This window comes from Borostomias antarcticus, assembly GCF_949987555.1.
Source record: "Borostomias antarcticus genome assembly, chromosome: 13".
Taxonomy (NCBI): Eukaryota; Metazoa; Chordata; class Actinopteri; order Stomiiformes; family Stomiidae; genus Borostomias; species Borostomias antarcticus.
In genome coordinates this window covers 19,757,233-19,901,411 of record NC_140246.1, presented here as the reverse complement: position 1 = coordinate 19,901,411, position 144,179 = coordinate 19,757,233, and the positions used below count along the sequence as shown (strand labels likewise).

Sequence of the window (144,179 nt, the reverse complement as noted above, 5' to 3'; positions counted from 1 at the left end):
CCAACCTCCACAGGGATGCCTGAGAAGCTCCGCCGGAGGTGGCAGTTGAAATCTCTGTGGACAGGCTCTTCCTCCAGACTTTCCAGTTCACCCTCACTGCACACTTGGGTTTTCCAGGTCTGTCCAGAGTCTTCCCTCGCCATCGAAACAAGCTCACCACCAGATGATGATCAGTGGACAGCTCTGCCCCTCTCTTCACCTGAGTGTCAAAAACACATGGCCTCAGATCAGATGATATGTGACAGCCGCTGGTAATTTGGTCCTCAACTAGGCAAAGGTCATTTTTCAGTTTTTTACAGATTATGAAAGTGCAGATTGTAAGCTTTCAAATGAGGTCTCATACATTGAAATCTGAACATACATGAAGAAGATATGCTTATTTGAATGCTAGTACTGCCAAATCAACTTAGCTGAGAAATCCTCCTCCAAAGTTCTCCAACATTTTCACACCTCTGACTGCCAGGTAATGGGCGTGAACAATAGCCTGGTAACATCACCCCCAGCCACTCCCCCACTGGACGATCTGTCGTTTTCTGTCAGAGTGGCTGTCAAGTTGGGGTATTAACTGAGAGTGACTGCCAAGTGGGGTGCTCTCTCACTGATGACCCCACACACTTTGAGTCAGTATTAATCTGGTTCTTAACTGCATTCACAACACAATATAAGATGAAGTTTAAATGTAACATTCTTTATTGTCACATACATGATATAAAGTACAAGCATAACTAGTAAAGTGTACAAAAAAAGGCAACAGTCTAAGTGTTAAAGAACAGTGTTGTATAGACAAGGTGCATAGTGTTCATTGTGATCAAGTGTACAACAAAGTAATAACAGTCCCCAGCTCAATACTCAAGGTAATAACAACAGTACTTGGCTCAGTATTCAATAGTCTGACAATGCAGTCTGTGCAAGTGTGGGCAAGTCTGTGCAAGAGAACAAGAAATGCTTCAGTATACAAATAGGAAAAGGCTGTGGCCTTTCTCCTGCAGTGCTGTCCGTCTTGATGATCTGCAGTGAATCTACAAGCGGACAGTCTTGTCCTGAGCTGCTGTGGAGTTTGGCGGGGGACATGTGACGTCTCTTCCCTCATCAGAACTCTCTGATCTTGTCAAAGACATACGTCTGCCTGGCCATGTCCAGTCCGGGTGGGGCTTGCACAAGAAGACCTTCTCTGGGGGGCAGGACATCAGGCTTGCGCAGCAGCTGAAACTCGACTGCTGATGCATCACAGTGTTCTCTGGCCACAACCATGCCAGGTCTCTCAGCATCAACACTGCAATAGAATAGAAGGAAGAAAGTACATTAAACTATTGCCCACAGTACTGGCACTCCATATAGATAAAATAGTACCAGAATGTGTTGATTAAATAGACTAGCTAATGCATGATAATTACCTGAAGTGCTGGTAACTTGTAATCTGTGGGAGTGCCCGGAAGTAGGGTTTCAGATGCTCTTGCCAGTTGTAGCTTTCAACAAGCACGGTGCCGTCTTCAAGTCCAACAAGCTGGGGGATGTTGACTTGTTTCACAGGAGAGCTGTCCCTGACGACTGCAATGGCAGACAGAGTGTCCAACGTATTCTCACCTGTTGTGCAAAATCAAAGCTGTAGTGCATAGTGATCTTCTTGCTGGCTGGTGTGGAGGGGCCAAGGGAGAGCTGCAAATCCTCATAGGTCTTGGCACATGCAGCTTTCATGTCATTGTAGAGTGACTGCTCCTGTAGAACAAGGTTGAGATGCTGCTCCTGCTTCTTCAGCTTGACTGATTTCACATTGTCAGGCAGGTTGGCACTTCGGTAAACTTGATAGTTGTTGCTCTGATACTGCCAGCAGAGATCAGTCCGGGGTTTGGTGCTTGCTATGTGAGGGAGCAATGACTTCCACAGCCGTCTGAAGGTGTCCAGAGCAACAACACGGTGTTCTGAAAATAAATACTATTTTATTAGTATGATATTGAATTAAATATGTATGTATTTATCCATGGGGCGTACAACTTTTACATACCAAGCTTTTCCACAGCATCTTTGTAGAGACGCCACACTGAAGCTTTGGAGACATTGGATGGCAGCAACTTTGCAGTTAAATCCCTGTGACCAGGGTGTCTGCCAGGCAAGATAATGGCATGGTCTTCAGTGTAGTTGCCAAAGAACGTCACAACTCGTTCGATGTCCTCTTTCTTAAGGAAGTAACAGTTTGTACGTGGACCTTTCTTACTTTCTCGTGCTTGTCCACCATTCTCCTGGTAGGCTTAGGCTATGGCCTGGAGCTTGTTTTTGCTCATCCTGTAACCAAAACAAAAAACAAAGGTGTCAGACTACCATACCTCTCATGCTCTCTCATTCTGTTTCTCTCTATAATATAGCTACCTAGCTAGATATTAGCTGCCTCGCTGGCTAGTTTAGGAACAAAGGGCTAGCTCACTAGCTAGCCATGTCCCTGTGCTAGGCAGCTGGCTGGATATTAGCTGCCTCGCTAGCTAGTTTAGGAACAAAGGGATAGCTCACTAGCTATAGCCATGTCCCTGTGCTAGGTAGCTGGCTAGTTTAGGAACAAAGGGACAGCTCAGCTAACTAGCGTGTTAGCTAACTTTAGCTAGCTAGCCTTTGTTAGTTAGTGCTAGTGCCTTTGTTATGCTAGCTAGACTCAGTCCCTTGTTTAGAAAGGAGCTACTGCTAAACGACTAACGTTAATGTAATGTAAATAGCACAGATAGTATAAAGATAGCTTACCCCAAAGCAAAGCAGAATGCTTGGCAGCAGACAACAGTGGTGTGAATCTGGTATGTCGTTTGATGCAACTTTCGCTTGGTAGCAACTGTCATTGTTGATACAGTCATCTCTGTATCACAGGTCATCAAGAATAAAATTGTCGATGCGTCGAGCGGCGTTGACCAGATCTTTGTTCAGAGCTTTAGCAAAAGCTGTAGCATCCATGGTTAAACTTGGGACTGAATGTAAACAAAGCCGGCGTGTTGTTTGGGAAGGGTGGGGGGCGGAGAACCCAGAAGCAATAGCCAATGAAACCAAATCATGTTAATCGATCTGCCCGCCCCCAAGCCTGGCTCGAAATCAGCTAAAAACGAGCTTAGTTTGCAGACTAATTATACGTATTTCGTGAACCTAAAACTGTTGTCTGTTATAGTAAGTCGGTTCTTCACAACTTAAACTTTGGTAATACAAAAAAAAATGAAAAAAATATTTATTTACGTATTTTGCCCCCTAGCGCATTTCGGGGTTTGCTGAGTTGCGGACCAAATCACCAGCGGCTGTCACATATGATAACAAAATCAATCATCGACCTTCGGCCTAAGGTGTTCTGATGCCAGGTGTACTTGTGGGTATCCTTGTGTTCGAATATGGTGTTTGCTATGGACAAACCGTGACTAGCACAGAAGTCCAACAACAAAACACCACTCGTGTTCAGATCGTGGTGACCATGCCTCTCAGGGTCATCCTCCAAAATGACCTCCATCTCTCCAAGTGATCCTGGCCATTGAGAGTGATTGTGAAGGAACTCAGGCCCATACATCCAGGGTTTGCTTTGGAGGAAAGCTTTGGCTGATAGGCCGCATGAAACCACATCAGCTGGGTTCTTCTTTGAAGAGATGTACCTCCACAGAGAGTGGATAACTGAGATTTGATTTGGACATATGTCTTAAATCTTTTAATTCTGTTTGTGATGTATTGCAGAACTGTCATACTGTCTGACCAGACGATGGAATCCATTAATGAGAACTGCAACTCTGTTTTCAGCATGTGATCCAATCGCACAGCTAAGACTGCTGCTGCCAGCTCTATTCTGGAGATGGTGGTACACTTCAGATGTGCCTCTCTGGCTTTTCCAAAGGCTTAAGTCACACTGACTTCACCCTTGCAGTTTGTGAGCCGAAGGTAGGATACAGCACCATAACCTATCTCGCTAGCATCACAAAAGTGCTGCAGCTGTGCGCATGTGATACCACCAAAGCCTTTAGGAATAAAGCTTCTGTCAATACTTAAAGTGCAGCAGGTGTGAGTGAGTCAAGCCATTTTTCCCAGGTTTGAGCTACATCCTGAGGGATCTTTTCATCCCAGCTAGGTTTCAACTTAGATAAACTTTGAAGGATTTGTTTTGCTACCAGAATGACAGGAGTCAAAAAGCCCAAAGCGTCATAAATCGAACGCACAATGGACAGAATGTCCCTCCTTGTTGGCTGGTGAGCCTTGGTTGCTATGCTGAAGGTAAATACATATTTTTCAACGTCCCACTGAGCACCAAGAGCTCTTTCCATAGGCAGCTGCTCCTTGCTCAGATCCAAAGTCTGCACATCCTTTGCTCTATCCTTTTCATGGATGGAAGAGAGGACAGCACGGCCATTACTGATCCATTTGTTTAGATGGAAGCCACCGTTTGAGCATACTTCTGTGAGCTGTTGATACAGAAATGTAGCTTGCTCGGCACTGCTGACTGCCTCTAGGCAGTCATCTACATAAAAGTTTTGCCTTATGGTGTTTGTGGCTTCTTCTGTATACTCATCCTGGTTGTCATCTGCTGTTTTCAGCAAAGCAAAAGTTGCACAACTAGGTGATGATACTGCACCAAAGATATGCACAAGCATCCTGTGCTCCACAAGCTCCTTGGAGGTATCTCCATTTGGCCACCAGAGGAAATGCAAGAAGTTGATATCTTCCCATCCCTTCTATGTCAGTAATAAATGCCACAGGGCCTTGACGAAAGCGGAGCAACACGCCAAGTACTGTAGCTTATTTGTCAGGTCAGGGCCTTGAAGCAGCTCTTTATTCAAAGAGGTTCCACCATACGCTGCTGCACAATCAAACACCTCACGCAGCTTCCTTTTGCGTGGGTGGTAGACTCCATGATGTGGCACATACCATGCCTTGCCAGTCTCAGGCTGCAGCTCACTCTGAGGTATGACCCTCTTTCTAAGACATCATGCATGAAATCTTTGTATTCATCACAGAACACTTCATCTTTTTCGAATCTTCTTAACAGATGTTGAGCTCTTTGATGGGATGCTTGCTTATTGTTGGGCATGGTCACATTGGTGTTACGAAAGGGAAGTTTGAGGTGGTAATGACCATCTTTAAGTTCAGCTGAATCGGACACTATTTTCAAAAACTGCTGATCATCTTGTGAGAATTCATTCTTTTCAGGGTTCTAAAGCTCTTGGAGCATTGACACCTATCAGTAGCCCAATGCTAGCATCGATTGGTGTCAGGCCAACCTCATCAAGGTAAGACCATTTCTTTATGTCCTCCTCTTTTGGAATATTGTCATGTGTCACTGGAATTGATTTTTGTGTGAAAACATCATGCAGTTTGAGGAATGTGTTACTGTCTGATGCAGCCGCTTCTAGGACAGCTATTCTATATAACTGGCCATTGCATTTTCGTGACCCATTGTTTTTAAAAGTATCTTTGTTTTCTTGCCAGGGGCTTGAAGCTGCATAGCCAACTCCTCGGTGCAAAATGATGCTGAGCTCCCCGGCTCTAGGATCGCATATGTTTGTATGCATTTTGTTCCTTTATCCAACGGGCACGATTGACAGAGCACACATTGTGGTTCTGGCCCCAGTATGGCTACTACAGATGTGGGAACATAAGAATGTAACTTGACCCGCGGTATTCTAACAGGCGCTTTACGTCATTCCGCACCACCGCTCGCCTGCCCATAGGGGCGCAGTAATACCACTCATTGACCCATTGCTGGCTCGCACATTAGATTAGCCTACCGTTCTCAAACTCCTTGTTGTCTGTCTGGTTGTAATTTAATTATTACGAACAAAGCCTATCTATTTATAGTTTCTATCTCTGTAACTGTCGCCGGGTCTATATCTGTTAACTGTCGGGACAAGTAGAAGTTTAATACATTAGGTTAACTGAGTGTTCTCATATGGAACATGGCATCAGGACGAGTAAGATGGCTAACGGAGATGACCAGAGATGTGTTTGAAATGGTTCACTCACTCCCTCCCTATTACCATGGATGTATTGAGTGCGACTCATAGTGAACTACATGGGGAATGATTTAACAGTTTTGGGACACTACATGGAATATAACTGCGTAAGATATTCATGACTCAAACAAGCAGACGCGCCGATCACAGATGGCAGCAGGTTGAAATATCAGGTAGTATTCAGGTTCCATGTTTAGTTGAATGATAAATCCCATATAAATGGTTGGAATTCTAATGATGTGCAAGTGTGATTTTGTCAACTTTGCTGTCTGCTAATAGCAGGCTGTGAAGCTGCACGATGAGACCGTGATAGCACGTTAGCTCACGACAGCAGCTTCCATAATATTAACGGTAGCTGTCGGTGGCTAAAAAGCAGATAGCTAACTTTACAACGATGATTCCTGTAGCTATTTTGATGCTATAAGTTCAACTTCTGTTTCTCGGGCAGGAACGGAGACGAACTCGCATTAGCAGCAAAGCAGCTAGAGGAATGATCGCGCGGTCTCTTTAGCCCTGAGACCATCAGGCAGGCAGCAGGAGGTCGTTGAAGGCTTTATATATTATTATGATATTATGTCTAATAATACATTCGTTGAAAGTACACAGGCTGATCTACTATACGGAATTGGACCGAGGAGTGTTCTCATATGGAACTAGGCTGCGCGCCCGCCCGCGACAAGAGCTGAATTGTAGTCAGCTTGCCCCGTTGCGCGCAGGACGCGTGCGTCCCCCGCTCCGAGCAGAACGCAGGCGGAATGTCGCTCCCCGTCTGAAACGGCCTTGACTCCTGGAATCCCAAGGTCTTTCATATTGAAATTCTCTTGATGGTCTGGGAAGAGACGTGTTAAGGGAGTGCATCAGTCGTGATCCTTGACAGTAGATACCAGCCTGCGCTGCGCTCAGAACAAAGTTGGATGAATGGATGGACTTTTTGGAATCCTGGAAAATGTTTATTGCGCTCTAAAATCATGAAAGCATAAATGTAAAAATGCAGCAACAGAAGTAGTCTAGATGAATCCGTGTATCGTTCGTTCTTTGGTTTTTCTGTTTCAAAACGAAATTGGAAAAACCAAAAAACGAGTGAATTTTCGTTTTTCCGTTTTGGTTTTAAAACGAAAAAAGAGAAAAACCAAACCGAGAAAAACCGAGATGATTTGGTTTGGTTTTTCAAAACGGAAAAACCAAAAATCAGAAAAACTAACTCTGTGTGGTTTGTTTTGGTTTGCGTTCGGTGTACGCTCGGCGCATATACCGGCTGCTGCCGGGTGGGCGTCATCTGCCTGTCATCCATGGACTGACTATGAAACGTGCCTAACCCCCGAGTCGCTCTGGCTCCTTCCGACCGTAACACATCTAGAAATCACCAGGGGGGTGGTTATTCTACCTACGGCTCTGGGAACAAAGGGTGCTGTTCCTAAATAAACTAGGTTGATGCAAACTTTTGGCTTCTTCGATCAGTCCATTTTGAGGCAGCATTCCAGGGTGCTGAACAGATCGACACATGCGTAGCCTACAGCATTCATAATTGGCTACATTGTTGATGGAAAATACTCTTTTACATTCTAAGTGCCTTATATATATTTCATATATTTTCATTTATGAATCACCAGTGACAGGCCTACTTGTGTTCCCCACAAAAGTGCCGTTGCGCACGCAGTAGAATGTCTGACTCTGAAAACATCAACTGACGCAAATAATGTCCAATAAATAATGTCCTTAAATAATTAAGCTGTCGGACGGCGGTACACCTGGACCAAGGTAGACCTTGTAGTGCATATTTTTCGGTGTTGTCCCCACTGGACCCGCCCGCGAGATGGAACAGGTTTGACCATGATTATTCTGCAACCATCCCTTATTTGAATGGACATACAGTATAAGATACAGTAGTTCATCCCCATCAAATGTGTGTAACTACCCCCGGATCATTATATACAATAGTCTGCATTAACCAATAGCCCTAGCTGTGCGTAATTGGATGTGATTGCCATTTGGATAGCTGTTGGATAGTCTGTCATCACACACACGAGCAACGGGGAGTTGGTGCATTGGGTATCAGGCCACCACGGTTGGCCATGTATTCATACTCTATCATATGGGCCATTTTTGTTGCCTATACATGTTGTTTGTTGTGCCATCTTGAATGTGTCCTTTGCTATTATTTCTAGCCTACCTGTCACATTGTCCCGTGCATCTGTGAGCTGTTGATATTTGGTGGGCATGGCTTCGACTCCTGCTCTCCATGCATATCTCAGCGTTTTCCCCATTATGTTTGTTGGGGTCACGGCATCATGTAATGTTATTTCTTTTTTTTTCCATTTAATTTATTTTCCGATTTTTTATCAGGGTTATTGTAGGCCTACATTATTTGCGTCAGTTGATGTTTTCAGAGTCAGACATTCTACTGCGTGCGCAATGGCACTTTTGTGGGGAACACAAGTAGGCCTGTCACTGGTGATTCATAAATGAAAATATATGAAATATATATAAGGCACTTAGAATGTAAAAGAGTATTTTCCATCAACAACGTAGCCAATTATGAATGCTGTAGGCTACGCATGTGTCGATCGGTTCAGCACCCTGGAATGCTGCCTCAAAATGGACTGATCGAAGAAGCCAAAAGTTTGCATCAACCTAGTTTATTTAGGAACAGCACCCTTTGTTCCCAGAGCCGTAGGTAGAATAACCACCCCCCTGGTGATTTCTAGATGTGTTACGGTCTGAAGGAGCCAGAGCGACTCGGGGGTTAGGCACGTTTCATAGTCAGTCCATGGATGACAGGCAGATGACGCCCACCCGGCAGCAGCCGGTATATGCGCCGAGCGTACACCGAACGCAAACCAAAACAAACCACACAGAGTTAGTTTTTCTGATTTTTGGTTTTTCCGTTTTGAAAAACCAAACCAAATCATCTCGGTTTTTCTCGGTTTGGTTTTTCTCTTTTTTCGTTTTAAAACCAAAACGGAAAAACGAAAATTCACTCGTTTTTTGTTTTTTCCAATTTCGTTTTGAAACAGAAAAACCAAAGAACGAACCATACACGGATTTAGATGAGATGGTGGTTTAAATGAATGGCAACACATAAATTCAATGGCCGGTCATGGCAAAGCACCCGCTAACGCAGGCTACCCCCCTCCCACGATCCAGGGCTAGGAACCGGTTCATCCAGTTTATTTGAATATAAAAGAATTTGGGGGGGGGGGGGGGGGGGTTACAATAGTCTAGTCCAGGTTCGCTGGAGGACCTGTATTTTCAGTGTTTGCTGGTAGCGGACTGCATCGATCAATGCAATGACTCTTCAGTTTTACCCTTTTCATCAATAAAACATCATTTTTACAACCATGTCTCATTGATTGGGAAGGCATTTAGAGCTGCCGGTCTATTAGCCTACATTCGGACTCAGAGGATGACTTAGGCTAACTGTTTATTGAGAAACAATTGGCTATATAAAGAAATACCACAATGCATGTAGTCTAGATATATTACATTATGGTTATACACTTTATGGTAGACTGCCCTCTCGCTCGCTAAGCAGGCTACATTGTGGCTTTTTTGTTCATCGCCTATAGGCTACACATTAGAAAAATGTTTTTTTTTATATAGACCTAGAAGGAATCATTTCCTATTTTAATACAATTCAAATTCTGCTTAGAGGGAATTATTTTCAACGGACATTATGACCTGAGCATAATTAATAATTATCTAAGTTAATATAGGCCTATGAGAACGCAACGCTTTTTACGATAGGCTAGGCCTATGCGTCTTGTGATTGTACTGTAGCCTAGGCTACAACTTAAGGCTTGCCCTATTGAATTCATTTTATAGCCTACTAGGCTACTCATTATTATCGAATTATCTAGTTGATATATGAATAAAACAATAAGCCGTTTTAATGGCTATGGGCTACTAGTTGTAGCTATATGATGCGCTCTGCTCTTATACGCACGGTTGAGACGGCAGCTCAAATACACAGCCAACTGGAGATGTCGCGTCTGGGGAGGCTCTGCGTCTCTCCACCATTCCCCAGCGAGTCCAAGCTCCCTCAATGAATAATACTTAGGCCTATTTATAATAGCCTACATAGCGCGAAACTGTGCATATAATAGGCTGTAGCCAGCGCGAAACTGCGCATTCCCTATAGCCCTATAGCCGTTCATTGAACAGCTGGCGGCCGGTATACATAAATAAAAACATACACGATATTTTGTTATTTGAATGATCTTGAATATATATATTCAAGATCATTCAAATAACAACATATTGTGTATGTTTTTTTCATTTATAATTTAACAATAGGGGGTGCAACAGAACACAATTTTAGGGAAAGTCATTGACAGGCGGACTTCAATGTTTTATTAAAATATAGTTATGTGCAAATGAAAACCCACAATCGTCCTATGGACCTTACCCCGATTTTGGAAATCAGATAAAGGCGTTCACAAGACCATTTCAATAATCGCATTATTACAATTATCGGTTGATGTCTCACTGTCAAACCTGCCGCTATGCACAAGATAGTTAATGTCCGGATATGATTGGCAATGAGTGATCTTTACTCATGGCGACTATTTCAATTTTGTATGGATCCACACCTCCGATCAAGCTTATTTTGTCTTTGTATCGTGCTGAAGCCATATAGCCTACTGCGCTCAGACTTGGCTACATTAGCTGGTGCCCTGGCTTCAAATTTACTTCCGGGGTTTACGAGTAGCCTAACAGTTGAATGCGTTCCAGAAACAAAACGCAAAACCCTCACGTTCACCATATCTTTACTAACAAATATATTTACAATACTGTTATTTTGCGCATTTGACTTAACAGACACCACGTCTTGACCCGACGTCAGTTGCCGAGATAGATAGGCTACTGTAGGCCTAGATATATAATAGGTGTTCGTAATAATTAAATTACATCGAGGTGGATAAAACATGTGTTTGAGAACAAGGTAATAATAACAATTAAACGTTATTTGTATAGCCCCTTTCATACAGATACCTTCAGCTCAAAGTGCTTTACAACAGAGCATTTAAATTAAAGAATGTGAAATTTAATGATGCTTCATTCGTAGACTATAGGAGAAAAACACAGAGCCCAGCCTGCTAAATCTACTCAAAGACGCCACCTGGCGGTGGTGCATCACTAAAACGAAATAACACCCGTCTGAAATCCCACGAGATTTCCAACGGGATTTCCCTGCCAAATACCGCGACGTGAAATGCTGCAGCAAGTTACATTCTTATGTTCCCACATCTGTAGTTGCCATACACACCATTTCATCAGGGCATTTTTCCTTTGCTTGTACTGTTTATGCAAGAATGTTGGATGATTTTGTTTACATATGTTACAAGTCATGCACTTCTGACAGCTTTGCTCATGTGTCCTTTTTCTAAACATCCAAAACACATTCATTTATTTTTCAAAAACTCGACCCTATCATTATTAGATTTGGCTTGAAATTTTTCACACGTTTCCATTGAATGTTTTTTATTGCAGAACATACAGGGCTTTGTGAATGCATTTGAACTGTTACTTGCAGGTAGGACTTGTCTGTAAGTAGGTGATTGCACCTTAGCTTGCGTCATTAACATTGGTGAAATGACTGTAGCAAAATTCTGGGACTTTATTCCATGGACTTTGAATATCTCCAAAAAGTGGATCCAGCATGATTCAAGCTTGTTTGTCAATAAAGGAAAGCACATAAGTAAAAGAGGCTCTTTTCTGCTTGTCATGGATGTCACAGGCAACCGATCTCCATTTGTCACAAATTCTGAATGGTAGCTTTGACACAATGATCTTCAGATTGGAGGGTGTTTTGTCATAGAAATTGTTATCCTCAGACTTGTCCTTTGTTTAACAGTTTCACTCTACGTCCCTCAACCTTTCACATGCAAAACCCCTGGCTGTGCTAACCTCATTTATAACAGAATAACAATCCTGTTATAGGATCTCCAGGAGGTTGACACACCACAGACTTTCTGTCTGCACTAGAGTGACTTCCCATTGTCTTCATTGTTCATGCAGAAACCTTTTCAGATTTACCTCCCTTTCCCATATCACGTGTCTGACCTCTCGACCATTGTTGATGACGTGTTGATGAGTTAGCCAAAAAAATCTCTAGAAACGTCATATCCATGTATTGCTTGAATATAAGACCGCACAGCACCTTTCTGTTTCACTTCGGTTTGGATGAAACACTCATGTGCGTTATCCTGAAGTCCTTGCGCTCATATGTTTTCTTAAGGGGAGTCACGGTAGGTGAAAACATCGTTTTTCAACGCCCTGGTCAAATTTGAGATTTTGTGCTAGTTTGCTTCCTTGTCTTCTTTCATACTAGTGGAAATAAAACATAAAAAATACGCATTTAGATGTTTATTTTACTTCATTTAGTCTGTTTGCGTCTGTAGATTCTTCCTTAAATCACCAAAAGTTAGCATTCTTTCGAAACGAGCCGAACCGCAGCCGTTATTTGGACCGGCTCATGTGATATATCGTTAGAAAGATCTGGCTCTCTAGCACACTGTTATCGCAACCAAACCTGATAGTTTCATTTGTATCAGCAACCAATCGTGGAAATACAAAGGCGGGTTTGATGCTAACTGTGAAATCTCATTGGCTGTTGTTGATTTCTGAGAACGTGATTGGTTCAGCGCGTCATGTGACACGTTTCCACTTCCTTATATCTAATCCAAACAATGCCGTCTGTAAAGCGTTCTAAACGTAATAAGCAACAACGACAACAGTGTGTGCCCGCAAGGTTGAACAGAAAACATGAGAAACTAAATGGAAAGGTTTACATTTATGAGATATAAAGTGCCTATTCGCGCAAGTTGTCATTAGCCGGTGCTAGCATGTCCAGTGAGCAGCAGGGAGATGAGGCTAGCGTTAGCATGTCCAGTGAGCAGCAGAGAGATGCGGCGCGTTTGAATGAGCTGATAACTGGGTTGATTTGTCCTAATTGTGCAGGGACTGGTCTTAAAATTAACATAGATCCTCAGAATAGTGGGTTCTGTAGTACTTTGCTCTTAGAGTGCAGTCTTTGTGAGAAATGGCTATCGCAAAAGTGTCTACACATCGACTCGGCTTCATGATGACTGATGACAACTAGGAATGATTTTGCATTTGATGTCAATGTGAGGATGGTCCTCTTAGCGCACGAGTTAGGGTTGGGGTATGCAGCTCTCCAAAACATTAGTAAAGTGTTGGATCCCAGGGCTTCATCTGAAAACGTATCAGAAACATGACAAGAGGGTGACAGGTAGGCTATTGAAACGTGTTCCCTCTCTCTCTCTCTCTCTCTCTCTCTCTAGCCAATATCAGAAGCCTATACATATGTGACCGCCGCTGGTAATTTGGTCCTCAACTAGGCATTTTCATTTTTCAGTTTTTTACAGATTATGAAAGTGCAGATTGTAAGCTTTCAAATCTCTTACATTGAAATCTGAACATATTTGAAGAAGATATGCTTATTTGAATGCTAGTACTGCCAAATCAACTTAGCTGAGAAATCTCCCTCCAAAGTTCTCCAACATTTTCACACCTCTGACTGCCAGGTAATGGGCGTGAACAATAGCCTGGTAACCCCTCCCCCAGCCACTCCCCCACTGGACGATCTGTCATTATCTGTCAGAGTGGCTGTCAACTTGGGGTATTACCTGAGAGTGGCTGCCAAGTGAGGTGCTCTCTCACTGATGACCCCACACTCTTTGAGTCAGTATTAATCTTGTGTTGTGAATGCAGTTAAGAACAATATAAGATGAAGTTCAAATTTAACGTTCTTTATTGTCACATACATGATATAAAGTACAAGCATAAGTAGTTAAGTGTACAAAAAAAGGCAACAGTCTAAGTGTTAAAGTGTACAGTCAGTTGTCTGTTTTATAGACAAGGTGCATAGTGTTCATTGTGATCAAGTGTACAACAAAGTAATAACAGTCCCCAGCTCAATACTCAAGGTAATAACAACAGTACTCAGCTCAGTATTCAATATTCTAACAATGCAGTCTGTGCAAGTGTGGGCAAGTCTGTGCAAGAGAACAAGCAACGCTTCAGTATACAAACAGGAAAAGGCTGTGGCCTTTCTCCTGCAGTGCTGTCCGTCCTGATGATCTGCAGTGAATCTACAAGCGGACAGTCTTGTTCTGAGCTGCTGTGGAGTTTGGCGGGGACATGTGACGTCTCGTCCCTCATCAGAGCAGAACTCTCTGATCTTGTCAAAGAGATACGTCTGTCTGGCCATGTCCAGTCCGGGTGGGGCTTGCACAAGAAGACCTTCTCTGGGGGGCTGGACATCAGGCTTGCGCAGCAGCTGAAACTCGACTGCCGGTGCATCACGGTGTTCTCTGGCCACAACCATGCCAGGTCTCTCAGCATCAAAACTGCAATAGAATAGAAGGAAGAAAGTACATTAAACTATTGCCCACAGTACTGGCACTCCATATAGATAAAATAGTACCAGAATGTGTTGATTAAATAGACTAGCTAATGCATGATAGGATGAACGTATTCTCACCTGTTGTGCAAAATCAAAGCTGTAGTGCATAGTGATCTTCTTGCTGGCTGGTATGAAGGGAGAGCTGCAATTCCTTACAAGCTGGAGCTGGTTTTTGCTCATCCTGTAACCAAAACAAAGAAAAAGGTGTCAGACTACCATAGCTCATGCTCCCTCATTCTGTTTCTCTCTATAATATAGCTACCTAGCTCGATATTAGCTGCCTCGCAGGCTAGTTTAGGAACAAAGGGCTAGCTCAGCTAACTAGCATGTTAGCTAACGTTAGCTAGCTAGCCTTTGTTAGTTAGTGCTAGTGCCTTATGCTAGCTAGACTTAGTCACTTGTTTAGAAAGGAGCTACTGCTAAACGACTAACGTTAATGTAATGTAAACAGCACAGATAGTATAAAGATCAGCTTACCCCAAAGCAAAGCAGAATGCTTGGCGGTGGTGTGAATCTGGTACCTCGTTCGACGCAACTAGCTTGGTAGCAACATGCTTTGCTGATACAGTCATCTCTGTATCACAGTTCATCAAGAATAAAACTCCGTGTACGAACGAGTCCTGCTCTGCTGGAGTTTTAGCTGCTCTTCAAACTCTTTCCATGTCCTGGATGCCATCCCCGTCTTCTCTTTAGCAAAAGCTGTAGCATCCATGGTTAAACGGGACTGAATGTAAACAGCCGGCGTGTTGTTTGGGAAGGGTGGGGGGCGGAGAACCCGGAAGCAATAGCCAATGAAACCAAATCATGCTAATCGATCTGCCCGCCCCCAAACCCGGCTCGAAATCAGCTAAAAACGAGCTTAGTTTGCAGACTAATTAAACGTATTTCGTGAGCCTAAAACTGTTGTCTGTTATAGTAAGTGGGTTCTTCACAACTTCAACTTTGGTAATACAAAATAAAACAAAAAACGAAAAAAAACGTTTTTTTATGTATTTTGCCCTCTAGCGCATTTCGGGGTTTGCCGAGTTGCGGACCAAATCACCAGCCGCTGTCACATATGCACAGTAGTCTCCCTCTCTCTACCTGTGGCATTTCTACATGCATCCATAAACTGACCAAATAAACTGTTTTAATTTCAGTTGCTGAAATAGAGAGAGGTCTGGAGTCCTTGCACAGAAGCAGAGAGCAGATTAGGCAGGCATATGCAGATGTGGACCCAGAGGTAGGTAAGCTGACTGCCAATAAATGCAAAATGTTACAAAATTATTACAGTTATTGAGAATTATTCCAATAATTCTCAATAACCAGCGTTCAGTGGACAACATGAAGGCGGCAATATGGGGTAGCCTGCTTCTCTGATGACAACCCCATGCGCACCAGGAACATATTGTGGTTTTAGGACAGTTTTGTGGACTGCAGCTGAGTGGGTTCTACAAACCAGCTGCCTAGAACAGTTTTGTGAACTGCAGCTGAGTGGGATCTACAAACCAGCTGCCTAGAACAGTTTTGTGGATAGCTAGTGTGGTGCCATCTGAGGAGTGACTCTGTAGACCTATGACGGCGTAGCTTGATGATTCCTATGGTGTTGCTTTTGACGATGGTTATATCACTTGTTTGTTTGGCAATCTATATTTAGCTTCTATTGGTGTTTACCCTGCATTGTTTACCACATCTTGTCCTGTGTATTTATGAATCAGCTTACTCTTCATGTTCATTCATTCATTCATGTTTTCTCCATGTAAAACGCTTAAAGAAAACACAAAAAGTTAGATAATCTGTTTTCTCATGCATGTCCTCGTCAAATGTGTCTATCTTTGTCCATGATCTGTTTAACAAAATAATACAAGCTTTCTAAAAGGGAATGTTCTCTTCCCTACTAACATTGTCTCATCTCTAGTCTCGTCTTACTAACATCCCACTCGTGGGCTGTACCTTGACGTGGTGAGTGGGCTTCCAACTAAACAGGTCTTGCTTCTCTATACAAAATGTCTACTCCTGGACTATTCTGAATCCACAACATGCTGTGTTATTCAGTTTTCAGTTTCTGTGTTTTCAGATGTTGTGTAATGTTGTTACTAATGATATGATTGGATACTGTGTTTGTAAATATTGGTTTACAATGCAAATGTATGTTTTTTTACAATTAAAATTTTCAAAGCCCGTTTTCTCAAAATGAGTTATTTCTCATCTTAGGGACATCAAAACCACCACTTGAGTAGCACCTACATACACCTAACTTTCCAGTTTTGTTCCAATCCATATTCTGAAGGGTTTGGCCAAGGGGGATTTTTTAAATTTCATTCATAGCCTGATTTATATAACAGTTTATCCCTAAAACATGGTGAAAATTGGTCTTTTTATGACTGTAGACAGTATTTTATGATTTCTGAAGTGAAGAAAAGATATATCAAAAATCCCCCTTGAACAAAGTTTTGAATAGGGATATGTGAACAAAATGAAACAAGAATTTTGAATCTGGCTTGAACCAGTTTAAAAAATTGATGTCCCGAAATTATGCAAATTAGCGCATATTTAGCGCATATAATGCCTAATTTGCATATTTATCCATAGGATTTCAGAAAACTTGTAATACAAAAAATATGCTCCTTAATGTACCTAACAAACTGGGGGAGTTTGATGGTGATACCTATTAAGGATTTTTTTTTTCCTATTCACCTGGGTGTCTCCCCTTAATAACTCAGACTGAGTCTTTTTGAGCGAACCTTGGCAAATCCTTTTTATACTTGATCAGAATAATTTCCACTACAGTTGGCAATGGGACTGTGATAGGGAGAACTGCCTGTGCTGTTTCAGGTTCGAGTGGATGAATGGGTCGTCAGACGTGCTGGATCCTTAGTGGGTTTTTGGAAAACCAATCTTCTCTCTTGCGCCAGAGCACACGATGAGATTATTTCCCCCGTTCTTCCACTGGCTTCCTGAACTCACAGGTACGTTTTGAACGGATCCTATTTGGATTTTTAGGGTGGTATTTGCCTTGGTTTCATTTCGGATTGTGTCGGTCTGGGTTGTTGTGAAAACAAAGCCTCCGGGGGAGTTGGGGTGGCGATCTAAGGAGTTGTAATTCAACAATAGCAGTGGTGGTTATATTGCATTACCGGGGTTCTCTTCAGAAGAGGTGTAATTTTGGTCTTGTGATCAATCTCATTCTGTAGGTGGAGTCCATGACTAAATCAAGTGACTTAAGATAATGTGATGGCATCTCACACCACAATCATAGGCGACTGTTGGATACAACCTTAGTAGCGGTGTGTGATCGTGCGTTGTCCGGGCGGTGTTTGTCTGGCTCGAAGCATGGAGGAGGCACGTAACTGAAGGTCGCTCGGTTTGATGAAAGGGGCAGCGCGCCTGCGCTCCCGTTGAAACAGTGGTAGTAGCGTTGTTGCGCAAAGTTGATGTTGCAGATTTCAAAGTTCAGTTTCAGAGTTCACAAGTTGCAGATCTCATTCAAAACCTCTGCTCTCGCCAGAGGTGGATCTTTGAAGAGTTGGTGGAGATTCCTAAGCCCTGCGTCGACTACAGAGTTCTTAGATACAGGAACTTAGCATTCCACAGATACAGGCTGATTCTCACCAGCCGGCGCAAACTTAGTTACTGGGTCACGTGTTACTTGGAGAAACACGGACCCTGGCAGTTGAGGGTTACAAGAGGACAAGAGAGTTCACGAGAGAGAGAACAATGGCGTCTCACAGCTTAAATACCTCCGGCTTGTCGGGGGATGGGTGCTTATGACCCCAGTTCGGTGATTGACCAGTTGATTCGTGACCCCTCCTTTGGGGGGTCTGAGAATTAAACAGCAATTTTCAGGATATGTTTTAATCCGATCTCATTACCAACACATTGGAAGGACGTTAGTAAAAATTACATTATCATATTCAGTACATTGGCTGGAACATATAGAATCCAAACACTTGCATCTTTAAAATCACACCCACATGTTGGATTCACAATTTTAATACTGCTCTGAGCCCGTTCACTCCCCAAACCCCGTTTATTCACAGATATGTCCCCCATTGAAGAATAAACACTGGCACTGGGAGCATGACTCCGTTTCGTGGCTGGGATGGCAGTTTTCTTATGAATTCAGGCTCTGGAATCCTCCAGACAATATTGTGTACTGCAGTTGGTGAGAGAGAAAGAGGGTGAGAGAGGCAGAAAGGAAGTGAGGGTCGGAAAGGTTGACCTGTTCCGGCCGAGTCCTTTGAGGTGGAACCAGGACGTTGGTGTGAACAGCCCCAGTTCTCCTTTTTGCTTACACAGGCCTTCTCACAACAAAAGGGAGTATGTGGACGAAGTGTAATCTGACCCTCTAATGACTGTTAGGAGGAAGGAGCTGTGTGAGTGTGAAAGGCCTTATCTGGCCCCATCTGGTAGTGAGTGTCTGTGCATGGCTCCTCCGCTACACTGCAAATTCAAGCCCCAATGATATGGTGCCCGAATCCTATTCCCCGCCCTTCTCGAGAAGATTATGCAGCTGGCTATGCGGCCTGGACTCCCGAGATTAGAGTTTATAGACTGTGGTGTTCTGATTAACTGTGTGATGTAGCTAAAACCTTGCCCGATCTGACCAAAGACATTGACGAGTTCGAGAATCTGAGGGGAGTGAAGGATTTTTGGTGCATGGTTGCATGTGGAGAGAAAATAATCTTATTAGGTGGGTGTAGCGTGTTCTAGGGTAAGAGCTATGACTATGACCGGTATAATTTATGATTATACCGCAGTTATCACAAATATGAAGGAAAATGGATTTAAGGCATTAAATCAACTTGTATGGGGCACAACATGCATAATCAACTGATTTGTGATTTTAGCCAAAGATGGATACCAAACTTGACTATGGTAGACTTAGCAGCATAGATTCAGTTATTTATAACACACAGTACAGTTGCATTACAAATACAGTGCATCACACAATAACTTGGTTCACCGGGCTTATTCATGTGGTGTTTGCATCACATGGTGGAGATGGAGCAATTTAACTTTATTCAAGAAACAAGGCAAAGAATGGAGTTTCCTTTGTCTCACTGTGTGGATTTGGAATGTGCCTGGCCTGTCAAAAAGGGGGATGGGGGAGCACAGAGTGTGTCTCTGAGCATCTCTTATCAAGATCTCACATTCCAACCTGAGGGAGATGTGTCCCCCAATATCACAACTGTTTTGTGGTCAGTAGACAATGGTCAGTAGAACTGTGTTGTCGTCAGTAGACAATGGTTAGTAGAACGGCGTCATGTCCTACACTCCTACATGGGTAGCTTGTAGAAGCTAGCCCAACTTGTGATATTTTCACTATTTCTTTCTTTCTTTATTAGGTGGGCTATCTTGTAGAAGCTAGCCCAACTTGTGATATTCCCACTATTTCTTTCTTTCTTTATTATTATTATTCTCCTCAGTTTTTTGCCGCTTTATAACTTATTCATACTTTGTGCTAGAAACTTCATTCAAACTTTAAAATGTTCATGATGTTAAGCTCTTGTGTGGATGTATTCAGATTTTTGATATTTTCTATAGTTCTTTAGTCATTTAACTTTTAATAGTAATTTTTGTGCCATTGAAACTGCTGGTGGAATGTTCAGTATCATGTTTTAGAGTGGTGGCAGCTGTTGCTCTGAAAATATTCACACATTTTGTAAACTGCTGACACTCCTACAGTTTTGAAAGCTCAAACATATTATATATCGAAATGGTCACACAACTGTGCTGATTCGTACAATGTAAGTATCTAAGCTGTGTGACTTATAGTTTTCGCTCTCCACTTATCGTTTTCAGTCTCCTCCATCTCCTCTCTGCCCTTTGGTGTTGGACTTTTGGCCCGTTAGTCTGTCTCCAAACATTCTATTATCTAGTATTACCTTACTGTACTTTTATCTAGTACAGTAAGCTCTAGTACAGTAAACTCTCTAAACCATGTGTAATAAAATGCAGGTATAATACCATGGATGTATTAAAAGAACTGGATGGGGGATTGAAAGATGGTTGCCAATTCATACTAATGAAAGCTGCTCACCCAGCGAATGAAGCTGAACACGTTTCCACGCGTCCTGCCTCCTTCCGTCCTACGTCTGCGGCCCACAGCACATGCTCAGTAGAGTTTTCTAAATGTCGTCCCACTGGGAACCTGGCCCCGCCCCTTCCCCTATCACAGAACCTGGCCCCGCCCCTTCCCCTGTCACAGAGATCCTCCCACATACAGGGAATGAAACAGATCTAAACTCTGGTTCTTGGTGGCCTCTGAAGAAAAAATTATCCAATGGTTTAAAACTTGATAATTCAAAGAGTCGTTTTTTGACTTTGAGTGATAGAGTGTAAACCTTATAGTGGTCACGTCATGGTTGATTACTGCAACTGTCACCACTGTAAGCGGTTTCTACTGTACCCAGAAAAAATGTTTTTTCATTCCCCAGTCGTTTGTTTCTCCATGTATGTCGCCAAAATCGACTTGGAGCCCAGAGCTGTTCCGTGGGGACTTGTATAATAGTGTTTCTATCCCCCTTGTTGGTATGGTATTTGTGTTGTTTAAATGTTAGAATTATCATACTGCCCTACAGCCTACTAACACAATCCGGTTGCAGCAATGTTGCAGCAACGTGCAATTTAGACGTTTGTATGGTCCACTCAACGTCAAGTTAAACGTGCATGCAATGCAAACGCGGTATCTGCACACAAGTTGCTGCAAAGTGCAGGTCCAACGTGCCCACAACGTGCACATTGTGTTGCCGTTGTGGCAACGTGGACAGGAAGTAACGTTGTAGTCGTACCTGGCTGCAACGTGGTATACATGTCTATATATGACTTTGTTACGTTGCTGCAACGTGGTCTACACTTCCATCGGCTACATTTATAATTTACATTACAAAAACAAATAAGCTCTTTGCACAAGCTCCACTACTTCCTGAAACTCTAAATTCATATTTCTTTACCATCCTATACTATTGGATGGCAATTGTGATGAATCCGGTGTGCAGCACACCTGATCAATCACTTACATCCAATAGTATAGGACAGGAAAGAAATATGCCTGTGGAGTTTCAGGAAGTAGTGGAGCTTGTGCAAAGAGCCTATTAATGCCATATAGTCAATGCAGCAGGCATAATTATGGTACAAAAGTTATGACACAACACCATTAACAGTTAAGAACAATTTATTATATTAAAAAAGTACAATATCACACAAAATCACACTATGGCTTGCCAGACAAAAAAGTACACACAATGTCTGGCCTGCAACATTATAAACAAGTTCTAACAACAAAAATGATTTTTTTTTTTTACTCCTGTTAAAAAAAGTTATTTACAAAAAATGACGGGCTGTGCTCAGATGGGCTGGGGGGGGGGCTGTGCTCAGATGGGCTGTGGGTGGGCGTCAGATGGGCTGGGGGCCAGCTAGGAAGGGAAGTCTTCCTCATCGGAATGCTGGGCTGTGCTCAGATGGACTGTGCTTGGACGGGCTGTGCTCAGACGGGCTCCTGCAGATACCTAAAGACATAATGAAATGGCTGTAAATACACAACGCACATACATGCACAAAAAAGTGGTACCCAATCATTGGAACCATGCCGTGTCACTGGGTAGGAGAAACCCAAAAAATACATCACTTACCCTTCTGCATTTAACAGTGGCATGTTTTAATGTCTCCTGCAGCTGGGCGGCCACCTCCGCCATCGTAGCCTTCGGTATCGAGACGATAACTGCACCTTTAAGTTATCAAGAAAGGTAATGGTTTCAATTCACATTGGTCATGGAACAAATACAATGTATTATTTTGCGGAAAAATATGAACCATTTTTTCTTACGTGTTATAACATTGAAGAGTGTCATACTCTTCAGCAGCTTCTTCCCCTTCTTCCCGTGCACACTGTAGGTGCTCCAAACCGCATGTGTGGCAACAGCTTTGTTTCGAGCTAACGTTATTGTCTATGGTACCGTGGTTACCTCGTGGGTGGCATCGTTCTCAGTCTCTCCCACTTTCCAGACAAATGGAAAATATATAAAGCGTTATCTTGGCTTCGCCTTCACTGTTACCGATGTAATATTAGCCTAAGATTCGCGATGGCCTTAGAAAACCTGACACGAGCGAGCTCCCAATGTGAGTCTCAAATTCAGCAGTAAAACAAACAAACAATTCACATTTCCCTCAGTCCAGCGGCCATTTTTGAGTAACGTTAACTAACACAAACTACCAGCTCAGACCGTTCGCTTATGTTTCTGCAAATGTTCACGGTGAACACAAAGCCAGCAGTAACAGAAAAAAGGTTTGCAATAGTTTGTTGGAGTATTTGCAATATTGTTAGCTAGCTATCATTAGGCTTCCAATTCCTGAATTTAGTTTAGCGTGCAGGTTATGAGTTACTTCTCTGTTTACTTCAGATATTACTCTACATTTCAAGCAGACATTCCAGTGAAACCAGATAGTCAAAATAACGTACCTGATATGAAATGGGCACCGCAAACGCGGGCATTTCTGATGTCCTCAGTCGAGTCCGTATGCTTAGGCTGAGGATTCGCCTCCGGTTCCTCTGAAAAGGCCGGTTTCCTCTTGGAATCAAATACAGTTTTAATCCACTAGAGCGCCGATTTGTAAATACATTGGAGTGAATGCAGCTGACGGCTAACTATGGCTCATTCATCTCCATGTATTTCCAAACGCGAAAACAACGGCAGTAAAAAACAATGAGACTCTGGTAATGATGAGTTTGTAACCCCGATAGTGTATTCAGCCTGTTATTTTGACTATTTCGGTTCTTGAAGTGGTGTTTTTACAGTGAACTTTTAACATTGAAGTCAACGGGCACTTCCGCATCCGCACCCCAGACTGACCAATATGGCTTCCAGGTGAATAAGGCAAATAGGGAGGGAAAGTAATCTCATCGCCCCCTAGTGGTAGCGTTCCTAATGCCGAGACAATGAATGGGATTTCTCATAGACACGTCTTTTGAAAAATGATATCTTGGTTGACACCGAAAAGTTAGTAGAATGCCTTAAACGGCAAATACTTGGAGACAAACTTTATTGATTCTGGTGATCATAGTTGATTTTCAATCACAATCCGAATTATGAAAATATTTTTCTTAAATTCCATTGACTGACTGGAGGAATGGAGCAATTTCGAAAATTTGAAAGAAGGCGAAATACTGTTTGAAATTATCACGGAAATGGCTTCGTAGTAATTATTAGAAAATCCGGTCTATGGAGTTTATATTGAAACTCCTCTCCAATAGGAACAAATCCACGCATGTTTTCACTTTCCCTCTCTATAGGACTGTAATACAATGCCACGTTATTTAATGACGTTGTAGGCACCACCGTTTTCACTGTTACAGCAACGTTGCCATAAAGTATAAGGACGGTAAGTTATGTTCGACCATAGATGGTTGTCACAACATCGCCTGATGGTAATGTTGCAACTTACCAAACTACAACTTATGTGCAACGTTGCTGCAACCCACTGTGTTAATAGGGAAAGCCAAAAAAACATAACTTAATTTTTGTTGAAAATTAGTTTTTGTCATTTTTGGGACATTAAGCATCTACTTTATCATGTGGACAAGTATCTTGAGTCAATTGTGTTTTTCAAGAAAATAGTGGGTTGACTTTACCTTAACTTCCAAAAGTGAGATAGAAGCCAAGGCAGAAGAACGTAACTTCAGTTACGGTTCTTTGCCATGGCTTCTCGGCACTCTTCAACATTCGATTTGAGATACAGTAGGCTACTCTGCCTTTGTTTTGCTGTGCATCAACGTGGAGTTAGCCTACTGTTTACTGCACTCAAGTTACGGTTCTATATTTGTATAATATCTGTCACCGAAGCATTTCTGACACACACTTTAGCTATAACTTGAGAAACAACACTGCTCCCATATGCAATCAGAACAATGCAAACAAACCATTGGAAAGAAGCAATGCTTGCCAGCTATAAGTTATCATAAATCATAAGCAATGAATGTTTTTTTTTTTTCCTGTCAGCCTTTGACAGCGAAACAAACTTGGCATGACAAACATGTTCCCAACAGTGTGAAACACTTTCTAGGACAGGCACGAGTGCGAGTGAGACACCTCCTAGCCTAATCACGCACGCACGCAATATGCATGTTCAGCACTAACGATTCACAATTAGGCCTAAATAAAGATAAACATTGCCTACCTTTTCTTTAACCTGATCAAATCTATTGCAAACAAATTATATCCACAGCTGTTTTGAGTACGCTGCATTCAAAACGTTAAATCCATTATTCAGGCTGACAGGTTATCCTACTGGCATTCATCCAATTCAATACAAAACGCGAGTCTGAGTCCATTATCCTTGCTTTGGTTGTAATCCTTGCATTCAACATTGTCTAACATTGTTTGCAAAAAGTTATCCTCCACAATCCGTGTATGGTTCGTTCTTTGGTTTTTCTGTTTCAAAACGAAATTGGAAAAACCAAAAAACAACAGTTAATTTTCGTTTTTCCGTTTTGGTTTTAAAACTAAAAAAGAGAAAAACCAAACTGAGAAAAACCGAGATGATTTGGTTTCGTTTTTCAAAACGGAAATACGAAAAATCAGAAAAACAAACGCTGTGTGGTTTGTTTTGGTTTGCGTTCGGTGTACGCTCGGCGCATATACCGGCTGCTGCCGAGTGGGCGTCATCTGCCTGTCATCCATGGACTGACTATGCCGGCTAACAGGGTAACTTAAGTTATAAAATAGCTCCACTGTGAACGTCTTGATCAGTTGTATATGACCGGGGACATATTTTAGTTCAGTTTTACGAATAACAGCCACCGCTACCGTATGGACTAGGGGATTAGCTAGCACATCTTGATAGCTCAGCTAGATAGGATAACATTAGCTCTCCTTTCCGATGGGTCTCCATTCACAGCGAGCTCCTCTGGTAATTTTAATTAGCCAACTGTCCGGATCGACATCTCAGCTAGCCTATTTGATACCAAACATGATTTTGGGCGGTCTGGACATTACACTGCATTTCCAGCTTTGTATTGCATGTCAGTGGGCTAATAGGCCTATTTGTGCATAGCCTATAGCAAGCATTTGTCTCGAGCAGTCTGCAAAACAATGGCAGCGATATGCACTGTGTCCATATGGCATAATTCACCATTATATGTAATTGAAACGTGCCTAACCCCTGAGTAACACATCTAGGAATCACCAGGGGGGTGGTTATTCTACCTACGGCTCTGAGAACAAAGGGTGCTGTTCCTAAATAAACTAGGTTGATGCAAACGTTTGGCTTCTTAGATCAGTCCATTTTGAGGCAGCTGTCCAAGGTCCTGAACCGATCGACACATGCGTACAGCAGGCATAATTCGCTACATTGTTGATGGAAAATACTCTTTTACATTCTAAGTGCCTTATATATATATTTCATATATTTTTATTTATGAATCACCAGTGACAGGCCTACTTGTGTTCCCCACAAAAGTGCCATTGCGCACGCATCAGAATGTCTGACTCTGAAAACATCAACTGACGCAAATAATGTCCAATAACCCTGATAAACACCAGAGTAAGGGCAGCCTTGGATTCTGTAGCACCTATAAAACTGAAAAGGATCACAACCAATAATAAAGCCCCATGGCGAAATGAGGAAACATATCAACTAAAGAGAACCTGCAGAAGTTCTGAGCGTATATGGAGAAAAACCAAGCTACAGGTCCACCATGATATTCTCAAAGAACATCTCTCTGCTTTTAATAAAGCAATAAGAAATGTAAGGAAAGACCACTTCTCAAAATTGATATCTATCAACCGAAATAATTCAAGAGTGCTCTTCTCAACAATTGATAGCCTAATAAACCCTGCCGTAAAAACACCTGATAACCTGCTCTCTACCTCCAAATGTGAGGAATTGTCAGCTTACTTCAGAGATAAGATTATGAATATTAGAGGAATATCATTCAGGAAAGGCCATGCATCCCGTTCACAGATCCTCTCCCTCCATGTAATGGACATATGAGCCTGTTTACACTGATGGACACAGAAATGTTGAGAAAAGTAGTATCCAAACTCAAAACCTCCACATGCCTGCTGGATCCCATCCCCACCGATTTTTTCAAAACTATTTTTGACTCTGTATCCTATGACATTTTATCCATTGTTAATGACTCCCTATCTACAGGTGTCTTCCCACCAATACTTAAAACTGCTCTGGTGAGACCCGTACTGAAGAAAAACAACTTAGACACTTCAGTTTTTAGCAATTTTAGACCAATCTCCAACCTTCCCTTTTTGAGTAAAATTCTGGAAAAAATTGTTTTCAAACAGATTAATGATTTCCTAGCTACAAGTTGTACCCTTGACCTTTTCCAGTCCGGCTTCCGTGCCCACCATAGCACAGAGACGGCATTAGTCAAAGTTGTAAATGACCTCAGAATTAATGCTGACTCCAAAGAGCTCTCTGTTCTCGTCCTCCTGGACCTGAGTGCAGCCTTTGATACTATAGATCATGCAATCCTCATCGAAAGACTGGAAAAGTGGGTTGGCCTCTCTGGTCCAGTCCTAAATTGGCTTAAGACCTATCTAACCGGTCGTGATTTCTTCGTTGCCCTCAGTGAATATAGCTCAGGAAAGATCCCTATGACCTGTGGGGTGCCCCAAGGATCGATCCTAGGACCTCTACTCTTCAGCCTATACATGCTGCCCCTTGGCAGTGTCATCAGGAGGCACAATATTAGCTACCATAGCTACGCAGATGATACTCAACTCTATATTTCCGTAACACCCAGTAACTACAGCTTGGTTGACTGCCTTGTCAAGTGTATTACAGATATAAATGTATGGATGTCACATAATTTCCTCCAACTAAACCAGGACAAAACAGTACTGATCATTGGAGAAAAAGCCGAAAGAGAGAAACTAGCTGCACACTTAAAAACTCTGGAAATTGACACCAATTGCCAGGCTAAAAACCTAGGTGTCATACTTGACTCAGATCTTAATTTCGAAAACCACATCAAGAATATTACAAAGACATCCTTCTACCACCTAAGGAACATTGCCAAGGTGCAACCCTTTCTCTCTCAGGCTGACACCGAAAGATTAATGCATGCTTTCATCAAAAGCAGGCTGGACTACTGCAATGCTCTACTATCAGGCCTACCAAAGAAAGCAATCTCTAAGCTACAAATAATACAGAATGCTGCAGCAAGAGTCCTCACTAAGACTAGACGAAGGGCACACATCACACCAGCCTTAAAATCACTACACTGGTTACCAGTCAACTCTAGAATAGACTTACTACTATAATACTATTACTAGTCTATAAATCTCTCCACAGTCACTCACCAGAATATATTTCAGACATGCTTGTTAAGTACATGCCAAACAGACCACTTAGATCCTCAGGCACTGAACTTTTAACAGTTCCAAAAGCCAGGACCAACAAACATGGAGAGGCAGCTTTTAGTTTCTATGCCCCCAACCTCTGGAACACCCTACCGGAGTGCCTAAGAAGGGCTGAAACAACGGAGGTCTTCAAGCGAGACCTCAAGACGTACCTTTTCGACCTAGCCTACAATCACTAGCTAGGACCTTGAGATACAGAAAGGCAGCCTCAAACCTACCTGTGAATCCTCTGTATACATTGGTATTTATCCTGCTATGCAATGTATGTATATCAAGTAGTGTACAGAAGCTGGTTATCCTGAAACAGGCTTGTTCTGACTGTTGTGTTGCTTCAATGACTCAGTGTGCTACTAACCGTTTTCTGTCTCCCCTAGTGTCGCTCTCTCTCCCTCCTATCCTCTAACCAGGTCCAGTGTCAGCTGCGGAGCTGTGGATATCGTAGTATTTAGTACACACACACACACGTACACACAGACACACATCAGTCCACATCCGGCTTAGGCCTGGACCTGATGCTCTTAGCCTTTCTTGCTCCGAAAATTTAATTTCGATGTTATTTATTGTTCTTTAAATGTTCTTAGCCATTAGACAAATATATTCCAGGAGCTTGCCCCAGGTTGCCTGTTTCAATATCTGTGTGGTCTGTATGGCTCTATGTGCTACTAACCCTGCTCTGCCTTCCCTCTGCCTTCCCTCTCCCTAGTGCCTCTCTCTCTCCCTCCTATCTTCTAACCAGGTCCAGTGGATGCCCCACTGTCACCAGCAGACCTCCCGAAGTCCGATAGATACCCCTGTGTCTGCTGTGGATGATGTAGCATGTCCGTAGAATATTCTCTCTCCTATGATGCTTTTAGCCTCTCTCACTCTGAAATGTAATTTAATGCAATGTATTGCTTTATAAATGTTCTTAGCCGGTGGACAAACATACTCCTGGAGCTTGCTCGATCGCCTTGTTGAGAGGGGTCAGGGAAGAATTTTTACAGCTCACTTATCTGGCCCCCGGGTGATTACTGTTTTTTTGCTTCCCTCTGGAATATGTAGAGAGTGGGTCGTATGCCCACCTCCCTTGTTCTCTGTAAAGCGCATTGTGTTGCCTCTGGGTATGAAATGCGCTATACAAATAAAGCTTTGATTGATTGATTGATTGATAAAAAATCTGAAAAAATATTTTATGGAAAAAAAAGAAATAACATTACATGATGCCGTGACCCCAACAAACATAATGGGGAAAACGCTGAGATATGCATGGAGAGCAGGAGCCGAAGCCATGCCCACCAAATATCAACAGCTCACAGATGCACGGGACAATGTGACAGGTAGGCTAGAAATAATAGCAAAGGACACATTCAAGATGGCACAACAAACAACATGTATAGGCAACAAACATGGCCCATATGATAGAGTATGAATACATAGCCAACCGTGGTGGCCTGATACCCAATGCACCAACTCCCCGTTGCTCGTGTGTGTGATGACAGACAACAGCTATCCAAATGGCAATCACATCCAATTACGCACAGCTATGGATATTGGTTAATGCAGACTATTGTATATAATGATCCGGGGGTAGTTGCACACATTTGATGGGGATGAACTACTGTATCTCATACTGTATGTCCATTCAGATAAGGGATGGTTGCAGAATAATCATGGTCAAACCTGTTCCACGGAGGCGCGGGCGGGTCCAGCGGGGACAACACCGAAAAATATGCACGCATAGTGTACAAGCAATGTTACAATGTTACATTGATCTAATTATTTGATTGTTCATCAAAGAAGAGGTATTGGCGCGACAAACCCAACCATCCATGAGCAATTTGACCTAGCAATATGCCTGTAAAAATAATTTGAACATTTTGGTAGCCCACTCAGTTTTGTGACAAGTCAACGTGCTTCGCTAAACAAAACGCAACAAAACACAAGGAACGCTCGCATTAACCTAGACATGCCTGGTATCGCTGGAAAGCAGAAAAGTTGCAGTTTGCAGGCATATAAGGCTTGAAGTAATTGAGCTAGGCATCTCTTGTCAATGCCAGAACAAACACGTTGCGTAAACTAAGATAGAAAACCTTTTGAAGAAGAGAGAGAGAGAGAAACGTTCTTATGGAATGAATTTAGTTTTTTTAATGAAAGGATGGAAGAGTCGCAAGCCAACTTGATGGAGGAGCCGCACATTGACGGGCAAAGAGCTGCGGGTTGGCCACCCCTGCTCTAGGCCAAGAGGAATCCAATGATGTCCACCGCCAATTTTATAACAACTGTACATGATGACGACATGTGTCATGGGTGGGAGATAACAGGTTCACTGTGTTTTCTCATGTCATTTGTACGCGAGCCATTATGCTGATCATATGAAACGTAATGCAATCCGTATCAGTTGTCCACAACAACAGTCTGTTCAGAGGTACCCACTCAGGGCAGAACTGCTAAACCCCAAAACAACCCAGATCACATTTCTATATCTGAAAGGAGCGGAAAGGTTTAATAGACCTACAGTAGTGCAATCCAATTACCTCAGTTGGATTCACCGCTCTGTTTATCTTAATATTTGGATAATCTATAGGATTTCCCAAGCCCAACCTAAGCACAGAAAACTCAGTCACACAGTAAGTCCAAAAAAACAGCATGCAGTCCATACTGTGAAACGTGTTTGTACCATAACGCTCTAAAGATGAGATCCTAACCTTGAAGTTTGGTGAATGCGACCTGAGACGCGGACTTCTGGATATTTCGGTGGCGCCCCATGGCAGGTGCAGCAGAGCGATTACTGGCATTCCAGCACCGTGCTTTTCTCTTCACTCAGCAGAAGCTCTAGAGTTACCCCCGAGAACAGCGGAGTGGGGGGTAGGACGAAAATTGGGGCCAGAGGAAATCTCCAACGTGGATAAAGCTGACACATGAAAGTTAGTACGGAGCTTCCTGTGTGTGTCCCTGGGCTTGTCTCAGCCTCTCAGACACTGGACTCTAGTGTGTGTGTGTGTGGGGGGGGGGGGGGGGGGGGGGGCAAGTGGAACCACACAGCGGCAGATCCTAGGTCAGTTGTTCATGGCTAAATAACCAACTGTTCTCAGATCTGCTCTCACTGGCAGTGTCAGCTTTGACAGTCCTTATGCATCAAACGAGCCACTGATCCAGGTCCAGATTTCCCAGCACTGCTCTGTACTTAATCAATATTAGGTAGTTAAAGACAAAACAGACCCTGGATCTGTCTGGGGGGGAAGGCAGCGTCTACCTGGAGCTGTGCAGAACAGACCCTGGATCTGTCTTGGGGGGGGGGGGGTGGCAGCGTCTACCTGTAGCTGTGCAGAACAGACCCTGGATCTGTCTGGTGGGGAAGGCAGCGCCTACCTGGAGCTGTGCAGAACAGACCCTGGATCTGTCTGGGTGGAGAAGGCTGGAGCTGTGCAGAACAGACCCTGGATCTGTCTGGGTGGAGAACGCTGGAGCTGTGCAGAACAGACCCTGGATCTGTCTGGGTGGAGAAGGCTGGAGCTGTGCAAAACAGACCCTGGATCTGTCTGGGTGGAGAAGGCTGGAGCTGTGCAGAACAGACCCTGGATCTGTCTGGGTGGAGAAGGCTGGAGCTGTGCAGAACAGAGCACAGAGCAGAGCTGAGCTGAGGCCTTCTTCCAGGCAGACTTCCTCTCAGTACCATGCTAGTAGTGGCTCCTCACAGAGGGCCCATTGTGTCCTGGGGCCCTGGCCATCCCCGCTACATGAAAGCAGCACATGCCTGAGTTTCACCTCAGGAAAAGACAAATATTCCACTCTGATTAAGCCACACTCTTCTCTAGAAAAATAAAGGATACTCTTGTTGGGGGATAAAAAAGGTATTTTAACATGGGGGCCGTCTCTCTCTCTCTCTTTCTCACTCTCCCTCTCTCTCTCTCTTTCTGTGTGTCTGGTGTCTGTGTGTAGAGGGTTGTGTGTGTGTGTGTGTGTGTATGAGTGTGTGTGTGAACAGTGCATGGTGCAGGGGGAGTGCAGTCCGAGTGACCAAAAGCAATCTGCTCCCTGCCGATCGTTCTCAGTGCCTACCTTCGCACCCACACGACAGGCAGGGCACTCGGGTCTGCAGCTACATACAGACCCTACACACACACACACACACACACACACCTACTGTACGCACACACACACACACACCCTCCCACTCCAAAGGCACCCTGCGCGACCTCTCTCCATTGGCCGAGTCACCCAGCCCTCAGCATCTCCATCTGAGCTGCAGGGAACATTCTGGAAAGCAGGAGGCAGAGGTAAGCGTTCACGGTGCTTCTTCAGGCTGGGTCAAGGGCTTTACGCTGGGGCAGGCAGGCTGATTCAGGCTGGGTCAAGGGCTTTACTCTGGGGCAGGCAGGTTGATTCCACCCCTCCAGGAAGCCCCGCTTCCATGGGGTTTGTGCGTGGGGCACCCCCAGCTAACTGGCTGTGTGCCTCTGTGATGAGTTGAGATATTGCCTCCTTGAATGTTGCTGCTTGTTATCTGAGGGCCTTTGGTGTTTAGGTGACTGTTGGTTACTATTTTTTTGAAATTGTGACAGCTGCTGTGGTAATAATTGCGTTGTTGGCGTTGGTGTTGCACAATGGATTTGGGAATTATGGCCAGTCAGGTCTGTATGAACAGGGGACTTTCTGGAAGAGTGACAGCGTTAACACATATTTTATTTGGACTTTTCTGGGCACTTTTCTGCACTTTTGCATGTGTCTGGTGTGGAAGTTCAGGCTGAAGAGCAGACCCGACTGACCGGTGCTTTTTAGAGATGCAGTTAAACTTGACCTTGAGCATGGTTCTGAGGGCAAGCTGTGCCTTTCTTCTTCTGCTTATCCAAGACTACAAGTCGGAAAGGGATATTGAACCTGGTTTAGTATGAAGCAGTAGTACAGATCACATTCAGTCAAGTAGTACAGATCACATTCAGTCAAGGAGCTTTGAATGATTTCATGACAATTTCAGTTTGCAGTAATTGATGACTTCGTAGTCCATATTTCCAATGGCTCATTCAATGGATTATGTTTCCTCGTTGGTAAACAAATGATTGTCACTATTAATTACATAATTACATATGGGAAGCCAGTCAGAAAATACATTTGCTTCTAGCTTCTTTTTTTTAAAGAAAAACTCTGGTTATCAGGAATGCCCAACGGAGAGCCAAGTAAAACACAGAGGCAGTGTGTACGCTACACACACACACACATACACACACACACACGCACACACACCGTTTTCACACACTGTATGCTGTGAGGGAGTGTATAAAAGCACACCTCTGTCTCCAGTATAGTCCCTCTTTCAGTCCCACGCTGGTTTTCATGGGTTTCATAACATTATGAAAACTGACAGAAATCCGTTTGGGCAGAGATGCCAACCGGTCACCTGAGAGAGGCCCAGTGTTCTATCATCATGGCCTGATAGACAGTGGCCTGACTGACTTGGACACAGATCGCTCCTTCACACCCATATCAACAGAGACAAGATTCACCATGAAGAAATGAACGGGAAGCATTTTTCGTTTTTTATATGTCCTCATCCCCAAAATAGAGACAGAGGTTTCTCGATCTTCTCCCTTAAAGATAGATGTGTGTGTGTGTGTGTGTGCCTCTGTGAAAGTGCTCTGTGTGTATGTATGTGTGTGTGTGTAAGTGTGTGTGTGTGTGTGTCAGTGTGTGTTTGTCAGTGCGAGTGTGTGTGTGCTCTGCTGAATGAAGCGTTTCCTTGCAGTCGTAACTCACTGCCATCCTGTCCACAAACCTCGGTGGAATTTCTAGCGTGAGTGCAGAGACAGGAGGGACCAGGTCTTCATAAAGGACCTCTGTGAGAGTCAGACCTGCCAGGGCAAGTCAGCTAAGCCCTCTCTCTCTCTCTCTCTCTCTCTCTCTCTCTCTCTCTCTCTCTCGCAGCCCTCTCTTTCTCTCTCTCTGCTCTCTTTCTCTACACCTCAGCTTTTTCTCTCTCTTTCTCTCCCTCTCCCATTCCCCCTCTTCCTCCACCTCTCAATCTTCTCCTCTTTTTCTCATTCTCTCCATTTAACCCTGAGTGCCGACGTGTCTTTCACGTCTCTCCCTCTCCCTGCTGCTCTCTTCCTCTCCTCCCTCGCTCTCCGTTTCCCTTGAGGCCTAAAGGACTCTCTCTCTCCTCTCTCCCCTCTCTCTCTCCCTCTCTAATCTCTCTCCTTCCTCTCCTTTCTCACCTTTCTCACCTTTCTCTCTCCCTTTCTCATCTCTCTCTCTCCCTCTCTCCTCCCTTCTTTTCTCTCTCCTCTCTCTCATCTCTCTCTTCTCTCTCATCCCTTTCTCTCTCCCCTCTCTCTCCTCTCTCTCCCTTCTTTTCTCTCTCCTCCCTTCTTCTCTCTCCTCTCTATCCTCCCTTCTTCTCTCTCTCCTCCTTTCTTCTCTCTTTTTCAGGCCTGTCAGTGTAGCTCAAAATTAGGATCTTCAGTCATGAGCTCTGGTTTCAATATTCTCATGGGCACTGGTCTGGAGTCAGTTTCTTTTAACTGTACTCCACACTAATGTTTCAGATTAGGATCTGTAAAGGATATGCTGATCCTAGATCTGATCCTTGGAACAACTTCTACCCTGAGGTACACTTAGGTCAAATGACAGTAATGAGAGAGAGAGAGAGAGAGAGAGAGAGAGAGAGAGAGAGAGAGAGAGAGAGAGAGAGAGAGGGGCGAGAGAGAGAGAGAAGGAAAGAGATAGAGAGAAGGAAAGACATGTCTGTGTTTTCTTTATAGTAAGACTGTAGAAGTAATAGTTCTGATAAAGAATGAGAAATATCAGCGATACATAAACGACAGCTTCCCTCAACCACCTAGCCACTTACTTAGCATCGATCTGAAAGAGTTGGATAAGTGTAAGCAATATTGCCCTGGCCCATCCAGCTCTACTGTACTGTAGGTGCATGGGAAGAGGCCGGCGTGTGTTTCTGGACATGGCCAATGTTCCCACCACACCCCAGGTGTCGTTATGAGATCATCTTTGACCTTTCACCTCTGACACACCACAGGTGAGCCGAGATGGCTGCCTCGTTGAACCAGTGGCTTCAGAAAGGAGCTTTGAGGGGCCTCTTATTCCAGCTGTCTGCACCTCAGTAATGAACACTGAATTCCCCTGACCTCAGAAATGTGTGTAAATGTTAAGAGACCTCCCCCCTCCACCCCAACACACATACACACACACACACACACACACACACATTGTGGTCCAGTTCATGAAAGCAGTAGAGAATGGGATATTGGAGATTCATGCCTTTGGCAACAGACAATGCCAAACAGTCTGTCAGTTGTGTCAATTGTTAGAAGTGAGCTTTGGAGCAAGGCCTAAAACAGAAGTATGCTTGAACAACGATCAGCTCTGCATCAGATAAATCCAGGGAATTCATCTTGTTAGGCCACTTCGTCTCTCCAATACTCTGGTGATTAATTTTTACGGTATTGTGTAATCAGTTTGACCTCCTGTTGAACAGAGTTGAATATATCAGTTCATGACTGTTTTTCAACCCTGTGTTCTGTCCACCCAAACAAAGTCCTGTGAGGTTATTTTGTTTGACAACTTCAAGGATGGATTATCCATTGCGACAGTAGTGAACCTTTATTCAACTCAGATCACCGCCTTCCTGTGCTGAATCACCTTCTAGGTGGACGATGAGGATGTTGGTTTACTAACTCACCTTCCTGTGTGTGTGCGTGTGTTTTTGTGTGTGTGTGTGTCCACGTGGACGATGAGGATGTTGTTTTACTGACTTACCTTACTGTGTGTGTGTGTGTGTGTGTGTCCAGGTGGACGTTGAAGACGTTTTACTGACTTACCTTCCTGTGTGTGTGTGTGTGTGTGTGTGTGTGTGTGTGTGTGTGTGTGTGTGTGTGTGTGTGTGTGTGTATGTGTGTGTGTGTGTCCAGGTGGACGATGAGGATGTTAGTGCGGCTTGTATTGGGACTCCTCGTCCTCAAAGCGGTGGTGTCCTCCCCCAGACACCCCCGGCAGGTGGAGTTAGACACGTACGACAGCGCCAACTACGATGTGGATCTAGAAAACTTGAATGAGAACCAGGATATCTATGATTATGAAGATGGACTGACCATTGATGAGCCTCAGGTAAGGAAACATGGTGAGACTGTTTGGGGCTGGGTGGTGATTGGTGGGGTTGGGGTAGTGCTTGGTGATTGGTGGAGCTGGGTGGTGAGTAGTGGAGCTGGGGGGTTGATGGGTGGGAGTGGGTGGTGATTAGTGTGGCTGGGTGGTGATTGGTGGAGCTGGGTGGTGATTAGTGTGGCTGGGTGGTGATTGGTGGAGCTGGGTGGTGATTGGTGGGGCTGGGTGGTGATTGGTGGAGCTGCGTGGTGATTGGTATCAGTTGTGTAATGCAGTTATATGACTGGTTTGTGTTACGTTTAATTTTTGGTGCCGTTTTTTGGATCGGATGTTGGTATTCTGAAGGCCTTGGAAACCCCTCTTCATCATGAAATGAGTTTTTGATGCTGTCTTGCTCTGGCCTGCTGCCACTTGCTGTGTCTTTCTTCCATGAATGGTTAAAAAGTAGTTCAGTGCTTATGGAGGTGGTGGAGTTGGTGTCTGTCTCTTAACTTATAATATGTATAACTGAATAGCTAACTGATCCTGGTAAGTTAAAGAAGATAACATACTTAATTTGGCACAATAGTAATTTCATGAAATACTGTTCTAGACATTCATACCATTTGTTGGTGAATAATTCCTACTAATATAGTTTGTGAGCCTGACTCTTGACTGTTAATCAAATTAAATATGAAGAATGTCTCCCCTTGTGCCTGTTGCATGGTTTGGTCTGAGTTCATCAGGTTCACCATGGTTCTATTGGTAGAGTTTGTCTGGTTCACTATGGTTCTGTTGGTAGAGTTCGTCAGGTTCACGATGGTTCTGTTGGTAGAGTTTATCAGGTTCACCATGGTTCTGTTGGTAGGGAGTTTGTCAGGTTCAACATGGTTCTGTTGGTAGAGTTCGTCAGGTTCACCACGGCTCTGTTGGTAGAGAGTTTGTCAGGTTTAACATGGTTCTGTTGGTAGAGAGTTTGTCAGGTTCACCATGGTTTTGTTGGTAGAGTTTGTCAGGTTCAACATGGTTCTGTTGGTAGAGTTCGTCAGGTTCACCATGGTTCTGTTGGTAGAGAGTTTGTCAGGTTCACCATGGCTCTGTTGGTAGAGAGTTTGTGAGGTTCACCATGGTTCTGTTGGTAGAGAGTTCGACAGGTTCACCATGGTTCTGTTGGTAGAGAGTTTGACAGGTTCACCATGGTTCTGTTGGTAGAGAGTTTGTCACCAGCGTAACTAGGTTGTCAGAGGCCCCGGGGCAAATATATTTTTCGGGTCCCACCCACACACGTACACCCCACCCAAACAAACATAGTAGCGCACGCTCGTGCGCACACACGCACAGACACACAACTCCGAAACCGGCAAATGCACTACACAATAATAACAGCCGGCTGCCTTGGACCACGGCCTGATCTCTACAACTAAACGATATAGCTTTAGCCAGCATGCACTAAAAATTTAACACAACGGCAGTTTGTATGTCGTTAGAACAAATGGCATCAAGGAAAGCACAGCAGCTTATAGGGGCACATTCCCCAATAACATGAGAATTACATTGATTTAAATCCCCAATCCCACTCAGAAAAAAATAACTCTGTACTCACCCATTAAATGATCATCTTATGGGCCTTGCGCACAGCAAAGTCATTATCAATACTGCTCAAGTTCAGATTCCTGGTTCGGCTGTTCTCTATTGACAGTATAGCCAATCCACTGAGTCTTTCTTGCCCCATTCTGCTTCTTAAATACGTTTTATAAACTTGAGCTTGGAGAATGAGCGTTCCGCACTTGCAACAGTAACGGGTAGGGTGAGGTACAGCAGCAGTTCTGTGCAAACATTGCTGAGGTCACACCATGCTTCTGTTGGTAGTTTGTCAGGTTCACCATGGTTCTGTTGGTAGAGTTCGTCAGGTTCACCATGGTTCTGTTGGTAGAGTTCGTCAGGTTCAGCATGGTTCTGTTGGTAGAGAGTTTCTCAGGTTCACCATGGTTCTGTTGGTAGAGTTTGTCAGGTTCACAATGGTTCTGTTGCTAGAGAGTTTGTCAGGGTCAACATGGTTCTGTTGGTAGAGTTTGTCAGGTTCACCATGGCTCTGTTGGTAGAGAGTTTGACAGGTTCACCATGGTTCTGTTGGTAGAGAGTTTGTCAGGTTCACCATGGTTCCTTTGGTAGAGAGTTTGTCAGGTTCACCATGGTTCTGTTGGTAGAGAGTTTGTCAGGTTCAACATGGTTCTGTTGGTAGAGTTCGTCAGGTTCACCATGGTTCTGTTGGTAGAGTTTGTCAGGTTCAACATGGTTCTGTTGGTAGAGTTTGTCAGGTTCATCATGGTTCTGTTGGTAGAGTTTGTCAGGTTCACCATGGTTCTGTTGGTAGAGAGTTTGTCAGGTTCACCATGGTTCTGTTGGTAGAATTTGTCAGGTTTAACATGGTTCTGTTGGTAGAGTTTGTCAGGTTCACCATGGTTCTGTTGGTAGAGAGTTTGTCAGGTTTAACATGGTTCTGTTGGTAGAGTTTGTCATGTTCACCATGGTTCTGTTGGTAGAGAGTTTGTCAGGTTCACCATGGTTCTGTTGGTAGAGAGTTTGTCAGGTTCACCATGGTTCTGTTGGTAAAGAGTTCGTCAGGTTCACCATGGTTCTGTTGGTAGAGAGTTCATCAGGTTCACCATGGTTTTGTTGATAGAGAGTTTGTCAGGTTCACCATGGTTCTGTTGGTAGAGGCACCTTGGAACGAAAATCTATTTGCTTCCCAGACACACATGGCTGAGATTTTTCACTTTGATTTTGCAGTCGTTCACCATTTCATAATAGACCTTTTCACATTATTTTCAGATGGTTCATCCAATCACCTGCCAAGTAGTTTTGAAAGTGCCTACCCTTTTTTAAACAGATTCCAACGGAGAGTTCCCAGATGGCTTTGTGGAGCAAGCCGTCTGGCGCATCAGGTTACCACAACTGCCTCCCTATAGCAGTAGTTAGTTATGAAAACGATCAGCCCCTGGACTAGGTATGCCCGCTGGACTGGACGTTATTGTAGCTCATGTTTTGCAAAGCTAATGCTTTCTGATCACCTGTTGGGGGGGATATGGGGGATGTTGGAGGATCTGGGGTAGGCTACAGTACATTAGATTCAGAATGGTCTGAAGAAAACTGAAAATTTGAAAAAAAAGGTTAGGATCTAATGTGTGTATCATGCAGGTGATCTATGAGGCTTGGAATGATGTTCAGTTAGTACATTCTGTAAAGCCTATATTTGGACGTGAGAGAGTTACACAGGTATGTTGAAGCAGTAAAGTAGACAGAGTCTCCGCCAGTGATTGTCTTGTGGGTTTGTCTCAGGCCAAAGGTTCTGTGTGACATGAGGAATCAGGATCAGTATCGCTCCCACACCCCCCCCCCCTCTCTCATTACAGTACAGTGCTTTCAGGTTATTGGCCGCGCCGATTGTATGGCTGCTTGTCGAGGCTGGCTGCCTGTATGGTAATTCCCTCCCCCCCTCCCCTCCCCTGGTATTTTGTAACTACCTTGTAATGTATTTTGTATGTCGTAATTGCCTTGTATTTTATATGTATTGCATTTTGTATGTCGCTCTTTCTTCCCTTTTTATGTGTTATTTGTATTGTAAAGCGCTTTGTGCATTCGTGCTGTGAAAGGCGCTATATAAATAAAACTTACTTACTTACTTACTTACTGTAAAAGAGGAGTGAAAGAGGCAGGGAGAGAGGGAGGAAGTAGAGCAGAGAAAGAACATCTATCCCAGACGTACCCTACAACTCAGCCCAGCTGGATGAGATGTGACCAGTATGCAATGCCGGTTTGGACTGGGAATGGATTTTTCGATTTGATTTATTTTAACAAAGAAATAAGGCCAAAACAATGTCAAACTGGCATGAGAAGAATCGCAAGATCAGATTTTGGGTTTGGGCCGCCTGAGCCAAACCACCTAAACTGATCCTGATGTGGTCTGGGCACAGTCCATCGCCAAGCTCCCAACACATACAGCCCACAGGCCAATACACATCTAGCTGTTATGACACACACACACGAGAGCACAGCAGGAACCTTTTCTGCTCTCCTACAACGGCCTGATATCTTTGGTCAATGGTTTTAAAAGATGAAATACTGTATCCAAAAGATGCACAATATGTCAGTACATGCACAGTTTTGATGGCTTGGTTTGATTTCTGCTGGGCTACATGGGCTGAATGTGTAAGCTAACCGTTGATGTATTTGAATACTGCCCTGAATACTGCCCTTCTGCTAGACCAACATACATAGATTTGATTGATTGATTGATTGATTGATCATATAAAGCCGGTGAACACTCTAGAAAGGGTGCTATCAAGAACCAGTGGTAACCATAAAAGAACCCTCTGAAAAAAGGTTCCAGATAGAACCCTAATGTTCCACATAGTTCTGTCTTACCTGAAAAAGGTTCTGGAACCTATACTGGCCTGAAAGGGTTCTACCCATCTCTTTTTCTCTTTTTTTTTCAGATGATTCTTCGATTCTTACAAATGGTTCCATAGCACAGAGTAGAGCCGCCTGAGACTGGAGGGGGAGGGGGAAACTCTGACCTCTAACCTCTGATCCAGTGGGTCCCTGCAGCCCCTCGGTGCAGCCAAGCTCAAGCCAAGCTGAGGGAAAACAAATCTCATGATCGTAGCGTTGAGTGGTCTTACATTTGTGAGAAAGTGTCATGGCTTCTCCTTCAAACAGTGCTTAAGGGTGGAAGGGCATATTTGGAGATAGGTTGGCGTTTGGGGGGTCATGAAGGGCTTAGATTGACTGGATGCCCCCCATGGCAAGAGCTGAGGGGCAGAACTGAGCCAGAGTGAGATCAGTAGCTCTGGAATGCTGAGTCTTCCCCCCTCTCTCTCTCCCTCTCTTTTTCTCTCTCTCTTTCTCTCTCCCCCTCTCTCATCTCTCTCCCTCTCTCTCTCTCTCTGTCTCTCTCTCTGTCTCTCTCCTTCTCTCTCTCTCCATCTCTCTCTCTTCCTCTCTCCCTCTTTCTCTTCGTCTCTCTCTCCCTCCCTCTCTCTCTCTCTCTGTCTCTCTCCCTCTCTCTCTCTCTTTGTCTCTCTGTCTCTCTCTCTCTTCGTCTCTCTCTCCCTCCCTCTCTCTCTCTCTCTCTCTCTCTGCTCTATTGGATTTCTATTTGCTTTTTCCTCAGGGCTCCTGTCCTCAGAGCTTATTCTGATTTGTTCAGCACACTTGCCATGGTCTGCTGCATGTGAAGGTCTTTGCAGACACTGGGAATTCACAGAGCCAGGAGCTGATGTTGCTTCCTGGCAGTTGTAAATGCAGAAACAAGGTGTTATCCTGAAGTTGATTCTCAGAGGTGCTCATCTGTGAATCCGGGATGATGCTACAGTCAATAGAAGCTTGATTGTGAAATGCAGCTGATTTTATACACCTGCCATACCTGTCAACAATTGTAATGGTCAACTCAAAAACTAGTTTTTATGTCTGTCAGTGGTAAAATTACACAAAAAAACTTGTTAAATTTACAAACGTGGTCTGAGCAGTTCCAGCCATTTTATAATTATTTTAAATGTCATTTTAAATATGGCTGATATTTCAAGTGCTGGCGAGTGTGACTGTGCTGCCAGACAGACCAGCCGGCGTGATCCCCCCCCTGGCCTGCGGCCGGTCAGGTGACCCAGGACTTTGTGACTGACACATGCTGCAGGACGAGGGCGGGGCTTGATTCACTAGCTTCAGTCACGCATGCTGCTTGGGCTGGACATCTACAGATGGGTAGTCGGGAGGAAAATACATTTTGGCAGAGAAGAATCCACAGTAAACTATGTTGGATTATCATTAATGTAAGCATTCCACCTGCCAGAGAGGAGTATTTATCATGAAGTCGTGAGAGTTTCCCTCGGAGGAGAGGGGGAACAGGAGGTGTCCAACCAGACATGGATCCACACAGGCAGATGGACGGTTCTCTCAGTCCGATGCACACTTACACTACCCTGCCAATGAACCCAAACATGTAGGAGACATGGATATATTTTGACAACTTTGGCAAACACACAGCGTTCAGCGAAAGCAGATATGATTTGTGGGTTGGTTTTGTGCCAGTTAAAAAAAAGTAAAGAGTAAGTTGAGGATCTTATTTCTAAGCCACTAAGTAGAATGTATATTGTAACTGGTCCTCCTCTAAATACATCCTCTGGTAATACGATCACTATCATAATAAGAGCAGCCAGCCACAGTGCTGCATAGAACATTCAACACCATGACTGATTTCTCTGTTTCATATCATGAAATCTCTCTTCCCCTCCCTCCCTCTCTTCCCTTCCTCCTTCTCTCCCTCCCCCTCTCACCCTCTTTCTCTCTCTCCCTCTCCCCATTTTTTCTCTCTCCCTCTTTCTCTCTTCCCCTCACTCTCTCCCTCTTTCTGTCTCTCTCCCTCTCTCCCCCCGCTCTCTCACTCTCTGTATTTTCTATCCCCACGTTGTTTACCCAAGGTTTTTCCCTGCTACTTGGTAGCCTCCAGGCTTTAACCCCTCGTGTCCCTGGGGTGAGTTTGTTTGCTTTAGGGGGGGGTTGGAGTGGGGAGAGTAGCAGCGAGCTGACTGGACGATTCAAAGGCCTACCTTGTCTCACAAACTCTGCCACCACCAAACTTTCAAGACTTGCAGTTGAATTTCATGCATCACTGCATTAAATGCATTTGCTCATAGTGCTTTGCAGCTTAATTGGAGGGAAAAATCAACATTGGTCATTTGCATTTGATTCTTCTGGTGGAGTCTTTGTCCTTGATCAGATTAATACTGTTCAGTCTGGCCCGCAGACAGAGGTTGAGAGTAGAGAGCTCAGATTTTTGCAGCTACCATGTGAGTCTTGGTTCCACAAGGACCATTCCCTCTTTGGAGGATTCATGGGCCAGAGAGAGAGAGAGAGAGAGAGAGGTATCACCTGGGAGACAGAGTGGGGTTTCAGCACCCCCATGTGGCTGATAATAAAACCAGCGTTCAGGAGGGTTTAAATGCTGGAAGCAGCACAGTGTCACTGACTGTATCAGTGCGGAGGGATTTGTTTTAGTTGTACAGTATTCAATGCAGACTAGGAGATCTTGTAGTATGGGAGGTGATTGAGTGGGCTAGGATGAGTACTAACAACCATGTCTCCGGGTTTTTATGAGTGCAGAGGCGAATGAGCCTCTAAATAAATAAATAAATAAATAAACAAAAGTATTCCCTCTGAACCCCACGGCTGCTGCTGCAAAACAGAATACGTTCTCATTGAACTTCCCTCATTACATTAGAAAGAAATCCTCATGAAATGTCTTAGGGTGATTTGTGTGGCCCACCTATTTGGTAAACAGTGACCTTTGAACTTTTTCCCCTACACCCCTTGATCCCTCCTCCCCCCCCCTCCCCGACACACACACACACACACACACACACACAGGTGTTGTTATGTCTATGGATGGAAGGCTTGTGGACATCAATCAATCAATCAAAGCTTTATTTGTATAGCGCATTTCATACCCAGAGGCAACACAATGCACTTTACAGAGACATGCAGAGGTCAACAGTTGCCTGGTGCATTTCAGACTGATCATCGTTGATTGTTTATAACAGGTATATTATTGATGTACTGATTGATTTGATGTTTGGTAATAATTAGATATGATGTTGTTGTGGGAAGACTGTGTGTAACTATGTAACTTCTGTCATCCTGAGAGACTAATTTGTTGGAGCATCACACTTAATGGACTGGTATGACACAGGCAACATTCTCAGTGACTGATTGGTTGTGATGAAGTGACCAGCCAGGCAGCACTAGTATGACTCCTGGTTGTGATGAGTAGCCTGGTATGACTCCTGGTTGTGATGAGTAGCCTGGTATGACTCCTGGTTGTGATGAGTAGCCTGGTATGACTCCTGGTTGTGATGAGTAGCCTGGTATGACTCCTGGTTGTAATGAGTAGCCTGGTATGACTCCTGGTTATGAGTAACCTGGTATGACTCCTGTGCTGGATGTGATGTCAGATTAACCCGGAAACCTTTGTGGACGCCTTGATGCTCTGAAAGTAATCAACATGAGTGTATTCACGTGTGCCCTACATGTTCAATACTATGTCCGCACAGTTAGAGGGGCACCAGGATAAATCAAGATGAACTGTGGATTTAATAAATGTGGTATTTGAGTTCACTTGAAATTGAAAATGAAAATCATAATCAACACCTAAATGGATCAACTAAAGAGCAAAGTGGTCCTCATCTATGGATATCACTGTCGCCGTCGCTCTCCTCCTCCCTGTGTCTCATCTGTCCCTTCTGGTCGCTTCCCTAACAGTGGGGAGAACATCTGGTCCGGCACTCTAGCACCCTCATGTGGAGGGAATGGGTACTTCAGGGAGCTCTCTATACTCTGTCAGACTCCCCAGGTATGTGGGCCTCAGTGTGGGGGTACTCCCCAGGTATGTGGGCCTCAGTGTGGGGGTACTCCCCAGGTATGTGGGCCTCAGCGTGGGGGAACTCCCCCGGAATATGGGCCTCAGTGTGGAGGCACTCCCCAGGTATCTGTGCCTCAGTGTGGGGGAACTCTCCAAGTATCTGTGCCTCAGTGTGGGGGAACTCTCCAAGTATCTGTGCCTCAGTGTGGGGGAACTCTTCAAGTATCTGTGCCTCAGTGTGGGGGAACTCTCCAAGTATCTGTGCCTCAGTGTGGGGAAACTCTTCAAGTATCTGTGCCTCAGTGTGGGGGAACTCTCCAAGTATCTGTGCCTCAGTGTGGGGGAACTCTTCAAGTATCTGTGCCTCAGTGTGGGGGAACTCTTCAAGTATCTGTGCCTCAGTGTGGGGGTACTCCCCAGGTATCTGTGCCTCAGTGTGGGGGAACTCTTCAAGTATCTGTGCCTCAGTGTGGGGGTACTCCCCAGGTATCTGTGCCTCAGTGTGGGGGTACTCCCCAGGTATCTGTGCCTCAGTGTGGGGGAACTCCCCAGGTATCTGTGCCTCAGTGTGGGGGAACTCTCCAGGTATGTGGGTCTCAGTGTGGGGAAAGTCCCCAGTGTAGAATTGGGTTCCCATGGGGTTCATGCCGGCGTAGGCAAAGCCATAGCTGGGTATTTTCATGGCCATATTTGGACTGAGGGGGAAGGGGTTTGGGAATGAGGAGGCTGGTTAGTGGATGAGAGCTGGGCGGAGATCATGGCCAACCCAGATCTGTTGGGTTGAAGGTTGGTGGAATGAACACAGAGCTGATTGTTAGGCTACTGCACTCACACCAGAAGACTCATAGCTACACACACAGTCCCAGAAATATGGAACTTCATAGAAAAGGATGACAACTGAATAATGCTGATGACTGAAGCGTTGAGCAGCAAGCTGTTAGATGTCGCAGCTCAGATCAGATCATGGTCCTCTTTTGTCTCAACATGCAATAATTTAATGTGTGTCAGATAATGTCAGATGTTTTTGCAGAAGGCCCTGAAGATATATAACAGATGTTTCTTCAGAAGGTACAGCAGATATATGACAGATGTTTCTTCAGAAGGCATAGCAGATATATAACAGATGTTTCTCCAGAAGGCATAGCAGATATATGACAGATGTTTCTTCAGAAGGCACAGCTGATTCTGATATTAACTGTGTAGGTCCACAGGTGTTGAGGCATTAGTGGATCTTTTGGTGGGTCTTATTTAGACCATGTAGAATGCATTCAGCATATATGGTGGCATTAACAGCAGAGGGAGACATACACTGAGTTGAAACAATGTCATAACATGGAATGTAGCCTACTCAACATCCAACCTGATCTCGGCCAAATCACAAAAATTATCAAATTATTAATTCATAGTGTGTAATTCATGACGATGTCGAATTCTGTGTGCGATACATACGCTGGGACCGCGATACAGCGGGTGGTATTGAGATATGCAGAGCGCATCCACAGCGTCATCTGAGTTATTTCACTCATGGGTCCAATCTGCTAAATCTGTCTCACCCGTGTCCATGTGAATGGTGCTTTTGTCGACGGTGATGCTAGCAGCAAGCTAGCTAGCTAGAATGGTAGCTAGCTAGCTGGCTAGAAAGGTAGCTAGCTAGTAGAAATGCTAGTAAAAACGCTATGTAGTGCTAGTAAGAACAGTAGCTAGCTAGTAAGAATGGTAGCTATCTAAAGGAGCCAGACACTGAACCCCAATTAACAATTTATCTCTATTTTTCATTTAGCTGCAAACAATCGGACATCTAAAAAAGCTTGCATTACGGTCTGACATAAGAAGTCACTGTGAAAACTTTACTCGATATGGGCCGCAGGTTCCAAGTACCATCAAAACACATACCGGCCCTGAAAGAGCTTGCAGCCTATACAACCGCTAGTTCGAATATGCCCCCGCCCCCCCCCCCCCCCCCCTCCAGAACCCGAGATACGTACGTGTATCGAACCAGCCGCCATAGTGAATGAATGGTGGCAGATATTCTCCATCCTTAAAGCGACACTATTCGACTCCAAATAGTTCAAAAAAAAGGCTAGCTAGATTCTGTAGGCCAAGAGAAATCCAATGACGCACACACAAGCACCATCCACATCAACACGGGGGTCAGACGTGGACACAGAGATCAGGCTGATTTACGAGGTTGGACCTTGGAGTGGAGAAACTCGGAAGGCTATGAATGGGTACGCACCGCATCGCGCGTCTCAGGCTGCAACCACCAGCTGCAACCCGGTCTCGGCATATGGATCGCACGCAGAATTTGACAACGCTGTATGTATTGCATGGTGGTAAACGCATGCGATTTGGACACAGATGGGTGAGATCGGGTTGGACCGCTAGTAAAAACAGTTATGTGCACCTTAAAGAAATGAATCAAACAAACAAACCATTAAAGTCCGCAACCATAAATTCCCTCTTCTTCTTATAATGGACTAGCTAATATTCACCAGCTAACGTCACCTTATCACGTGGCTAGCTAGCTAATATTCGCTAATGTTGTCTACATTTCTATTCGCAGAAAACATTGATTCAGTTTTAAATAGTAAGGTCATCGCATATTTCTCCTCAAATAAACAATATAACTTGTGTTATTTGTGTACCAAACACCTGCACATAATAATACGACTTACCCGTGACTCCATGACGCTGCTATGGCCTGGGAGATTGCCTTCTTATAGATTGAACCTGTTGCTAAATTAATTCACAAATTCGCGTTTTGTCCCTGTGTCGTTGCCATTGTACACGCCCCCACACCAGGATCGAGCTGCATGAGCATCGAGCTGTATGAGCATCGAGTTGGGCAGGGCCTCCAACCTGTAGACATACCCGACTCGCTGAAGTGCCTCCGACTGGGCAGATTTTGAAGGCAGCACAGATGTATCCTTCGGTGGCCAAGATATCCCACAATCCCATGCGCCCGCTCCACTGCTCTGAGCAATTTTGTCTCTATGACTGTTACTGTAATATGTCACTGAAGTTTGAATGTTTTCAAACGAGAAAGTGACCATGCAGATTCCCGAAATGTGGCTGGTTTATCAAAATAACCTGTTTATATATCTGATCTGATGTTTGTTTTTCACTTCGGTAGGCTAACGTTAGCTAGCTATGTTAGTTAGCTATATTAATTATCTGTAGATACCTGCGGGGTTCAACAGAAACATCAGAACAAATAGCTTAACAAGTTGTAAAATGATTTTCGGGACAATATCTTTAGCTAGCTGTGTAGCTAAAGTAACTAGCTTACTATATTGTTGTCTTAGTAGTTGGTAAAAGAACAGGATAAAAATTAACTTGTTCCTTCATCTGAAGCTATAGAATACTGAGACCATTCATGACTGGATGGCTACAATACTAGGCTAACATAACAGAGAAGCATTTATTTGGGAAATGTTAGCTGGCCAGCATAACCAGTTTGGTGGCTTTTCATTTTGACAACTGATTCAACAATTTAACATCTGAAGTTCAAATGCGAATATTTTTTCCTAGAATGATGTCTTCGTGATGATTGACCGACAGGTATTTAGCGACATGACATCATGACGTCATTACGCATTGCTTCCTTGGAAGTCAGTCTCAATCCAGACTCCTTTACAGACAACTTCAGACAAAAAAACTGCCCAATTAAACTAGTGTCTTTACCCAAATATGAAAAAAAAAGTACCAGTCAGGATTCTTTGAAAGGTTTATTGATCAAACCGTAGATAAATAAAAAGTAGGAAAAAAAATAGCCTACAAGATCACCTCTTGAACATGCCATAAAAGACAAACCTAACTCCCCTGAAGAGGTGACCAAGCTTGATGAAGTTAAATGTGTCAGTCTCAGTAGTTAAATAAATAGGCCTACCATATGAAATCTCACAATGCGGTATAACATTAACGTGGTAGCCTATGCTTGGTTGGGCTTCGTTAGCGTAGCAGATATTGTTGCATCGAAACTGCAAACAATGTGAACTAATAACCCAAATTAATTCTGCAGCATATTACATAGATGTTCTGTTACTTCAAATGCATGATTCTAAAACCAGACGCCTACAACAGTTGTTTTCTCTTACTCTTCAACATGCTTTTTTCCCGGCCATGTTCTTCTGCCAGCATGTTGACGAATTGTGGTCTATTCACTTCAGCGAAGTGTGCATCGATGCAGACTCAAGAGAAGGGTGCATAAAGGGTGCACTGGGGGTGTGGGGTGCGCCCTTGCGAACGCAAAATGAGAAATGAGACACCCTATACTCTTGGCGGGAACACGCACACAAAGTGCAGGAGTGCTTTGGTGCAAGGGTGGGTATTGGGATGCAGCCATTCTACATAATATGCATACCCTAACATAATGGTGAATAGCCACAATTTAACATGGCTGCCACTCAATGCCAGTGCAATGCCGCGTAAACAGAAAGTGAGGTCTTGTTGCTTAAAGCATTAACCCTTTGACATTCTACTTAATATGCATGCCCCCTAAGTCAGCGGACACAAATAATATGCATACCCTAACATAATGGTGAATAGCCACAATTTAACATGACTGCCACTCGACGTCAATGCAACGCTGCATAAACAGGAAGTGAGGTCTCATTGCTTAAAGCATCGGGCATAGCAATGACATGTATCCAGAACTATCAAAAGAACAGCTGTATGTACGCCCATCAGCCATAAGCCAGACTGGACCTGGCCGGGTTTAAATAGTGCAGAGGAATTCTAGGAGGAAAGACAAGGTCGGTCGATGCAATGCTTCTCTCAGACTCAAGCAACTGTAACTTTTATTTTATTGACACTGTTGATCATAACATTCTGTCAACCAGGTAAGACAGCATAGGGGTCTGTCACTGGCATGGTTTTCAAACTACCTCACTGGTCGGGTGCAATGTGTGAAATCTGAACACCTTTTCTCACAGCCCCTCCCTGTCACAAAGGGTGTACCTCAGGGCTCAATCCTGTCTCACACTCTTTTTCCCATTTACATAAATGATATTGCCTGCTCTGCTACAGACTCATCTATCCATCTCTATGCTGATGACAGTACTCTATGCCGTTGGACCCTCCCCAGATCTGGTACTCGCATCACTTCAAGATAGTTTCAGTAAGATCCAGTAGGCCTTTCCCTCTTTAAACCTCCTGCTTAACACCAGCAAGATCAAGGTCATGTGGTTTGGGAGGAAGGGCCCCCACCCCCCCTAGGCCGAAATATCACCACCCTCGATGGGGCTGTTCTAGACCAGGTCACTGAATATAAATACCTGGGTATCTGGCTAGATAACACCCTGTCGTTCTCACTCCACATTAACAGACTACAATCTAAGATCAAATCAAAACTTAGTTTCTTGTACAGATTGCGCTCTACCCTTACACCCTCTGCCAAATTACCCCTTGTCCAAATGACAATACTACCAATGCTAGACTATGGTGACGTCATTTACAGGTCAACATGCAAGGGCACACTTCAAAAGCTTGATGTCTTCTACCACTCCGCCATTCGGTGTGCCGCAAATGTTCCTTTCAAAACACACCACTGCACACTTTACTCCTCTGTCAACTGGCCATCCTTGCACACCCCTCGTAATACCCACTGGCTCATGCTCATTTATAAAACCCTCCTTGGTCTGTCCCCTCCCTACCTATGTCACTTGCTACAAATCTCATCAGCTGCCTACAACACCCGGTCAGCTCACCACATTCTCCTGAAAACTAATAGGTCAATTAGTGAATTAGTGAACTTAATGATGGCTGCTACAGCCAATGACTGGAACAATTTACAAAAAACACTTAAACTGGACACTTTCATTTCCAAATCAGCCTTTAAGGTCTCCGTCATGGACATTCTCATGGACACATGTAACTGTTTCTCGTCTCACTGCTAGCTGTTACTGTCTTGCCTGTGTCCACATTTCTCCTGTGTCAGTTTATGTTTTGGTTGTGGTTGTTGTTGCTGTTGTTGTAAATAATCATTGTATCTTGTGCGTTTAACATGTTTTACTCCTTTGACCCCCCATGCTGCTGCTGCTGCACTGCTTGTTTTACCTGCCTGTCATAATGCTTGTGTTTTACTACTCCTGTTGTGTTGTGCCTGATGTGTACAGTATGGAACCTGCCTGTCTGTGTTGTGCTTGATATGTGTGCTGCAAGTAGTTCATATGTTTTTATGTTTGGATGTCTGCTGTTGTCTTTCCATGCTGTCTGTCTGTACTGTTGTGGTTGTGGCTGTTGTCCTTTAACTTGATTTTTCTTTCACAGCCCCCTTTCCCCCCTCCCTCAAGAAGCTTGTGCTTTTTGCCAGGCCATCACTGTAAATAAGAATTTGTTCTTAATGATTTTACCTGGTTAATTAAAGATTAAATAAAAAATAAATAAATAAAACCAACAGGAGTAAGATTGGGAATTATTAAATATATGATCGGGGTCCAAGCACTTTGTGAAGAGGTGTCAAAAATAGGATTTGGAAAAGGAGCAGAAGACCAGTGAAGCAAAGGTGCAGATGACTTGATTGAGCAGGAATTTGTCTAGCCCAAGAACCATCAACATGTTGCTCAATACTTGTGTGTGTGTGTTGAAATAAAGGCCAGTTCATCTCAGTGCTGTAAATGAACAACCTAATGATTGTTCAACTGAAATGGTATAATTCCATTTGGAATGGAATCACTTGAACACGTCACCCTACACTTTGCAATAAAGACAACCACCTTATCAGTCAACAACTGAGCAAATCAGATCACCATTGTGTACAAGCATGAAAAATAGAGACATGGCTAAAAGGTTTAAACGGGATGAATTATAAATTGAATGAAATTCTGTTTACTTAAAGGAGTAGTAAAGGGAAAATGCATGTTTAGCCCTGTTTTAAGGTTACTTATGATCATATACAATGGTTCAGATCAAAACGTTGACAAAGCTAGGATTTTCGAGAAAGTTGATAATTGCTCTACCACCATTTTGGTCATCTTGAAAAATCATTCAAAAACATGTTAAACTCTCGATTTCAAAGACAAGAAACTCACCTAGGTATTAGTTGGCGTTCTGACATATAATACGCCATAAAGTAAGATTCTAGTTCATCTGGAAAGGCTTTTTTAAAAATTTAGCATAGAACTATTTAGTCGCAGCACATACGTGTGTAAACTTCCGCAAACTAGGTAGCCTAGCAACATAAACAATAACAATAGCTACCGTAAGTAGTTCCGCTTCCTGAATCCCCTCTGCGGATTGATCTACACATCTACAACGGTCGCTTCAATACAAGTCAATGGATTTCATGAAGTGGTCAATAAAACCCTACAGGATTCATACTTTGCGGCGAATTTGATGTCAGAACACCAACGGACACCAATTACACCCTCAGTGAGCTTCTTGTCTTTGAAATCGAGAGTTGAACATGTTTTTGAATGATTTTTCAAGATGCCCATCCACATCCATGTATGACCAAAACGGTGGTAGAGTAATTATCAACTTTCTCGAAAATGCTAGTTTTGTCAATGTTTTGATCTGAACCATTGTATTTGATCATAAGTAACCTTAAAACAGGGCTAAACATGCATTTTCCCTTTACTACTCCTTTAAGTTGAATATATAGCCTACTTTTTGTATTTATTTTGCACATATTGGATATTTGAGATTTGTCACAGGAGATTGAGAAATTGAGCTTGAAAATGAACAAAGTAGCACAGGATATGGCATATAAACTTTTAAATCACAATCACAACAGATGGGCAGAAACAGGAACATCTAACCAAGGGGCCGGAGTAACCTGGGGTATGAACTGTTAACCTCTGAATCTGAAGAGGAGGTGAATTACCACCAGGAACAGAGGCTTTTCACATACCACAACTTGCGGCAATGATATTGTATGTGCAAAACCTTTAAAGCACAAGCGTTCACAACAGATGCTACCACTGCATTGTTTCTAATTAAACACATATTAGTTAGCTAGCATAGCTTCTTCTACTTCTGAGGTAAACTGACATAAGCTAGGGCCTAGCCGTAGCAACCTGGGGATTTGAACCGTTAACCTCTGATTCTCCAGAGAAGGTGAATTACCACTGCGCCACCAGGAACACAGGCTGTTCACATACTGTAGCACAACTTGAGGCAATAATATTACATGTGCAAAACTGGGTTATTTCTCTTTAAAAAATTTAAATCATTATATTTTTCGGGTTTGTTGTCAAATATTTTGGTGAAATTTGTTAAAAGATTAGATGAAATAGAAAATGTGCATACAGTAAAAATTACTGCAAGATACTGAATATTGTTGAGTATTCATTTATTGACTAATCTGAACACCATTTTAAACACTTGATATGTAGTATCCAAAGAGTGTTGTTCTGGTTCATGGTAATATATCTATGAATAAAGACTTTTGGAGATGTAGACGTTGACTGATTTTACATATTCTGAAAAATATAGTGACAGACTTCTGAATTGACCATAAGTTGTAGTGAGGCAAACTTTTCTCACAGTTCAGTGGAAGTGCTGAAAAAAATTCTGATGGGTAGGAAGCACGGGTGATTTATTTTGATTTTTTGAAGTTTGGAATGTGAAATGTCTAGAAATGTAGATTTGTTGTAAAAAAAAAAAAAAAACACGCCCTCTTTATTCAATCATTACCAAAGTTTATGCATCGACTGAGTAATGGCACTCGATCATGCGAGCCAAATTTGGTGCGAATCCATGTAGCAAATTACGAGATATAAACTTTTTGCATTTGTGGGGCCCCCTATTGGCAGAATATCCCAAAACTGCGTATCGAAGCTTGGACCTAGCGTCCAAAGACATACACCAAGTTTGGTTACAATCGCTTTATCCATTTTTGATTTATGAACATTTATGTAAAATTGAACTTAACGACACAGGTTTAAAGATGCGCCATTTCAAAATGGATCAAAGTATCAACATTTCTTTGGTAACTTTACTTCAGCAAAGTCCGTAGATGATCCTGCCAAATTTTCGGGACAATTGGCCCAACGGTTTCCGACGAGTTCGTTGAAATAGGTTTTTGAGAAAATTGAAGAAAAGTCCCAAAATGTTAAATTTTTTGTGCATAAGACCATTGGAGTAAAGATGCAGATTAAAATACTGTAAGGATTTTGATTGTGCGCCAAGCCGTTCTTGAGATAATTGTGAAAACATAAACATGATTGTTATAGCGCCATCTTGAGGTCAATGAGTGCCATTTTATGTGCCTGAGTAGTAGGTGGGATATTCAACTGTGAGTTTTGAGCATACAGTTTTTGCTGCACAAACACTTTTAGGGGAGAAAAATAAGAAAGAAAGAAAGAAAGAAAAAGAAAGAAAGAAAGAAAGAAAGAAAGAAAGAAAGAAAGAAAGAAAGAAAGAAAGAAAGAAAGAAAGAAAGAAAGAAAGAAAGAACTTGAACAAAAGCAATAGGGGTCTAACCCTAACCCTAACCCTAATGCTGTGTTCACACCGGGTGCGAATTTTTCCTGCGGCGCGGCGAGTTTACATAGAAAGTCAATACAATTCGCGCGTACTGGGCGGCGGGCGGCACGGGCGGCGCGAATCGCAGAACTCGTCGCGCGGTGGCCAGGATTCGCCGTGCGGCGACATTCGCAAAAGTTCAATTTTTTTAACTTTCTGCGGCGGATTCGCACGGCGAACCATTGATCCCGCGGCGAGATTGAGCGAACTGGCCGGCGCAAATTTTCTCGCCGCGCCTGGTGTGAACACAGCATAACAAAAGCAATAAGTGTCCAGCCGCAGCAGCGGCTGCTTGGACCCCTAATTACTGTCAATAGACTCACTGAATTAGCTACCCCGTATTAAACACAAACAAACAAAACCCTCTGGAATATGTAGGGGTGGGTCGTATGCCCACCTCCCTTGTTCTCTGTAAAGCGCATTGTGTTGCCTCTGGGTATTAAATGCGCTATACAAATAAAGCTTTGATTGATTGATTGATTGATTGATTGATTGACAAAACACACACACGTACACACACACACACACTCACACACTCAATGCCCTTGACTCTGTGCCTCTGTGTTCCCCTCAGATAGAGATTGGAACATTGGCTCCACCTGACTATAACTACCCTGCCCCAGGAGCTTCTCTCGAAGAGGAGGAAGAGGAAGAGGAGGAGGAGGAAGAGGAGGGAGAGGAAGAGGAGGAAGAGGAGGAGGTGGAGGCAGAGGCACAAGAGATGCCCCTCAAACCACAGCTCATCCCTCGGGTATCAGAGGGCTCTGGGATTCTCATGGGACCCAACACACAGAAAGGTCTGAACACACACACACACACACGCACACACACACACACACACAGAAGAAAGACACCTCGAAGAAAACACAATCCTTCCTTCAAACCCCGACTGGCGGGCCAACCTCTCTTCCAAACCATCCTCTTCTCTGTGCATGAGTTTCATTTAACTAGCTGTGATTGGTTAAATGTTATTTTGCTACACCACCATGTGTCTCCTAACGTCTCCCCCTAATCGTTGATGTAAACGTGACTGTCTGAGGCCTGGTGTGTCTGGTCCGGCCTGTCTGTCTGTCTTACTAACACCTCACCTTGTCTCCACCAAGAGGAGGAGCTGCGCCTGACGCCCATTGACATCCTTCACATCTCCGGGGACTTTGGGGGTTCCGTGGGTTCTGGAGCTTCTGGTGCCTCTGAGGCCTCTAGTGGTTCCGGGGACCTCCTGGCCTCTGGGTCTGGCGGTTCCGGTGACCTCCTGGCCTCTGGGTCTGACGGTTCCGGTGACCTCCTGGCCTCTGGGTCTGGCGGTTCCGGTGACCTCCTGGCCTCTGGGTCTGGGGGCTCCGGCGACCTCCTGGGTTCCGGGGCCTCTGGGGACCTTAGTTCTGGGGCTTCGGGGGACCTTGGCTCCGGGGGTTCTGGGGACCTTGGTTCCGGGCCCTCTGGGGACCTTGGCTCCGGAGTTTCCGGGGCTTCTGGGGACCTTGTTGGCTCAGGGGGTTCTGGGGATCCTCTGGGCTCTGCTTCGGGCTCTGGGGGCTCGGGAATAATACTGATATCTGGAGGTCAGTACCTACACTTCTATAGATGAATAGACGGGTGTCTCTTCACCCCTGGTCCGAGATGACCCCACCGTGCACTGGCCTCTGTTCCAGATCACTGCTAACACACCTAATGCAGCCAAGGGTCTATCTTGGATCAGCGGTGAAGAGCACTAGAATAGACCAGAGTGTAGTTGGTGCCTGGGTATAGCTTTTCTAATAGAGAATAAGTTAAGTAGGAAAAAAAAAAATATATATATTATCTCTATCATTCTGTAATGCTACATTTCCATTTAACGGTTTCCTACTGGTTAAATGTGTTGATAATCCCTAATATCGCTGTGTTGTATGAGTTGTTGTCATCATTGCTTTGTTACTTACCGGCATTGATCATTTCACTCCATCGTCCTGCCCATTTATCATTGCATTTGTGTTACCTGTAATCATTGTCAATCTAACCTAATGTCTCATCTGTGAGTGTGATTGATTGATTGATTGATTGATTGCTTGCTTTATTGACTGTCCCTCCCACCAATGAGAAGCACTAACCTGTCTCCTAACCCTGCCCTTTGGCTCTAACAAGAGGAGGAGCTGCCCCTCATCCCTGAAACGCCCCCCCAGGAGGCGGCAGGTGCTTCTGGGGAGTCTGGTGCTTCTGGGGAGTCCGTCGCCTCTGGGGAGTCGGGGGCCTCGGGGGAGTCGGGGTCCTTGGGGGAGTCGGGGGCCTCGGGGGAGTCGGGGACCTCGGGGGGCTCTGGGGATCCGGGTGTCACTCTAATCCCTGACCCTGGAGAAGGTCAGTACCAGTCGTAATGTAGAGACCTGTAGGGACCTGTAGCGGACCAGTAGCGGACCAGTAGGGACCTGTAGGGACCTGTAGGGACCTGTAGGGACCTGTAGGGACCTGTAGCGGACCAGTAGGGACCTGTAGGGACCTGTAGCGGACCAGTAGGGACCTGTAGGGACCTGTAGGGACCTGTAGGGACCTGTAGAGACCTGTAGGGACCTGTAGGGACCTGTAGCGGACCTGTAGGGACCTGTAGCGGACCAGTAGGGACCTGTAGCGGACCTGTAGGGACCTGTAGCGGACCTGTAGGGACCTGTAGCGGACCAGTAGGGACCTGTAGCGGACCTGTAGGGACCTGTAGCGGACCTGTAGGGACCTGTAGCGGACCTGTAGCGGACCTGTAGGGACCTGTAGGGACCTGTAGGGACCTGTAGCGGACCTGTAGGGACCTGTAGCGGACCAGTAGGGACCTGTAGCGGACCAGTAGGGACCTGTAGCGGACCTGTAGGGACCTGTAGGGACCTGTAGCGGACCAGTAGGGACCTGTAGGGACCTGTAGCGGACCTGTAGGGACCTGTAGGGACCTGTAGGGACCTGTAGGGACCTGTAGCGGACCTGTAGGGACCTGTAGCGGACCTGTAGGGACCTGTAGCGGACCTGTAGCGTACCTGTAGGGACCTGTAGGGACCTGTAGGGACCAGTAGGGACCTGTAGGGACCTGTAGGGACCTGTAGCGGACCTGTAGCGGACCTGTAGGGACCTGTAGGGACCAGTAGGGACCTGTAGGGACCTGTAGGGACCTGTAGGGACCTGTAGCGGACCTGTAGGGACCTGTAGCGGACCTGTAGGGACCTGTAGCGGACCTGTAGCGGACCTGTAGGGACCTGTAGGGACCTGTAGGGACGTGGGTGTCTGTGGGGTCTGATGCAGGGAGACAACCAAGGCCACGTCCAGAGAGGCATCTGAGAGCAACGTCAGAGAGAGAGAGAAGTGTGTAATCTGAGAGATTAACATCATGGAAGTTTGTAATCTAATCTGTAATGTGAGTTCAGATGGCTAAGCACGGTTATCAGAGTTCCATTTGATTGTTGGTCATTTGGACTGTTGACATTTTTATAACTGGCTTTGTCAAGATTCAACGTGTCAGATTTAACGTCTCGCAATGAGGCGGATGGACATATATTCTATATTATCACAAATAAGTAGCTGGTTAGATGTTAAGAGGACAAAATACTTTAATGTGGTTGTGTGAGGCCAATTTTTCATGGATAACAAATATTCTGACAATAACCAGATCAACACTCCATCCTGAGATTTCCATTTAACTATCTCCTACCAGTTAAATGTGTCATAAACATCGTTAACATTGCTTACCTGTATGTGTGCTACTGATCACTGAGGCAAGCTGAGCGGCTTTGCCAGATGCTGTGCCCCTGTTCTAACCCGTCTCCCCTCGACTCCTCGTCTTCTGTCTAACAAGAGGAGGAGCTGCTGCCGACTAGCCCCACCACCCCGCAGGAGGGTACCGGGGGGGCCGTGGGCTCGGGGGAGTCTGGCCTTGAGCCTGAGCCTGAGCCCGGGCCCGACACACGAGGTCAGTACCCACCCGAACCTGAGCCTGATGCTCTCGCTTATACATGAGGTCAGTACAGGCGCACCGCAGGCGCTGAAAACAAGGAAGGAACCCCCGTTCAATCAAAACCCTGAACCTGGGTTTCCAGAATTGTAACTTCATCTTCATCTGTTACAGCTGGTCACAAACACTGTCCCAGTCAAATGCATCTGGAAGATGAACCATCAGTTCCAAGCTTATCATTTTTATTTTTATTTGAGATATGTTTTGCCTTGACCATTAATCCTACAGTGTAGGAGTCTCCGGCATTGGTATAGAATCAACTTTACCTCCATCTCATCTCCTCATGACGTACGGTGCCTGTAGCTCATAGCTGTCCCATCAGAACCTGAGTCACATCACCACACGGAGGTTAATGCACACCTGCAACTCAATGGTCCAATCACTGAGGCTGGTGGCTTCTTACAGTACCACACCTCAGACATACTGATCCGCCTTTCTCTCAAGTGCACAACTTCTTACTTCTATCTCCCTCTCCCTTCTCCCTCTCTTCTCCATCTTCTCTTCTCTGTCTTTCTCCATCCGTCCATCTTCCACCCCATCCCAGGTATGCCCACCTGTCTGCTGTGCACCTGTCTGGGTAGCTCTGTCTACTGTGACGACCTGAAGCTGGACAGCATCCCCCCTCTCCCCAAAGAGACCACTCACTTCTACGCCCGCTACAACAGGATCCAGAAGATCAGGAAGTCCGACTTCGCCAACATGAGTAGGTGTTGTGTTTCAGTAGGAGGGAGGGACTCTGCAGTGTTGGGCATTGAATGGGTGTGGATGTCAATTAGTGATGTCATCGGCATCATCCTACAACAAAGTTCAAAGTTCGATGTTCAGTACAAACCCCATTGATGAAAAAAAACAACCTACATTTGCAGCCCAAGAACATTTTGACAAGACTAACAAAATCCACCGACACAATCATTTCCCTTTCAGCAGTAGTGTGTGATCTCTTCTCTCCTCACAGACAAGCTGAAGAGGATTGATGTGACCGCCAATGAGATCTCCGCCATCGCCGAAGACGCGTTCAGCGGCCTCTCCGCCCTGGAGGAGCTGGTGATCCGGGAGAATGGTGTGGCCCAGCTGCCCGCGCTGCCCGCCTCCATGACCCTGGTGGATGCCAGCCACAACAACATCGGCGCCACGGGCATCCACAAAGAGGCCTTCAAGGTGCGTGACAGAAAAACAACAACAGCACGGCGTCGGCTCCGTATTGGTAGCGTGAAGCTTAACATGACCTAGGGTGGCCCGAATGGTGCAAAAGAGATAGAGTTTGGTATGTTTTTTTGCGTGGCTGTAAGCCAGTGCACCTAGGATAGCGTTTATCTGGTTGTCACTCCCTCCCTCCCTCCCTCCATCCGGTCAATGTTGACCTGCATTTCTGTGTTGGCACCACAAGAGGCAGTAGTCCCAGCACACCAAAATAAAGAAGGACACCAAAACATCAACCCGCTGATCTCCACTGCACAAGTAGAGTAGTGGTGGAAGCATTGGACTCCCACCCGGGAGATCGGGGTTGAAGGACCTGGTGGGGATGATTTTATGGGACTATACCCCAAACCTCCACATGTTCATCCTTTCACTCCAACCTTTACCCCTTGCCTTAGAGGTCAGATCCTGTCCCAACCCCAATCCTTATTCTAACCCCAACCCACACTCCTTCCCTTATAGGTCAGATCCTATCCTAACCCCAACCCTTATTCTAACCCCAACCCACACTAGGGACTGGAAGGACACCAAAACATCAACTCGCCGATCTCCACTGCACAAGTAGAGTAGTGGTGAGAGCATTGGATTCCCACCCGCGAGATCGGGGTTCAAGGCCCCGGTGGGGATGACTTTATAGGACTATACCTGAAAACTCCACATGTTCATCCTTTCACTCCAACCTTTACCCCTTCCCTTATAGGTCAGATCCTGTCCCAACCTTAACCCTCATTCTATGTTAATGCTCAGAATCCTCTCACAGGGGACATTTTGGACAAGACCATAGACTGCCTGGCGGAAACGTTTCTCTCTCTATTTTTCCAGGACATGTCGGGCCTGCTGTACCTGTACCTCACAGACAACCACATCGACCACATCCCTGTGCCCCTCCCAGACAGCCTGCGCTCGCTGCATCTACAGGTACCTTCTTTTCTTCTGCTTGGGAACCTACAAGGGAGGCGTGTATCTCGGGAGGTAGCAGGCCGGCTGGGCATCGGAAGGTCCCCGGTTCGATCCCCACTCCTGGCAGTGTGCCGAAGTGTTCTTGAGCAAGACACTGAACCCCGAACTCGCTCACTCGATGTTCTCGCCGTGTTCGCAAGGGTTTCACCCCATAAAGAACCCAATATGAAAAACATGCAGAAGAGCAGATGCTAATGATGGTGAAGACGGACAGGAGCATTGAATTGGTCCCTAAGGGGGAAGGACGATGGGATAAGGAAAAGAATTTGGTGGACGCTCCAGTCAATTTGTGTGTGTGTGTGTGTGTGTGTGTGTGTGTGTGTGTGTGTGTGTGTGTCGCCTACCTTACGCACCAGTTAGTGTGATGCGTGTTTCACTGCGTGACAAATAAAAAGATGTATGATGACGTAAGCAGGGCCAACACTGTCCCCTGGGGGTCGATGAAGGGAGTATTGGCTCTAGTGGGTTTACAGCGGGTGCACCAAGTTTGACAGTGTAAACTGATCACCATTTTCATCGTATGAATGTAATAGTGATACACAATGGGATTAATGTGTTTCAGGTATTCTATTCTTTGTGGAGGAGCAAGGAATCTGTCCAGACGGTCATCGTAATCTGTCCAGGCAGTAGTATTCCGTATGCTCATGTGTGACGCACTGTCAGCTTTTTAAAGGATACTCTCTGATTTATTTGTGGCTGTTTTGTTTTGTAGCGTAATAACATCCAGATGATGCACGAGGACACGTTCTGCAACCTGAAAGACTTCAACTACATCAGGAACGCTCTGGAGGACGTCCGCCTGGACGGGAACCCCATTAACCTCAGCAGAACCCCACAGGCCTACATCTGCCTGCCCCGCGTGCCCGTCGGGGACCTCATCTGACCACACACACACACACTCACACACACTCACACACACACAATTGCACATTTCACTGACACAAAACACATACATACAGACATTCAAGTGACAACAAATAGACAACAACATACAACATACGAAACACATGCTCAGGCACACGTATGACTCAACATGTGCACCACAACTAGCATGTGCAGGCACACTTCCATATCTCCACTTTGTTATCTAAGGTAATACACATGTACATACCACACACACACACACACACACACACACACACAGGCCTCCTCAGCAGGCTACCATTCTATTGTGCCTATGCTGAACGGCGATCTGCACATACACACACAATCATCTACCTTCCTATCACTAACAAGATTATTTAAGCCTACTGGTTCCATTCAAACATACACACAAACACACACACAATCATACATTCACACATACACACACACACCAGGGCAGAGAGAGAGAGAGAGAGAGAGAGAGAGAGTCTACCTCTCCCTCTAACACAGACGTTTGTCAGAAGCCAAACTGTTCCGCAACTTGATTAAAAAGAGAACAATCGAGTTCTGATGAATCTATTTTATTGATCAAGCAATCTTCGCAAACATCCCGCTGGTTTTGTTTATGTATTTCTGACTGGCAATGACAACCAGTAATATTGTTTAAATATGTTTGTTTTATAAAGATAAAAATAATATTAATATTAAAGATGAATCTAACACTTTTGGAAATGTTCATTCTAACTAGCAGAATCAAACTGAAGCTGGTGCTTACTGAAGGTAAATTGAGTATCTAATGCAATAAAAGAAGCATTGAAACACAAGCATTTGTTGTAAAGTCTGTACTGTAATATAAAAATATATATATTCAGAAACCTTTTTTTACATGAACTGCAATATTTGGTATATGACATTTCAAAGTGATGTTTTAACCATGCACAATAGCCTATACATAGACCGTTAAAGACTATTGTATGACTTTGGGAGGGGGGGCGGGTGTTATGGGTGTGGATGGGTTAAAGAATAATAACTATAATAGCTTGCTATTGTGTGCTTTGTATGGAAATACCACAATTGAATAAAGATGTTTTGATGACCTCTCCAACATGGGAGTGGCTTAACGTTTTCATTGAAAACTTATCAGTGTGTTTTTATATGAAGCGACATACCTAGAAATGAACAGCTAAACCAAACCAATTGCTCTGCTACAACTGTATTACAGTTATACTAATCACAGGCTAGCATGTTAGCTTAGAAACATGAGAAGTTAATCTCAACGGAATATTCGCCAAAAAGCTTTGACACACATTATCATAGGGGTCGTTGAAAATGACAACATTTTTTTAACATAAAATAAAATACAACAATTTTCCAAATGTATGTGAATAGCATAAATACACGTTCAGATCTCACAGAGTTTCAATAAGCTTGTGAAACAGGCTGAGAAATCTCTCCCTGCGCTCCAGGGCCTCGGGGTTGGGGTGAGGGTCAGGGCTGGACTCTGGCTCCCTTCCTGTTCCGGCCGCTGTCCTCTGGTGCTCCTCCTTCCTCCTCTCCAGCTCCTCCCTCTCTCTCTTCAGGGTGCGTCTGTCCCTGCTGAGCATGGCCATGTCCTTCTCCACCCCCCCCCTCTCTCTCTCCAGCACCGCTCTCTCTCTCTCCATGGCCGCTCTCTCTCTCTCCAGAGAGGCCTGGTCTCGGTACAAGGCTGCCATCTCCCTCTCCATCCCCGCTCTCTCTCTCTCCAGGACCCGCCTCTCCCTCTCCAACACCTCTCTGTCTCTCTCCAGCGTCACCCTCTCTCTGTCCAGCAGGGCTCTCTCGCTGTCCACCTCGTCCACCTCCTGGTGCATCTCTCTGCTCCCCCCTCCCTCTTCCTCCTCCTCCTCCTCCTCCTCCTCCCTGCTAATGAGGACTTCGATCTCCGACCCGCCCCCTGCCCGCAGAGCCGGCCTCTTCCTGGGCCTGCTGGCGGGCAGGAAGTGGTGGTCTCCGGCGCCGGGAGCGGCGAGGACGGGGGCGCTGCCGGCCAGACGGCCCTCCAGGGCGTCGCTCATCAGGGTGAAGTAGGGCCACTGGTCCGGCCACGCCTTCACGCCCTCCAGAGGGAACTTCAGATCCTGCCAACCAGAGAGCAGAGACAAGACCCTGGTCAGACCACCTGACCACCGGAGACTAACGCAGACGTGACACCATGATGGTCAGCAGGGTCTGGACATGTTCTCCCTAGGGGAGAGGAGGGCATGACGGGTAAGAGAGAGGAAGGACCACCTTGTACTTCTTCTTCAGGTTGTCCCACTTCTTGCTGGCCTGGCTGTGGGTCATGACCCCCTGCAGTCCCATGTGCTTCAGGATGGCCCTGCAGGAGCCACAGGGAGTCACAGGCGCTGTGTTAGTGCATGTATGCATCAGGTCATGTGTGCATCAGGTCATGTGTGTATCAGGTCATGTGTGTATCAGATCATGTGTGTATCAGGTCATGTGTGTATCAGATCATGTGTGTATCAGATCATGTGTGTATCAGATCATGTGTGTATCAGGTCATGTGTGTATCAGATCATGTGTGTATCAGGTCATGTGTGTATCAGATCATGTGTGTATCAGATCATGTGTGTATCTCCCTCTCCCTTCTCCCTCTCTTCTCCATCTTCTCTTCTCTGTCTTTCTCCATCTGTCCATCTTCCACCCCATCCCAGGTATGCCCACCTGTCTGCTGTGCACCTGTCTGGGTAGCTCTGTCTACTGTGACGACCTGAAGCTGGACAGCATCCCCCCTCTCCCCAAAGAGACCACTCACTTCTACGCCCGCTACAACAGGATCCAGAAGATCAGGAAGTCCGACTTCGCCAACATGAGTAGGTGTTGTGTTTCAGTAGGAGGGAGGGACTCTGCAGTGTTGGGCATTGAATGGGTGTGGATGTCAATTAGTGATGTCATCGGCATCATCCTACAACAAAGTTCAAAGTTCGATGTTCAGTATAAACCCCACTGATGAAAAAAAACAACCTACATTTGCAGCCCAAGAACATTTTGACAAGACTAACAAAATCCACCGACACAATCATTTCCCTTTCAGCAGTAGTGTGTGATCTCTTCTCTCCTCACAGACAAGCTGAAGAGGATTGATGTGACCGCCAATGAGATCTCCGCCATCGCCGAAGACGCGTTCAGCGGCCTCTCCGCCCTGGAGGAGCTGGTGATCCGGGAGAATGGTGTGGCCCAGCTGCCCGCGCTGCCCGCCTCCATGACCCTGGTGGATGCCAGCCACAACAACATCGGCGCCACGGGCATCCACAAAGAGGCCTTCAAGGTGCGTGACAGAAAAACAACAACAGCACGGCGTCGGCTCCGTATTGGTAGCGTGAAGCTTAACATGACCTAGGGTGGCCCGAATGGTGCAAAAGAGATAGAGTTTGGTATGTTTTTTTGCGTGGCTGTAAGCCAGTGCACCTAGGATAGCGTTTATCTGGTTGTCACTCCCTCCCTCCCTCCCTCCATCCGGTCAATGTTGACCTGCATTTCTGTGTTGGCACCACAAGAGGCAGTAGTCCCAGCACACCAAAATAAAGAAGGACACCAAAACATCAACCCGCTGATCTCCACTGCACAAGTAGAGTAGTGGTGGAAGCATTGGACTCCCACCCGGGAGATCGGGGTTGAAGGACCTGGTGGGGATGATTTTATGGGACTATACCCCAAACCTCCACATGTTCATCCTTTCACTCCAACCTTTACCCCTTGCCTTAGAGGTCAGATCCTGTCCCAACCCCAATCCTTATTCTAACCCCAACCCACACTCCTTCCCTTATAGGTCAGATCCTATCCTAACCCCAACCCTTATTCTAACCCCAACCCACACTAGGGACTGGAAGGACACCAAAACATCAACTCGCCGATCTCCACTGCACAAGTAGAGTAGTGGTGAGAGCATTGGATTCCCACCCGCGAGATCGGGGTTCAAGGCCCCGGTGGGGATGACTTTATAGGACTATACCTGAAAACTCCACATGTTCATCCTTTCACTCCAACCTTTACCCCTTCCCTTATAGGTCAGATCCTGTCCCAACCTTAACCCTCATTCTATGTTAATGCTCAGAATCCTCTCACAGGGGACATTTTGGACAAAACCATAGACTGCCTGGCGGAAACGTTTCTCTCTCTATTTTTCCAGGACATGTCGGGCCTGCTGTACCTGTACCTCACAGACAACCACATCGACCACATCCCTGTGCCCCTCCCAGACAGCCTGCGCTCGCTGCATCTACAGGTACCTTCTTTTCTTCTGCTTGGGAACCTACAAGGGAGGCGTGTAGCTCGGGAGGTAGCAGGCCGGCTGGGCATCGGAAGGTCCCCGGTTCGATCCCCACTCCTGGCAGTGTGCCGAAGTGTTCTTGAGCAAGACACTGAACCCCGAACTCGCTCACTCGATGTTCTCGCCGTGTTCGCAAGGGTTTCACCCCATAAAGAACCCAATATGAAAAACATGCAGAAGAGCAGATGCTAATGCTGTCCGTCCCTGGTGAAGACGGACAGGAGCATTGAATTGGTCCCTAAGGGGGAAGGACGATGGGATAAGGAAAAGAATTTGGTGGACGCTCCAGTCAATTTGTGTGTGTGTGTGTGTGTGTGTGTGTGTGTGTGTGTGTGTGTGTGTGTGTGTGTGTGTGTGTGTGTGTGTGTGTGTGTGTGTGTGTGTGTGTGTGTGTGTGTGTGTGTGTCGCCTACCTTACACGCCAGTTAGTGTGATGCGTGTTTCACTGCGTGACAAATAAAAAGATGTATGATGACGTAAGCAGGGCCAACACTGTCCCCTGGGGGTCGATGAAGGGAGTATTGGCTCTAGTGGGTTTACAGCGGGTGCACCAAGTTTGACAGTGTAAACTGATCACCATTTTCATCGTATGAATGTAATAGTGATACACAATGGGATTAATGTGTTTCAGGTATTCTATTCTTTGTGGAGGAGCAAGGAATCTGTCCAGACGGTCATCGTAATCTGTCCAGGCAGTAGTATTCCGTATGCTCATGTGTGACGCACTGTCAGCTTTTTAAAGGATACTCTCTGATTTATTTGTGGCTGTTTTGTTTTGTAGCGTAATAACATCCAGATGATGCACGAGGACACGTTCTGCAACCTGAAAGACTTCAACTACATCAGGAACGCTCTGGAGGACGTCCGCCTGGACGGGAACCCCATTAACCTCAGCAGAACCCCACAGGCCTACATCTGCCTGCCCCGCGTGCCCGTCGGGGACCTCATCTGACCACACACACACACACTCACACACACTCACACACACACAATTGCACATTTCACTGACACAAAACACATACATACAGACATTCAAGTGACAACAAATAGACAACATACAACATACGAAACACATGCTCAGGCACACGTATGACTCAACATGTGCACCACAACTAGCATGTGCAGGCACACTTCCATATCTCCACTTTGTTATCTAAGGTAATACACATGTACATACCACACACACACACACACACACACACACACACACAGGCCTCCTCAGCAGGCTACCATTCTATTGTGCCTATGCTGAACGGCGATCTGCACATACACACACAATCATCTACCTTCCTATCACTAACAAGATTATTTAAGCCTACTGGTTCCATTCAAACATACACACAAACACACACACAATCATACATTCACACATACACACACACACCAGGGCAGAGAGAGAGAGCGAGAGAGAGAGAGTCTACCTCTCCCTCTAACACAGAGACGTTTGTCAGAAGCCAAACTGTTCCGCAACTTGATTAAAAAGAGAACAATCGAGTTCTGATGAATCTATTTTATTGATCAAGCAATCTTCGCAAACATCCCGCTGGTTTTGTTTATGTATTTCTGACTGGCAATGACAACCAGTAATATTGTTTAAATATGTTTGTTTTATAAAGATAAAAATAATATTAATATTAAAGATGAATCTAACACTTTTGGAAATGTTCATTCTAACTAGCAGAATCAAACTGAAGCTGGTGCTTACTGAAGGTAAATTGAGTATCTAATGCAATAAAAGAAGCATTGAAACACAAGCATTTGTTGTAAAGTCTGTACTGTAATATAAAAATATATATATTCAGAAACCTTTTTTTACATGAACTGCAATATTTGGTATATGACATTTCAAAGTGATGTTTTAACCATGCACAATAGCCTATACATAGACCGTTAAAGACTATTGTATGACTTTGGGAGGGGGGGCGGGTGTTATGGGTGTGGATGGGTTAAAGAATAATAACTATAATAGCTTGCTATTGTGTGCTTTGTATGGAAATACCACAATTGAATAAAGATGTTTTGATGACCTCTCCAACATGGGAGTGGCTTAACGTTTTCATTGAAAACTTATCAGTGTGTTTTTATATGAAGCGACATACCTAGAAATGAACAGCTAAACCAAACCAATTGCTCTGCTACAACTGTATTACAGTTATACTAATCACAGGCTAGCATGTTAGCTTAGAAACATGAGAAGTTAATCTCAACGGAATATTCGCCAAAAAGCTTTGACACACATTATCATAGGGGTCGTTGAAAATGACAACATTTTTTTAACATAAAATAAAATACAACAATTTTCCAAATGTATGTGAATAGCATAAATACACGTTCAGATCTCACAGAGTTTCAATAAGCTTGTGAAACAGGCTGAGAAATCTCTCCCTGCGCTCCAGGGCCTCGGGGTTGGGGTGAGGGTCAGGGCTGGACTCTGGCTCCCTTCCTGTTCCGGCCGCTGTCCTCTGGTGCTCCTCCTTCCTCCTCTCCAGCTCCTCCCTCTCTCTCTTCAGGGTGCGTCTGTCCCTGCTGAGCATGGCCATGTCCTTCTCCACCCCCCCCCTCTCTCTCTCCAGCACCGCTCTCTCTCTCTCCATGGCCGCTCTCTCTCTCTCCAGAGAGGCCTGGTCTCGGTACAAGGCTGCCATCTCCCTCTCCATCCCCGCTCTCTCTCTCTCCAGGACCCGCCTCTCCCTCTCCAACACCTCTCTGTCTCTCTCCAGCGTCACCCTCTCTCTGTCCAGCAGGGCTCTCTCGCTGTCCACCTCGTCCACCTCCTGGTGCATCTCTCTGCTCCCCCCTCCCTCTTCCTCCTCCTCCTCCTCCTCCTCCTCCCTGCTAATGAGGACTTCGATCTCCGACCCGCCCCCTGCCCGCAGAGCCGGCCTCTTCCTGGGCCTGCTGGCGGGCAGGAAGTGGTGGTCTCCGGCGCCGGGAGCGGCGAGGACGGGGGCGCTGCCGGCCAGACGGCCCTCCAGGGCGTCGCTCATCAGGGTGAAGTAGGGCCACTGGTCCGGCCACGCCTTCACGCCCTCCAGAGGGAACTTCAGATCCTGCCAACCAGAGAGCAGAGACAAGACCCTGGTCAGACCACCTGACCACCGGAGACTAACGCAGACGTGACACCATGATGGTCAGCAGGGTCTGGACATGTTCTCCCTAGGGGAGAGGAGGGCATGACGGGTAAGAGAGAGGAAGGACCACCTTGTACTTCTTCTTCAGGTTGTCCCACTTCTTGCTGGCCTGGCTGTGGGTCATGACCCCCTGCAGTCCCATGTGCTTCAGGATGGCCCTGCAGGAGCCACAGGGAGTCACAGGCGCTGTGTTAGTGCATGTATGCATCAGGTCATGTGTGCATCAGGTCATGTGTGTATCAGGTCATGTGTGTATCAGATCATGTGTGTATCAGGTCATGTGTGTATCAGATCATGTGTGTATCAGATCATGTGTGTATCAGATCATGTGTGTATCAGGTCATGTGTGTATCAGATCATGTGTGTATCAGGTCATGTGTGTATCAGATCATGTGTGTATCAGATCATGTGTGTATCTCCCTCTCCCTTCTCCCTCTCTTCTCCATCTTCTCTTCTCTGTCTTTCTCCATCTGTCCATCTTCCACCCCATCCCAGGTATGCCCACCTGTCTGCTGTGCACCTGTCTGGGTAGCTCTGTCTACTGTGACGACCTGAAGCTGGACAGCATCCCCCCTCTCCCCAAAGAGACCACTCACTTCTACGCCCGCTACAACAGGATCCAGAAGATCAGGAAGTCCGACTTCGCCAACATGAGTAGGTGTTGTGTTTTAGTAGGAGGGAGGGACTCTGCAGTGTTGGGCATTGAATGGGTGTGGATGTCAATTAGTGATGTCATCGGCATCATCCTACAACAAAGTTCAAAGTTCGATGTTCAGTATAAACCCCACTGATGAAAAAAAACAACCTTCATTTGCAGCCCAAGAACATTTTGACAAGACTAACAAAATCCACCGACACAATCATTTCCCTTTCAGCAGTAGTGTGTGATCTCTTCTCTCCTCACAGACAAGCTGAAGAGGATTGATGTGACCGCCAATGAGATCTCCGCCATCGCCGAAGACGCGTTCAGCGGCCTCTCCGCCCTGGAGGAGCTGGTGATCCGGGAGAATGGTGTGGCCCAGCTGCCCGCGCTGCCCGCCTCCATGACCCTGGTGGATGCCAGCCACAACAACATCGGCGCCACGGGCATCCACAAAGAGGCCTTCAAGGTGCGTGACAGAAAAACAACAACAGCACGGCGTCGGCTCCGTATTGGTAGCGTGAAGCTTAACATGACCTAGGGTGGCCCGAATGGTGCAAAAGAGATAGAGTTTGGTATGTTTTTTTGCGTGGCTGTAAGCCAGTGCACCTAGGATAGCGTTTATCTGGTTGTCACTCCCTCCCTCCCTCCCTCCATCCGGTCAATGTTGACCTGCATTTCTGTGTTGGCACCACAAGAGGCAGTAGTCCCAGCACACCAAAATAAAGAAGGACACCAAAACATCAACCCGCTGATCTCCACTGCACAAGTAGAGTAGTGGTGGAAGCATTGGACTCCCACCCGGGAGATCGGGGTTGAAGGACCTGGTGGGGATGATTTTATGGGACTATACCCCAAACCTCCACATGTTCATCCTTTCACTCCAACCTTTACCCCTTGCCTTAGAGGTCAGATCCTGTCCCAACCCCAATCCTTATTCTAACCCCAACCCACACTCCTTCCCTTATAGGTCAGATCCTATCCTAACCCCAACCCTTATTCTAACCCCAACCCACACTAGGGACTGGAAGGACACCAAAACATCAACTCGCCGATCTCCACTGCACAAGTAGAGTAGTGGTGAGAGCATTGGATTCCCACCCGCGAGATCGGGGTTCAAGGCCCCGGTGGGGATGACTTTATAGGACTATACCTGAAAACTCCACATGTTCATCCTTTCACTCCAACCTTTACCCCTTCCCTTATAGGTCAGATCCTGTCCCAACCTTAACCCTCATTCTATGTTAATGCTCAGAATCCTCTCACAGGGGACATTTTGGACAAAACCATAGACTGCCTGGCGGAAACGTTTCTCTCTCTATTTTTCCAGGACATGTCGGGCCTGCTGTACCTGTACCTCACAGACAACCACATCGACCACATCCCTGTGCCCCTCCCAGACAGCCTGCGCTCGCTGCATCTACAGGTACCTTCTTTTCTTCTGCTTGGGAACCTACAAGGGAGGCGTGTAGCTCGGGAGGTAGCAGGCCGGCTGGGCATCGGAAGGTCCCCGGTTCGATCCCCACTCCTGGCAGTGTGCCGAAGTGTTCTTGAGCAAGACACTGAACCCCGAACTCGCTCACTCGATGTTCTCGCCGTGTTCGCAAGGGTTTCACCCCATAAAGAACCCAATATGAAAAACATGCAGAAGAGCAGATGCTAATGCTGTCCGTCCCTGGTGAAGACGGACAGGAGCATTGAATTGGTCCCTAAGGGGGAAGGACGATGGGATAAGGAAAAGAATTTGGTGGACGCTCCAGTCAATTTGTGTGTGTGTGTGTGTGTGTGTGTGTGTGTGTGTGTGTGTGTGTGTGTGTGTGTGTGTGTGTGTGTGTGTGTGTGTGTGTGTGTGTGTGTGTGTGTGTGTGTGTGTGTGTGTGTCGCCTACCTTACACGCCAGTTAGTGTGATGCGTGTTTCACTGCGTGACAAATAAAAAGATGTATGATGACGTAAGCAGGGCCAACACTGTCCCCTGGGGGTCGATGAAGGGAGTATTGGCTCTAGTGGGTTTACAGCGGGTGCACCAAGTTTGACAGTGTAAACTGATCACCATTTTCATCGTATGAATGTAATAGTGATACACAATGGGATTAATGTGTTTCAGGTATTCTATTCTTTGTGGAGGAGCAAGGAATCTGTCCAGACGGTCATCGTAATCTGTCCAGGCAGTAGTATTCCGTATGCTCATGTGTGACGCACTGTCAGCTTTTTAAAGGATACTCTCTGATTTATTTGTGGCTGTTTTGTTTTGTAGCGTAATAACATCCAGATGATGCACGAGGACACGTTCTGCAACCTGAAAGACTTCAACTACATCAGGAACGCTCTGGAGGACGTCCGCCTGGACGGGAACCCCATTAACCTCAGCAGAACCCCACAGGCCTACATCTGCCTGCCCCGCGTGCCCGTCGGGGACCTCATCTGACCACACACACACACACTCACACACACTCACACACACACAATTGCACATTTCACTGACACAAAACACATACATACAGACATTCAAGTGACAACAAATAGACAACATACAACATACGAAACACATGCTCAGGCACACGTATGACTCAACATGTGCACCACAACTAGCATGTGCAGGCACACTTCCATATCTCCACTTTGTTATCTAAGGTAATACACATGTACATACCACACACACACACACACACACACACACACACACAGGCCTCCTCAGCAGGCTACCATTCTATTGTGCCTATGCTGAACGGCGATCTGCACATACACACACAATCATCTACCTTCCTATCACTAACAAGATTATTTAAGCCTACTGGTTCCATTCAAACATACACACAAACACACACACAATCATACATTCACACATACACACACACACCAGGGCAGAGAGAGAGAGCGAGAGAGAGAGAGTCTACCTCTCCCTCTAACACAGAGACGTTTGTCAGAAGCCAAACTGTTCCGCAACTTGATTAAAAAGAGAACAATCGAGTTCTGATGAATCTATTTTATTGATCAAGCAATCTTCGCAAACATCCCGCTGGTTTTGTTTATGTATTTCTGACTGGCAATGACAACCAGTAATATTGTTTAAATATGTTTGTTTTATAAAGATAAAAATAATATTAATATTAAAGATGAATCTAACACTTTTGGAAATGTTCATTCTAACTAGCAGAATCAAACTGAAGCTGGTGCTTACTGAAGGTAAATTGAGTATCTAATGCAATAAAAGAAGCATTGAAACACAAGCATTTGTTGTAAAGTCTGTACTGTAATATAAAAATATATATATTCAGAAACCTTTTTTTACATGAACTGCAATATTTGGTATATGACATTTCAAAGTGATGTTTTAACCATGCACAATAGCCTATACATAGACCGTTAAAGACTATTGTATGACTTTGGGAGGGGGGGCGGGTGTTATGGGTGTGGATGGGTTAAAGAATAATAACTATAATAGCTTGCTATTGTGTGCTTTGTATGGAAATACCACAATTGAATAAAGATGTTTTGATGACCTCTCCAACATGGGAGTGGCTTAACGTTTTCATTGAAAACTTATCAGTGTGTTTTTATATGAAGCGACATACCTAGAAATGAACAGCTAAACCAAACCAATTGCTCTGCTACAACTGTATTACAGTTATACTAATCACAGGCTAGCATGTTAGCTTAGAAACTTAAGTTAATCTCAACGGAATATTCGCCAAAAAGCTTTGACACACATTATCATAGGGGTCGTTGAAAATGACAACATTTTTTTAACATAAAATAAAATACAACAATTTTCCAAATGTATGTGAATAGCATAAATACACGTTCAGATCTCACAGAGTTTCAATAAGCTTGTGAAACAGGCTGAGAAATCTCTCCCTGCGCTCCAGGGCCTCGGGGTTGGGGTGAGGGTCAGGGCTGGACTCTGGCTCCCTTCCTGTTCCGGCCGCTGTCCTCTGGTGCTCCTCCTTCCTCCTCTCCAGCTCCTCCCTCTCTCTCTTCAGGGTGCGTCTGTCCCTGCTGAGCATGGCCATGTCCTTCTCCACCCCCCCCCTCTCTCTCTCCAGCACCGCTCTCTCTCTCTCCATGGCCGCTCTCTCTCTCTCCAGAGAGGCCTGGTCTCGGTACAAGGCTGCCATCTCCCTCTCCATCCCCGCTCTCTCTCTCTCCAGGACCCGCCTCTCCCTCTCCAACACCTCTCTGTCTCTCTCCAGCGTCACCCTCTCTCTGTCCAGCAGGGCTCTCTCGCTGTCCACCTCGTCCACCTCCTGGTGCATCTCTCTGCTCCCCCCTCCCTCTTCCTCCTCCTCCTCCTCCTCCTCCTCCCTGCTAATGAGGACTTCGATCTCCGACCCGCCCCCTGCCCGCAGAGCCGGCCTCTTCCTGGGCCTGCTGGCGGGCAGGAAGTGGTGGTCTCCGGCGCCGGGAGCGGCGAGGACGGGGGCGCTGCCGGCCAGACGGCCCTCCAGGGCGTCGCTCATCAGGGTGAAGTAGGGCCACTGGTCCGGCCACGCCTTCACGCCCTCCAGAGGGAACTTCAGATCCTGCCAACCAGAGAGCAGAGACAAGACCCTGGTCAGACCACCTGACCACCGGAGACTAACGCAGACGTGACACCATGATGGTCAGCAGGGTCTGGACATGTTCTCCCTAGGGGAGAGGAGGGCATGACGGGTAAGAGAGAGGAAGGACCACCTTGTACTTCTTCTTCAGGTTGTCCCACTTCTTGCTGGCCTGGCTGTGGGTCATGACCCCCTGCAGTCCCATGTGCTTCAGGATGGCCCTGCAGGAGCCACAGGGAGTCACAGGCGCTGTGTTAGTGCATGTATGCATCAGGTCATGTGTGCATCAGATCATGTGTGTATCAGGTCATGTGTGTATCAGATCATGTGTGTATCAGATCATGTGTGTATCAGGTCAAGTGTGTATCAGATCATGTGTGTATCAGATCATGTGTGTATCAGGTCATGTGTGTATCAGATCATGTGTGTATCAGATCATGTGTGTATCAGGTCAAGTGTGTATCAGATCATGTGTGTATCAGATCATGTGTGTATCAGGTCATGTGTGTATCAGATCATGTGTGTATCAGATCATGTGTGTATCAGATCATGTGTGTATCAGGTCATGTGTGTATCAGATCATGTGTGTATCAGGTCATGTGTGTATCAGATCATGTGTGTATCAGATCATGTGTGTATCAGGTCATGTGTGTATCAGATCATGTGTGTATCAGATCATGTGTGTATCAGGTCATGTGTGTATCAGATCATGTGTATCAAGTATCTTCCATCTTATTTTCCTGCTTTTTGTTTATTTTATGTCTTTCCAATGGCGTCAGCTGCCATGCAAGGTGCTAGCCTGCTCATTGGGAGCAATTTGGGGTTCAGTGTCTTGCCCAAGGACACTTCGACATGTCATCAGGAGGAGCCGGGATTCAAACCTCCAACCCTACGATCACTGGACGACCCGCTCTACCTCCTGAGCTACAGCTGTAAAGTAGACCTCTATTTTTTTTACATTACATTTTCAGATTTTTTTTTCAGTGCACTTGAACTGCTACCTTGGGTAAAGTTGGGTCTTAGGAAATAAACTTACCTCCAGGCATACTTAGCTGCATTTCTTCTCCCAGAAAAGAGGTGCTGATTTGATACACGCAGTTTCACCAGATCCTCAATTTCCTTTGCACTCACTGGGAAAAATGAAGATTTCATGAATAGGTTATAGAGATAGTCCTACAAATGAAGGTCACATGGCATCATGAAGTCCAGAGGCACAGAATATTCTTTTACAGACACGTAAATAACTGTAAAATCTAAAAAGTAGGTCTAATTAAAGATTGTCATATGAAAATAACTTTCTAAATACATTGCTCCTAAAGTTGATATATGTGTGCTGTAGCTATATGCGCTTTTCAATGAAAATGCAACTTAAGTTTGCAACACAAAAATAGATTTCCATAAAAAAAAATGTTCATTCAAAAAAGGTGATTACTTGAAGTCAAGTCGATGTTCGCCCCCTCTGAGGTAGCATGCAATAGCAGGTGTGCACTACAGCTAGGCTAACGGGCATGACTAGCTCATTTTTCAACTAACGTTCCCTGAATGATAGTGGGAAAATAACGTACGTTTGTAGGTGAATTCAACGGGGTTGTGTTTGTCATATGTGGTCGTAGTATACAGGTGATCCAAGATATTATCCATTCCGAACAAAATGTCATAGAGTGTCGCGGATTCAAGTGTGTATACTTCGCAGTAGAAATGGCTCTCTTCTCCTTCGTAGGTCCCTTGTTTCTTTTTCTTTGGTCTTCACTGGGAACTGGAAGAGTTTTACCGCCACCTGTAGGACGGAGTATGTAGATCAAGATAAATTCAAGATAGCCTACAGTCTGAAATTATTTTGTTATTGCAAAATTGTAATTGGTTATCCTCGTGAGACGCCAGGTTAGCAAATTGGGGGAATTACATTTATGAATATATTTACTTTCAGCAGTCAATTGCATCAGTTCACTCATAGTCTTCACTGAAACTGTTAACTGCCATTTATTTGCAATGTGGTTATGAACAATTTAAAAAAACAAAACAAAAATTAATATTAATTATTTTGGAGCATTACGGGCATAAGTGGTTTGACTTGTTTGTTGCCACGTGGTACCGAACCAAAACCTTCAGTGATTTCACTGAAAACGAAACCGTAAGTTAGGCAAGATCTTCCCCATGGCTTCCAACATCGCAGACAGTGGTAAGACAGCGGTGCTGGGAATCGATTCATAGCCTACTGATTCGAGGGTGACCTAGTGATCAATCATGAGTTTTAATCTGTACGATTTGAATTCACCGTATTTGATTGAATGACTGTCTGAATAGCCATAATTGGCGCATTAATGGTGCATTCGTTTGTGGTCGAAGGTGGCAAGTCGCAAGTGGCAAAATACCTACTTCCGACCTGTGTGCATTCGAGCTATATACCATTATATCACAGTTACCTAGTTATGGTGCGTTCGTTTGTGGTCGGAGGTGGCAAGTCGCAAGTGGCAAAATACCTACCTCCGACCTGTGTGCATTCGAGCTATATACCATTATATCACAGTTACCTAGTTATATCTAGTGCATTCGAGCAACTGGGGGCTGAGAAACATATCCGAATTAGCGACGAGGAAGTGCGAGTTCATGCGGTGTTTTATTTAATAATTCCTAGCAAGTCGCAATTTGCCACCTCCCAGTTATAAACGAACTATAAGTTGGTGACCGGTTTTGTTTCGTTTGTTTTGTTTTTGGCCTAGTGCGTCTTTCCATTATCAGTCAATATCAAATGGACAATATAGTGCACATTGCCTACTGTGCTTTAACATACCAAACGAAGATACATTTTAGAAGCTGTTTGTCAGTCCCGAACGTTGTCTGGGTGGGTTAGAAACTCAAGGGGCCATAATGTGCAGGTATTAGTTTTCGCCAGTAGGGGGCAGCAGAGAGATTTGGAAAAGACGGAACCACGGAGCTCAGTTAGGACCAGCACAGCCTGCTTCTTTATGCTTCCTGAAACACATTCCAAAGCTAGTGCTATATTCATCCGGATGACAGACTAACTTGTTTCTGATAACTAGTTACGTCCCAAGTAGGATTATTAGTGTTTATAAGTGGCCGTTTTTTATTCACCACAGCCTCGAACAAGAATACATTATTAGATGCAGTCTTGTTAGTCAGCTGTGCCAGTTACTGTAGGTCTAATCATCATAACCAAGCCTTTTATAATCTTCTTTTATACAGACCAGACCTCTTCTTCTACAGACCAGGAGGACGGCCAAGAGGAGTTGAGCTCCACAGACTCTGGGGACACCTGCTCAGACAGTGATGCAGCAGAGCCACAGGGACAGCCCCCCCAGCCCCCCTCAGACCACTGCCAGGTGAGTCCCCCCCCCCCCCCCCCCTCAGACCACTGCCAGGTGAGTCCCCCCCCCCCCCCCAGACCACTCCAGACAAATGCACTTATTGTCTGCTAAAATTCAAAAATCGATCAAAGTCGATCACCTCGAATGCCGAACTGTGTTCTGTCAGGCGGAACCCTGCAAGTTCTACAACCGCGGGTTCTGTCGGGACGGACAGACATGTCGCTACCTTCACTTCTGTAAGTATGGCCTGAGAGGGAGCTGTCGCCATGGGGACGGCTGTCGGCTGGCGCACCCTCAGACCGCCAGACCTGCTGCCTCTGGTCGCCATGGAGACCGCCGGGGGGAGAGGAACAGATCCTCCTCCAGAGGTGTGTTGAGGGACTGTCTGGATGTCCTCCAATCTCCTCTCCTCCAATCTCCTCTCCCCTCCATCACCTCTCCTCTCCTCTCTCCTCCAATCACCTCCCCTCCAACCACCTCTCCTCTCCTTCCCTCTCCTCTCTCCTCCAATCACCTCTCCCCTCCAATCACCTCTCCTTCCCTTTCCTCTCTCCTCCAATCACCTCTCCTCTCCTTCCCTCTCCTCTCTCCTCCAATCACCTCTCCCCTCCAATCACCTCTCCTTTCCTCTCCTCTTCCCTCCAATCACCTCTCCTCTCCTCCCCTCCAATCACATCTCCTTCCCCCTCCCATCTCCAACCACCTCCCCTCCTCTCCGCCACCCTCATCTCCTCTCTCCTCTCCTTCCCTCCTATTAGGGCTGGGTCCAATTAATCGATTAATCATTCATCACGGTCAAAGTTGATTTTTGGTCACCAATCGATTTTGGGCAAATTGTGGTCATTAATATTTTTTAATTCAAATACACACGTCCTTTAAATAATACTTAAATTGAACTGAACTAATGTCATGCATCATCTGTTCTGTAGCGCTATATCGATTGCAATTGTAGTCTTACCCTTTTTTCATTCAAATAAACACTAATTTTAAAACGTTGGAATCAAATCTTTCAAATGTCGGCCAAAAACTATCAATCGACTATAAAAAATGTGAGTTGTGCACATCTCTACCTCCTATCCACTCCTCTCCTGGCCACTCCTGTCCCCCCTGTCCTGTCCTCTCCTGTCCCCCCCTGTCCTGTGTTCTCCTGGCCACTCCTCTCCTGTCCTCTCCTGTGTTCTCCTGTCCCCCCCTGTCCTGTGCTCACCTGGCCACTCCTGTCCCCCCCTGTCCTGTGTTCTCCTGTCCCCCCTGTCCTCTCCTGTCCACTCCTGTCCCCCCCTGTCCTGTGCTCTCATGTCCTCTCCTGTCCCCGCCTGTCCTGTCCTCTCCTGTCCCCGCCTGTCCTGTCCTCTCCTGTCCCCCCCTGTCCTGTGCTCTCCTGTCCTGTCCTCTCCCGTCCCCCCTGTCCTGTCCTCTCCTATCCACTCCTGTCCCCCCCTGTGCTGTCCTGTCCTCTCCTGTGCCCCCTGTCCTGTCCTCTCCCGCCCCCCCCTGTCCTGTCCTCTCCTATCCACTCCTGTCCTGTGCTCTCCTGTCCCCCCCTGTCCTGTCCTCTCCCGTCTCCCCCCTGTCCTGTCCACTGCTGTCCCCCCGTCCTGTGCTCTCCTGTCCTGTCCTCCCCTGTCCCCCCCTGTCCTGTCCTCGCCTGCCCCCCCCTGTCCTGTGCTCTCCTGTCCTCTCCTGTCCCCCCCTGTCCTGTGCTCTCCTCTCCTGTCCTCTCCTGTCCCCCCCTGTCCTGTGCTCTCCTGTCCTGTCCTCTCCTGTCCCCCCCTGTCCTGTGCTCTCCTGTCCCCCCCTGTCCTGTGCTCTCCTCTCCTGTCCTCTCCTCTAGATGGACAGTGTGAATAACTGAATAATAAATGAACGAGGAAATGAGGAGTGTCAGCTTTGTAAGAGTTTGCCAGCTTGTCTTAAATTATGAGCGTGGAACTTTGCGAACGCCATCAGGACTGAGGTGTACTGCAGCGTCCATGTTGTTTCACCTCCTACAGCGAGGAAGCTGGAAGATGGCCGACCCTACCAGTGGCAGCTGGACGATGGAGATGGCTGGAGAGACCTGGCCAACCATCACATAGTGGAAGCCCAGTACTCACTGCCCCACGTGAAGGGGATCAAGATCTACAACACCCCCTTCGGGTAAGAGAAGGAAATACAACTATAAAATTGGACGGGTTGACAAGCAGCAGCCCACTGAGCTGGTTGTCCACTCCAGAGCCTTGTGTTGTGTGGTGCTAGTAGGTCTGACGCTCTCCTCCCTCTGGTTCCAGGGGGGTGAGTATTGACTTCAGGAAGATGAGAGTCTTGGGGAAACATCTGCGGGTGCGACGCCTAGAGGCCCAGCAGACAGAGTGGATCTGGTACTACAAGAGCAGCCATGGATGGATAAAATACGGACAAAAGGTAGTGTAGAACCAGGGACCAACTCACCGTTCACCAAACCTTGATGACGGGGAGCAAACCTGGCACAGACGGCGTTTCAGAAATTTTTCCAAATATTGCTGACAAAGTGGTTGTATTCTAAGTTAGTATATGACCTTATTTATAGTCTAGAAGGAAATGAAATTGATGAGCTTGTTAAAGGAATTTCAGCGACAGGAAGGGCTTTGTGTCCCAGGATTCCAAAGGCAACGCCGGCCCCGTGCAGAGCTCTGAGATTGAGGGGAAGTTCCAGAGCAGCCCTAGGAGCTCCTTCACCTTCAACATCGGCGCTGACACCTTCGAGATCAGATTCAGAGGTGGGATAGATAGATACCCTCACAGAACTCCCACCAAACCTCACACAATGACTCAACACACAGGGTTCCCGCAGATCCTTAAAAAGTCTTAAAAGTCATTGAATTCATTCATCTTAAAATAAGGCCTTAATTGGTATTAACATGTCTTACATCAATCTTTCAAAAGTCTTAAAAATGCTAACACATGGGTAGGATTAGGGTGTCACGATTTAAATTCAAAATCGAAATGAGCTTTCAACTTCAAACTTCGAAATCAAAAGCAGGTTTGCGATTCTCCCAGTATTTTTTTTCTCCGCGCGCCAGGTTAATCATGGCATGGGTAAGAAGTAAACGAAGGAAAGAGTAGGCCTAATGTTAGTCTACTTGGCCTCTCCCAAAGTAAATGTTTTCATTAAAGCTAGTTGGGGCTCAAGCTATAGGTTTTCGTTTGAATACATAGCCAAGCTAGTTGAATACAGTCAGACACAAGGTGCACAAATCTAAACGTTTATATTGGAAAGTACTGGTGCATGGACGATCGAGATGACTGGAAATTTTGCTTAAGGGCTTGTCCGAGGATAACATAGTGAGAATGTTAGCCTACAAGGTATGGTGTGGTGTAGCCTACAAGCTGCTGGGACTGAGAACAATGAAAAACAAAACTAGCTACTGTAACATTAGCTAGTGAGCTATCTAGATATAGCATAGACTAAAGTTAGCTGGCTAGCTTAAGCCTTAAGAGAAAAAAAAGAAAGAAACTAGCTAGCTAGCCAGCTAGCTACTATTGGACGCCCCTGTTTGGCTGTAGACTGTTTAATTCTGCTGTAACTCTTATCTCACAGAACTGATGATTAAAGCAATTTCTAAAGCTGCTTACACTTTATTGATAAATTCTCACGTTACACTTTCAGCTCTCACTTCTACTGAGTCACACACAAATCAGTCCCTGCGGAAACAAACTCTTAACAGTCTATTACAATCCCATTGTAACATCCCTTTTCTTTTAATGAACTAAAAGTTGAAAACTCTTTTCAATAAATTAACCTAAATCAAGTAAGTGGCTTATTATATTTTGTGTCATATATTGACATTAACCACAGCTAACCAACAACAATACATTTGTTTCTTCCTACTGCGAATCTTCCTCTGAGCTCTGTCGAGGGACTACACTAAATTAACCAAACAATGCTTTTTTGCATTCAACATTCACTTTACCCCTTCTCTTATTGACATCTCAAATCAAAATAGTAAAGCAATACCGAAACTATAGCACTATCGAACCAGTATAACAAAATATATACATCCTTTTTTCCTTTTTCTAACACACTCTGTGCATAAAACAGCTCAGCATGCATAGTCCATGAGGTATCCTGGTCTAACAACTACTCGACCAGATCTAGTGGTTACAGTCTGTGTATCCCCCATGTCTCTGTTTGGGGTAGCGGTAGTATGTGGTGTACTGCGGGTTTCAACAGATACAGTCTGGCCTGGCGCCCTGGGCACTGTGCCCTTGTCCCGTCTAAGGTGTCGTCGATTTCGCCGAAGAACAGCTCCGGTGTCCAGCTCCACCTTGTAGGATCTGTGGTCTACAGGTTGCACCACTGTCGCCTTTCTCCATCTTGTGTGCAGTTCTAAGGCTAGAATTCTGACCCGGCCTCCTGCTTTCAGCGTGTCCAAATCCTTGGCTGTTCTGTTGAAGTATTTTGCTTGTCTCATTTGTACTTGTCTCATCTGCTCTGGCGTTGTGCGTTTCACCCCCGGCTGCAGAAGACTATCCCTCGTTGGTAGCAGGGTTCTGGTCCTCCTACACATCAGTCTCTGCGCTGGGCTTGTGTCTAGTCCTTGAGATGGAGTGTTGCGGTGATCCAACATCGCCAGGTATGGGTCCTCCCCCTGCTGCCTTGGTTTTCATCATAAGTCTCTTTGCTGTTTTGACAGCAGGCTTTCCCATTGCTCTGGGGGCAGCCAGGGGATGATGTCCGGTGTTGAAAGACCCCACAGCTGACTGAACCTCTCGAACTCCTGGGAAGAGTTCTGTGGCCCATTATCTGAAACCACAACATCTGGGATCCCCTGACGGGCAAAGTGAGCCTTCAGCTTCCTTATCACTGTACTTGATTTTGTGTCAGGTAAGTGGTCGACCTCCCAAAAGTTAGAGTAGTAGTCAACTGTCAGTAGGTAGTCTCTTGTTATGTGTAAACAAGTCTGTACCCACCTTGGCCCACGGCCTGCTGGGCACCTCGTGTGAGTGCAGTGTCTCTTTCTGCTGCTTTGCGTCCATTGATCTGCAGACGTCACACATGGATATGGCTGTCCCGATCTGCTCAGTCATTCCTGGCCAGTAGACGTATTCTCTCGCACGTCTGAGACAGCCCTCCACTCCCAGGTGAGTAGAGTGTCTGCGGCAGGTGATGGAGTATGTCTGGAATCACAATTCGCTCCCCTCTGAACACGATTACGTCCTGTACACTCAGCTCCTCTTGAACCGAGTGATAGTGCCTGATATCCACCGGCGTGTCTCTCTTATTCATCGGCCACCCCTTCAATATGATTTCACTTACTGTAACATCTGCAGTGTTTTGTCATCTCGGGTCGCAGAGCGGATTGTGCCGAGTCTCTCCTCTGAGATTGGTAAGTAGTCCACCATATTAACCGTCTCTATCTCAGCTTCCAATGATCCAGCGCCTGAGCACTCACCATGTCACGCCCGGGAACATAAGTCACATCTATTTCATATATCTGAAGCCTGAGCAACATCCTTTGCAGTCGCTTAGGTGCGCTCAGCAGTGGCTTCCTGGCGATGTTTTCCAGAGGCTTGTGGTCGCTCTGTACAGTCACTTTCCGGCCGTATGTACCGATTCGTACTGATGGAATTTCTCTGTGCCGAAGATGATAGCCAGACATTCTTTTTCTATTTGGGCGTAGCCCTTTTCCGTCTGAGTCAGCGCTCTGCTCGCAAACGCCACAGGTTCTCCACCTTGGGTCAGTTCTGCTCCGAGTCCTGTTTCTGACGCGTCACACTGCAGCGTAAGTTCCTTGTTTGGGTCATAGTACTCGAGTACTGGCGCCTTAGCTATCTTGTCCTTCAGCCTGCCGAATGCTTCCTCCTGCACTTCTGTCCACTCCCATATGCTGTCTTTATGAGTGAGCTGTCTCAGTATCTCACAGTGTTGATAGAACTTAGACAGGTAATTCACCATGCCGACTAGTCTCTATGCCTTTCACGTCCGTGGGCCTCGGCATGTCTCTCACCGCTCGAACCTTCTCAGCGTCGACTTTCAGCCCCTCCACTGTCAGTAAGTGTCCGATGTATGGTACCTCTTGTCGTCTCAATCTGAACTTTTCCGCATTCAGTTTTATGTTCCTTTCTCTGCATCTGGTGAGGAACTGTCTCAGTTTCCTGTCGTGGTCTTTGTCAGCCATCTCTTGGGTGTCACCTTCTCCAGTGATGAGGATATCATCCGCGATGATGTATAAGCCTGGCAGCCCCTCCAGCGCCTGGGTCAGCTTCTGCTGGAATATCTCCAGAGCCGGACTTATCCCCATAGGCATCCTGAGCCACCTGTATCTGCCAAACGGTGTAGCAAAAGTTGTCAGATAGCTCGACTCCTCCTCCAGTTTCACATGCCAGAATCTATGTTTGACATCACAGACTGTGAACACCTTTGCTCTTGACAGGTCTGGGAGGACATCTTCTATGGTGGGCAGGGGGAAATGGCTGCGCTTCAGTGCCTTGTTGAGTGGTCGCGGGTCTATGCACACTCTTGTCTTGCCATTAGGTTTCTGCACCGTGACTAAACTACTGATCCAATCAGTGCTCTTCTCCACAGGCGTGATGATCTCTCTTTTGCAGATCTCTCAACTCCCCCTTAAATGGCGTCATCATAGCCACCGGAACTCGTTGTTTGGGGAGTTTAACTGGCTCCACCCTCTTGTCGATCTCGATTCGATACTCTCCATCTAGGCAGCCGTCACCTGTGAACACATCTCCAAACTCAGTCTTTATTTGTTCCATATTTAGTTTGCTCTCAGGTGTTGCTTCCTCACTCACTATACTATCGATTGCTAGTATGTTCTCATATTCTACTTTTATCAGCTTCATTGCTTCCATTGCCTTCCTGCCAAGCAGTGGCAATTTGCAGTCCTCATTCACTACTACGAACTCCAGCTGGTACACTTTCTGGTTTCTTGGGTTCCTCACCTTTACCTTACATTTGCCCAGTGGGTGCAGCTTGGACTTGTTGTACATCACAAGCACTTTCTTTGTACTTTCTAGTTTAGTGTCTGGATTTAACAGGTTTATCGGGATAATGTTACATGTGGCTCCACGATCAATCTGGAACCTCACAAGTTCTTTGCCTATTATCATCCCTGCAAACAGCTGGCTGTGTTTGGCCTTATCATTTCTGTCTTCGCTAGTCTGTCTCCCTCTTGTGGTGACACTCATGACGTCCTCATTCCTCCTCACTATCCCGATCAGTCACATTGTGCACTTTCCTTGTTTTTTTTTCCTTCTCTAGTTTGGATCTACACTTGACTGCAAAGTGATTTTCTTTACCACATTTTTTGCAGCTCTTTCCGTAGGCTGGACATTTTAACTTGCTCCTTTCATGAGTCTTTCCATAGAACTTGCATGACACTGTATCCATCTCCTGCCTTTCTGTCTGTTTCATCATGTGTACTTCCTCCACTGTGTTCCCTGAGAGGGTTTTGTTATTTTCACGTGACAACTCTGTGGCTCTGCATATGTGTAGACATTTCTCTAATGTCAGCTTATCCTCTCTGAGCAGCCGCTCTCTCAGCCATGTATCGTTGCTGCCACATACTACTCTGTCACGTATGAGTGAGTCATTTATTTCTCCAAAATTGCATGTGCTGGCTAACACTTTGAGATCAGTAACATACGAGTCAATGCTTTCTTTCTGACCTTGATTCCTCATGAAGAAGCGATATCTTTCTACTGTCTCATTCACTTTGGGGTTGCAATGCTCATCAAATTTGGCGATCAAGTCCGACAAATTCCACATCACTCATCAATGTTTCACAGAGTTCCCTACCTACCTCTCCAATGAGGTAGTAGAATAGTTTCACTCTCACATTTTCGGCCGCATTGGGCATGGAAAGTTCCAAATAGAGTGTAAACTCCTCCTTCCGTGACTTCCATGTCTTCGCCAGGTTTCCAGAGTCCCAGCATAGCGTCTGCGGACGTCTCAGCCCTTCCATCTTTTCTGCTGTCTCGCGAGTCTCAACTCCCACGCCCTCCATTAGCCGATGCGCTAAACTAGCTAGGTATCTCTCTCTGTAGCAAAAGTTCGGTTTTTCTCACGTCGGGTACGTGTCCACTCCGCTGTCACCATGTTTAATTCTGCCGTAACTCTTATCTCACAGAACGGACGATTAAAGCAATTTCGAAAGCTGCTTACACTTTATTGATACTCTCACGTTACACTTTCAGCTCTCACTTCTACTGAGTCACACACAAATCAGTCCCTGCGGAAACAAACTCTTAACAGTCTATTACAATACCATTGTAACATAGACTATGCTCAATAGCTCACAAGCTAACATTAAATTTTGCTTTGTTCAGTTTCAGTCCCAGCAACTAGGCTAGTAGCTAGGTATGGTGTGCTTGTAAGCTAGCCGTGTTTTAGATAATTTTGTAGCTGCATGATATGCTGATATGGTATAATTCAAAAGGTTTAGTACTAGCTAACGTTATGTTAAGTTGGCTAACCCTAAGGCCAGATGGTTTGTGAAGGTAAAGTTACTTGACAGAAAGCTTAAGTTTGACTATCAACATGGAGTGGGAACCTTTGTTGGAACGTAAACTTGCATCATCCATTCACCATCAGATTCAGATCCTGTCTAGACCCCGCCTGTCCAAAACTCATCTGGTACTGTATCTGCATCCGGTTTAGTTTGTGGCACGGATGCTCAGAGTAGGCTGTCTGATAGCTAGCGAAGTTTGGGGAGTGCAAAATAGCGAAGTTGGGGGAGTGCAAATTAAACAAAAATTGGCTGTTCAACCAAGCGTGTTTCTGCTTTAGCTTTGTGTTAACAGCTGAGCATTAGCTATGATGTTAGAGATCCCAAACATGCTCACTTCCTGACTCATAAACAGCCTATCATATCCCTAGATAATGGAGCATGCTACGAATGATACACAAACAGCCAATCATTTAACAGACAGACCCCAAGCATGCACACTGCTGGCTCAGAAACAGCCTGTCATATTCCTTGCTAATAATATCTTGTCCCTATATCCCTAATTGTCTAATAAAAAAGTTATTTCAAATTTTTCGTTGCACTCCTAAATTTCTTTCTGTGCTCCTAAATTTTTTCATTTAGGAGCACATGTGCTCCTAGTGAAAAATGTTAGCTTAGAGCCCTGGTGTAAAGATGGGCAGTGTGAAGATGGGCAGTGTAACCATGGGCAGTGTAAACATGGGCAGTGTAAACATGGGCAGTGTTAAGAGGAGTACAGATGGTTCTAAGCAAGGACATCTTAACAGGTACAGAGCACATGTTACATTTACCACACAACATATTTGCTTGAGCATACAATTTACAACACTGTCTATAAATATCTTTGTCATCAACACAGAACTCCCACCAAACCTCACGTGACGACTCACAACACCTCAATTTATATTTAAACTGTATGTATGTATGTGGTTCGGACTTTCTGGTGTGATCGCAACCTTAGGCTACTCTGTCTATCTACACCAAAGATGGGCAGTGTGAAGATGGGCAGTGTGAAGATGGGAAGTGTTAAGATGAGCAGTGTAAAGATGGGCAGTGTTAAGATGGGCAGTGTGAAGATGGGCAGTGTGAAGATGGGTAGTGTTAAGATGGGCAGTAGAGATGGACAGTGTAAAGATTGGCAGTGTAAAGATGGGCAGTGTTAAGATGGGCAGTGTAAAGATGGGCAGTGTTAAGATGGGCAGTGTAAAGATGGGCAGTGTAAAGATGGACAGTGTTAAGATGGGCAGTAGAGATGGACAGTGTAAAGATGGGCAGTGTTAAGATGGGCAGTGTTAAGATGGGCAGTAGAGATGGACAGTGTTAAGATGGGCAGTGTAAAGATGGGCAGTGTAAAGATGGACAGTGTTAAGATGGGCAGTAGAGATGGGCAGTGTAAAGATGGGCAGTGTTAAGATGGGCAGTGTAAAGAGGGGCAGTGTTAAGATGGGCAGTGTAAACATGGGCAGTGTTAAGAGGAGTACAGACGGTTCTAAGCAAGGTCATCTTAACAGGTACAGAGCATGTTACATTTACCACACAACATATTTGCTTGAGCATACAATTTACAACACTATAAATATCTTTGTCATCAGAAAGATCATTAGAAATAAAATTCCCAAGGTATTTAACCTTGCTACTCTCACTGAGGGCAGAGCCAGATAAAAAGAAAACCGGAAACTTTGATCGGCGATCATCTCGACTGCAAACAATCATAATGTTGCTCTTTTTGGCATTATATTTAATATCATAATCTATCCCATATTGAGTACATAGACTTAACAACTGTTGTAGACCAGCAGTACACGAGCTGAATATGAGCAGATCATCTGCATACATAAGGTGATTGTTTTAGACTATCAGCCACCATGCATCCTGGTCAACGTGCACCAAGTCTCTTCGAAAGATAATCCATATAGATATTGAAAAGGAACAGAGAAAGAATGGCGCCTTGGCGAACACCATTGTTCACATGGAATGAGGCAGATGTTGATTTGCCCCATTTTACTCTCACGGTCTGATGAGCATACCAATATGCCAAGATTCTGACAAGATATCTAGGAACCCCTCTTTAACACAGTTTCATAAACAGTTTTTCATGATTAATACGATCAAATGCCTTGGAGGCATCAATAAAAAACTAAGACAGTAGAATTCTGCCTGTTGTCTGATCTAAAATCTCTTTCAAAGCAAAAATACACATATCAGTGCCATGTTTATGTTTAAACCCAAATGGATTGTCAGAAGTGAGGATGTGTTTCTGAAGCCTGTACAACAGGATTCTCTCCAGGACTTTGGATAATATGCTGGCTAGGCCTGTAATATTGGGAACTGTTTAGTTTACCAACCTTGGCCAGGTTTCCCGAACGAGTTAAAGGAGTAGTAAAGTGAAAATGCATGTTTAGCCCTGTTTTAAGGTAACTTATGATCATATACAATGGTTCAGATCAAAAAGTTGACAAAACTAGCACTTTTGAGAAAGTCTGATAATTGCTCTCTCACCGTTTAGGTCATACAATGGATGTGGGTGGGAGCAATTGCATATTTTCCTTTCCGGCATAACAGCCATATTTCTTCTGGTTAACCGGTTACCCGTTGAGCAATTTGCATTAATTAATGAGACTCAAATAGGCGTAACGTTACCTGGGTTTTGATACAGGCAATTGCAAAAAGCATGAGAGGTGCACTTATAGAAATTCCTACTATCAATGATAATAACGTGACAAAAACACCACGATGAAGAGAGAAACACGCTTTAATAAACAAGCGCTGCTGTAGCAACAAAGCTGTAGGCTACAGATACAAAAACTGACACGGAGACACAGATTCCTAACCCTTTTTCCACATTTAGCGTGAAATTTGTGTAAAATAAGGTAAGCTTTTTCACAGTTGATGTTTTGTAGCCTAGTAATTATTTGATAGTTAAATGTTAAATCTAAATGTTAAATATAAATATAAATGTTAAATATAAATGCTAAATATAAATGTTAAATATAAATGTTAAATATAAATGCTAAATATAAATGCTAAATATAAATGCTAAATATAAATGTTGAATCTAAATGTTAAATCTAAATGTAAATGTTAAATATAAATGCTAAATATAATGTAAAATATAAATGTAAAATATAAATTTATATCTAAATGCTAAATATAAATGTAAATATAAATGTAAATCTAAATGTTAAATCTAAATGTTAAATGTACGCTTTACATTCGGCGAGCTAATATGCAAATTTGCTGGGCCCACCGCCGTAGGACGCGGTTTGCGCTGGGTTCAGCGAAGAAGCCGTGGAGGACAACAGAGTTGAGTCGATTCGCAGAGGACAGCGCAAAATAGGCGGACTTTACGAGCGGGCCGACACTCGCCATTTGTTGTGGCCAGCAATAGTTATAGCTAGATATGTATTTGTCCCATGCTAAAAAGCGTGCGCTAGCACTAGCCCTGTTAGCAAGGAGGAGAGCACCAAGGAAGAGGAGAGTGGGTGCATGAAACCCTCAGGTCCAGAGAGCAGTTGGGTGAATTCAGGCTTGTGAAGGAGCTCCGTTTCCACAGCGATCGGTTCCAGGTCTACTTTCGCCTTTCTGTGGAGCAGTTCAACAGTCTGCTGGGGAGAGTCAGACCAAGGATCTCAAGGATCCAGACAAATTACAGAGAGCCAATTTCTCCAACAGAGCGGCTGGCAATTTGTCTGAGGTGGATGATTTATGTGAAAACAAAACGATGCCTTTAGTAGCCCAGGCTAGCCTAGCGATTTAGCAATGTCCGCTAGCTTGCTACAGTAGCTACCTGTACCACTAGCTAGCATAGTCTTCTAGCTAGCTACCTTGAAGACAAATTGGATTTGTTTTCCCTGCTGTTTAAAAACAATTAGCCCTTTGTTATTGTAGAATTTTTTATTTGACTGATAATAGGCTATAAAACAATATTTTCTTTTTAGTGATAGCATTATCACGTGATTAATTTATAGTAGTCCCTGCTTGGCTACTGGTGATTGATGCCATTATCCTGTCATTGATTGAAGGTACCTGGCCACAGGTGAAATGGAAGAACCTGAGAGATGGCTATATGAAGCATTGTTTTTAAACAGAGCAGGGAAGACAAATCCAATTTGTCTTCTAACTAGCTAGCTAGAAGACTAGCTAGCTTGAAGCTAGCTAGTGGTACAGGTAGCTACTGTAGCTAGCTAGCAGACCTTGCTAAATGGCTAGGCTAGCCTGGGCTACTTAAAGCATAATTTTATTTTCACAAAAATCATCCACCTCAGACAAATTGCCAGCCGCTCTGTTGGAGAAATTGCCTCTCTGTAATTTGTCTGGATCCTTTTTTTTATTTTTTATATAATTTAAAGTTTTATTGCATTCAGTAATATGCATACAACATTACAATATAACAAAACAAACAGTACAGACACAGGCAGGAAATCTAACAGACATTGACACAGCAGTACACAGCAAAGTGGGCATAGGAACATTAACAGCCACATATGATTAATCATATTTAGTTATTCCCTTCAATCATGTAAGTACTAAAGCTATCCCACAATTCTCTAACCAGATCACTTCTACAGTTCAGTCTTCCCAACATCGTTTCACATGCAATAGTGTCAATCATTTGTTCCCTCCACATTTTCAATGTAGGAGTTTGAGGCTCTTTCCAAAATCTAAGAATCAACCTGGCCACGTTGTTAAACCTGTCGCTAGTACCCTAAATGCAGATTTATTCAGCAACGGCACCACAGTTTTGTCCCCAAGGAGACATAGCTTTGGTGATCTGGGCAGGTCACATTCTAACCAACCGTCCATATATTCCAACACACTACCCCATAGAGAGACCATGGGACACTCCCATAATGCATGCATATATGTACCTTGTTCTTTTTTACATTTTTTTTTTACAACTATCTTCAATTAAACCCATTTCATTGAGTCTTGTTGGAGTATAATAATATCTATGAAAAATTTTATATTGAATGAATTTGCCTCTGGCCTCCCTAATATATTGTCCATTGTCAGAAAGAATCCTCTCCCACATTCCTTCATCAATCACACAGTCCAAGTCCTTTTCCCATATTATCCTAAGATTTTTACAACCATCATTAATTACCCATGGACATGGCTCATACCACATTGATGCCTTGTGTAACATGCTTGGCAGTCGAAAGTAGCATTCTACTGGGCTTTCTTCTTGACGGAGAACTTTTCCATTGATACAGTGCCTAATTTGTAAATATTTCCAAAAGTGGCCCCGTCCTTCCAAATTATATTTTTCTCTCATTCTGCTATAGGTGAGGAAATCACCCTCTTCAAATAGATCATCTAATATTCTAATACCTTTCCTTAACCATTGGACCCAGTAAATTGTCTCCTTACCTATTTTTATCTTGGGGTTATACCATAATGATGAGTACTTATTATTATTATGAGAGATCTTACATTTTTTATGTATTTCTTGCCATACTTTCTTTGAATGAGCTAGAATCGGATTCATCCTATTATTTCCTCCCTTTCGAGGTACTTGTGCCTCAAGAGGTTTAAATGGGGAGGTAAGTTCCTGTTCAATCAAGATCCAATCTAAATCTAGGTTATATCCATTCCAGTGTCTGGCGAGCTTAGCCATTAAGGACAGACTGTAGTGGTGAATGTTTGGTAATGATAAACCTCCTCTCTTCTTTGGCTGACACAACTTGTCCATACGAATCCTTGGCTTCCTTCCATCCCAAAGGAACAGTTTTATCATACTATTGTATCTTAATAGTTATGGCTGCGGAATACTTATTGGTATCATTCCAGTTACGTAATTGATCTGCAGGGTTATAACCATCTTTACTGTGTTCACTTTCCCCCATAAAGTCATATGTAACTTACCCCAATTATCCAGATTAATTTGAATTCTATTGAGTAGCGTTTCCATATTAGTGGTGATAATTTCTCCTATATCTGGGCTCAGTTCTATCCCTAAGTATTTCATACCTTCGGGAACCATTTAAAATCAAATGCAGATAATAGATTAGGGGAGCATGTTTGAGACACCGGCATAGCCTCTGATTTGCTCCAATAAATTTTGAGACTTTGGAATATGCTTCAATAACTTCCAACAACACTGCTACAGAGTTGGCAGGATCTCCACACAGTACCAGAATGTCATCAGCATAAAGAAACAATTTGTGTTCCCTGCCGCCTGCATTAATTCCTTTAATTCTTGGCTCCTCTCTAATCAGTGTGGCTAGAGGTACGAGGAAGATTGTGAACAGTAGTGGGCTGAGACTACATCCTTGGCGGGTTGATCTAGATATATTAAAGAATGAAGATATTACCCCATTGGTAAAAACTGCCACCCTAGGGTGTGAATAAAGAACTAATCCATTTACAAAATCACCAAACCCAAAATTTGACATTGCTGCAAACAAAAAAGCACATTCCATTCTATCAAAAGCTTTCTGGTATAAGTGATATTCATTAAAACTGTCTGGGAGTGATCCATATTGCCATGCTTCCTGGAGAACCTCTGTCATTTGTCTGGATCCTTGAGATCCTTGGTCCGACTCTCCCCAGCAGACTGTTGAACTGCTCCACAGAAAGGCGAAAGTAGACCTGGAACCAATCGCTGTGGAAACGGAGCTCCTTCACAAGCCTGAGTTCCCCCAACTGCTCTCTGGACCTGAGGGTTTCATGCACCCACACTCTCCTCTTCCTTGGTGCTCTCCTCCTTGCTAACAGGGCTAGTGTTAGCGCACGCTTTTTAGCATGGGACAAATACATATCTAGCTATAGCTATTGCTGGCCACAACAAATGGCGAGTGTCGGCCCGCTCGTAAAGTCTGACTATTTTGCGCTGTCCTCTGCGAATCGACTAAACTCCGTTGTCCTCCGCGGCTTCTTCGCTGAACCCAGCGCAAACCGCGTCCTACGGTGGCGGGCGCAGCAAATTTGCATATTAGCTCGCCGAATATAAAGCGTACATTTAACATTTAGATTTACATTTAGATTTAACATTTAGATTCAGCATTTAGATATAGATTTATATTTAACATTTATATTTAGCATTTAGATTTAACATTTAGATTTAACATTTAGATTTAGATTTAACATTTAGATTTAACATTTACATTTAGCATTTAACATTTAACATTTACATTTAACATTTACATTTAACATGTATATTTAGCATTTATATTAGTAACCATTTGAAAGCTCTCCAATCCGGTTAACCGGATTACCGGTTAACCCCTCCCACCACTAGTGGGCACCGTGAAAAATCATTCAAAAACATGTTAAACTCTCGATTTCAAAGACAAAGTACTTCTTAACTCCCATACAAAGGGTGGCTTAAGAAGGGTTCCTTAAGAAGGTTCTTTATTGGGAAACACGGCCCTTATCTTTTATGACGGCACAAGCAGGACAGATAGGATATAATCAGGTAAGGTGCCATGAACTAGCAAACCAGTAAAACAAAGACTAAGCAAGGGACAGTTTCTTACTTGCAAGTTTCAGATGTTGTGCAGTTATATCATCCATGCCTTGTTGTCTCCTAACTTAAAGATTGCATTATGAACTTCTGGAGGAGGAATAATCACATCCTCATCAATATCTACATTGTCCACAACAAACACATGCCTTTTGACACAGTTAAACAGCTCATGATACTGCTTCTGCCACATATGGGAGATCTCATCAGAGCCACTCACTCCATCTATATTAGAGGGTAGAGGGGTCTTGCAGTTAATCACTCTGATTTCTTTCCCAAACTCATGCACACTATTGTTCTGAAGCATCCTGCCAATGAGTCAGATCTCAAGGAGTTCTCATTCCTCTTTATGTAACGAAGAGCATAGTTACATTTTGCCTTTCTTATATTCAAATAGTGGGCCATGTTTACTTTGACCTGACTCAGCCCATATCTTAAAGGCCTTTCTAGTCTCTGTCCTTCAACATCGTCATTCCAGCCTGGCTTAACATTACCCACTTCAGACTCCAGCCTGGCTTAACATTACCCACTTCAGACCCCAGCCTGGCTTAACATTACCCACTTCAGACCCCAGCCTGGCTTAACATTACCCACTTTAGACCCCAGCCTGGCTTAACATTACCCACTTCAGACCCCAGCCTGGCTTAACATTACCCACTTCAGACCCCAGCCTGGCTTAACATTACCCACTTCAGACCCCAGCCTGGCTTATGTATGTATGTATGTATATATGTGTGTATGTATGCAATAATGTATGTGTGTGTGTTGTGTATTGAGGTAGTTAGTCTCATCTCAGTTCTTCATGTGTGTGCTCCTTTGTCAGAGATGCGGCAGGTGAGTAGAATGAGGAAGAGGAGGGTCGCGCGTCGCCCAAAGTACCAGCCACCCAGCGGGCAGGGGTGAGTCTGCTCCTCACCACCCACAAGCTCCTCATCACCCACAAGCTCTTCAATAAAAGCTGATACAAAATGTTGCTGTGCTGACATCCAAATCACACTCTCAAAACCACTTGATAGTGTCTTTATTGGCAGACATGGTCGACTGAGTCTGTACCTCCTCTGACTGCCACAAAGACCTGTTTCTTCTTCTTCCCTATTTTGATTGGACAGATCTTATACGGTGGAGTCGGCCTCCCAGAGTGTAGGCGGGGCTTCCTCGGCCAGCCAATCACCCGGGTGGAAGTATGATGGGAGGAGCGGAAAGTGGCACACCTTCAGGAAGAGCGTGAGTAGCTCTAACCTTTAACCTCATAAAGACTAATACTAATAAATACTAATACTACTGCATCAGTAGCTCTAAACTAACCTTTAACCTCATAAAGACTAATACTAATAAATACTAATACTACTGCATCAGTAGCTCTAAACTAACCTTTAACCTCATAAAGACTAATACTAATAAATACTAATACTACTGCATCAGTAGCTCTAAACTAACCTTTAACCTCATAAAGACTAATACTAATAAATACTAATACTACTGCATCAGTAGCTCTGAACAACTTACATTACTGAAATGTGCTATACAAATAAACTTGCCTTGCCTAAACCTGTAACTTCATGAAGACTACTAATACTACCTGCTCTAAACATTTAACTGCATAAAGACTACTAGTACTACTGCGTGGCTCTAAACCTTTAACTTCATAAGGACTACTAATATCGCTGTATGGCCAACGCCAAAGGAATAATTGGTTGTTTATCCCAGCAGACCTGAGGATGTGATTGGTTGTTTATCTCAGCATGCCTGGGGATGTGATTGGTTGTTTGTCTCAGCAGCAGAGCGGTAGCGGCTGTTCGGTGTCAAGCGCCGACATCGAGGCCCATTTCCAGACCAATCCCAGAGGCTCCATGTCCTTCACGATTAACGGGCAGCCCTGCAAACTGGACTTCTCAGGTACACAGACGCACACACACACACACAGGCAGCCCTGCAAACTGGACATGTCAGGTCAGGACCAGCTTCTCCTGGAGGTACCGAGGTCAAAGCGGAGGTTCAGGGGGGATAGAGCCTTTTCAGTTGCTGCTCCCAAGCTATGGAACGACCTACCCCTGCACATTCGATAGGCTTCATCACCGTCCATTTTTAAAACTAATCTTAAAACCCATTATCATTCCTTGGCTTTCAACCTGGCATGAGACTTTGCTCCTGTTTTAATTGCCCTACTATCTTGTATAGTTTTTATTGTTTCATTGCTTATTACTGTATTTTTATGTATTTATGATTACTCATGGACAGCACTTTGTTGCAGCCATGGTTGTTTTTAAAGCGCTCTATAAATAAAGTTCAGTTGAGTTGAGCTGCCCTCTGGAAGCTACAGTAGCTCTCAGGTCGACCCCAGCAGATGTTCCTGCAATGATCCATGTTCTTACTCTGTGCCCATGCTAAATCCTAAAATTCAAAAGTTCCTGGTTGAACCATTTTGAGCACACATCTCAGTGGGAGGTGTGCTGTGTGTGCCGGGGGTTTACTCAGCTCCAACGTGTATTATTGTGTGTAGAGCATGAAGCGCTCTCTGTCTGTGTGTCTCTTCCAGCCCTGAAGCAAACCAACCTCACTACTCAGAGAACACGCAGGATCAAGCGCTTCTAGGAGTCCCAGCGACGAGGAGGCATGGAGCGCGCACACAGCCACGCCATCAGGATTATACTGCTGGGTTTATTGTTGTGAGTTTTAGTTCACATTATTGTTTACACAGAAGAAGGTGAGCTCAGAAGATCAGCGTGAGCTCACAAGGCTACAGGAACCTGCCATGGACTGCAACATGTTTACAGGAGCTGTGTTTATGTGACTCACATATTTGCTGAATTCATTGAACGATCAAAAGTTTGTAACAGTGTATTGAACTGTTGGAACCATGTACAGTACAACCTTATACTACCTACACTAGTATACTACCTACAGTACAACCAATCATATTGTTTGCATCTATGAGGCAGGATCAAGCCCTGCCTGTGGTAGGCCTATGTGTAGGTAGGCTGGTTAGAACTTTATTAACCTATAGTTAATACTAAGCACCTAACTTAATCTACAGTTTTAACCTAATATTCTTACCTTTGATAGGAATATTCAAAGCCATAAGCCACATCAAAATCCTTGTTTGGGTGTGCTTCTACCTGCCATAATGATTGAGCTACTCAATGTAAATAATTTTATTTTGAATAACATAATAATGACAATAAACATAATGACAATAAATGTAATGCAATCTTTGTGTGTCTATAAATGTCATAGAAGAACAACTATCCAAAATGGAGGTGCATTAGAAAATATGCCTGAGGAAAGCTGTAGGCTTACGATAGCCTGGTACGACCATCCCGTTCTCGCGAGCTGGCTAGTCCTTGAGTCATCGGTCATGGATTATGATTATATGTGTGCAGTTAAAGACAGAATAATAAAACGTTTTACAACAGGTTTTGGAACGCTGGGTGTAAACTGACTACAGTTCCCATGATGCACACACCCTGTGCTTCCTCGCTATGTAGATTAATCTGTCTTGTTCTGTATGTAACATTTTATAATACAGCCCGTGTCTTAGTGTCTTGGCGAAATGTGAGTTTTTATAGGACATTAAAATTCACTTTTCTGAGACCCCAGAAACCGATTTTAGGTAGGTAAAAACAGCATATGCGGTGCCCTCGGTTGTTATCTAATGTACAAACATGTAAACTGCGAGAATTCCATCATAACGTTGATTTGAATGTGTAGGCTAAGTGTTTGAAAGTGTGTCATAACGTAGTAGCTATGTGTAACAATATGTTTAATAGCAGTTAGATTAGCTAGCTAGTTATTCGCACAGTGATAGCTAGCGGATTAGTAACGTAGCCTTTAGGCTAGTCTATGTTATTTTAAGATCCTACAACATTTATTTTAATAAAAAGCAAAGCTCAGCTTGAGGAATGCTCCTGTATACTCGAACCCTGATTATTGAATGTTTGTATGGCACTATATTTTGTAATGTATGAACGAAATATGAGTCAGTTTACTTATAGCCTAACGGTAGCCTTGTTTATTGTGTCATTAAATTAGTCAGCGCGTGCATAGTTTTGGCGGTACCCATAGTTCTCAACGGTGTTATTTGTGTAGTCTGCTTTTCAACAGTTTAGTCTTACTTTACATTAATAAGGAGACAATACTCAACATATACAAATAGGTAGCCTATACTAGTTGCATGTAAACAACATGAATAGTGTTTGTAGGGAAATGTGAGTTTGGGGTTCTATAGAATAGGAATAGTAAGTTTATTTGTAAATATTACCCAGGCCCCGGCAACAGCCCAGGGTGAGAGGTAAATGTTTTTGGTAGCATAGGTTTATTGGTTGATGTATTAGTTGGTTGTTAGCAGTTTTGATTGGCACAAAGCTCTCGACCTAACAAATGCAGCATTACCAAACATGTCCTGCACACATGCACCTGTGCGCACTCAGAGCCACAAAATGCATTCTAGTTTGGATATATATTTATATTTTAGAAAAAGTATGCATAAGCTATATCCATTAGAAAAAGCATTTCTATAGAGAGAAGAAAGACAGAATTAAGACAGACCCATACTGGAGTGAGCCTATGTATTGCTTAATCAAACTGATTCGTCTGAGAGCAGCTGTTGTGAAAGATACTGACAGCATCGTCTACTTTTTCTGTCCATCTTAAATAGACCTGCAACACCCAACCCTGTGCCTGGGAAGTGTAACACATGCAAAATCAATCTACTATCTGCTTGTCGTGCATGCCAGTTTCAAATAGAGCTAAATAGTCGCTTTCTAATCTAATAAACAGATGCTGGCCTGGTATTACAGCATCCCCTCCCCTACTACGACAAGTTAGCACCGCTATTAGCTACTATTTGTTACGGCTCGCATGCCCTCGCCTCCACAACCGCCTCCCTCTCTCCCCTCTGGGCCCGCTGCGCGCTCGGGGCGTCCTACGCGCTCTACCGCACGTCGCATCGGCCCGGGCATACAACGTTCTGACTCTCCGGAGTTTCCCCCCACTGCCGGGCGTTCCCCGTCTCCGGCCAGCTCCGCGGACTCGGCAGTCTCCTCCCACTCCGGTGACGTCGAGTCGGATCCCGACATGCCCAGCACATCAGCCCGTGCGCAAAGACAAGAACGGCGCGCTCGTCTCCGACGATGACGCGGGCGCGGCTCTACTCACCGGTTTCCAATTATCATCACCACACCTGTCCCTCGTTCTGCAATCACCTTCAACCTCTACAAGAACCTGGTCTACACTCCACTCATCGCCAGATCTTACCATAATACTCTTGTGGTAAAGTATAGCCTAGCCTACAATCTCCTTACCCGTATTTTGTAGTGTTTTTTCCCGTTCCCCGTTTGTGATTACTCTCACTCACCCTGCCTCCCCTCCTCATCTCTCCAGTTCCTGCCTGACCCACGTCTGTACGATTACCCTGCTCCTGCCTGACCATCGCCTGTACGACCCCGCTCCTGCCTGACCATCGCCTGTACGACAACCCCGCTCCTGCCTGACCATCGCCTGTACGACCCCGCTCCTGCCTGACCATCGCCTGTACGACAACCCCGCTCCTGCCTGAACATCGCCTGTACGACAACCCCGCTCCTGCCTGACCATCGCCTGTACGACAACCCCGCTCCTGCCTGACCACCGCCTGTACGACTACCACGCTCCTGCCTGACCATCGGCTGTACGACTACCACATCCCCCTTTGTGATCTTATTAAATCGCCCCTCCGGGCTTTACCGTTCCTTGCCTCATCCTTTCCTGTTGCGCCTGGGTCCCAAAACCGAACTCTAACAGTAAGATCTGGCCCGTTTTGACCCAGCCAACATGGAGGAGAGACCTGCACCTCCTGGACCACTCCAAGCCCTCCAACAGACCCAAGCTGAGCAACTGCAGCAGGTATCCGACCTGGTCACCGCGCTCAGTGCCCGCCTGGCTCCGTTCCTGAACCCCACCGCTCCACCAAACCGGGAGCCCCATCTCGCCTCCCCGGCCCCCTACGACGGGACATTCACCCTCTGCCGGGAGTTCCTCATGCAGTGTGAGTACGTGTTTGAGCTCCAGCCAAGCATGTACACCACTGCGTCAGCTCGCATAGCCTACATCGCTAACCTAACCACGGGACGGGCTCGCCGCTGGGTCATGGCGGGTCGCGAAGGCGCAGCTGCCTACATGCAGGACTACACAGCCTTCGTGGCAGAATTCAGGACTGTGTTCGACCACGACGTCCACGGACAGGACGCGGACGCTGCTCTCTCCGCCCTCACCCAGGGTTCCAGCTCAGTAGCGGACTACGCCACGGAGTTCCGCATCCTCGCTGCCCGTTGCTCCTGGAACGAGTCTGCCCTGTACAGCGCCTTCCGACGGGGCCTGGGGGACGCCATGAAGGACAGCCTGGCTGGAGGAGACAGACCAGCGACCCTGAGCCAACTCGTCTCCCTCTCCATAGCCATAGACGAGCGCCACCGGGAACGCAGGCGCGAGCGGGCGCACCAACATCACAGCGCACCCAGACCGTCTCCGCCTCCCTCTGCCGGACTCTCTCGGCCTGCCCCGGCCTCCCTCGCCCCCCCAAACACCGCTGGAGAGGAACCCATGCAACTGGGTTGGACCCGACTGACCCCTGCAGAGCGTGAGCACCGGGAACAGAACGGACTGTGCATTTACTGCGCTAGCCCAGCGCACGCCGTCGACTCCTGTTCCTCTGCACCTCCCAGGGCGGCAAAAAGAGTAGGCTCACTCGCCAGGGGGTACCGAGTAAGCCGGCTCATCCATCCCCAATCCCGGACCCGTGCCGCCAGGTTCACTGTCACCCTCGCCTGGCAGGGGCACACGCTCTCCGTCCCTGCTCTCATCGACTCCGGTGCTGACGAGAGCTTCGTGGACGTCCAGTTCGCCCACAAAGCGGCGCTCCCTATCTCCCCTCTGGAGAGGCCCCTCTCGGCCTTCGCTCTGGATGGCCATCCCATGGGTCCCATTACTCACCGGACCCTGCCCCTCACCCTCACAGCCTCGGGAAACCACGTGGAGAACATCCGCCCCTTCGTCATCCACTCTCCCGACGCTCCGTTCATCCTAGGAAGGCCCTGGCTGGAACTCCATACCCCTCATGTCTGCTGGAGCTCGGGGCACATCCTCAGCTGGAGCACCGCCTGCCACGCCCGCTGCCTCCGAGCTGCTCAGACCTCCACTCGGGTTGACCGACCCCGTCCCGCTCCTCCGGACCTCTCCACGGTCCCTTCGATGTACCACGACCTTGGGGAGGCCTTCAGTAAGGAGCGCGCCCGCACACTCCCCCCTCATCGACCCTACGACTGCGCCATCGAGCTCCACCCTGGCGCCCCTCTCCCAGCCAGTCGTCTCTACAACCTCTCCCTCCCGGAGAAAGCAGCCATGGATACCTACATCTCCGAGTGCTTGGCCGAGGGTCTCATCCGACCATCTCGATCCCAGGTGGCAGCGGGGTTCTTCTTCGTCAAGAAGAAGGGAGGAGATCTGAGGCCGTGCATCGACTACAGGCTGCTCAATAACATCACGGTTAAGAATAAATATCCACTCCCCCTCATGAGCTCCAACTTCGAACCCCTCATCGGTGCCACCATCTTCACCAAGTTGGATCTCAGGAACGCTTATCACCTGGTGCGTATCCGTGAGGGGGACGAATGGAAGACCGCCTTCAAGACCTCCCGTGGCCACTACAAGTACCTCGTCATGCCCTTCGGCCTCACCAACGCCCCCGCCGTCTTCCAGGCGCTGATGAATGACGTGCTCAGGGACATGCTGGACGTCTTTGTGGTCCTTTACCTGGACGACATCCTGGTATTCTCCAGGAGCGCTGAGGAGCACGTCCAGCATGTCCGCATGGTCATCCAGCGTCTCCGGGAGAACCGCCTATATATCAAGGCGGAGAAGTGCACTTTTCACTCCTCGTCAGTGGAGTTCCTGGGGCTCATTGTGGAGGGAGGCCTGACGCGACCCGACCCCCGCAAGATCAAGACCGTGGTCGAATGGCCTCAACCCACGACCCGGAGGCAACTTCAGAGCTTCCTTGGCTTCGCCAACTTTTACCGCCGTTTCATACGGGACTACAGCCGGGTAGCAGCTCCCCTCACCCACCTCACCTCATCCCTGCGTCCGTTCGTCTGGACACCGGCTGCCAGCGCTGCCTTCTCCGCGCTCAAGAAGTGCTTCACCACCGCCCCGGTCCTTCTCCATCCTGACCCCTCCAGGCAGTTCGTGGTCGAGGTGGACGCATCGGACACAGGCATCGGTGCTGTTCTGTCCCAGCGGTCAGGGGAGGACCAGAAGTTGCACCCCTGTGCCTTCCTCTCCCGCCGGTTCTCCCCAGCGGAGGTGAATTACGACATCGGGAACAGAGAGTTGTTGGCGGTGGTGGGGGCCTTGGAGGAGTGGCGCCACTGGCTTGAGGGCGCCGAACACACCACCCTCGTCTGGTCAGACCACAAGAACCTGACCTTCATCCGGGCGGCCAAGCGCCTCAACTCCCGCCAGGCGCGGTGGTCCCAGTTCCTCGGGAGGTTTGATTTTACCCTCACCTTCCGGCCCGGCTCCCGCAACGCCAAGGCCGACGCGCTGTCCCGCCTCCACGCGCCCGAGGCGCCCCCCGCGGAGCCTGAGACCATCCTGCCGGTCTCGCGTGTCATAGGGGTGGTCACCATGAACATCGAGGCAGTGGTGAGGCGCGCCCAACCCAGTCCGGCCAACGTTCCTCCTCGCAGGCTCTTCGTGCCTGACTCGGTCCGGTCCCGGGTGCTCCAGTGGGGCCATGCCAGCCGGTTTGCGTGCCATCCCGGGGTTCACCGCACCTTCTCCTTCCTGAGCCGACGGTTCTGGTGGCCCTCCATGAGGTCCGACGTCCGGGAGTTTGTGGTCGCCTGTCCCGTCTGCTCCCGCAGCAAGGCGTACCACCAGCCCCCGGCTGGCCTCCTGCGTCCTCTCCCGGTCCCCAGCCGTCCCTGGTCCCACATCGCCCTGGACTTCGTCACCGGTCTTCCCCCCTCCAGGGGCAACACGGTCATCCTCACCGTGGTGGACCGGTTCTCCAAGGCGGTCCATCTGGTGGCGCTCCCCAAGCTCCCGTCCTCTGCGGAGACAGCTGAACTCCTCGTCCAACATGTCTACCGGCTCCACGGTCTCCCCGGAGACATTGTCTCGGACCGTGGGCCTCAATTCACCTCCCAGGTCTGGAGGGCCTTCTGCAAAGAGATCGGCGCCACCATCAGCCTCTCCTCTGGCTACCACCCGCAGACCAACGGCCAGGCCGAACGGGCCAACCAGAGCCTGGAGTCCGCTCTCCGCTGTGTGTCGGCTCTCCACCCCACCTCCTGGAGCAAGGACCTACCCTGGGTCGAATACTCCCTCAATGCCCTGACCAGCGCTGCCACTGGCAGGTCTCCGTTCGAGTCATCCCTCGGGTACCAGCCCCCGCTGTTCTCTCTCCAGGAGTCGGAGGCCTCCGTCCCCTCCGTCCAGGCCCACCTCAGCCGCTGTCGCCGTGTCTGGAGGGAGGTCCGCAGGGCCCTGCTCCGCTCCAACGAGCGCTCCTGCCGCGGGGCCAACCGCCGCCGCACTCCTGCTCCGGCGTATCGGCCCGGTCAACGGGTCTACCTCTCCACCGCTGATCTTCCGCTCCAGGTCCCCTCCAGGAAGCTGGCTCCGCGCTTCGTTGGGCCCTTCGAGATCGACCGTGTCCTGAACCCAGCTGCGGTACGCCTTAAGCTCCCTGCTTCCATGCGGGTACACCCTGTGTTCCACGTGTCCAAGGTCAAGCCTGTCTCCTCGAGTCCCCTCATGCCTTCTGCCCCGGCTCCTCCGCCTCCCCAGATGGTCGACGGGCATCCCCAGTGGACGGTTCGGCGGCTGCTGAAGGTGCGCCGCCGGGGTCGGGGTTTCCAATACCTGGCGGATTGGGAGGGGTACGGCCCCGAGGAGTGCAGCTGGATCTCCAGGCAGCTCATTATGGACCCGTCTCTCCTCCGGGACTTCTACCGGGCCCATCCTGACGCCCCCGGTCGGTCGCCAGGTGGCTCCCCTCGGGGGGGGGGGTCCTGTTACGGCTCGCATGCCCTCGCCTCCACAACCGCCTCCCTCTCTCCCCTCTGGGCCCGCTGCGCGCTCGGGGCGTCCTACGCGCTCTACCGCACGTCGCATCGGCCCGGGCATACAACGTTCTGACTCTCCGGAGTTTCCCCCCACTGCCGGGCGTTCCCCGTCTCCGGCCAGCTCCGCGGACTCGGCAGTCTCCTCCCACTCCGGTGACGTCGAGTCGGATCCCGACATGCCCAGCACATCAGCCCGTGCGCAAAGACAAGAACGGCGCGCTCGTCTCCGACGATGACGCGGGCGCGGCTCTACTCACCGGTTTCCAATTATCATCACCACACCTGTCCCTCGTTCTGCAATCACCTTCAACCTCTACAAGAACCTGGTCTACACTCCACTCATCGCCAGATCTTACCATAATACTCTTGTGGTAAAGTATAGCCTAGCCTACAATCTCCTTACCCGTATTTTGTAGTGTTTTTTCCCGTTCCCCGTTTGTGATTACTCTCACTCACCCTGCCTCCCCTCCTCATCTCTCCAGTTCCTGCCTGACCCACGTCTGTACGATTACCCTGCTCCTGCCTGACCATCGCCTGTACGACCCCGCTCCTGCCTGACCATCGCCTGTACGACAACCCCGCTCCTGCCTGACCATCGCCTGTACGACCCCGCTCCTGCCTGACCATCGCCTGTACGACAACCCCGCTCCTGCCTGAACATCGCCTGTACGACAACCCCGCTCCTGCCTGACCATCGCCTGTACGACAACCCCGCTCCTGCCTGACCACCGCCTGTACGACTACCACGCTCCTGCCTGACCATCGGCTGTACGACTACCACATCCCCCTTTGTGATCTTATTAAATCGCCCCTCCGGGCTTTACCGTTCCTTGCCTCCTCCTTTCCTGTTGCGCCTGGGTCCCAAAACCGAACTCTAACACTATTCCTCCCACACGTCTATTTTGACTGGGTGAGTGTAACAGAGACTGTGTGTGTCTTGTGTCCGACTGTGTGTATCGTGTTTGTTTGAAGCCAGGTGTCCATCGCTGTCCGCTAGAGGGACACAGCAGACCAGTGGCCCACACAAGCTTCACACCCCTGGAGGGATCAGGTACTGTGTTCTCTGTCTGCACACACACACACACACATAAACACACACACTAATCAAAGATTCTGAATGATGAGTCCTATTCTCATTACAGCGTCCCCTAAAGGAAAAGTGTGTTACAGAGCTATAAGCACTCCACATGTTGAACACACTCGCCAGAATCACTACTAGTTACTATTTCTACATGCTGGCAGCTTGAGTCCTTGTTCTCAATGTAGATACCTCAGCACGCATGCAGGTGACGTGACATCACCAGTAGAAATGTGGGCTGTTTTCCTACTCAACCCTCAACTCATAGAAATGAGGAATGTATCTATCCCAACTCCCAGGTCCTGGTATCTCCTTGCCTTCTGTACATGTACTGGTGTAACAGAGTTGAATTGGTTAACTCACTTCTCAGTTTAAATACTGCCCACCAGTGGCATCAAACCGCTAGCTTTTCGGTGGTGTGTTTAATACCAAGCCCCCAGGATTCGAAATCTAAAGTGAAGGCCTATTGAACCGCGCCATCTTGGCTAGATTTGTAGTCACTTGGCTATTTCCGGTGACTTTTGACTTGCGCAGTTGAGCTTTTCTGTCCGACGCGCGTCCACGAAAAAGTTCACATTTATCTGAAATGTAGACGCGCGTTCCCGGCTCTCTCGGCTCTCCCCGCTTTGATTTAGCAATGAAAACCGGCTTGCATATTAACCTGTTTTTGTCAAATATATCAATTGGAGAAATTATTTTTTGATCCTGGCATCTTAGTTTTAACAGGTTAAATATAATTGAACATGTTTTGTTTGCTAGTAGATGGTATTCATTCCGTTCGCGATAACGTTATTGCAGCCAGGCTAAATTCCTCCAGGGAGCCAGTGACCGGCGAGTTGAAGAGCTTCAAAAGAGCTTTTAAAAGCATTACAAATTAGACATTAAAAGCATTAAAACGAAATGTGAAACATTATATATATATATATATATATATATATATATATATGTGTGTATGGAGCAATTGTTTTTAATGTCCGACTTTTGTCTGTGCTGTTCAGTAAATGTGCATCTGTCCTAATTTATTGTAGCCTATCTATCTACTACACAACCTAGTTCAAATTTATGAATCTCCCGCGGAAGTCAGGAGGGTTGGCAAGTAGGCTATGGTCACTGCTCCCCAGTAAAATTGAATAATTGAGGGGTTACTTACAGTACAAAAAAGTACAGCATTTGTAGAACTCGGATGATACTACATAAATTGCCATGCAAAGCCAGAGACTGTTGCTTGTAGACGACAAGACTGCTGTAACCATTCAAATGTGGAGGCTACACTGCATTGAAGGTGGGTTGGCTTACTTGACACAGAACACAGAAAACGGACACCACAAAAAAGGGCTTAAAGCAGGTCCTAAACAGCAGCAGGTCTGGTTGAGGTGTGAACTGGTCTCCTAAAAATGGCTTGAGCTGTGAGGATAAGAGGAGGCACACTGTTTCTGTTATTACATTTCAATAATAGAATATGACACACAAACCACATACATACACACATACACATACAGCCCGTCTTGGTTTAAAGCCCACTCACCAACGTCAAGGTGCAAGCCTATCGAGTGGGAACACGAGACCAATCACGAACAGGACAAACTCAGACGGGACAACACAGCATACAAATAATCAAGGAATATGTATGTTGTCATGCTGTTTCACATTTCGTTTTAATGCTTTTAATGTCTAATTTGTAATGCTTTTAATGCCCCCCCCCCCCCCGCAATTTGGTTTGGAAATGATCACGCCGCGGAAGATTCATAAATTTGAACTAGGTTGTGTAGTAGGCTAGATAGGCTACAATAAATTAGGACAGATGCACATTTACTGAACAGCACAGACAAAAGTCGGACATTAAAAACAATTGCTCCATACACACACATATATATATAAGACAATCTCCTGTGCATAGTTGAAATGGTAGTGGGATACGTTGATAAACTGGAGTGATCATTTGACAGCAATTATTAGCCTTTTCCAGGAATGGACAGAAATGGGATATTTTTAGAATAACAGGAATTTATTCACATACAATGTAAAGGAGTTGATGTGTAGCATGAAGATGAAACGATACACTGAGTTTGGGTGTTTTCAGTCAACGTTGGCGTTGACCGCTTCCAGCTATCGAATGGCCGACTGGTGTAAGATGGATAGCCTAACGTTAGAGAGATAAATGTAGGCTATGGTTATGTTAATAAAGCTAACAATGATGTTGTAACATGCATGCAGCACTGCCGATCTGATCTGAACGATTGATTCATTGTTACCATGGATCGGTATTGGGATTGATCAAGGGTGAGTGTGAAATAGCAGCCAGGAACTCAGCGGGTTATCCGAGATGCGGTAGCCGCGGCCAAAGCTCCTGCTGGCGGGGAGTGAAGCTCTTCAACTCGCCTGTCACTGGCTCCCTGGAGGAATTTAGCCTGGCTGCAATAACGTTATCGCGAACAGAATGAATACCATCTACTAGCAAACGAAACATGTTCAGTTATATTTAACCTGTTAAAACTAAGATGCCTGGATGAAAAAATAATTTCTCCAATTGATATATTTGACAAAAACAGGTTAATATGCAAGCCGGTTTTCATTGCTAAATCAAAGCGGGGAGAGCCGAGAGAGCCGGGAACGTGCGTCTACATTTCACATAAATGTGAACTTTTTCGTGGACGCGCGTCGGCCAGAGAAGCTCAACTGCGCAAGTCAAAAGTCACCGGAAGGCCAGAAAAGCACAACTGCGCAAGTCAAAAGTCACCGGAAGGCCAGAAAAGCACAACTGCGCAAGTCAAAAGTCACCGGAAATAGTCAAATGACTACAAATTTGCCAAGATGGCGCGGTTCAATAGGGCTTCATTGTTGATAGCGGCCAGTGAATGGAGTGGCTGTATCCAGTTCTATTAATACATCCATGGTTTAATAGCGGTGTTTACAAGAAGTTGTCACGTGAGTGTCGTAAATGAGGACCCAAGTTTGAACCCAGTATGGGCAAAGTGCTGGTGGAAGCTATACTGACGAGCGACACAATCTGAAATCGGCAACACTGGGAATATTCATGTATCGATTTATATTTCAGCGGCAGTGGCTAGTTGCAAAACTAGAATGGAGAAGTAAGACGCCTCCTTCCCTCCACTAGTCTGGGGGTCCACCTTGGGCAAGTGGTAGTACCCCCTAGCCCCCCTACCTGGGGTTACAGGAAAAACCCTGATGATAGAACAACTAAAAGGAAGAGAGACCCGGCCCGGAGGAAGCCCGGGGCCCTCGTCTGGAGCCAGGCCCAGACGGAGGGCCCGCATGCGAGCGCCTGGTGGCCGGGCTTACCACGGAGCCCGGCCGGGCTCAGCCCGAATAAGCAACGTGGAAGCACCATCTCCTCCTCCATCGTCCCGTGGACCCACCACCCGCGGGAGGAATTGTCGGGGTCGGGTGCGCTGCCAACTAGGTGGCGGTGAAGGCGGGGGGCACCGACGGACCGGACCCGGGCGGCAAAGGCTGGCTCTGGGGACATGGAACGTGACCTCGCTGGGGGGGAAGGAGCCGGAGCTTGTGAGGGAGGTGGAGCGATACCAATTACACCTGGTGGGGCTAACCTCCACGCACAGCACCGGCGCCGGAACCAAACTCCTGGATAGGGGTTGGACCCTGTTCTTCTCCGGAGTTGCTCACGGTATGAGGCGTAAGGCAGGTGTGGCTATACTAGCTAGCCCCCAGCTGAGCGCCTCTGTGCTGGAGTTCACCCCAGTGGACGAGAGGGTCGCCTCCCTGCGCCTTAGGACTGTGGGGGGGGGACTCTGACTGTGGTTTGTGCTTATGCACCGAACAGCAGTTCAGAGTACTCAGCCTTCCTGCAGACCCTGAGTGGAGTCCTTTTGGGGGCTCCTGCAGGGGACTCCAGTGTCCTACTGGGGGACTTCAATGCACACGTAGGCAATGATGGAGAAACTTGGAGGGGCGTGATTGGGAGGCATGGCCACCACGATCTGAACCCGAGTGGTGTTTTGTTGTTGGACTTCTGTGCTAGTCACGGTTTGTCCATAACAAACACCATGTTCGAACACAAGGATGCCCACAAGTACACCTGGCATCAGAACACCTTAGGCCGAAGGTCGATGATCGATTTCGTTATCGTATCATCTGATCTGAGGCCATGCGTTTTGGACACTCGGGTAAAGAGAGGGGCAGAGCTGTCCACTGATCACCATCTGGTGGTGAGCTGGTTTCGATGGCGGGGGAAACTTCTGGACAGACCTGGAAAACCCAAGCGTGTAGTGAGGGTGAATTGGGAACGTCTGGAGGAAGAGCCTGTCCGGAGAGATTTCAATTGCCACCTCCGGCAGAGCTTCTCAGGCATCCCTGTGGAGGTTGGGGACATCGAGCATGAGTGGTCGGTGTTCAAAGCCTCCATTGCTGAAGCTGCGGCTGGGAGCTGTGGCCTGAGGGCCATAGGTACCTCAAGGGGCGGTAACCCTCGGACACCGTGGTGGACAGCGGTGGTCAGGGAAGCCGTCCGACTGAAGAAGGAGGCCTTCCGGGTTATGTTAGCCCGGGAGACCCCAGAAACAGTTGCAGGGTATCGACTGGCCCGGAGGGCTGCGGCTTCGGCCGTGACCAAGGCAAAGCAGCGGGTGTGGGAGGAGTTCGGAGAAACCATGGAGAAGGACTTTCGGTCGGCACCAAAGTGTTTCTGGAAGACCATCAGACACCTCAGGAAGGGAAAGCGGGGGACCATCCAAGCTGTATACAGCAAGGAGGGGACACTGCTGACCTCAACTGAGGAGGTTGTTGAGCGTTGGAAGGAGCACTTTGAGGAACTCCTGAACCCGACTAATCCACCCTCTACGAACGAGGCAGAGCCGGAAGATGATGGGGGGTCGTCAATGTCCTTGGAGGAGGTCACTGAGGTAGTCAAACAACTCCACAGTGGCAGAGCCCCAGGGACTGATGAGATCCGTCCAGAAATGCTTAAGGCGCTGGGTGTAGAGGGGCTGTCTTGGTTGACACGCCTCTGTAACATTGCGTGGAAGTCTGGGTCAGTGCCGAAGGAGTGGCAGACTGGGGTGGTGGTCCCCATATTCAAAAAAGGGGACCAGAGGGTGTGTGCGAATTATAGAGGCATCACATTACTCAGCCTCCCAGGGAAAGTTTACTCCAAGGTGCTGGAAAGGAGGGTCCGGCCGATAGTCGAACCTCAGATCGAAGAGGAACAATGCGGATTTCGTCCTGGTCGTGGAACTACCGACCAGCTCTTCACTCTCGCAAGGATCTTGGAGGGGGCTTGGGAGTTTGCCCAACCTGTCTACATGTGTTTTGTGGACTTGGAGAAGGCTTACGACCGGGTCCCTCGAGAGGTCCTGTGGAGGGTTATGCGGGAGTATGGGGTGAGGGGGTCCCTACTTAGGGCCATCCAATCCCTGTACACCCAGAGCGAGAGCTGTGTCCGGGTCCTCGGCAGTAAGTCGTCTTCCTTTCCGGTGGGTGTTGGCCTCCGCCAGGGCTGCGCTTTGTCACCAATCCTGTTTGTGATTTTCATGGACAGGATATCGAGGCGTAGCCGGGGGGAGGTGGGTCTGCAGTTCGGTGAGCTGGGGATCACGTCACTGCTTTTTGCAGATGATGTGGTCCTGATGGCATCAGCTGCCTGCGACCTCCAGCACTCTCTGGATAGGTTCGCAACTGAGTGTGAAGCGGCTGGGATGAGAATAAGCACTTCTAAATCTGAGGCCATGGTTCTCAGCAGGAAACCGGTGGCCTGTCTGCTCCGAGTAGGAAATGAGTCCTTACCCCAAGTGAAGGAGTTCAAGTATCTGGGGGTCTTGTTCACGAGTGAGGGAACCATGGAGAGGGAGTTTGGCCGGAGAATTGGAGCAGCTGGTGCGGTTCTGCAGTCGCTTTACCGCACTGTTGTGACGAAAAGAGAGCTGAGCCAAAAGGCAAAGCTCTCGATCTACCGGTCTATCTTCGTCCCCACCCTCACCTATGGTCATGAAGGATGGGTCATGACCGAAAGAACGAGATCACGGATACAAGCGGCCAAAATGAGTTTTCTCCGGAGGGTGGCTGGGGTCTCCCTGAGAGATCGGGTGAGAAGTTCAGTCATCCGGGAGAGACTCGGAGTAGAGCCGCTGCTCCTTTGCGTCGAAAGGAGCCAGTTGAGGTGGTTCGGGCATCTAGTGAGGATGCCTCCTGGGCGCCTCCCTAGGGAGGTGTTCCAGGCGTGTCCGGCTGGGAGGAGGCCGCGGGGCAGACCCAGGACTAGGTGGCGGGACTACATCTCCGCACTGGCCTGTGAGCGGCTAAAGATTCCCCAGGCAGAGCTGGTTGATGCTGCTAGGGAAAGGGATGTCTGGGGCCCCCTGCTGGAGCTGCTGCCTCCGCGACCCGACCCTGGATAAGCGGATGAAGATGATGATGATGATGATGATGACGATTTATATTTCATCAGCACATTTGTGTTGGCCTCCGCTGCTGCTCTCTGCATGCGTTTCCAGTGCTGCTGTGCATCTGTCACCCTCAAATGTACCCAGGGATCCCATTGTCAAGTTCAAGTTCAAATCAAGTTCAGCTACAGGCTTATCCCACCCAGGTGCAATACGGAGCGGTTCAGACGTTCCTTTATGGCAGCGGCCATCAGGCTCTATAACAGTGTTGTAGAGGTGTGCATGTGTGCTATTTCTATCTATCTATCTATCTATCTATCTATCTCTCTATCTACAGTATCTATCTATCTATCTACAGTATCTATCTATCTCTATCTATCTGTCTATCTGTCTGTCTGTCTGTCTATCTATCTATCTATCTCTCTCTATCTACAGTATCAATCTATCTATCTATCTATCTATCTATCTATCTATCTATCTATCTATCTACAGTATCAATCTATCTAGCTACCTACCCACCCTCTCTCCCTCTCTCTCTGTCTGTCTGTCTATCTATCTACCTACAGTAGGTTCAATTTATTTGCCATTTACATACATACTGAGACATATATGACTGTCTAACGGCAAAATAATTCTAGAGTAGCTGAACGCTGGCACAGCGTAGTAGTAAACAGCAGGGATCCACATCCACGATTGGACAGAACAGACAGCAGCACCCACACCCACGGCTGCAAGGCGCCCCCGCGTCCGCAGGGCAGCGCTGACCAGCTAGGAGCGATCTGTCGGCCTCCTCAGCCGGAGAGCGCGGCAGTCGTGAGAATAGTCGACGGGTGCTCGAAGGTCGTCCGGAGGTGGGCCGCGGTTGTGGGAGTCGCACGCCAGCGGTTGTGGATGACTTGCACTGACCACTGGGAGGGGCGAGCTCTGAGCGGACGGGTCCTGCGCTCCTGAGGGCCGACGCCACGATGCAGTCCCGCGCGTCGTCGTCCTCCGAAGCCCGCCCACAGTGCGAAGCGTGACGGCGTCGGCGTGAAAAAGGCCGCTGCAGAAACCGCCCAGAATTCGGGCAACTGTAGCACTGTATGTGTTATTTGTTTAATATGACACACATGCGCACACACACACGCCATCACTGTTATCTCAGCTGTGCAAATGTGTTTATTCATCCCACCATTCAATGTATGTTCCTATTAGTATTCCTTCTACAGCATCAAAATGACCATGCACAGCATTCACCTACCACAGCATGAGCCAAGGACATACTGAAGAATCTAGGAAGAAATGTCTATAACATCTACAGAGTCTTACTGCTATGTATTTGATTTAATGTGTTTGTTTGTTTCACTGTGTGGTCGATAGAGTGAGGGATACAGCTGATGCTGCTGCTGCTGTGGCCGTTCGGGGTAGTGGGTGTCGAGGTCACACTTAGGCCACAGGGGGGGGGCTCTCCTCTGGGGTATCAATGACACATCTCTATGGGACACTATAAACAGACACAACCCAGACTGACAACCAATGGTGATTAAGGCATCATGTTAGGGTGACAGGTGACACATCTGTATGGTCACTCCTCCACCAATCTAGCTTCACTAGGCCCTAAACAGGCAGGCCTAGGTGTGGGGGTGGGCCGAGAGAGCACTATTTAACGTCTCAACCAAACCTTGAGACTTCAATTTTGAAACGGCAGGCAACTCAGCCGGACAGATTCGCTGCTCCCAGCAGGCAGACACGCTGTTAACACCATGCGGGGAGGGAAGTCTAAGGCCTTGACTTCGCGCCACAGCCAGCAGAGAAGCAGGGAGAGACGGAGACTAGGGAAACATCCCAGTGTTCCATGTGATTGTACTGTATCTTTGTACAATAAATCTATCATCTGTCGCCGCTTCCAATCCCGTGTTGGGTGATTTCATCAATGACTATCACAAGAAAGGCAATTAACATTGTGGTTCATAATTAGATGGTGCTGCAACTTTTATCAAGGCTTATAAACAAAAATTACACAATGCAGAGCAACAGGAGAAAAGACCTCAAAGGCCAACAATACTGTGATACGTACTCACTTCACCAAGCCTGCAGATTTTCACCTGGTTAACAATATTGGTATATGAAGAAATTCTAACAATTTACACAGAAAAAACTATTACAATTTATAAAATCCTATCAACTTGGCTTGATCCTCACAAGATGTCAGTAAAGAATAGGCTCTTTGCACAAGCTCCACTACTTCCTGAAATTCTACAGGCATATTTATTTCCTGTCCTATACCATTGGATGGAAGTGATTAATCAGGTGGGATCAGGTGTCCCGCACACCTGATTAATCACTTCCATCCAATAGTATAGGACAGGAAATAAGGATGCCTGTAGAATTTCAGGAAGTAGTGGAGCTTGTGCAAAGAGCTTATTTGACCAGTAGAGGGCAGGAAAGGCTCCATCAAACATGCGTCATTCTGCTCCACTCACCACTGTACACCTGCACATGGCACATGCATGTCTAGCCATGACTGATACACTGTGATGTGTCTGGATAAGTTCTCTCATTAAAACATGAATATATACCAGAGATCAGCAACCTATCAAAAGAAACATTTTTGGACAAAAAAATAATAAAAAATCTGACGGGAGCGGTGAAACATTTGAGCTTTATAATGAAGGCAGTGTTTCCCGTAGATGCTTTTTTTTCGTGGTAACACCCAGGAAGGACACGTTAGAGGGAGAAGGGGGTTGTAGGGAAATTTTGAGAATCAAACACTTAATTTCCTTCATTCTGATGAATTTTTATTAGACATGGGGTTTGGACTGGCACAAAGGCAAGGCAAGTTTATTTGAACCCAAACGTCCTGCTCGCATGCACACACACAGAGCCACAAAATGCATTCATGGGCGGAGGTCTGTGCTCTCTGAGCACCATTTCTCGTTTTATTATTCGTCTTAAATTACATTTACTCTGTAGTCCAACTTCTTGAGACACTTTCCACAAGAAAGATTTATGAAATTATGAGATGAAGCTATAGCACCACTAGAGGGCACTATCCTCAATCAAACGATCCATCTGTCCTCGGGTCCAGAAGGTGTTGATGATAATCTCCATCATCATCGCCCTGAAGTGTCTGCTGGAACAGAAGCGCTCGCCAGTCCTGAAGGACCGTATGATGGTAGATGGTAAATGGACTGCACTTATATTGCGGTTTTATCCTTTCATTCACCCATTCACACACCCAGGGGTGAAAATTAACTTTTTGGCTCACGGTGAGTCACCTGCCAAGGGGACTATAGATGAAAAAATCTACTGGCCAAGTATATCTATTTTTCAGATAGCCTTCCGAAATCTAGTCGCCAATTGGAAATTTTACCTGCGTTTGGCCGGTGTTAATTTTCAGCCCTGCACACACCCATTCACGGCAGCTGCCATGCAAGGTGCTAGTCTGCTCATTGGGAGCAATTTGGGGTTCAGTGTCTTGCCCAAGGACACTTCGACATGTGGACAGGAGGAAGTGGGATTCGAACCACTGACCCTACGATCATTGGACAACCCGCTCTACCTTGTGAACTACAGCAGCCCCATGATCTACCTCCAGGTGTTAGACAGGGTTTTCCTCTACACCATGGTCTCTCACTATCAAGTTCACTATCCACACCATGGTCTCTCACTATCAAGCTCACTATCCACACCATGGTCTCTCACTATAAAGTTCACTATCCACACCATGGTCTCTCACTATAAAGCTCACTATCCACACCATGGTCTCTCACTATCAAGTTCACTATCCACACCATGGTCTCTCACTATCAAGTTCACTATCCACACCATGGTCTCTCACTATAAAGCTCACTATCCACACCATGGTTTCTCACTATCAAGTTCACTATCCACACCATGGTCTCTCACTATCAAGTTCACTATCCACACCATGGTCTCTCACTATCAAGTTCACTATCCACACCATGGTCTCTCACTATCAAGTTCACTATACACACCATGGTCTCTCACTATCAAGTTCACTATCCACACCATGGTCTCTCACTATCCACACCATGGTCTCTCACTATCAAGTTCACTATCCACACCACTATCCACACCATGGTCTCTCACTATCAAGCTCACTATCCACACCATGGTCTCTCACTATCAAGTTCACTATACACACCATTATCTCTCACTATCAAGTTCACTATACACACCATGGACTCTCACTATTAAGTTCACTATACACACTATGATCTCTCACTATCAAGGTCACTATACACACCATGGACTCTCACTGTCAAGTTCACCATCCCATAGAGGGTAGGTCGTGAGAGGTGTTTTTCATTTGTGAAATAGGCCTAGAGATTTTAAAATGAGGTCAAGGAGTTCTTTGCATGATGAGCTGCTGGCCATGGAGCTGGAATACAACCTGAAGATGTTCGAGAAGCAGATGGAGAACAAGGTGGCCGACTGCAGCCTGGCCAAGTTAAACGGTTTGTCTGTATATATAGACATACTGTAGGCTGTTTTTTATTGATCATAATGTCCATTTGTCTATCTTTATAATGGATTAATTTTTGTCTTTGTAAACAAAGTAACAAAGTGTAACAAAAACAAATGTGATGTGCTGTATTTTGTGAAGATAGTTTGCAAAAAAAAAATTTTGCACATATGTTATGCACTCAATGTATTGTCACATTTTCTGTTTATTTTCTTCTTTTATTAGTAAATAATAACATTAATACCTGTGGCCACCAGTAGGGGTCGTATGTGTTGTTTGTCTTGTGGACTGTTCTCATTCGTGTGCAGCCGTTGTGAAAGACTGGGGCCTCATTTATCAAAGAGCGTGTAAATTCAGGTGTAAAAGAGGGCGTACGACGAAAACGAGAAAAGGGCGGACTGCCGCGTACGACGAGAATATTTACACGCTTTTCGGATCTATCAAACATGGCGTACACGCTGCTGCGCCGATTCCTCAATGAAAAATCCGACGGTGTCGTAGAAGACAGCGGACGTGCACGCTCCTCGTGTTCCGCCCTCTCCACGCCCAAATTCAACCATATATGGTCAAAACTATGACAGCGCACAACGTGGATACCCGGAAGGAACCGACATAATATAGCGTGGAGCAAAGGCAAGACAATTACGTTTATGGAAAAACGCGGAAAGAAGATCAACTTTTCGGAGACGGAGGTGCATGTGCTTGTTGGTGAGGTCCACGCGAGGAAACAAATCATCTTCGGAAGGTAAGCTACAGTATTTGTACTAGCCTACATTTGTCTGATTGCTCCTACAGTTTAGGTAGCCTACTGTACGTTTCGTGCATCCTGTATTTGGCGTAGGCTACACGGACATTCTGTATTATGTGGCTGTGAGGAAAGCAAACATTCTGTGGTAGGCTATGATTGATTTAGGACCAAAAACAGGGAACGATAACACAGATGACCACTTCATAATGTTAGACCACATTAAACATTTTCCCCTCTGGGAAATTAAGACTCTCATTTAAATCACCCGGTAAATCACAGCATTTATTTGACTGCCAACAGAAAAACATATCAAATGAATATGGCTGCACAATGAAATGTTTAATGCATAATAAAGTGTACAGACAAACTCAAAGAAAATGACTGAAATTGTTTCTCCAGACTCTGACGTGGGGTGGGACTCAAAGGAGGGGGAGTCTGCAGTGGTCCTTGACCTGACGGTCGTGCCCCCGCCGGTTGCAGCTGTCAGGCCAAAATCTGTCCGGGGGACAAAATGTGTCCGGGTGACGTAATTGCTTATCGTTGCTGTGGAAACGCATGACGCGATCGCATTCCTCGCATTCCTCGCATTCCCGAGTTGCTAATGGAGCTCCTGCGGTCGCTGTTGACTATAAATAAATCTGTCCTTGTAAAAAATATTTTTCTCAGAGATATCTTAGTTAAAACATGATTGAACCAACAAGCTAATTTTATCTTTATAAGTGTAGTATTTAAATTCAGTTATATTCAAACTAGCTAGCTAAATAAGACGTTAGCTAGTGCTAGTCCGAGGATTTATTTTCATATTTTATTACAAATACATTAGAAACGTCCAATATTTGAGATCAATAACAAGATAGCTAGCAGAGAAATACAGCCATTTTACTCACTTTAGTCAACTGAATTGTATAAACCAGCTCAATTACGTCACCCGGACACATTTTGTCCCCCGGACACATTTTGGCCTGACACAGCCTCCACCTCCAGCGCCACGACCTCCAGTGCCTCCACCTCCAGCGCGCCGGCCTCCACCTCCAGTGCCATCTCCAGCGCCTCCGTCTCCACCGCCCACGCCTCCACCTCCGGCTGCCAGCGTCCCTGCCTCAAGGGTCCCTGAGGGCTGGGCTTCCTCTCAGACGCTGTGCTGGAGGCTCATGACCCTAGAGGCCCAGAGGGACATGGCAGAAGGGATTGGGGCAGTTGTGGGGCAGTTGTGCAGCAGTTGGTGGAGGTCACCACACTACACCACCAGAGCCAACAGGACATCCTCACTGCACTTCATTCCCTCACACATGCTGTCACGGACCTCACACAGTCACTCACTACCACACTCACGGACCTCACTCATTCACTCAAAAACGCACTCACACACCTCACACAGTCACCCACCAACAGACAATAAAATGGTAACAATGTGAACCTTACTTGTTTGTGTCTTCATAGCTGGCACATGACCTCAGCGCGGGCCCTTTGGTCCCGCTGGTAACCCTCATGACGGGGAGGGGGCTGAGGGCTTGGGTCCTCATTTTGTGGTGGGGTCTTGACTGGTTCTCATTCTTATCAGCTTTGAATATATATCTTGGCAAACATAACACAGGATGATGTACAAGGAGGGGACAGATACCTAGTGAAAGTACTATTGGTTGCTATTAAAAAGACAATAATGAGCGCTTGGTATAAGGTGGAACCCCCAACCAAGGAGCAATGGCTGGGTGTTGTGGAGGAGATTTATGTTAGGGAGAAGTTCACGCATGCATTGAGGATGCAGGAAGCAAAGTTTGCAGGGAGATGGGAAAAATGGATGGATTATAGAAGGAAGTGTGATGATATCACTAATATTGAAATTGTAATATTTGAGTAAGAGAAAAAAGCTGCATGGATGGAAGTAGCCATAAGTTGTTATTGAAAGTTTTTATGTTTTATTGTATTGTCGTTGTATGGATGGAAAATGCTAATAAAGATTAAAGTAAAAAATAATGTATCTTGGCTATGCACACACCAACAAGCCAGCCGTCACGCGCAGCGCCTGCCTCCAGTCTAGCCCCTACCCTGCTGTGCGCCAGGATGAATGAGTCATGCGTGGAGCCAGGCCACCGTGCCACTACACTTGTGATGAGCATGTCGGCGTCACATATGATTTGGGTATTTATAGTGTGCACATTTTAGCGATTCACATAGACGTATTCATTCACTGATGGTGCCCTTATGTGGGTGCAGTCGCCATCGCCGTCACCTCTTTGGAGTTCTATCTCGGCCAGTAGGCCGAGTAGCGCCGGATTCATTTAGGCTCGCATTACGCACAGGAGGACTGTCATTTATATGCTTACCAAACAGCAAACAGGTCCACATGATCACATATTAATGACAATCTAATTGGTCAATTATTGCCGTTTGATGGAGTGCCTGCATTAGGTGTGTGACATATAGCGCGGAAAGGTTTGGGACAGCGCATAGGTTAAGTTTGGGGAACAAATCCATATCGGACCATTAATGAGCCGGTTAGAGGACACGTCTAATCTTGCATTGCGATATATGTTTGTGCTGAATTGGGCTATTAGCCTACATGATTGTGCATTCAGAAACTGTCGCTCTTATTCTCTCCATCAAACATTGTAATTCACCGACGCACCACCTGCGTCGCCAGTTCCCCCTGTGTTCAAAAAGGGTGTAGGAAACCGTGTAAATCGGTACGACAACCTGAGAGGTGTCCTACAAAAGCGCGTAGAAAGGCGACTAAATTTTCGCCCTTTCGGCTTGATAGATCGCAATGTGGGGGGGGGAAATGGCGTACGCCTGAAATCGCGAAAAAGACCGTGTAAAATATGGCGTACCTCAATGATAAATGAGGCCCCTGCACTGTCATCCTGTGCTCAGCGGGAATTATGTCATGTGCGAGTCATGCCGGAGGCGTTTTGATGAATCCCAGCTGTGGACAAATGTCACTTCATGGACAGCGACGGATGTGGTGAAATTTCAAGATGTAATGTTATGACAAGGTAGTATATCCCAATTGCATGCGTATTGCATGCAAAGTATGCACTTTCAATGGGCAGCTGTAGTACATACTGGTAGTAAAAGGTAGAAATATGCGAATCGGAATGCAACCAACGTTTACTTTATATGCTTTGATAGAAAAAACAAACATTTTGTGCAGGTAGAGGGTGCTCTCCACCAATAGAGTGCTAAGCGGAAGCAGAAAGTGAAAACCCCCATGGGACCTTAAATTTGAAAAAATATGGATGGTAGTGAACGGTGGATGACAAATAATTTTTTGATCCCGTTTTAATTGTGCCATGACCACAACATGTGTTTGTCAATTTAAAACATACATTTTACTGATCTCTGTTAACTCGCAAGTTAGCTGATATTAGTTAGCTAGATATTTTGATTCTGAGATATGCCTGCTAATTAGGTGTTTGGTTGTGGCTGCATTCTTTTTAGATAATCACCGGCTGGCCAATCTTCCTGTTTCCACTTAGGCACTCTATAGGGATGAGTTCATATATAATCTATAGGTTACCAGCTACAACATGAACTAGTGTTTATGCCAGCAGTCGGCCCTGAAACCATGAAGGAATGGGAGAGTAATACACTGTGGGTTGTGGCAACCATTTATACCACCACAATGGATTTGAAATTTAACAAGATGTGCTTTAAGGGGAGACACTACAGTCAAAATTGTTTTTTCTACATACATTTTAATTTCAGTATACGTCTGTTTAATTTGATTTATCCATACTATATGATTGGAAAGTGTGCCATAGGCTGTTTGACTAGTTATTCGTCTTAACTGAGGCTGATGCTGCAGTCTTGGATCAACACTGACTGCCTGTAACATTAACTAGAAATAGCTGGCTAGTGTTCAGGAATTTACATCCAAACACCTTAAACCTTTGTCCTCTCACTCCTTTTGTAATTCATCACCTCCCCCAAATATTCACATAGCTGTGCTAACATACAAAATGGCTTCCAGAAGGCCATCTGTCTACTCCAGAATAACCATCCTTTGTCCCTTTGTCCCTCTTAGAAACTACCGCCTTTTCTCATGTCACATGTCTGTATTCTCGGCCACGCCTGCCATTTCATATGACGTGCAATGAGTTAGCCAATCACATCCTCAAAGCGCCGTACCTGTGTTTTGCTTGAATATAAGACTGCGCATGACAAGCTTTGAATTCACTTCGCTGACTAACCACTCGTTGTGCAGGAAGTCCTTGCGCTCGTATGTTTTTCACAATAAACCAGACTTAACCTTTTGAGCGAATCTTGGTAAATCCTTTTTGACTAGATCAGTTAAAATACGATCACACTAGCCTACAACTAAACAGGGCATCGTTGCTTAATCTCATGAGTGAAAACATCTTCGTAAATTTTCTCTAATGTTAGACTAACTGTTACCCCATCTACCGGTATGTTCTGCCAGAGGCTGCTGTCTCACTGACGTTATATAGGTTAGCTAGCTAGCAATAGAAATAGCTGGCTTTTCTACAACTGAACGAGAGCAATATAATGAATGAAAACAGCATACAATGTAAAGTGATCTAGCGCACAACAGTCGTAAACCATGTTTTGATTAGCATTTATTTATGATGCCCATGCTTGCAGCAAACAATCGCGTCTGCAGTGATGTGGTAGCTAGCACTAGCTAACGTTATGACAGCATGTTGACGCTGACTTGCTGTGTGCCTCGTGTTGACTTATATTAGATAAAGGCGACCATTAATCGATCTTGTGAGTTTTTCTGGTCATTTTGGGGGAATGATTGTGTTCACAAAAGATCTAACATAACCAGTTCCTCTGTTTACAAGCGAGATCACGAGAGCCGAGTACAGCGAGAGCCGCGGAGTCTCAGTCTGACTTTGAAAGTCGCCCCAGCGAGGCAGCCTGCTGCTGCACGCGCTCTGTCTGGTAATTGAAATCACGCATGCGCAGGCTGCGCAGCTAACAACCAATCACAGACATGCTTGCATTTTAGTAAATTTGGGTTTAGGTTTTCCAGACCTTTCAGAGAACAGTTTCGCACTAAATCCCTCACACGATTCTCTCCGCCTCAGTCAGTCGCAGTACGAGTTTGTCTGAGGTAGTCCACTGTCTGAGGCGAGTTATCAGGCTCATTAGTTAGTAGGGAATTGATAGATTTTTTTGGTAACAGACTACTGTTTTAATATTGTGGGGCATTAGTCGGACTCGGCGTATGTCCACTGCTTGAGTTAACATCGGCCAAGTTGAGCCAACACCTGCAGCTCCTTAGCTTGTAAGGTGTCACTAAGCAAATTATTTCTGTCCTCTCTAGATGAAACTGTCTGCACCTTGTGTTACGGGACACTCTTCGCCACGTGAAGCGAAGCGTCACCTGGACGCTAGCTAGTAGGCTAACTTGCCAGCTCATCAGCGTGTAAGGAATGGCACTGCAGTATTTTCTTTTACCTTCCCTCTCTATATTTTCACTTTTTTGATAGTTAAGCTGTCTCTTGGTCATAGTCATACACATATAACGAAACTGTTGGCACGTGTCTGCTGCTTGTCTGAGGTAACGCCAGTCGGCTGCTATTCATCGTGTCGAGTCCACTGTCTGAGGCGAGCTATCAGGGTCATTAGTTAGTAGGGAATTGAAATATCCTGTTTTGATTTTTTTTGCTAACAAAACTACTAGGACTACTGTTTTAATATATTGTGGGGCATTAGTCAGACTCTGTGTATATGTCCACTGCTTGAGTGAACATCGGCCAAGTTGAGCCAACACCTGCTAGCTAGTATCAGCTACCTATTTAAGATGGTCAGTTTATTAAGTTTCAGTATTATTATCAGTTTTTTAACATAATATAACACTAACTATAACAACAAAAAATTTACATTTAAGAAAACATTACATTTAAGTTTTACGATGTTAATTAACAATCATATCTGTTAAAAAATAATCTCATAAAACTGAATAAACAAACAAAAGGTTTTTCTCTTTCATAATCCAGAGAAAAACCTTTTTTGTGTATGTTTATTCAGTTTTATACGATTATTTTTTTTACATGGTTTTACATTTTTATTTTATGTTTTTTACATGGTTTCATAATGTTAATTAACAATTTTATTTTCTAAAATGAATTTTTTTTGTTGTTATAGTTAGTCTTGTAACTGTTTTTTAACTTATTTTTTCCTGTATATTCAGAATAGTTATTACATGTTTTTACATACATTTTTGGTGTTTTTACATTTAAGTAGGGTTATTTGAAAAAGATTTATCTGGCAAAGAATATCGTTTAATGTAATATTACAGAGATTTCCTGTATTTGCACTAATGAAAATTTCTGTTTTTTTACAGGTTTTTTGTGTCCCATTTTCTTCCTGTTATTTTATGTTTTTTTCCTGGAAACATAGCTGCCAGAATATTTCTGTTATTTATTTATTATTATTATTATTATTATTTACAGTGTAGCCTACATGCACCTCTGTAGTGATTTAATTTGATTTAGCTCCCCTGTATTATAATCATGTCAGGATATTAATGGTATACAGAGTGATATTAGATGAAAACCCCAATAGTATTATAAAAAGTCACCACCAGGTGTAGCCACTGGGAACGGGTCTGTAGAAAATGGGAGTGTCCCCACTGACTCAGCAGGTTAAGAAAATGCTGGGCCAGCAGCTTTAGGGCGGGAAGAATAAATGTGCACCCGGCCTGAGCATTCAAGATGTCCCAATCTCTTCCTGTTGAAATTCCCTGTCTGGCCCTCTTCTCCTCCCAAAGTAGCCTAGTCCCAAAGCAGCCAGAGATATAATGCTGACTCTGCAGAGATATGTACAGCAGTAAGGTCTCTTCTCCTCTTCCTGTTGAAATTCCCTGTCTGGCCCTCTTCTCCTCCCCAAGTAGCCTAGGCCCAAAGCAGCCAGAGATATAATGCAAACTCTGCAGAGATATGTACAGCAGTAAGGTCTCTTCTCCTCTTCCTGTTGGATTCCCTGTCTGGCCCTCTTTTCCTCCCAAAAGTAGTCAGAGCCCATACACCCAGGAATCTGGGGGGGGGGGGGGCATGGATGTAGGACATGGTAGGACATAAGTTATTGCTGAGCCAGCAAACTAGACATCATTTGATTGGTGGCAAAGTAAGTGATGTATGGAAAATGGGATGTGGTCAGGGGGGGGGGGAGTGGTGATAAGACTATAAAGGTCAATTACACAAAGGGAAAAGGTGTGATCTACCCGGGGGACTCCGTCTTTATGCTGTTTTGTTTCTAAAAGAGCAATAAAGTCAAATCGCATTTGGAACACTTGGTGCCTCGAGTTCTTTTTCCTTCATCTCAAGTTATTTTGAGACTCTGAAACCAATCTGGACTTAGATTTATTTCTTGAATTTTGACCTAAGACATAGTAAATTATTTTTACACGACAATTGGCGAGCCAGAACCCAGGAGGAGGACGGCAAAAGGACACCGGAAAAGCCGGGACGGGACGTCCACGTCAACACACGGGGGCCCTAAATTACAAAAAGGTAAGCAGAGCCATTTATAAAATCTGCTGATTTGTTTTAACGTGTGTTTGACGTGGTCGAGATCCGCCCGGGCTAACAGGTACCTTAAACGCCCCTCTTCAAAGAATCTAGAATAAATGTTACTCTAAATTGTGTTTATCAAATTTTGGCTAAATTAAAACATTGAAGGCACCCAGTATCCTATGCGATCGTTTGTCATTAACTGCTGCATGATTATAGGATTGCATGTGTCTCGGTGCGGATAAATGGATGAATGTATAGGTGTTTTTTGTTTTTTGCATGAGTTGATTTATTGCACAAACTAACCGCAGACGAAAACACATGTTTTTGGTTTCTTCTGACAGCCAGAGTTATTGTTGAAATAGTACAAGAAATACATTTTATGTTAGATTTGTACGATTGATACTTTTGAGGAATAATTTAGCCTACTCAGGTTTAAATTCCTCCTCTGACGTTTGGTTAAAAGATTAAAGTGTAAATTTTTGACCCCTAAGATAGAAAAGGTTACCTGTTTGAGTAACTAAGATAAGTAGTGTCTGTGTGTACACTTATAAGAAGAGTTACCTGTCTGAGTAACTAGAAGTAGTGTCTGTGTGTACACTTATAAGAAGAGTTACCTGTCTGAGTAACTAGAAGTAGTGTCTGTGTGTACACTTATAAAGAGGTGACCTGTCTGTGTAACGAAAGCATTGCCGGAAAAGTACAGGGCCTGGCCCTTACAGTGTGCGCGGCCGAGAGGGCAATAAATCTGATCAGAGTAAAATTGTAAATAAGTGTAAATAAGCATGCCGACGGAGTAAAATAGTATGAGAGTTGAGAATAGAATAATTTTGGGTTGTGGGTTATTTTTCTTTTCCTAAAAAGGTGTAGCGAGTGGTTCTAGGATTTAAAACCGAATGCAGTTTATAAATAAGTGTTAATATGGAGTTCAGGAAAGCGAGGCCGTAATTTACGATCGTAAGGGCCCAACAGGCTTTCATGTATCGGAAACCTGCAAGTTTAAGACTCAAGCGAGCTGATAAGAAACACATAGCGAAAGCCCGATCAAGCGACGGAGAGGCCCGTTTGATTTAATGAGGACGATTTATAGGACAAAGAGAGCAAAAGCAACCGTTGCAGGGCGGATTAACAAGCCCAGCAATAGACACCATAAGCGAGAACAGGCATATGAGCGCTATATAATACTGGGGAGTGGGCACTTCATTTGCATAATCGCAGTGTTTTGGGCTCTGGTTATTTTGTTGCTGTAGCTTACAGTATAAGTTCTTTGTTTGTCTGAACTTTCTCTGACCCACTCCTCAAAATCGCATACAGGCGAGGTCAGCTCACCACACACACACACACTCACGCACCCTCATACACGTACAATAAATCACCACATACGCGCCCACACACACGCTCCGCAGCACGCACACGCTCCGCAGCACACACACGCTCCCCAGAGCACAAAGACACACACACACACACACACACACCACACTCATTAGGCCACCCCTAAATCAACACACACGCACGATCGCCTTCCATCTCCGTCACACACATACCACACTCGCACACACACGCACACACACACACAGACACGCTTACATTCCACAACACACACACACACATAACACACACACACACGATACACACACTCACACACACGCACGCACACCTTCCGTACACACACACACACACACACACACACGCACACACACCACACTCACAAGGCTACCACACACACACACACACACACACACACACGCCCACACACGCACACAAACATACATACACGCTTACAGTCCACAACCACACACCCACACAGACACACACACACACAACCCCCTGAACAGCACACACGCACACACATACATACACGCTTACATTCCACACACACACACACACACACACACACACACACACACACACACACACACACACACAACCCTCTGAACAGCACACACGCACACACACACATACACGCTTACATTCCCATATACACACACTCACACACACGCACGCACACCTTCTGAACAGCACACACGCACACACATACATACACGCTTACATTCCACACACCCACACACACACACACACACACACACACACAACCCTCTGAACAGCACACACGCACACACATACACACACGCTTACATTCCCCACACCCACACACACACACACACACACACACAACCCCCTGAACAGCACACACGCACACACATACATACACGCTTACATTCCACACACACACACACACACAACCCTCTGAACAGCACACACGCACACACATACATACACGCTTACATTCCACACACACACACACACACAACCCCCTGAACAGCACACACGCACACACATACATACACGCTTACATTCCACACACACACACACACACAACCCTCTGAACAGCACACACGCACACACACACATACACGCTTACATTCCCATATACACACACTCACACACACGCACGCACACCTCCTGAACAGCACACACGCACACACATACATACACGCTTACATTCCACACACCCACACACACACACACACACAACCCTCTGAACAGCACACACGCACACACACACATACACGCTTACATTCCCATATACACACACTCACACACACGCACGCACACCTTCTGAACAGCACACACGCACACACATACACACACGCTTACATTCCCCACACCCACACACACACACACACACACCCCTCCCATATACACAAACCCTCGCATACACACGCACGCATACACCCTCACACCGATATACACACACACACACATCCCCAGAGAACCACAAAGCCGTTAGGTAGTCAATCAAGATAAAGAGACATGGGGGCTGCCCAGAGAAAAAATAGGACTGGGAACGACAGGGGGACAAGCCCACTAGAAATAGTGGTGAAAAAACACCCGACACACAGAAAACAAATACTAAATTATATGGGAAAGTGGCATTTAAGGAATCCATTGTGGCCGAAAGAGGGAACTTTTTTGATGGCAAGTTGTGACGAGATGGCGCAAAACATAAAACATCATAAGGCCAAAGACACCAGCAACAGAAGAACAGGGAAGAGAACAAAAGAAATTGAAGTATTGCAGTGGTTTAGACTAGAGAGAGAAAGACAGAAGTTCATGAAGCAAGCCAAGCAGGAAGCAATAAACAAAGGCATAATAAAAATAAAAGACAGTAACACAGGGAGTCAGGAGATAAACCCCACAGCGCCCTTATGGCCTTTTGAACCGCCCCCATATTCGGGTGAACGTAATCCATTCAAAGCAGGGATCTACCCGTCATTAACAGAAGGAGAGGTAGAGGAAGGAAAAGAGGTGGAGGTGAACTGCTCAATGAAAGGAGACTTCACTCTGAAAATAAAAGAGGCACCATCCGCACCAGCGGAATTAAGGAAGTCCAAACCAGCTGAAATAGCAGTCAATGATGACACATCTGAAGGCGAAGGGTCACAGGGGGACGAAGATAGACAAAGATACCACTTCATAGAAAAACAGCACCAACAACATCAGAAGAAAGGTCAGTCTACATCAAAGACCACACCAACCCGTCCCGTTCACAGCGTAGCGTTCAAACCACCGGTCCCGGCACAGGCAGAACCAAGACGGGATGTCCTGAATGAGACAGACCACACACTGCCACTGAGACAAGATGACCTGACTGATCCTCCACAGGAGCCGGGTCATGCAGAAGGCCCGAAAAGGATACAAACAGAGGAAGAGCAAGTGAATGAACAAATGAATGTATTAATGGCCGAAGTCGTGCGGAAAACCACCGCACAGCTAAACCGAGCCGAACATCATATAGGAGAGTTGAGCAGAAATCTCAGCCCGTTCAGCCCCAGGCCGGGTCCTGCCAGGGGCCCACGACATCGTCATGAGGGGGCGGGGCTGCACCCCGACACACAGGGGAAAATGACGGTGAAACTAATAGGTACAATGACACCTACACAGCCACGCGAAAGGATGCAGTATGATTCCGAAGAGGAAGATGAACACCTGGAGAACACCCAGCCCCGGAGAAAGAAGGGGGGAGAGAAAAAACAGAGCTGGGAAAGAGATGAAGGAAGACGACTGACATGAAGCAGGAATGATCCTGACACACACACACGGCTCAGCAGAGACAATCTATCCACTAGTAGTTAAGGGACAGGGACAAGCGGCATCATATATTCCCTGGGCGTTCATGGATATGATCGGACTCGCGTCGCGATTACCAGCTCTAACAGATGGAGCTAATAAGTGGGTGTTAACATTGGAAGAAAGCACGGCCGGATTGACTTTGGCATTAGGCGACATAAAAGCTCTATTGATGCATCTCGCAGGGACACAGACCACTGAAGAAATCTTCGCAGGAGCAGGCATACCAGGTGTAGTAACCGGAACCCACCACAATGGGGTGGGGTTCGGAGGACATCGCACAATGATATGGGCAGAACTTAGAAAGCATTATCCAGAAAAAATGGACCCCTCCAGACTGGAAGGAGTGAAATTGAAAGATGATGAATGCCCATCCAAGTTTCTGCATGATTTCCAACGGAAGTGGAGGGATGAGACAGGAAGTGCCTGGAACATAAATCTCACCACTCAAAGCCTGTTCAAACTAATGGTGAAAAAAGCCATGACAAACGATATACAGAAAAGATTGGATGGCGTGGTAGGCCTGTTGAAAATGGAATGGCCACTGTTCTCAGAACATGTCGTCCATCATGTGAACATCTGCAGAAAAGAAAAACGAGATGCAGAAGAACTGAGCAAACAGCTAACTCACAAACTAACACAGCTGCAATTGGGAGAATTGACCAAAAAGAAGGACAAAGTAAAAACTCAGGCCCCGGTGGTAACAACCACGCCAGCCCAAACCACAGAGGGACCAATGACCCAGGCTCCAGTTGTGCACCAGTCCCAGGCACCACCACAAGAGGGACCCACTCAGGTGGCACCCTGTCCCCCCATCCACGTGCACATCACCGGCGCAGATATTTACCGCACAATACAGGGGCGAGGAAGACCAATGCAACAAGGAGATAAACCAGGATGTGGGGGATGGAGAGGAGGCCCGCCCACTCAGCAATATAATACAGGGGGCCACCAACCGCAACAACCACGAGACCCACACGCACAAAGAAATCAGGACCAGCGTCAGCAACAATATAGGCACGCTCAGTCAACACCAAACCTGGCTGAAAACTCCCTAAGGCGTGGAGAAGAGTGCTGGGGATGCAAAAAATTGGGTCACGTCAGGGGAAACTGCCCAACAAACCCGTGGATGGGTCCTGCTGCAGAATGGGACTAGGGGTGCCCAGAGAAACCGGAGGGGGACACAATGTCACCAATCATCTCTACCAAGCCACATGATGAGCCCACCTTACCTGTCCTGATTCATGGCCAAGAACACACGTTCATGGTAGATACAGGGGCAACGTACTCATGCATAGGCAGCCACAGGTGCAATTTGCCCCTCTCCAGCTCATCCATAAAAACTGTAGGTTTCTCTGGGAAAACACAAATAATACCCCTCACTAAGCCGGTCCCAATGCTCATTGCAGGTAAAGAAATCGTGGCACCTTTGTTATATTCAGCTCAAACTCCTGTTAATCTATTAGGAAGAGACATTTTATGCCCTCTAGAAGCCAGCATTGTGTGCACACCAGATGGCCTACGTGTCTCGTTCCCAGAACACTCATCAACACGCATGATGGCCCTGATGGCACATCAGGAACACGGAGACACACCTAGGAGCGCGACACCGAAACACATAAACCCACACCCAGTGGTTTACTGGTTACAGTTGACCCCACAGGAGTCAATGCTACAACTGCGTTGGTTAGAATGGGCGCCCTGGGTGCATGCGAAAGTGGGAGGAGCCAAAGATCCACAACTACCACTTCACTGCACACTCCTGTACACCACTGAACAAACTCATACGGACTATGATGCCTGCTGGCGAGAAACAATCAACAAAAAACACTATTCAGTGATCAGTAATGACATTTACGTGGGTCCACAGGGGGCGGCCGCAGCAGTGACGCTCCCAAGCGAGCTCCGAGAATGGTTTCAGGTGCAGAGGTCAACCCCACACATTACATTAATGATAACAGAGGGACATGAATCTCACGAGCTAGGTCCAATGGTTAGAGCAGCGATGCAAGTTCCAGAATGGCAGTCAACCAATAACAAAAATATTCACGTGTCTCCAGATGCACAATTCCTTAGAATATCCTCCAAAGTTTATGATGTAGGGATAGCAGAGCGAGTCATAGTTACAGCTAATGCACCAGTAAGCCAAATGCTCACCACAGAAGAACACAACCTATTGGCCCAGGTGCCTCAGTGTTTATGGTCCAGACACAAGACAGATGTAGGGTTTGTGAAAGCAGCACAACCCATACATATTAAAATAAAAAAAGGAGTGCGATTACCCTATCAAAAGCAATACCCGCTCAAAGAACATGCCATCGTAGGGATAACTTCTACAATTGAAGGCCTGGTGAACGCAGGAGTTCTGATAAAATCACAGAGCCCCTGTAACACATCCATCTTTCCAATAAAGAAGCCACACTCAAATGATTATCGATTGGTACATGATTTGAGAGCTGTGAACTCAATTGTGGATGTCCCCATTCCGGTCGTTCCCGATCCGCACACACTACTGTCAAACATCCCACCAGGAACCAAATGGTACACTGTCATAGATCTATGCTCAGCGTTTTTTAGTGTGCCCATACATCAGGATTCACAATATCTTTTTGCATTTACATTTTGAAATTCGCAGTACCAGTACACAAGACTACCGCAGGGATTTGCAGACAGCCCTGCAGCATTCAATAGAGTACTGGCCCAGGACTTACAAGATTTACAGGTCTCAAGTACAGTGTTACAGTATGTAGATGACCTATTAATCTGCAGTTCCACTAAAGATCAGTGTGAGACAGACTCAATTACAGTACTAACCAGACTAGCAGAAGGAGGTCACAAGGTCAACCAAGATAAGCTACAATTCTGTAAAAGCAGTGTAGAATATTTAGGGAGGCAGTTATGTGGTGACAAAAGACAAATAGCTCAGTCACAGATAGAGGCCATAGTGAAGGCCCCTAAACCACACTCAGTAGGAAATATGTTATCATTTTTGGGCATGACTGGATATAGTCGACCATGGATCTGTGATTATGCCTCCAAGACAGCACCATTACGAGCTCTCATACGTGCTGCAGGTCAACAGGACCAAAAAAGTCAGCTTCAGTGGACTGAGGAAGCGGATGGGGCGTTTTTGGCTCTAAAAACTGATTTACAGTCTTCCCCAGCTTTAGGTAATCCAGATTACTCTAAGCCATTTCACCTGTATGTTGCGGAGAGGGCAGGCTATGCAAATGCTGTATTAATGCAGAACACTCCAACAGGAAAACAACCACTCGCATATTACAGTACTAAGCTCGATAATATCGAGGCAGGGCTGCCTCCGTGTTATCAAGGTTTAGCTGCAGCCTCCTTTGCATTTCAGAAAGCCGCATCAATCACTATGGGGTATCCAGTAACATTGTACACGTCACACCAGTTACATGCACTCCTCACTAGTCAGAGATTTGTATTAACCCATGCCAGATGCACCGGTTATGAGGTAATACTTTCCGCACCTGAACTCACTATCCAGCGGTGTGGAACAGTAAACCCGGCCACCAAAATGGTCTTGCCAACGGATGGTACGACACATGATTGTGTTTTAGCAACCAATACATTTATGCGTGCCCGCAATGATCTACACAACGAACCGATCGCAGCTGACCTCACTCTATTTGTAGATGGTTCATGTTTTCGCGACGAGAAAGGAAATCACGCTGGATATGGTGTGGTGCAATTGAGTGAGGATGAAGAATCTTTCCATGTCATTCAAAGCTTACATTTAGCACAGCCGCTTTGACAGCTGCATGTAGACTAGGAGCAGGCAAAAAACTCAATGTGTTTACAGATTCACAATATGCGTTCGGAGTGTGCCATATTTACGGAAGTATATGGAAACAAAGAGGATTTCTCAGAGCTGATGGCACAGCCATCACTCACGGTGACGCTATATCCCAATTATTAGAAGCAATGCTTTTACCTATTGCATTAGCTATCATTAAGTGCCCAGCACATCAGAGAGCTGACACAGTCATAGCTAGAGGCAACAATAGGGCTGATGAAGCAGCCAAACGAGCCGCAACACGTGATGATGCAATAATAGGTCCGCTTCTAGTAACTGAAGATTTACTGCCACTGATAACCTTACCGTCACTTATACAAGCCCAGGACAGGGCTTCTCCCCAGGAAAAGTCTATGTGGCTCAAAAGAGGGGCTCTCCCTCATGCAGCACCAGGTCCACAGACAGGGCTCTGGCGCAGTCTACAGGGGCGTTTTGTAATGCCCAACGCACTGTTGCATTTTGCGATCAGGGAGGCGCATGGGACGTGGGGATTTGGCAGCCACAGTAGACAGAACGCTGACAGAATGTGAGATTTGTGCCAAATATAATGTCAGAAAAGTTTTTACAGCGCCAATAGCACACATCCCGGTCCCCGATGGACCATTTCGACATCTATTGATAGATTACATAGACATGACGCAGAGAATAGGAAGAATGAGGTATATTCTTGTGGTAATCTGTCGTTTCAGCAGGTGGGTGGAGGCAATAGCCACTACCGGACCAGACGCTAGGTCAGTGGCAAAATTCCTATGCAGAGAGGTTTTTCCTCGGTTTGGCGTCCCAGACACAATAAGTTCTGATAACGGCCCACATTTTGTGGCAAGTTTAGTCAGAATAGCGTTCAAAATGCTAGGAATCAATCAGAGATTTGGATGTGTTTATCACCCACAGAGTCAGGGAAGCGTGGAACGAGCGAACGGTACTTTAAAAATGAAATTAGCTTAGATAATGCAGGACAGTAGGATGAATTGGATACAGGCTTTACCGATTGCTTTAATGAGTATGCGAACGTCTACTAACAGAATAACGCATTTAACCCCGCATGAAATGCTTACCGGCCGCCCCATGCCTGTACCGCATGTCCGAGGTCCTGTTGAAGGACCGGCGCTCGAAAAATTGGAAAGGGAGCTCCACAGCTACCTACAGCACCTAACAAAAATCCATAAGGGTGTGTTTCAACAGGTGAAAGGAGCCACAGAAGCAAGAGAAGCAGACATCCCAGAGAACCTGCAGAAAATCACTCCAGGAGACTGGGTGTACGTGAAAGTGTTTAAGAGAAAGTGGGACGAGCCCAGACGAGAAGGCCCATTCAAAGTCCGTCTTGCAACCAGAACAGCCCTAAAAGTTGACGGTAAGAAGTTCTGGTTCCATCTTAATCACTGCTGCAGAGCAGACGACCCAGGCAGGACTATTGAAGCAGGGTCAGCTAGGCGAAGGTCCTCACGTCGTCGGATTCCTATTACTGTCCCCAGTGAGGGCAATAGTAGGACACAATCCTAGTCCAAGGAAAAGGCAGACCATGAAGCAAGTTCAGGAGAGAGATGCCCTAAATTTTGAGGCCCAGATAGTGTGTGGTTTAGGAACGTTGATAGTAATGATGATCGTTTTACTAGCAGGAATTTTTTTAATAACCTCAATCCGACAGCATCATGCCACAAACCCCAATGTCCAAACAGTGATAAAACCAGCTCAACAAGCCTATGAAGCCCTGCGTTCAGAACCACCCTATAACCAAAACCACTCAATGAAGGAAGCAGGTATATTATCTAAGTGTGCTCTGGCCACAGGAGTTATAGCAGCAGGGGAAGGGAGGCTGACACTAGGGAAAGAAATAAAGTTAATATACGCTAAACTTTCCACACATACGGAGGCACTAACCATGGACATGAATAGAACCAGAATCTATAGCAATTCAGTAAAAAGCAGATGCGATGAGACAGGGATGACGACAATCTGGGTGATTTGTTTGAAAAATCACTGCAGGGATACAAAAACCGGAAGGATAATGATAAAAAACAGGGCAGAAGGAATGATAAAACTGGTCTCAGCAGGCAATAGAAAGAAGAGGGATGTGTTAGGATCAATCCCACACAGGTTCAACAGACTGAAAACGTCACAGTGGCGGGCCAATATGTTCTACCAGTGGCTAAACTTCTCCGCCAGACAAGTGAGTAACGAGACCTGTGTAGCCTGTTATAATGCTAAACGGCTGCCCAGCATAAGGCCCATTCCGGGAAGCCAGATAGGGGACTGTCGATGGATAAGGAGGTGTTTCGCGCCCTGCGCTATGTTTTTGGCAGGTACTCATAACCCAAAACTAAACAACAAAGGATGGAGTGAAGATAAACGAGTGTGCCCAGAAAGGTTGAATTTAACATCTCCAGCAGACGAATTCCCACTGCCACCAATAATAGACATTCCAGCAAACATGGTGTTTCCATTTTGCATAGTAAGAGGAGCAAAATTGCAAAGAAGTCACCTGTACCAGTCCGGAGTTACATGATCCAGGAGGCCTAGTACAGTGCATAAACACAACGTTACACCTTAAAAAAAAGGACGGAACAAACAAAACGGAGTACATAAAATTATGTAACACTACAAGCAAAGCTAAATTTCAGTGCCAACAGTTGGTGGCAAATGGAGGAAGGGTGATTTATGCACTAACAGATACTAAAATTCGGCGGTACGCGACCCCAGACTACTCTAAAGGGACTCTCCCGCTAGCAGATATGTTTTGGATATGTGAGCAGGATGAACAGTTACAAACACACCTTCCAAACCAGTGGACAGGAATCTGTGCCCCTACAATGTTAACAGGAAAAGTGACCATTCTAGCAGCATCAGCATTAATAGGAGGGAGGGTGAAAAGGGACACAGATCAAAAGGGGAAAGCAGAGGACAAGGTATACGTTGCCTGGAACCAGGAACCGTACAACGTGCCCACCGATCATGTAGCAATAAGTAACGCATGGATAGTCTCCGGGCAAATAGCAGGGTCCGTGCCCATGTATGGACAGATAATTAATGCACAATACCTCGCACGCAATAGCAGGTGGATCAATTACTTATGGTATAACCAACAAAGATTTATTAATTTTACCATACGGGCCCTCGAGGGCGTAAAAGAGCAATTACATGCCGTCTCACTTATGGCCCTGCAGAATAGGTTTGTCATAGAAACACTTTTAGCAGAAGATCAAAATGTCTGTCAATTAATTGGTGACGAATGTTGTGTTGAAATAGCCATGCATTCAGGTGAGGGAGGGAACCTCACGATGGCCCTATCTAAGTTAAAACTGCTGAGAGAGGAACATGTAATTAATTCCAACTGGAGCACGAAAACGAATGAATGGTGGGATTGGCTCAAAAGCCTTTCCTGGAGTAAAGTCCTGAGAGGAATAGGGATTATGGTGGCATGTATTCTTTTAATAATATTAATTATGGCATGTTGTGTAGTACCAGTAGCAAGCTTGGCGTTAAAACGAATATCAAAAGCAGCCATTGGGCAGTTCGTGGTACAGGCGGAACAACAAGAGGTTAGGAGGGAAGCTGAGAGCCAAATAGACCAACTGTCAGAAAACTCCCCCTATGAAAATATCACACGCTCCCAGTCAGGTGATAATGTCTATATAGCCATGGAAGGGCTTAGCCATTGTTAAAAAAGCAGCCACTAACCCATATGATGGATATTTCAGTGTATGAATGATAACAGCCATCTAATTTTGATATTATGTTAATAGATGAACATGGAAGGAGGGAACTACTGGAAGGACATCGAGGAACGCCCCCAACATCCCCACGATCAGACCGTGCCCCTACCTAGTCTTCTGCCCCCACCACCAGGGGAGGAAAGCCTCCTGCAAGTAGTACCCCAGATTTTACCATACCCCGTCACCCTGTACCACACCCGCCACCGATAGAGAATATAGAACACCCCACATCCATATCTAATTCCCAGCCCCTGGGGAATCAACAGTCCAGGCAGCCCCTAGGGCCCTTAAGGCCAGTCCAGTACCCCAGAGGTCAGGATGAGTCCCAGGGGGTCATGCCCGGAGGGCTAGATGAGATGCCCCGATTAGAGGTAGAAGCAGCATACTCCATGGGCCTACTTCATAACACCCCCACAGGTCAAGCAGTCTGGCAGGGAGACGCAGGGGGTCCAGGACCGGCTGGTCCGGCCCCCTACCCGATGGGGCCGAGGACCCCCGGGTCTACTGATCCGCCCCCCTACCCGAGGGGGCCGAGGACCCCCGGATCTACTGGTCCGCCCCCCTACCAGATGGCGCCGAGGACCCCAAGATCTACTGAGCCGCCAGCCCCCTACCAGATGGCGCAGAGGACCCCAAGATCTACTGAGCCGCCAGCCCCCTACCAGATGACGCCGAGGACCCCAAGATCTACTGAGCCGCCAGCCCCCTACCAGAGGGTGCCGATGAGTCCAGGACCCAGCAGAAACCCCGCCTTCGAAACACGGTCAATGACCCCTGGCCTGGGCGGGTCTTCATCCTTTGTATCACTCCCGATGACACCTGGATCAGCCTTCAGGAGACACCGCGCGACACTCTGGCCATCCACTACACCAGCTAATTCACCCACCGGGTTCAAAACCCCGCAGTCTGCTCCCCGGTCATCAATGATGACTCCCGTCCCTCAAAAGGAATGGTCATTCCCAGGTGCCAGTAGCAGCATCATCACTCATCTCAGCAGAAGCACCATCAAGGGGAGAGTAGACGTGCAGGGCACGCCCAGAGTACCCCAAAGCCCGTTTAGTCCCGTCGAGGTGGAGCCGCTGGCCACACCCCCAGGGCGCTCCAGGTCACGCAACTGGTCAGAGAATAACAGCTACATCTCCTCAGAGGAGGACATGAATCTGTCTTGGTTTCCCTGCACCCCCAGCACAACGGAGCGCCTGGCTAGAATGCCCTTGCCCAGGTTCAAAAAACTTGTTGATAAACTGCCCGCCCGTCAGGATAAATCAGAGCTGCGCCGTCTGCGCCGTGCGGGCCAGAGTCGCATCAGATATTATCAGGATCAGTCTACCCCCACAATGACGCCCGGGAGGAGGCTCAGCACGAGGCAAATCGTCGAGGAAAACCGCCGTCACTTGTTCTTCCTCATCGCCAAAATGGATGCCCTAGGAAGCAGGCTTGACGAGCTGTGTGAGCTGCTGAGGAGCATCCCATTCGACGACTGAAGAGAGACCCCTGCATAGGGGGTTATGTGGGATCAATATAACATATATAATCAAGTGTACCCCACAATAATACTTGTAAAGTGATCTGAAGTAATGTATACCACTGTAGTAAGTAGACTTGGTCACTATACAATCAACATTATAACCATCAAGAACATACTGTAACTAATGTTCTAGAAGTAGTTTCCAGTTTTTATTGATGTTTTGAGACTGTCTTTTTGTATTACTGTATCTGCACTAAAAAGTGCTGTTCGGCCGTAACTATTTCCAAAAAAGAAAAAGAGATAAACAAAAAGATGAAGTGGTGTTTATCCAGTTATAAGTACTAGAACCTCAGTTACATAGGCTTAAGTGGTTTGTAAAGTTTCTCGCAGACAGAGTTATTTTTGTGCACAAGGGCGTTATTATGTTGGGCAATGGTGGGGTTTTTTAGGAACTCAAACCCGCGGAACATCCCCTTGTGTTAGTTAAATTAGGGACATCTGGTAGAAGGTGATTGCTATAGGTGAAGTAATTATCCAATTTGCCGTGTTCAGTTAACGGTGATGTGGCTTGTACTGTGACACATTATCATTGTTTTTACTCTAACTGTGTGCTATACAAACCATACACCTACATAAGGTCTTGTAATATAGCTGAAGATATGTAGAACAAACTTTGCCGAATTGAGCAGGATCTCTATGGTCAGAAGACAGATAAAACATGTGTGAGCAAGGAAGGTGAATGTTTTTCAGGTCGTCCAGCCATAGAGAGCTGCGTATACCTGCGGTCTATAACCGTACCTTCATATCTATGAGTTGTTGTTTATGTTGAAATTATTTAATCAGTAATATTGGAAATGTTGGGTCTGAATGTGACTAACTATTAAAGTCACATAGGGGGAATTGTAGTGATTTAATTTGATTTAGCTCCCCTGTATTATAATCATGTCAGGATATTAATGGTATACAGAGTGATATTAGATGAAAACCCCAATAGTAGTATAAAAAGTCACCACCAGGTGTAGCCACTGGGAACGGGTCTGTAGAAAATGGGAGTGTCCCCACTGACTCAGCAGGTTAAGAAAATGCTGGGCCAGCAGCTTTAGGGCGGGAAGAATAAATGTGCACCCGGCCTGAGCATTCAAGATGTCCCAATCTCTTCCTGTTGAAATTCCCTGTCTGGCCCTCTTCTCCTCCCAAAGTAGCCTAGTCCCAAAGCAGCCAGAGATATAATGCTGACTCTGCAGAGATATGTACAGCAGTAAGGTCTCTTCTCCTCTTCCTGTTGAAATTCCCTGTCTGGCCCTCTTCTCCTCCCCAAGTAGCCTAGGCCCAAAGCAGCCAGAGATATAATGCTGACTCTGCAGAGATATGTACAGCAGTAAGGTCTCTTCTCCTCTTCCTGTTGGATTCCCTGTCTGGCCCTCTTTTCCTCCCAAAAGTAGTCAGAGCCCATACACCCAGGAATCTGGGGGGGGGGGGGGCATGGATGTAGGACATGGTAGGACATAAGTTATTGCTGAGCCAGCAAACTAGACATCATTTGATTGGTGGCAAAGTAAGTGATGTATGGAAAATGGGATGTGGTCAGGGGGGGGGGAGTGGTGATAAGACTATAAAGGTCAATTACACAAAGGGAAAAGGTGTGATCTACCCGGGGGACTCCGTCTTTATGCTGTTTTGTTTCTAAAAGAGCAATAAAGTCAAATCTCATTTGGAACACTTGGTGCCTCGAGTTCTTTTTCCTTCATTCGGACTCTGAAGTTATTTTGAGACTCTGAAACCAATCTGGACTTAGATTTATTTCTTGAATTTTGACCTAAGACATAGTAAATTATTTTTACACGACACCTCCACACAAAATTTCACGCACAGTGACGACGAGGACCTTTATATCAGATCTATCTCACTATTCCCATAAGCGGTGCACAGGCAGAGCGCACTTTCAGTTGTCTTAAACTAATTAAAACATATCTGCGGTCTTCAATGAGTGAGAATCGTCTCTCAAATCTGGCAATGCGTTTTATTGAGAGAGAAATGACAGAGGGTGGACTTCAGCAATGTAGGCCTAATTGAGACATTTGCGAGGATGAAGAAAAGAAGAACACAGTTCAGATAGTCTACACATTCCAAGAATAGCCTACTTTTAAATATTTTTTGTCATTTTCATATGTTAAACACATTTTTTGAGTAGCCTACATTGGACTATTAGGCTTATAGCCTTTACCATGACATGTTGCCTCTGAGCAAATTGAGTGAAAATACCGTATAGCCTATTGAGCCTAGTGATTTGTCTTAAAGTATATTAGTATGGCTATACTATTTGTTGTGGAGTTCTAGCACATACTAGGCCTACTGGTGACTACGTAACTGCAGTTGATGCCTGGAAGTGCTGTCATGTTTAGTCTGGTCTCGTCCTTATAATAAAGAACACGTCTTTTGTTATCCCCAGTCCTCGTTCTTATGTAGAAATAAGTTTATATAGCTACAGTATATCACAGCTATATGTTTCAGCCGGTACAAATTAAGATAAATTCAATAGGCTATTTTAATGAATATATTATTAGAAACATATTTTTGATTGACAGACAGGCTAGGGGCCCCTTTGGGGTGAAAAAACCCCATGGGAATAAAAGTGAATCTACGCCCCTGACAATGACCCAAAGCATACTGCAAAAGCAAGACAAGAGTTTTTCAAGGCAAAGAAGTGCAATGTTCTGCAATGGCCAAGTCAAACACCTGACCTGAATCCATCTGAGCATGCATTTCACTTCCTGAAGACAAAACTGAAGGGAAACGGCCCAAAGAACAAGCAGGAAGTGAAGACAGTTGCAGTAGAGGCCTGGCAGAGCATCACCAGGGATGAAACCCTGCGTCTGGTGATGTCACTGGTTCCACACTTCAGGCTCTTATTGACGGTAAATGATTTGCAACCAAATATTAAACATGGCAATTTGATTCATGATTTTGTTAGTTTGTCCAACTACTTTTGTCCTTTAAAAGGGAGGTTGGGTACATCTAAAATTTGTTGTAATTCCTACACCTGATTTGGATGTAAATACCAGAATTAAAGTAGAAATTCTGCATTTAAAGCACATATTTAATGTTTCATTTAAAATCCATTGTGGTAGTGTACAGAGCCAATATGATGAAAATTGTGTCAATGTCCAAATATTTATGGACCTAACTGTATACCAATGGTTCTTGCCACAATGAAACCAACACTGTCGCATTCAATATTGGTTGGTGGAGGACAGTAGAAGACTGCCTGGGAAACGACGAAAGACTCCCCATTGGTCAATGATGCTTTCAATGAACCGCTATGCCAAGTGAGGTCAGTGAAGAATCAGTGTTACTGCTGCAGAGATGTGTGGTGCTGACGTATCAACCCAACAAGTGAGTGGCAAGGACCTAAAAGATGCCAGGAAAGAGCTCCACACAAGTCTGGAACTAGAGAACATTCTTCCAACCCCGGTGGCACTCAAGCAGAACATAAAGAGTACATGCTACGTAATTTGACCGTGACCTTGATCCTTGGTTCTGGCATTCTTAAAAGTATCACTAAATGAGTGTGCATCTCCAATTTTGTCGGAAATTATGAAGCGGGGTAGAATGACTGGTATGAATGAGTGGGTGTGTCAGAGTGGAGTTGTGTGAATGAGTGTGTGTGCACGTCTACCTGCTTCTCCACAGGTGTTCTCAATCACCCCCATGCTTGGGAGAGTACAAATGCCGGTGCTTCCGTTCTACCGGGGACTGACGTTTCTTCCACGTACCCGAGGACTCGAATGACGGGGACGGGTCTACCATCCTACACCGAACCGCACCGGAGATTGAGATACAACGCACGCATTTCACGCAGTAAAGCGCGCACCGGACTGGGCCAGCCGACCGTGCAGCGGGGTGATCGGCGAGAGATTCAGCATACAACGCCCTCAATTCACCACAGCAAAGGGAAGTCTTGCTTACCACTGCTCGTGTGCGAATTGAGCAACGCCAGTGTTTGTGACTGTAGTGTGTCCGGCGGCTGATTCTGCCTTTCCCCTCCTCTTGCCCGCAGCGCAACGGACCAGCCTACCATCGCGGAGCTACGAGCGAGGACGGTGGGAACGACCCACGCCTACCCACGGACGCCTAACGTGAATGCCTCGCTCCCGGGACTCCCATTGAGAGGCGCAAGATCGAGTGACGTCATCGAAGACGGGAATTCCCTCTCATCCCTCCCCCGATTGGACGAGGCCGTGGGTTGGGTTTTGGATGGGTGGCGCCACACGAGCTATCCTCTACAAATAGGTTGTAGTTCTTTTTATGGGTGATAGTGTTTTTAGCAGGGTTCTGGTTGGAAGCCTAGTCTCGGCTGCCCGCTTTTAGGTACTATTATAGTTGTAAGACCAGTATATCGTTGTGTAGTGTGTAGCGTGTAGTGTCGCATGCCTTATTGGGTACAGTGTACCCCATACCCCATCTTGAGTGCTCGGCCCCTTTTCGTTGGCCGTCTTATACGCAGTGGATTTGTAGTGGTATGTGTTGCCGTGTATGGTAGTGATACCTTTTGCAGTGATACGGGTGGCTGTGGTTTACCGTGTGCAGTGTATTTGTAGTGGTACGTGTTACCGTGTATTGTAGTGATACCTTTTGCAGTGATACGGGTGGCTGTGGTTTACCGTGTGCAGTGTATTAAATAGTAGCATTACTCGAACTCTCCATTAGGGGGAGCCCAATTGGTCCCAACCGTATTGTCTCACTAAAGCATAGCGCCCAGGATTAGTGCCGCCTGACCACCCTGTTTTATAAGCTGATTTTATATTGTTGTGATATTGTGTTCATCCCTATGGTGGGAAATGTGTCCTTAAAGGAATTGCCAATAAAATTATTGTGAGAAATATATATCGCCTCCTCTTGCTGTGTACTCAAGGGTCTTTAGCATAACCTGTACGGTTACATTTTTTGGCGTTGTCGGCAGGATCCTTGACCTACATAGCAAGATGGTTGACGTTGACGATGCTGGCGGGCAGCCCCAGGGAGCAGTAGTTATGCCTTGGTTTATGGGTGGGCCTTGGGTGCCCAAGTTTGACGGAAGAGAGTCATCAAGGTTTCCAGAGTGGAAAAGTCAGATTGCAGCATGTATTCGAGCCCAGGGGCTAAATGCACAGCAAAGGGTCGATTTTGTGTTGAGCGCCTTAGATGGAGATGCCAAAAGAGAGGTGGCGCTGTTGGTTGTAGAGGAGCGCAACACTGATGTTAAGATCTTAGAGGAGCTAGAGAAGCTATATGGGGGACAGAAGTCGGTAGCACAGCTGCGAGTAAAGTTCTTTAACTGCAAACAAGAACCTGGAGAGGAAGTGAAGGCATTCACCCTCCGGCTGCGGGAACTGCACCACAGTTGGAGAGCGCAAGACCCACACCAGGGGTCGGACGACGAGCTACTACGGACTCAATTCGTCATGGGTCTGAGACCCGTACCCATGAAGCAAGAGCTACAGCGGCAGCTCAGGAGGAACTCGACGACCACCTTCACAGAGGCTTGTCGGGAGGCAAGAGCATTAGAACGAGAGTTAGGAGGATCTGAAGAAGCTCAAGCCTGCCCCGTTTTTGCCCCTGCATCTAGGAGAGCCCCACCAACAACTCCTGAGTGGCAGCAGATCAAGGAAGACTTGCGGACAGAGCTGCGCCAAGAGCTGCGCCAAGAGCTTAAAGAACAGATGGCCCTCCTGAGTAAGTCTGTGGTAGACGAGCTGCAGGAATGCCTGAGCACGGCACAACTCACCACACCTCCAACCGCCGCTGCAGCCCCTCAACCACTCTGGCGCCGGCAACCGAACAACCCCCAACGTCAGCGCCTGGAGTCGGCGCCTCCGGGGCTATCCCACTACCAGTGGGACGGCCAAGGCCGTGCAATCTGCCGTGACTGCGGGGAAGCAGGACACATTCAACGGTTCTGCCCTCGCCGGCAGCCACAACAGGATTTTTGGCAACCCCGGTCACAACAGGGCAAGTGAACCGGGAGGGGCCCCCGATTGTGCCCCCACAAAGGCCCGCCATGGTAGGAAGATGCCCGGAAATTGAAGTGACTATCCAGGGTAAGACGATTCCATGCATCCTTGACACTGGTTCACAAGTCACACTCATGAGCCAAACGTTATTTCAGCGGCACTTTGGAGGGGAATGCATAAGCGACCCTGACCGCATATCATGGCTGGCCTTGAAAGCAGCCAATGGACTTAACATCCCTTACGTGGGTTATGCTGTACTTGATTTCATCATTGGGGGTATAGAGGTGAAGGAAAAGGGGGTGGTTATTGTTCGAGACGACTGCATCAATACGGAGTATGGGTTGCTGGGGATGAATGTGGTAACAGATTGCTGGGCCAGTATTTTTCAGGGTGGGCACCCAGGGGTTGCAGCCTTTAAATCAATCTTCTCCCCCTCTGCAGAGAAGTTGTGGGACGTGGCCTTTGCGGCCTGCCAGAGGGCAGAGGCCTCAACCACTCGAGTGGAACTACAGGGGGTGGCCAGACTACAGCGACAGCCCCCAGTGATGCTGCCTCCCTCAACGGAGACAATTATCTGGGCCCAGGTACCACAAGCTGCTGGCCTGGCGGATTGCCCGGTTCTACTGGAGGATCTGGACGGCTACGGTCGTGAATGGCGGGTGGCTAGGTCACTGGCCTGGACCCGAGGGGGGAGAGTCCCCCTACGCATCTGCAACCCGAACCCTTTCCCCCTTGAACTGCCCCAACGGTGCCCCCTAGCCACCGTTACCCAAATCGACCCGCACGAGATTAGGGGGAGGACGACCCTGACGTTGCATAGCGCTGGCCCCCAGGCGATTGAGGTGGACGTCCAGCACACTGCACAGACTCCGAGTGAGGACCACCCAGCCCTGGCTCTAAAGGGCGACGGCCTGGATGGGGATCAGCAAGCCCAGCTGGAAGTCCTGCTACGGAAGTGGTCGCACGTATTTGCCACACACGATGAAGATTTTGGGAGGACAGCGATCATCACTCACCAGATCCCGACTGGCACAGCTCCCCCGATACGGGAACGCTACCGCCCTGTTCCCCCAAGTCTCTACCCAGAACTTCGATCACTGCTGCAGGGTATGCTGGACAGTGGGGTCGTGAGGGAGAGCTCGAGTCCGTGGGCTGCCCCAGTGGTCCTCGCCCGGAAGAAGGATGGGTCTTGGAGATTCTGCGTGGATTACCGCAAACTAAACGCAGTGACCCACAAAGACTCCTTCCCACTGCCACGAATTGAAGAGTCACTCACAAGCCTGTCCAAGTCGGAATGGTATTCAACCCTCGATTTGGCTAGCGGATATTGGCAGGTGGAGGTGGCGACAGAAGATCAGGAGAAGACCGCCTTCACAACGCCCTTCGGCCTCTACCAATTTGACAGGATGCCATTCGGCCTCTGCAACGCCCCGGCCACTTTTCAGAGGCTCATGCAGCGCTGCTTGGGGGCCCAGGTCTACGACCATCTTCTCATCTACCTTGATGATGTGATCGTCTACTCCCCCAGCTTCGCTGCACACCTGCAACACTTGGAACAAGTATTCGCTCGTCTCGACGACCACGGCTTAAAGCTTCAGCCACGCAAGTGCCACTTGTTCCAGAAGAAGGTGGCTTACCTTGGACATATAGTCAGTAGCCAGGGGGTGGCAACGGATCCCGACAAGGCCGCTGTTGTCCGCGACTGGGCACCACCTACCACAGTCAAGCAGGTGCGATCCTTTCTTGGCTTTGCGGGCTACTACCGACGATTCATCCAGGGATTTTCCAAGATAGCAGCCCCACTCCACCAGCTCCTCCAGGGCCAAGCCAATAGGCCGTCAGCCTCCATCCACTGGACGAACGATTGTCAGGTGGCCTTCGACAAGTTGAAGCAGGCCCTCCTCAGCGCCCCCATCCTGGCTTTCGCAGACTTCCATCTCCCATTCCGGCTGTACACAGACGCTAGCCTGGATGGTCTCGGGGCTGTCCTGTCCCAGGTCCAAGATGGGACAGAGAGGGTCATTGCATATGCAAGTCGTAGTCTCCACCCCGCCGAACGCAATGACCAAAACTACAGCTCCTTCAAGCTAGAGTTGTTGGCGCTGAAGTGGGCAGTCACTGAAAAGTTCAAGGATTATCTGTGGGGTGCGCAGGTCACCATATTCACCGACAACAACCCATTGGTCCATCTCGAAACAGCGAGGCTGGGAGCAACTGCACAGCGATGGGCAGCCCAACTGGCCAACTACTCGTATGAGATCCGGTACCGACCTGGGA

At 46.2% G+C, this 144,179-nt stretch overlaps 5 protein-coding genes across 5 annotated transcripts; 4 read left to right on the top strand and 1 right to left on the bottom strand.

Annotated features, from left to right (window-relative positions):
• Nucleotides 1-35,651: 35,651 nt before the first annotated feature.
• LOC311317041 (uncharacterized protein) lies at nt 35,652-60,692 on the top strand (the record flags this gene model as incomplete). Its single annotated transcript, XM_084448039.1, has 9 exons — nt 35,652-35,834; nt 54,266-54,283; nt 54,797-55,253; nt 55,813-56,025; nt 57,497-57,610; nt 58,197-58,355; nt 58,608-58,810; nt 59,672-59,767; nt 60,522-60,692. The coding sequence occupies 9 exons, from the start codon at nt 35,652-35,654 to the stop codon at nt 60,690-60,692; spliced, it is 1,614 nt and encodes a 537-aa protein (XP_084304165.1).
• A 2,679-nt stretch (nt 60,693-63,371) lies between these two features.
• Nucleotides 63,372-65,937, top strand: LOC311316842 (epiphycan-like; the record flags this gene model as incomplete). Its single annotated transcript, XM_084447776.1, has 4 exons — nt 63,372-63,528; nt 63,781-63,983; nt 64,845-64,940; nt 65,767-65,937. The coding sequence occupies 4 exons, from the start codon at nt 63,372-63,374 to the stop codon at nt 65,935-65,937; spliced, it is 627 nt and encodes a 208-aa protein (XP_084303902.1).
• Nucleotides 65,938-67,324: 1,387 nt separating this feature from the next.
• LOC311317040 (uncharacterized protein) lies at nt 67,325-68,606 on the bottom strand (the record flags this gene model as incomplete). Its single annotated transcript, XM_084448038.1, has 4 exons — nt 67,325-67,699; nt 67,832-68,035; nt 68,187-68,274; nt 68,602-68,606. The coding sequence occupies 4 exons, from the start codon at nt 68,604-68,606 to the stop codon at nt 67,325-67,327; spliced, it is 672 nt and encodes a 223-aa protein (XP_084304164.1).
• Nucleotides 68,607-68,613: 7 nt separating this feature from the next.
• LOC311317102 (epiphycan-like) lies at nt 68,614-71,183 on the top strand (the record flags this gene model as incomplete). The annotated part of the gene is made up of 4 exons (XM_084448115.1): nt 68,614-68,770; nt 69,023-69,225; nt 70,087-70,182; nt 71,013-71,183. 4 exons carry the CDS (start codon nt 68,614-68,616, stop codon nt 71,181-71,183), a joined length of 627 nt encoding a protein of 208 aa, XP_084304241.1.
• A 4,237-nt stretch (nt 71,184-75,420) lies between these two features.
• LOC311317039 (uncharacterized protein) lies at nt 75,421-95,216 on the top strand. The gene is made up of 10 exons (XM_084448037.1): nt 75,421-75,475; nt 76,501-76,637; nt 76,789-76,990; nt 78,617-78,761; nt 78,893-79,025; nt 79,240-79,360; nt 93,373-93,448; nt 93,659-93,773; nt 94,328-94,445; nt 95,086-95,216. The coding sequence occupies exons 1-10, from the start codon at nt 75,451-75,453 to the stop codon at nt 95,139-95,141; spliced, it is 1,128 nt and encodes a 375-aa protein (XP_084304163.1). The 5' UTR covers nt 75,421-75,450; the 3' UTR covers nt 95,142-95,216.
• The last annotated feature ends 48,963 nt before the right edge of the window (nt 95,217-144,179 follow it).

What these genes read in the sequence shown, in the direction of transcription:
- LOC311317039 (XM_084448037.1), top strand. Translation starts at nt 75,451, where the DNA reads ATGGCTTCCAACATCGCAGACAGTG. An exon ending in TTCCAACATCGCAGACAGTG is followed by an intron (nt 75,476 to 76,500) that starts GTAAGACAGCGG and finishes TCTTTTATACAG; the next exon opens with ACCAGACCTCTTCTTCTACA. An exon ending in GAACAGATCCTCCTCCAGAG is followed by an intron (nt 76,991 to 78,616) that starts GTGTGTTGAGGG and finishes CACCTCCTACAG; the next exon opens with CGAGGAAGCTGGAAGATGGC.